This window comes from Harpia harpyja, chromosome 4, assembly GCF_026419915.1.
Source record: "Harpia harpyja isolate bHarHar1 chromosome 4, bHarHar1 primary haplotype, whole genome shotgun sequence".
Taxonomy (NCBI): domain Eukaryota; kingdom Metazoa; phylum Chordata; class Aves; order Accipitriformes; family Accipitridae; genus Harpia; species Harpia harpyja.
In genome coordinates, this window is record NC_068943.1 from 74,326,576 (window position 1) to 74,470,754 (window position 144,179).

The 144,179-nt window shown below is 41.0% G+C and overlaps 2 protein-coding genes and 1 long non-coding RNA gene across 10 annotated transcripts; all 3 read left to right on the forward strand.

The window, feature by feature from the left end:
• The first annotated feature begins 17,300 nt into the window (after positions 1–17,300).
• FBXO30 (F-box protein 30) lies at positions 17,301–35,173 on the forward strand. 4 transcript variants are annotated; one of them, XM_052784799.1, is made up of 4 exons: positions 17,302–17,483; positions 22,151–22,255; positions 29,280–31,371; positions 32,244–35,173. In XM_052784799.1, exons 3-4 carry the CDS (start codon positions 29,296–29,298, stop codon positions 32,445–32,447), a joined length of 2,280 nt encoding a protein of 759 aa, XP_052640759.1. In that variant the 5' UTR covers positions 17,302–17,483; positions 22,151–22,255; positions 29,280–29,295; the 3' UTR covers positions 32,448–35,173. The 4 variants fall into 4 exon arrangements, with proteins under 4 accessions (XP_052640762.1, XP_052640759.1, XP_052640760.1 ...); XM_052784800.1 differs by lacking the exon at positions 17,302–17,483 and adding an exon at positions 17,968–18,098; XM_052784801.1 differs by lacking the exon at positions 17,302–17,483 and adding an exon at positions 20,650–20,779.
• An 8,062-nt stretch (positions 35,174–43,235) lies between these two features.
• On the forward strand, positions 43,236–48,669 carry LOC128140638 (uncharacterized). Its single transcript, XR_008234797.1, has 2 exons — positions 43,236–47,234; positions 48,398–48,669. It is a non-coding gene; the product is annotated as an uncharacterized LOC128140638 (long non-coding RNA).
• A 5,204-nt stretch (positions 48,670–53,873) lies between these two features.
• Positions 53,874–96,129, forward strand: EPM2A (EPM2A glucan phosphatase, laforin). 5 transcript variants are annotated; one of them, XM_052784808.1, is made up of 5 exons: positions 54,037–54,169; positions 55,374–55,450; positions 68,058–68,232; positions 92,688–92,929; positions 94,345–96,129. In XM_052784808.1, exons 3-5 carry the CDS (start codon positions 68,171–68,173, stop codon positions 94,623–94,625), a joined length of 585 nt encoding a protein of 194 aa, XP_052640768.1. In that variant the 5' UTR covers positions 54,037–54,169; positions 55,374–55,450; positions 68,058–68,170; the 3' UTR covers positions 94,626–96,129. The 5 variants fall into 5 exon arrangements, with proteins under 5 accessions (XP_052640763.1, XP_052640768.1, XP_052640765.1 ...); XM_052784805.1 differs by having other exon boundaries at positions 54,059–54,169; positions 54,645–55,450; XM_052784807.1 differs by lacking the exon at positions 54,037–54,169 and adding an exon at positions 54,338–55,037.
• The last annotated feature ends 48,050 nt before the right edge of the window (positions 96,130–144,179 follow it).

Consider the following 144,179-nt stretch of genomic DNA (forward strand, 5'->3'; position numbering starts at 1 on the left):
TGTGTGAAACCCTGCTGTCCCTGGGAACTATCCCTCTGTCAAAGGCGGCTGAGGCTGGGCTGTAGGCTCAAAAGCTGCCGGGACCGTGCCGGCAGATAGATGGTGTGGTGTTCTACACTAACTCTCTACGGCTCCTGTCTGTGCCTCTGGGTGCCTCGCTGCAACGAGCTGAAGTGCCCCCTCAGATGTAAGCCTGGAGCACGTGCCTGAGGCCCCCCTCAAACTACCCCATTCCAGAAGCCGGTCTCTGTTCGCAGAGCCACGGCTAGGCCGTGCGTTAGGGCTGGCAGCCCTCCAGAGCAGTGCAGGCCATCGGCGGTGCCTGCTCGGGGGGAGGAGAGGTCTCTCTTCGCATCTTAGCGCTAACAAAATAAACACGGCTGTTATTAACGATGATTGCTTTTAATGGAGCTGTGCAGTGCACAATGATAGAAATGTTCCCGTTATGAAGGTTTGTACAAACAGCAACTGCTGGCAAGTATCCTTGTCTCCTAACATTTGTTAACTTTCAGACTTCTGACGATGCACGTATTGTCTTCAGAAACACAATACGGAGTAAATTCTCCAATATAGTTGCAAGAACCTTTATCAATATTATGTTTGCTCGCCAAGACCCTATTAGTTATGTGGCACAACAGCCTGACGGGGAGAATAAAATCAGTGTTGACATAAGGTAATTTTATTTTTCCTCCTAACTGGAGCTAATAAACTGTTCTGTTTAAAGATCTGCTAGGAGAACCAGCAAAATTAAGTCTAGGGATGTTCCTTGCCTTAAAAGAGTGCCTTTCCACTTGACCCCTGTAATAAAGAACGAGGCTAGCAGAATTTGCTTTGGTCTGCTTCAACCTGTAAGATTTCATGATTGATTTATGTACGTATGATGCTTACTGCAGTGGGGCTTTTAGCTTCAGCTGTGACCTCTTTCCAGGCCATGCAGCCCTACAAATTCTCAGTATATTTACTGGGATCCTGTAGATCAAAGCCTCACAGCCAGAAAGCTTTCGAGCTAATGCCTTAGTTTCCTGCAGGGATTGTGACAAACACCTACAAGCAGCTGGTCAGACATGTCCCCCCCGGGGGAAGGACAGACAAGACCCACAGCCAAAAGCCTCCCTCACATCCTCAGCGTGGCTTCTGTTGAAATGCACACACCCGCTGCCCGCTGCTGAACCACAGATGCTAGTTGGCCTGGGTTAGGCATTTCAGCCATGAACACTGACTCAAGGACTCACAGGACCAGCCACTCCTCCTTTTCATGGTAACCCAGTGCCCTGTGGTTTTGAGTGGGGAATTTCTAGGTCAAGCGGGGAATTTCTGGGTCACGCACTGGACAAACAGCCGCTGAACGAGCATGAAGCTGCTGTACAGCCCACGTGCAATGCTTTGGGGGCACCTGGCTGTGTCAGACCTGCCCTGCACCCACAATGTTGAGAGGACATGCTTGCATGGAGCGAGGGCTTTGGAAGCAGCGAACCCAAGCACCAAACAGTGCCTGCACAGAGCAGTTCCACAGGGACAGCAGAATACGCTGGCTACACCATGTTTGATCTGACAGTGTAGGCAGGTCTGGGCCAACTTCCATGTTTCTGGGAAAAGTTCAGCGTAGCCTTTCACAGCACAGAACCCGATTCAGCAGAGCACTGAACTCATGCTGCAGTTAATGTGCATGTGTCCTAGTGACTTGAGTAGGATTTGAGTTTTAATTTCTGGCTTTGCTGAACTGGGCTCTGGAGCAAACTCAGTTTCATGTACCAGCTGGCAAACAGTGGCATCAGAAGCACGGTGTGTCTGGCACCACCATAGTTTGGAAAATACGCTGGTTCATGTGATTTTAAAAGCAATAATTTTGTTTCCTAAAATAAGTGGTTCTTCAAAGACACAAGAAAGAAATTCAAAATTAAAATTTAAAGCACCGAAATATGGATAGCTGTAAAGCATGCAGAGTGATTTTTTCAGTTCAGACACGCTTCTTATGATCTGTTCATGGACTGCCTCTCTGTAACTATGTGATTGATCTGAATCGTTCACAGAACAATTACACTGAATACAGAAGACAGGAATATCTCTGTCTCAGTGCTGCTATAAAAGATCTGAAGTTTGAGGATATAGGGACTTCTATACCCTTTTTAGCTCTGGAGGACATTTTTCCTAAAATCAGTTTAGTATATTATGTGATTGTATGGGGTTCCTGTAGCAAGGTTTTGGTAGTGGGGGGGCTACAGGGGTAGCTTCTGTGAGAAGCTGCTAGAAGCTTCCCCTATGATGTCCGACAGACCCAATGGCAGCCGGCTCCAAGACAGACCCGCCGCCAGCCAAGGCTGAGCCCATCAGTGACAGTGGTAGTGCCTCTGGGAGAACAGATTTAAGAAGGGCAAAAAAACCCTGCACAACAGCAACTGCAGCTGGAGAGAGGAGTGAGAAGATGTGAGAGAAACAGCTCTGCAGAGCCCCAGGTCAGTGCAGAAGGAGGGGAGGAGGTGCTCCAGGCACTGGAGCAGAGATTCCCCTGCAGCCTGTGGGGAAGACCATGGTGAGGCAGGCTGTCCCCCTGCAGCCCAGGGAGGTCCACGGTGGAGCAGATATCCACCTGCAGCCCGGGGAGGACCCCACGCCGGAGCAGGGGGATGCCCGAAGGAGGCTGTGACCCAGCGGGAAGCCCGCGCTGGAGCAGGCTCCTGGCAGGACCTGCAGATCTGCGGAATGAGGAGCCCAGGCTGGAGCAGGTTTTCTGGCAGGACTTGTGACCTCGAGGGGGACCCACACTGGAGCAGTGTGCTCCTGAAGGACTGCAGCCTGCGGAAGGGACCCATGCTGGAGCAGTTGGTGGAGGACTGTCTCCCATGGGAGGGACCCCACGGTGCAGCAGGGGACAAGTGAGGAGTCCTCCCCCTGAGGAGGAAGGAGCAGCAGGGACAACGTGTGATGAACTGACCCCAATCCCCATTCCCCGTCCCCCTGTGTTGCTGGCGGGGAAGAGGTAGAGAAAATTGGGAGTAAAGTTAAGCCTGGGAAGAAGGGAGGGGTGGGGGGAGGGTGTTTTTAAGATTCAGGTTTATTTCTCATTATTACCCTACTCTGGTTGATTGGCAATAAATTAATTTCATTTCCCCCAAGTTGAGTCTGTTTTGCCTGTGACAGTAACTGGTGAGTGATCTCTCCCTGTCCTTATCTCAACCCATGAGCTCTTTGTTATATTTTTTCTCCCCTGTCCAGCTGAGGGGGTGAGTGATAGAGCGGCTTTGGGCACCTGGTGTCCCGCCAGGGTTGACCCACCACAGTGATTAATTTTTTTTCAAATCCTTCTGAGGTGAAGTCTGGAAGATAGGCACTGATGCCAAACAGTTATCCCCAGCATTGTGCTTCACAATCATAGAGTCATAGAATAATTTACCTTGGAAAAGACCTTTAAGATCATCAAGTCAAACTGTGAACATAAGAGAGCTCTCTGATATTTAGTGAACATCAACATTTAATCAAGGGAAGAGAATTAATGACATAACAAAGGAATAATTTCAGTTGTTAGGCACAGTATTTTTTTTTTATAAAAATGCTCATTAGGAGTGAATTAAAGAAAAAACTTTGGGAGGACAATGGCAACCATGTGTCCTGTGAGGCCAGAGTGCTGAGATGGCAACAAGCCGGCAGAGAAGATTACAACTGACAAAGCTATGCCACGGGGTCCTGTGCTCTTTCTGTTCCAGTGATGACCACCACTATGATGACCCTGAGCTGTCAGCCCCAGGTCCTTCTCTCGATTCCTGTTCATGTTTCCCTCTTCATACATTGTTCTGGTTCCTACAGTTTTCTCTTTTCATAGGAAGGAAAAATTATGAAGTTAGACCATGCCTTAGATAAGCATAATGAGTGATGGAGTGATGTGGCTTGCATCAGATTTGGACCCTTTGACTCTCCTAGCCTGATGGACCATAACCCTCCATGGGTAGGTCAGTGGAAGGCACCCTTTGTTGTGTCCCCATAATGATGGAGGTAGTCAGCTGGAGATCAAGATGAGGAGTAAACTACTCACAAGAGAAATACATTTAAGAGGTATTACACATAAAGGATACTGCCAGAGAGGTTATATCCTGACCTAGCTGGTAAATAATGCATGGCTTTCAGTAAAGGGAGGAGATCATAGAGAAAGGGTGGCTTGAGAAACACAAGAGCTGCATCTGACAAACCTGCCATGGCTGACCAATGGAGCAGGCATCCTCGCTCGATGAGTCAGTAGTGGAGTGAGGTCAAATGGCGTCTTCACCACTTTTATGGTCCATTTTCTCCTGGGTTATCTTTTCTCTTGCCTCTGGAGCTCTCTGTCTGGCTCTCCTGCTTGCTGAGCGAGAGATGCTCCCGCACAGAAGACCTCAGTTTTGCTCTCCTGTGTCCATACCTGGTACTTTCCCACTGTGTATTTTCTCTGGCCCACTCCTCTACCCTCCCTGGACATGCACTGCCAACATTGCCCCTGTGCTCCCACTGCTTCTCTGTCCCCAGCAGCCTGTTTCCAGCCACAGCCCCTGTGGCATCTGACTTTCAAAGGCTGATCCATTTCAGTGGTGGATTTCTCATTCTCAAAGTGAGATGAAGCCATTGGGAAAAAAACAAAAATTTTTTTTAAATTAAAACATTTTAGTTAGCTTCAGGTTATTAAACAATTTCAAACTTTCAGTGAAATATAGATTTCTGAAAAAAAGTATTATTTTAAATGTGAGGGTTGGCACGTTTCATTTTAAAACTGTCAGAAAAAATGTTGGAAAAAGATTTCAGCAAAGTCCCTTCTCTCTTTTTGTCAAAACTAGTTGCTTAATGGAACTGAGTTAGGTTCAGCCTCCTTCCAAACTGAATTTGAAGGGGATTTATTATAAAGAACTGTCATATTTAAAAACGTATAAACTCAAGTGAAAGTCTGAATCAGTTAATACTACAAGAATTTTTACCTAACAATAACTATGCTCTCTTCTTTTGAGTTTGTCACAAGCACCAATTAGGTGAAGGCACAAACAATATGCCTTTAGCTTTGGAGCTAAAGATTTATAATAATCACAAAATTATATCTGTCCCCTTGCAGGTTCCAGGACATTTAATAATTCCAGTTGAAAACTGCTGGTCTACACCAACAAAAGACCCTTCCCATACTGTCCAGTACTCCTTTATAGAAGAAAAGTTTGTATTCCTATATCATACATTAAACATTATTCTGAAACTAGGGTTGACTGAAATTTTTCTGAACAGCATATTTTTTGTTAGAGAAAATATGCCGTGAAATTGAGTGTTTTTCCACAGGAATATATCAACTTTTAGAAAAAAATAATGGAACGAATTATTGCTTTGATGAAATTCACTGTGCTTCATTTGGACTTAATAGGTTATGAATAGTATTCCAATATTCCAAACAAAGGTCCTTACTTTATGAGATTAAATACTTCAAAAAGAGCTGTTTGAAACTTTCAAATAATATTTTCTTGAATTCTTACTTCGTGGGAAACTTTGAAAATTTAACTTTTCCTTTCAATTCATGACAAAAGGAAAAGTCCAAGAAGAAATGTTTCATAGAAGAGAAATTCTATTTATTGACCAACTCTATTATAAGATCATTAGCTGAACTATATGTACACAGTCTGACCATGCAGCCATACATGTTTTCATATTACTACAAGTTCCCATGTAATTTTATTCCAGAATTCAGGAATGCCTGAAAATAGTCACTAGCTAATGCAGGTGGGAAAGAAAACTTGTAAAAATGTTAAGTAAATGTAAGACTTGCATTGTGATACCTCTAAACCTGCACAAAACACATACTTCTGCAAGGAGCTTGCAGTTCATCTCTATGAATTAGTAAAATGAAGATTGATAATAATTTAAATATATTACCTTTTCCCTGATGATAATTTGAGCAGAAATGCCAAGCTAATGTGTTTATCTGCTGGTAATGAATGGCATGACAGGCCAGGGATGAGCAATAGCTGGTGCTGCAGACTGTGGGGACGGGGACGTGGGCTGCCATCTGACAAACTATCAGCTGCTCTTGATCCAGGTTAAGATATTGCTGAATTGCTATCTCCCAGCTGCTCATCACGTCTTCCTCTCCAAATCCTCATTTCTGCTGGTTTACCAGCTCAGCTGAGAGCTCTGGGTTACAAAAGGAAACCAGTATTTTACATAGCAGTGGGTCTTAATTTGGATCACTGTGCAGAAGCAGGTTACTGACTGATGAGCCAAATAAGCAAGGTAGCAGAAGCCGTCCCCGCCAACAGGTTTCTTTACAATGTATGCCCTTTCCCTTAGGGCTTGCAGCTGGATGCATGTAACCCTTCAGGAAATTTTTGGTGGGAGCACTCAAATACTTTCTAGAATGAATCCAGAAACATGCATGCCAGTAATTTTAGGGTGGCCTGTCTTGCAATTTTATTGTTAAATCTTTCAATAAAATGATCATCACAGCTTTCACTTTAAGGGACAGTTTTAAATTTTACAGTGTGCAGAAAAGCTAGCACCTGTACAAGCTTGAAAGAAACAAACAAACAAAAGAAATAAGAGAAATTGAACATTTCAGCTAGTGAAAAACTTGTTCCTTGAGGCAAATTTATTTACAATAGGCAGAGTCACTCTTCCCTGCCCCTCTCCGAGTATACTACCCGTTTCCATATTTCATTAAAAATGTGAAAACATGAAACCTCAAATCCAAAACATTTTGATTCAGGATGGATCCATGTTCCCTGGATTTATAGTGTTCTTATTTTGTGATACAATTCTCCTCTATAGACAAGATTTTCTGGCTAAGCTGCATTTTTTTTGAATACAGAAGGCATCATTAAATCTGCAATGTGGCCAGAGAATCCAGAATATAGGGTACTGGATCTACATCTCCCATTAGGAATCAGTACTGTCAGTAGTCCAGCTTCTGATAGTATGCCAAATAACAAAATGTGAAAAATATTTTGGCAATATTTTTCCATGAAATAGTTTTTTTTCTTTTGTGACCATCAAATTGCCCCAACAATAAAACTCCCCTTTTTTTCATTGATACTGAGAGCATACAATGTTGGATTCTCCTCTGAAATACAATAAATGTATGCAACGATGTCAAACATGCCTTACCGTAAAGTCAAATATTTGCAACATCACGCACAAAGATTGATTGCAGATGAAATGAACTCAGCATTTGACTTGAACATTTTTTTTTCAACAAGCATTAAACCATTTCTGATGTCTTTGTTCACTCCTAGAGTTAAATCCCATCAATCTCAGCAGTGCAGCCTCAGGAATGACACCAGAGAGAGGACCTGCTCCAGCCCCTGCTGCAGCCCCCTTGGCCGCCGAGCCCCAAAGTGAGGGCTGGGTGCCTGGGAAGGATCTCTGAGCACCAGGCAAACAACAGGCAAGGGGAGGGAAGGCAAGAAATCTTGTAATAACACACCTGAGACAAGTTATTGTATGACATCTGACGGCCAGCACTGTTAGAAGGATGTTGTACCACAGAGGCTACCTCCCCTAACCATCTTTTATCTAGCTATCCCCCCATCTCAAAGTCTGACACCCCACTACTTAATTTACCTTAGGCTATCCTTTTTACAGGCAGGCACTAGAACTTGATTCCTTTTGCATTTTTCACCTGAAAGGTCAGACTTACAAAGGTACATCTGCCTCCATCTGAGGCTGAGCTGGCATATATCTAGATGCCTCCCTGTTCTTAAAACAAGATTTTGTGACCCTGCCTTGGGAATTTTCTGGTTTTGTTTTTCCATTTTATTCTAACGCTCATAGAAGAAAGAGCAGACAAAAGAATGAGAGAAAAGTTTTTCCCTGCAGTCCTTTGCTTTTTCTATCCTCTGGCAAGTCTGGAAAAATTAAAAATGTTTAAAAAGGGATGTGAAAATTTAAAATTATTATTTAAAAATGAAGTGGAAATTGGGACTTTTCATAGTGAAATGGTGTTAGTATCTTTTTCTAAATAGTCTTCTGAATAAGAAACCACTTTATTATTAAAATTTAGCAAATTCCCACTCACCTCTGCTCTTCTCAATCTGATTTTGATTCCTTTAGTTATAATTTTGATTATTTTGTGGGATGCATGAATATCAAGTCTAGCCACTGGATCCTGCTGTTCAGTTAAATCTCTTCAATGTCTGATACAATCAGTTCCACAGTCTAAAAGTTTTGTGATCTTTGGATCTAACTGCAACATATCTTTTATTTTACACAGGTGCCCACAAGTTGCCAAGGATGAGACCCTGTCTATACTGATGAATGGAGAAGGAGCAGAAGCAATGTTTAAGATCCAGATGTTCAGATTTGTTGGCGTCTCTTATGATTACATTTTTCTGCACTGCAAAATTCGGATTTGTGACAACACTGCAGCTGTTTGCAAGCCCATAAGTTCTGTGTGTGTGATGCGAGGATAAAGATGAAGTTAGGTTACTGCTGGGCCAACCTAAAACGTTGAGAGCAGGTTCCTTACGTGGGAGTTTCTGAATCCCAACTGCTGTCATTTAGCTGGTGCTTAGCCCTGAGAAAAGCGTTCAAGCATGGGGCTTTAGCATCCCCATTTACAAGAACAGTAATTCTTACTGCAAGCCTGTGCAATGACTCAGCAGAAATAAAACTGAGGAGCAACCAGCAAAGGTTTTTATTTTAGCCTTACACTTTCAGCTAGATAGCAAACTATTTAACCATGATTAAAGAGGCAAAAGTACCATCAAAATCAATCTGGATTTTGCCTACAGTATTTGGGCTGATACGTTATATTACTTCTAGAGCAGCCTCTCCAGTGCTGTGCATAGACAAAAAGATCTGTACTGATGGTAGTTTACAGCTTAAATTACACACTTGTAGTCCCGAAGGAAAATAAGCAGCAAAGAATTTGTCTCTCTCTGATCAGACAATGTAATGTGGTACCAGAAAGCATGCGATATTACTTGTTCCTAGAGGAGTTATAACTAGGTGACATTTACAAGCATTCAGCTAATGAATTATGGGCTCTTGAAATAGAAGAGGAGTTTTCTAATGGTAGCACTATAATATTGCATCCAAAAGAACAGATTCTTTCATGCTGTGGAATCCTACAGCATTATGATAACAGCAAGAAGATTTATTATTCAAAGCCCAAAGAGGAAATATTTTGTAGATCAAAAGAGAAAATATTGTATCATATTCTCAGTGCTTATGAGATACTATGACACAAAATACAGTATCTACTTGATAGGTTTCAGGTGATAGAGGTTTAGACATCAATGGCAGCTGCTGTGTGACAAGGTTTTATGAACCAGTTTGTTTCTTTAAAGATATATCTCAAATGCCACCACTCTGATATTAAACACGGGAAGAAATCAAAACAGAAGGCAGTATGACATTTTGGAAATGGACTCAAACCCAGATGCTAGATCTGAAAGTCACAAGACTGCAAATGTACTCAACAAACAAAGTCTGACAAAAACAATACTGGGGTTTGCTGCTTCTTCTGGATGTAAATGTAATTTATTGCTTCAGACCTTGTTATGTAAGTTGTCCACACAACAGCATGGACTTCCTTTAAAAAGACAAAACCCCAAAACTTTAGCAACGTGTGATCCTATTAAATCACTGCTTAGTTTATCTTGTGATTCAAAGCCTCAGCAGTCCAATGTCATCATATTAATGAAATACTTCTGAAGGGCATAAATAAGTCATTTAATTACTGATTTATTTTATTTTTCCTAATAGGACCTAACCTAGCCTCATCTAGTGCTGGGGAAAAGGAGGAGATTATGGCACCATAAGGAGCAGAGCACATTCCATACTGACCATTGCTAATGTGAGAAACAAAGACACCTCAGGATACACCTGCAGAGTTGGTCTTGATTTGATCTTAGGGGGTTAACCAGTAATGTATTTGAATCTCCTTTTGTGTGTATTAGTATAAATGATAGCTGTGTTGCATTTACTCATCCATATGAATAAAACTGATGGGGAAGGATAAGAAAGCCTTAAAAATGCATGGCCGACCTTAGATCTTCTTCAAAATGTGCAGCCCAATATTGTCAGCATCTACTCACTGTAGTTGACTCCATTTTCTCTTTGTGGAGTAAGGTAGATTTTTGCCATGCAGATTTTTTAGGTTTTGGAACAAAGTGACATTGAGTTCTTAGTCTAACATATGGGCAGAGGCCTTCCTCAGCCTTATGCAGCTGGTAGTGCTTAAGATGTCTAAGGTCCATAGACTTGAGAGGATTCAGCCCCCTGCTTCCAGGCAAGAAATTGGCCTGCCATAAGAAAATCTTATGGCTACAAATGAACTCCTGCCTGTTGACTCCTTCTGCAGACTTCTTTATTTAGTATTGCACAATATCTTTAACTGGGACATTCCCAAACCTCCAGCACACGTGTTTATGAAGGAGAAGAGATAGCTACAGCCCTAGTAACTTCCCTGCACAGCTGTGACTGGAGGGTATTATGGGCTGAGAGCCCAATCAGTGAAGCAAGGCTTTATTTTTGTCTCTGCAGCTGACCTGGATGTTCAGTTCTGGGTATGTCGCAAGGGTGTGAAAGGGGTAGAATTTCTGAATCCTGATCTGCTTTATTATGGATGGTGAAAGTTCTTCCTTAATCCTCAGTCTTGTTTTTCAAATTCACTCTTTTTGGAGAACTGGATGAGGACAACGCCATGCATATCAAGATCTTTCCCCAGATGACTGAGCACTTTGGGAATTCCCTTCACCGTTCCAACCAAGATGCTGAGAGATTCACTAGCATTGCTCAGTGGAGTTCCCCAGCATCATTCGCAAGAACTTGATCACTATATATAGGGCTTGGAGAGAGGGAAGGCTTTGTCCTTGGGAAAAGGGAGTGTGCAGGATGCCAGGTTTGACCTGTAATTGCAGGCAGAAGCATTTAATATGAAGGAGTGGCCTATCTTCTCTTTGCAGAGAGTCTTGGTTGAATCAGCCTGCTTGGAAAGAAATAACAGAAACAGGGAAATCACTATAAAAGGCCAATTTTACAAATAGCTTAAAAATACACTGTTACTGTACATCATTTTGCCCATATACTTCTAAATCTAAGCATTCATTGTAATACTGCTCTCCTGGTTACACCCTCTTCCTACTAGGATTTTTCTCTTCAGTATCACATTGACAGCCCTGTGCCTTTCATTGCCATGCCAAAACTGCCTCTGATTTACCAGCTTATGGTACATCTGTCAATCAAAATTGAAGGGCCAACAGTGTACTAGCCATTCTTTGAAACAGCCACAGTAGTTGTCCTTGCATCTGCCAGTCACCAAAACTTAATCCATAACTCAGAATTTCAGGGAAGCAACTCCAAGTGATTCATAAAGTGGTTCATTAGAAAACAAAAAAGTTTTACATAGCCTGGTAAGTTTTTAAAGTAAAAAATGTTTTTTAAAGTAAAAATTGTGACACTGCTTTGAAGTTGGATTCTTATCACTGTTTGAGGAGATTAAAACTGAAATCTACTGTAATCCAAAAAACTTAAATGTCCTCATGCACACATGTCATGAAGGGGCCTGATTTCCTTGCCAGTGTACTCTTTTGGATTAGTACATACGTGCACAACCCAACCAGATGTTCCTGTATGACTAATGAATACACTGCCTCCTGATCAGTCCTAATGACTGGGAGCTACCATGCCTTCCTGTCAGTAAGCTGTGATAAAAACTAAAGCTAGAAGTTTTAAGGCACATATGGCTGACAGTTTACTGCGGGACCAACCAGCTCTAATTGCATTCCAGTTAGTCCCAACTCTCCTTCTCCCCTATCATGATGCTGCCAAAGCCAGAAATAAGCTATGGGTTGCACAGCAGGCAGTAGTGTGTTCATGATATTTTGACCCTTGCTTCCCCTTGTAGCCCTCCATGGCACTCCCAAGTTCAATCATCTGATGTAGTTCTATCACTTGAGCTTCAGCTCCTTTCCCCCTCAGATAAAACACTGAAGTGGCATTTATCACACTACCAATTCCGTTTTGTAAGGGAAAAATGAAATGAAAAGCACCAGTGGCTGACTGAATCTCGCTAAGTCTTCTGAATCAATCACCCGCGTCAATGCCAGCTAACATTTTACTTGAAAAATACAAGAGCTCTCAAATAGCATCTTTAATTCTAAAACAAATGATGTAGCTAGGAATCACTGAAACCAGAAAGGTCACACAGCATGGCAAGGCTATCTAGTAAGAATATCCCCAAACACATGGAATAAATAAAAATATTAATAGATAAAAATTGCTGAAGTGTACCTATAAGAAGAACTTGTTAGTGCAAAAGAGAATGAAATCCAATAAAGTTGTTACAGCATTGTTATTTTTATTTGTTTAACGTGGAACTCCATCTCCACTGAAAACCAATTTTGTGCTACTAAGCCCAGGAAGTACAATGACCCTCCTGAGCGCTGCAGCTTCCAAGCCAAACCTGCTGTGAGCTCAGAGATGTCTCCTTGATGCTGCCATGTAAAACTCAGCCATTCACACAGCTCCTCACTCACATGGAGTCAGAGGGCCCAGCTCTTCCCTCTTTCCACTACTCCAAATCAGACACAGCTCCACCAGGTTCCCTGTGATTACGCTGTTACAAAACTTAGGCAACTTGAAGAATTCAGTCCTAAAGGGCTGTCTAGCCCAGCTGCCACCCACAATGGAAGATGCAACACCACATGGTGGAGAGCCTTCCCTTCCGACTGGAGACTGATTCATCGTCTCAGCTGGATCACGGAGGATGAAGCTTCTGTCAAACAACGGGAGAGGCCCACAGGGCTGAAACCAGCCTCCTCCCCACAAAGGCAACCCCTGAGTTGAAGAGGCAGTATCATAGCCCAGACAATCGTATCCTGCACGTGCATATGGCACAGAAGCGTTCTGGGTATCTTTTATTTAGAAGACCACCACTGTCCCTTACTTAGCTCCTTTAACAATCCCACTCCATTCCTCCTGCCTGAATGACAACTGGGAGTAAAAGTGAAAAGTGAAGAGAATGCGGTAAGTCACAAAGAAATCATTTTTGCACCAATTCACGCTCTGTCCTACATTATTAACTGCTTCCCTTTAGTTTCAGTTGCAGTACTCCTTCTCCAAGTTAAATAAACGGGTACACATTGTTTCTGTACTGCCATTTTGCTTCAGAAATGTTCTTTTATAAATGCTTTTGAATTGGGGAAACCTGATCTATACTAAGATAATTTACCATCAGTTTGATCTCATTGGAAGAGGCTCCTCTGTAAACAAACACTGCCTATTTTTTTCTCTCCAGATAAAACCAAACTTCTGCCAGTTGAAAGCTTACTCCTTGGGGGAGCACTGATGGCAGTTTTAATCATAACTGGAATCTTTGGAGAACTTTTATTTCAACAAAGCAGCACAAACACTTCTATGCCAGCGCAGCTGACTATGACATATTTTTACAACTTGGAAATAGCCTCATGATCTCTCTGTAATTTCTTACAGTCTGGTCTAAATTATCACAAGAGATCAGAGGGTGCCACCTCTAACCATTAAGTTTATGGTTTTCATTTCAAGATAGTTGCAGATGTCAGAGAACTGGTGTTTCAATATTTTATTTCCTTCCAGACCAGTGTAGTTTACCAAAACCAGCTGAAATATAAACACTGTAATTTATTACAGGTATATTGTGGTGTGGGTTTTTTACCTACGAAAAAGTACTCCAAACATAACCATCATCTGAGAGCTTTCACTTTTGTCTTAAAAAAGGGTGGTTTTGTGTGAAGTCAATGCTGAATGACTGCTGAAGTCCTGGGACAGTGATTCAAACCATTAACGGGATTACGTTTCAAAGATTATAATGACATATTGAAGTATTCATTAATACCTCCACTCATGAGACTTATAGACAAGTTTCTGTGCAAAAGCACATTATTTTTTTTCCACTCTGAGAGAGCATTGATCCTTTCTGTCTTGCTACTTCATATGTCTATAACCAACCAAGGGAGTCCAATTTGGCAGGATTAAAGCTTTATTGACTTGAAGGTATTTATATCCCAGTACCTGGGTCGGAGCACCAAGAATTCCCACAAAACATACATGGCACCCACCCACCACAGCTTTCAATGGTTGTAACCTCGGAGGTGGGCAATTATGCTGACATTGAGACATCTGACCTGATGTTAAGGTAGATTTTCCTACCAAAAAACCCTTCTCATGTTAAAGATGGAATATGACAAAACAACACCAAACCCCCAAATTTGCATGAGCTTCTCTGGCGGCTTCTTTTATAATCTGTGTTCCAGATGTCCTAAAAGATCAAATGTTACTACTATCAAAAAGCTTCACATAAGAGAATCTGATTACTATGCTATTTCAGGTCTTTAGGCTGTTTACAGGCTTTTTTAATGACAGAAGAGGTACCTTGTTAGAGAAGAGAGGCTTTGCTTGGAAAGGTATAAAGATAAAGGCATTAAAGTAAGTATCAGATCTCCTGATGGGCCTAGGTTGAAAACACAAACCCAGGAGGTGCAAAAAACTTCTGAGGTCTCTGTTGTTTGGAAACATCCTGCTCTCAAAGCGGTGAAGCGCAAATTGCATATGCGGCTTTGTGGCCAGATCTCAGCTGTTTATTTTTACACACTGCTAAATACGAACGCTCACGCATTAGTAAGTCTACTTGCAAATGCATTTCGGAAACATTTGTAATTTTTTTCCCTCTATATCTCCATGTAGAAAGAATTTCCGGACACAAATACCTGTCAGTGAAAAACAACTGTGATGATTGGTAGAATTTGAAACTAGAAAGTGCTTAAATAATTCACATTTATTAGAAAGTGACAGCAAAAAAATAGCACCTTCTACAACCTTAGGAACAAATGTGTTTTATTTCACAGAGTTACCAGCTTACAGGACATTGTCTGCACACCTCAGCAACTGCCTTGGCATTTGATACAGGCTTTGCTTCAGACGAGGGGAAAGACCTGAATTACACTGCCTCAATTTACACTTCACTCTTCCATTGACTTCGGTGACAGTGTCATGTACAGAACAATACTGGACCAGACACGGATACTCATTTTCTGTTTATGAGTAAGCAGAATGAAGTTTCATTCATTTTGGATTTAAGCCAGTAGAAAATAGCCTCTCCAGTTGTTCACCCACTGAATCCTCAAAGACCTTCTGGCTTGTAGGTCAATGGTACTAAGCCAAATTGTATGATTACAACTTGCCTGATTACCTTAAATAGCAGTTCATGACAATGATGATGATTGTCAGGTGGGGTAGAAGGGGATAGTTCTGGGACTGTGAGCAAGTATATGCACTAAAGCATTAGAGAAGCAGCAGATTTTTCCCTGAATGACCAGAGGAGTCTCAGCTGAGGTATGAGAAAAGAAGTCCAAGCCACAGAAATTCATTCTTCTCAGTCAAAAGCAGCAATTAAAATAAAAAGCCCCACTTCTGTCACGGATGCCCAGTCCCAGGAAACAGTCAGTCAGAGACAAAAGCACTGCAACACCCTATGTAATTAATACCTTGGCAGCAGGTTGATCTCAGTCAGCCACAGAGTATACTCCACTGTGGTGAGAATAAGCAGCACAGCAAACTTCACCTGTCCCACAGAAGACATTTCCAATAAGACGCAGTTTCGAAAACCAGTGACTGTCTACAGGGATTCTGCCCAGCAATTTGTATAATTGCCTGCTGAGCAGATGAAACGATTTTGCTTCTGTGAGTCATGGAGCCAATCCCCACCATCTTCTGGACCTCAGTTGGCTAGATGATTATGTCCTGATCCTATAATCAAACCTATGAAGGAAAAAAAGGGCCTGTCCTCAGGATCAGGGCAGATCAAGGCTGTAGCATAAGGGTGGGGCAAACCTGAGAGTGCTTATTATAGGAAGAGCTGGCAACGATGCCTCATATTAAGGTCATCTTATGCTTTGTCTTACATACCTAACATGAAAATGATGGCTTATGTCTTTATTTCATGTTCTCTTAGAGTAAGAAAAGGTAAGAATCTTCTAAGACACTAAATGTCTAAACTTGCAACAGTCACATCTTTTACTTACTCCCCACCAAACTTCGGTTAAGTGCTAAGAGATTTGGAGAATCTATTTGGCTTGCTCTTAAACATCTACAACATCTCTCAAACAGACATCTACACAGATGGCAGGGAAATAAGGTCTTTGGAAACTGGGTGCAGACAAGGTTTTCAGCTGGAAGTTTAAAGAAAGAATACTATTTCTTGTGAGTTAACAAACTAATCTTCCCAGTCTGTATCTTCTGTGGCCACAAAGGGTATGGTCAAAATAAAATTGCTTTTCTCTCAGGATGGCAAGACACACTGTATCCCCTCAAAACATGACACATGCATGAGGAATAAGGACCCCTACAGCCATAACACCATAATTCCTACCTAGGTACAGCTCCCTGAACAGTTGGCTTCCACACTCTGACATGCAGAACCTGCAAAGGCAGGCTCAGCTGTCTGCACCTCTGGGAGCAAGTTCAAGTTTCTGGGAAAAAACCCAACGCATTTTGCTCAGTGCTCTAGAAGCCTGCAGGGCGACCCTAAGCCGAACACGGAGCAAGAAAGGTGTTAGATAGGTTATTGCCAGTAACACCAAGAGGTGTATTTTGAGGTGGCTGGCAGGAAACGTTTTGCTGAGGTGACGGCTTTAGCAAGGCCCAGCGCCACTGCGTCCACCAGTGCTCCGGGGCGAGCCAAGGGGGGTGTTCGGACACGAAGCAGCAGCTGTGCTCGCGGAGCCCTCCGCCCAGGCCCTGCCCTGCCCTGCAGACTCCACCGCCCGCAGCGGCGGCCCGTTCGGCCCCAGGAAAGCTTCACAAGCGGTAACCCCGCTGTCAAGCGACGCTGGCTCCCAGGCCGCCAGGGCAGGGCGGGCGGGCGGGCCCCAGACCCCCCCGAGGGCACCTCTCCCCCTCAGGCCGGGGCCGGGCAGCGGTCCGGTCCCTCCGGCCCGGCCCCGCCCCGCCCCGCCCCACGGGCCCGGCCCAACGGCCGCCAGGCCACGCGCACAAGGCGCTCGCTCGCCCGCCCGCAGGCAGTCACGCGGGCCCGCAGCCCCCGCGTAGCCAGACCCCGGCCGCACGCGCCCCCCACCGCGCACGCGCGCGGGCGAGAACGGGAGAGGGACACACACACAGAGAGGCAAGCCCGCGACATCCGGGCATTCCGCCCCTGCCCCGTGACCCCGCCCCTCCCGCCCAGGCGGACCCGCAGCTGCCAGGGAAGGAAGGCCGTGCCGGCGCCGCGCGCGCACTCAGACCGTTGCCCCGCCCCTTCGGCGGCGCCGGGGGGGGGGGAGTGAGGGAGCGCTCCGCCCCGCCCCGCCCCGCGCACTCGCTTGCCCTAGTGCGCGCGGCCGTTGGGGGCGCGGCCGGTAGCGGGGCCGCGCGGGCGGTGAGGCGAGGCGAGGCCGGGCCGGGCCGCGAGAGGCGAAGCCAGCGCCGCGGCGGCGAGAGCCCGGCGGGGTGAAAGGGCGAGGCGCAGCGCAGTCTTCCGCGCCTTCCTGCCTGCCGAGCGACGGGGACGGGTGAGCGGCAGCTGTCCGCGACCGGCGGGGCTAGCTGGGGCCTTGCGCCCCCGCCGGGGCTGCGTCCCGGTCCCGGTCCTGGCTGGCGGCGGCTGCTTGGCAGCCGGCTGGTAAACAAATGGCGGCCCGGCGCGGGCGAGCGCCCGCGGTCGCGGCGGGGCGGGGGGCGGCCGGGGCCCAGCGCCGGCTCGGTCGTGGCTCCCCGCTGTCCCTGACAGGTCCCGGCCGGGAAGCGGGGGAGGCCGCGGGGGCTTCGGTGTGCGTGCTTCGCCCGTGTCCCCTCCTCCCTGCCCGCCCCCCCCGGCTTCCGCAGGGCCCGAAGTGCTGAGCGTGTGCCGGTGGTACCGTGCCAGGTAGGGTGGCCGCCGGCCGCCCCGCCCCAGCGCCTGGCCCCTCTGCGGGCCCGCGGCCGCCGGGAGCGGGTGGCGGCGGAGCGAGCCCTGCCCCTACCGCTGCCGCTTCCTCTTACCCCGCGGTGCCGCCTGCGCTATCCCGGGTGTCGCGATAGCACGTGGGAAGGGGTAGGGCCGGGGTCTGCCCGGTGCTGTCGCGACTGCAGTCGGAGAGTCTCCTTTCTGCATGGCAGGAGAGGGGAAGAGAGCAAGTCATCCAGAGGTATCGCTGAAATCCTTCTCTGGTCCCCCGTGTTCGTGTATTTCGAGTAGCTGTGCTGAGAGCATACAAGAGGTGGTTTGCCTCTTGTCTCCGTTCCTTTTTTGATGGCTATTACTGACGTGCATTGGAACCTTTATTTTCCTCCTTTATGAAGGTGAAGAAGGTTGCGTAGCTGTACTGTAACCCTGCAGGTCGGCAATCAGAAGTGTATAGGGGAATGACGACAGCTTGTTGAAACAGTCGTGTGGCCTCCTCGCTTTCAAAAGTTCAAGCGCCGCTGTTGTTTGCAGCAGGTCGTCTGAATTCTCCAGGGAAAAAACCCGTGGGCTGGAGAGACGGCTTTCTTTTGTTCTGTAAAGTTCTACTCGAATTTGGCTGAGGAGCTTTTCATAATCCTTGTTTCCCTCTTGCTGATTATGTTGTTAATATGCCAAAATAAGTGTGTGTTAGCATACTAATCCAAAACCGGGCCTGTGCTGCTGTAGCAACAGCATCACCTTGCTTGCGCTAGCACTTGGGCAAGAGATCTCCCTCTGCTTTCTCTAAAATCAGTGTCTAGCACTTGATGGTTAAGTCCTTTCCCTGGGTGGCTGCTGCCTTCTGCTGCATGTTAATGTCACACACCTTAACTTGTGCTGTGATCTGGAGAGTTAAGGTTCATGCAGGGAACGATGAGGATGTTATGCTTATTTATGATCTTCCCCTCTCCACTCCTCTACCAAAAGCACGAAAACATTACTAAAAGAACTTTGGTTGGTAAGCAAGTTAAATAACTGGAAGACTGAAAAATGCACTGGCAACTTTAGTCCATCTTCCACTCTATATGCATGTAAATGTCTGTGCATAATTTCTCCATAGTGGTCAGGTTTCATCCAGAGAAGGAATAGATTCAAAGGGTGAATTGGGATTGTATTGCAAGCTGAGACTTTTTGTGGGGTTTCTGTCTCATTCTCTTCCAAAGTTAGAAGGTGTTAGAGAACAGGAGAGTCCCAGCAGAACGGGCAAAGACTATGCAAAAGCAGTGTTTTTACTTTGCTTCTTGAATGTTCTTTCTTTTGCATTAAATTCTTCTTTTACTCAATTAACTTCTTAAATTTGGATTATATTTCCCTTGCCTCCTACTTTGATGTTAGAAGTCTAATGGGCAAAATAAGTGCTGAGTTTAACTAGCAATATCTGGTTGGAAACTTTCTGGGCGAGATTTCTGCACGTTTTTGGACAACCAAGTTTTTGACTTAGGTCCTAAAGAGTGTCTTGTAGTACCTTTGTGAAGAAGAAAGCATATGGCTTTTAGTCTTCAAGTCAGCTCCTCTAGCTACTGTGGATTTCAGCTTTGTAACAAACCTATGCTTTGTATTTAGTCCAATTGAACTAAAAATAACAAATAAAATTTCCTTCATATTGATAGACGTATTTCTTTGGTGAGCTCTGTCTCAAATGAGACAAATGCTGTTTGCCTCTGGCAATGAGGTCCAGCTGTATGGAGATGGGAGTAGGGAATAATTTATGTAGTGATCATTGTACTGGTGACAATTCTCTTTCAGTTTCCTTATCTGCAAAATAAGAATAAAGATAACTTGAGTATTTGTTGGTGGGATGGTTAGATTGTATAAGGAGTAAGTATTCCTGAACAGACCACAAATAAACAAGGAGTTACATTATTGAGGGTTACAGAGAAATCCTATGTGAGCTGTCCTAAGTGTCTGGGCACTATCTAGTCTCAATACTGAATGAAGGAAAAAGACTGAAAAATCTTGTAATATAAGCTGGTCTAAAACAGGCCAAAAGAGTTAAAATTGCAGGGGAGCTCTAGATTCTGACTTACTTTGCAAGCTACTGTTTTTAATAGTTGCTGAGGTGACACCTGATGTCTTGTTTTAATATTATTGTAATCTGTTATTACTACTTGAATCTACAATACCCTGCAAACCCTTACAGTCTGTAGAACATCTAATTGAGTAGACTGTGTTATTTGTTTACCAAATGCCAAACATTGATATAAGCTCTTAATGTGAAATCATGATGAAAACCTGATAGGTTTAAACTTAAGGCATGAGAATGAGAGGCACGGTGAGGTAAAATTCTAATTGGCATCGTTACAGCTCTTCCTATAAAACTTAAGGTAGTGGTTCAGGCTGATGGTTGAATAGTGATATCTGGTTCAGGCTTGATTACATAGGTGCCGGAAGGTGGGTGGTGTTTCATTTGTTTGTTGAAGTTTAAGCTTTGTATTTGTCTATTTAGAAGCATCTCTAGTAGGAACTGTAGTTTTCCAAAAGTCCTGTGTGAGAGAGAAATTCGTTGGAGTGACAGATTCATTGCAAATAGAATCTTTTTTGGAGTGTGCTTTATTGACATAGCTGGAATGCTCTTACAAAACCTTGTTTTAGCTGAGTCACTATTGTCATTGGTTTCTGAATGTGTTTGGATAGGAATGTTCAGCTGCAGTCTTTGGGGAAAAAGTAATAGCATCAAGCCTATTGACATTTGGAAGAGGCAGTCTAAATGATACTAGAGATCAGAAACTGATGACTCATTGTACGTCCTAAAACCCTGCACAAACTTGTAGTGCAGATCTTTGTGTTTTCCAGTTCTTCATGCAAGTTAAAAATGTACTGAGAGAGCTGGTATAACATGCTCGTTATGAGATATATTCCCATTCCTGTTATCAACTATTTGAGGTAGGTGAGGTTTTGTTTAGAAAATATTTTTTTTAAAACTGAATATTTGTTACTATTTCCATTGGTTTTAAAACCAAGCAGCTTAGAAGGGGAAAAAGCCTAACAGATGCTGCAAAAAATATCTTTCATTTGATAAGAAAGACATACCTGAAAATAGAATAGATTAAAATTGTTAATGCTGTCTCTGTTCTTGTTCTCCTATTCTTTTTGTTCTGCTTTTAATTTTTCAAAATATTTTAGGACAAACTCCATCTTTTCTACTTTAGTATTATCTGGTGCAGTATGTGGGGGGTGTCTGTTAGATTTTTTGTGTTACTATCTACTTTTGCTGTACAGTGGTCAGGCCATCGTCTGCTAACAAGGGTGTATTTTTAATAGAAGAAATAACCTTATATGTACAGAGTACATGACATCCACATTTCAGTCTGGGATCTTGGAGAGAAGTTGTGTTCACGTTCCATTTACTTTAAAGTTGTTTTTTATTTTGCTTTGGGAACTGGTTAAACTTGTGTAGTAAGACCTGAAACAGTATATTAACAAGTTTTTTGGCCTGATCTCTGTAAATATACAGAGGTCAGGAATTCTGCGGCAACATGCATGAATTAGAATATTATGTGAGAAGAAGGATTTATTTTTGGTTTCTTTTCGGTGGCTAAAATTACCTACTGTAATATAGAATGCATTATTTTTTCCAGTAGTTCTGTTTCTGATTTCTGAGAAATAGCTTATTTTCTTTTCTGTTTTTCTGAAGGATTTGTGAGATGATATCTGGGGATAAGGATATAATTTTTCCTTTGGGCATATCACCTAGGTTCCATCTCTGTTAAGTTTTAGTGATAATCCATGGGTATGAATACATTGAAGAAGCAGCTTGTTACAGTAAAGAGCTTTTTAATATTAAGCAACTGCTTAATAAGTTCTAGTGTCTGAAGACTGAAGCTGGACAAATGTTAACTAGACTAAAATGCAGTTTGTAAAAGAACCAAACTTATTTTTTTTAGTTCCTCAGCTGTTGCAATCTTTAATTCAAGTTTGGGGTTTTTTTCTTAAGTGTTCCTGGCGGGCCAAACCAAAGAATTAAGTGAAGTAGGTCAGAGTAATAACTTTCAATAATCTCTTCTAGCCTTAAATATAAATAGGTAACCATCTAGTGTGACTAAGAGCTAGCAATAAGCTAAAATGACAGAACTTAGTTTGCTCTTGCAAAGTCTATTAAAAACTTGTTTATTTTTTCTGTAAAACCTGCAAAATATTTCAACGTTTGTAGCTCTGGATAGCATAAGCACGTGACCTTTTCAGAGGCGATTCTACGTATGGAAAGCAATCTGTACACCTGGAATGAAACCTTACTTCTGATCTCATTTCTTGCAGAGTCTGCAGCAATCAACGAGTCGCACTGAGTTCAAGTTCAGAAGTGCTTTACACATGAAATCTACTGGCTCTGTAGCTGATTCTGCCCTGTCACCATCTCAACAGGTAGAGTGCTTTTGTGCCTGAGCCATGCAGCAAGTGTAGCTGTTCCTGGTGTGGTTGTCCTGTGTCAGTGTGTGGCCAAAGGCACATTGAGGCCTTTGGGTTTCTTCTTTGGGGAATGTGTCAAGGAGACAAGAATGCATGGCAGATCTGTCACAAAAGTACTCTAAGGAAAAGCCTAGTAGTTTTGGTTTTCATTTTTAACACTCATAGAGTTTAGTAGTGATAGAAGAAAGTGTTCTGTCATTCCATCAGAGCTTCTGTTCTAAAATGGAACAAAGCCAGACACAGGGGGCATCAGTGGAAGGTCCGCTTCAGTCAAAGCAGTGTTTTGCTTTGGGTTATTTTCCCCTTGAATTCTATTTTTTTTTGGCTGCAGTGATTTGGGAAGAAATACCTCACTGAATTCTCTGAATGGGAGGAAGATGGTTTGCCACTAGGGAGAAAGGAACTCCTAAAGTGTTACTCAAAAGAATGCAAAATACAGGTCAGCTCTTGTAATAGGGTGTTTGGGGCAGGAGTAGACATGGAAGAGCTTTTCTTTATAAGGTTGACATAAAAGAGTTGCACTTCTTTATAATTCTAATGCTCAATAATTTTCTGTAGTTAGAAGTTTCTTTCTGTTTTGGTCTGGTTTGTTTTTGAGGCAGATGGATAACTTTAATTTATGCTTCAAAAAGCAGTTAGTACATATTCCTTCGATGCTAGATCACTGATAAAACTAGAATCTTTCCAGAACTATGCATCCCCCTAAGGTTTGGTTTGGGTTGGTTTGTTTTTTTTTTTTTTTTCAGTAAGAAGCCATGGTCTGAGCCTGACCTTTTTCTGCCTCTTTTGTGTAATACATACAAATTGCTGTGGACTATGATGATAATGGTAGAAGTAGGATACTACTTGTATAGTAGTTTGGGCTTTAGTAATTGAAGCTCCTTCTCACGTGTTCAGTGATTAACAAAAAAAAATAATGTAGGCTCATTCTAGTATGTCCAATATGTGCAGTCAGTACCAGGCAGGGAAGATGCTCTCTTCATTGTTGTGGATGAATTTATGTTTGAGAATGCAGTGAAAACTCATCTATCCAAATGTTTTGAATATCGTTTTAACTTCCCTCATCTGCCTAGTTGTAACAGAATCCAGGGTTGTCCTGATGAACTCGGTGGGGGAGGGTGGTAATTTATATCCCGTAAGGTTGAGATTTTAAGTGTGGCATCTGAAAGGATTCTACTTCCTAAAGTATGTCTGATGTAAACTAGTTTGAAGAAATAAAAGGCTTCAAAGTTCCTGTCAGGAACTTCTCTTTCAAATCAGAAAAACAGTATAAAAAAGAACAATTGCCTAGTATATAAGATATTAAAATATGGCCACATGTACTAGTCTATTACCAGTGCAACTGAAGCACATCCCTTTAAATTTGTCACCTTTTAGTCATGTCATTTCATGTTAATAACTAGCAGTTTGTAATGTTGTTTGTTGTTCTTTTGAATTTACCATTTTAAAAAGTAGTTGGAAATTAGTGTAGCATTAGATTAACTTTGCTGTATGTCCCTGTTTCCTGCCTTCCCAATGCTATGGAGACACATTTAAGCAGGAGTTGAGGCACCCAGCTCCCAAATATGAGGCCAATGGCTGCACTGGCTTTAGAGAAGCCTCAGGATGGGGCTATTTAACCTTAGACTTTGTGGAGTCTTGAAGAGTAGAGTTAGAGCATCCTCAAGCAGGGATGGCAACTAGTGGTAGCACTTGCCATTCTCCAGTTGCAGTGGTGACAAAGACATCTTGCTCAACCTCCCGTTCATGTTTTTCATCGGTTATTTGAAAACTGAATCAAAAAGGACCTCAAACCAACCCCCAAACCCAAAAAGGGAGTATAACATGCATAACATAGAAGGTTAATGCGGCCATGCTATTGTAGTAGTAGACTGAGGTGTTGGTTTTTAGATACAAAAATTGTTATACGTTTTGTGCAGGATAAGGATAAAAAGACAAGAAAAGCTTACCTTCTAGAAGACTGCGAAGCTTGTTTAAAGCATTTGATAGTTAGACCTGTTAGTCAAGGTGAATGATATTCTCCCATGCATGGTAGGATATAGAAAAACAAAATAGCTTGTTCAATAATTATCTATAGTGATGCCAATTCTATTTTGGCAGAATATTCTAAAGCTCTCTTTCTTTTTTTTAAATTATTTTTTATTTTTATACTGCTTTCTACCTCTTCCCCTATTTTTCCTTACCCCCTTTTCTTAACCACCTGTGACTTAAATCTCTTTCTCACTTGGCCATTTCTTCTCTGAAAGTTTCTGCATCTTACCAGACTTGTTAGACACTCTTTTAGCCAGAGACTTGGGTAAAGATGGAAGATTCAGAAATATGGCAGTCTCTTCTACAATCTCCAAAACAAAAGGGAATTTTTTAGAATGGTTTGCATATATTTGGCTGCTTGTGGGTGGATTTGGATGCTCCTTGGAGTTTAAACCTGTAGTACTGCTTGTGTCTCTCTATTCTTCTACTTCCTTGAATAAGTAATTTAAAAACCTGTTGGCCCATTTAGTCGAATTTGGTAGAGGGAAGAGTCTCAAAGATAGTTGAGCTGTATAGGTTTGGTGAATGAAAGGTGGCCGAGTAATGGAGGGTTCCAATACCAGTAATAGTTGCTGTGATTTCCTATCTTATTGGCACCAAAGTAGGGGAGAGTAAGTAAGCAGACTTTGAGTTTGATAATACTAAGTACAGCTCCTTATACTTTGTGGTGTAGAAGAAAGTGAGAGCTGAAGTATTGTGTGGTGACTGAAACCCTTATTATGCTATTTCAATGTTTGTGTTAAAACAGCAACTGAAAATCATGTGGCTGTAGCAGCTGGAATTTTAATCCTTTTAATTATGACAGATTTTCAAAGCATGTTCTGGCTGATTTGGTCAGCTGACTGTATAGTATGTACAATAACATCAAGTGATTGCACAAATTCTGAGAGCAGTGGTCACCTCACTGGAACAGCATGTATTTTTAGGTTTCTCTACTAGTAACAGTCAAGTGTATGTACTTAAGCATCTCATATGAACTGAAGCTAGTTGCTGACACTACACTATCAGAAAAGGACAGCTGTTTGTTCTTGCTATAGTCATTGATCTGACACTCTATCTTTTCACCAAATTGTGGCAAGGAACACAATGGGGTATAAACACTGTAAATATTATTGGTACATATTTTAATGACAGGTATTTTTTCTTCAGGTCAGCAATGACACTCTTTTCTAGCTGTTTCAATTTTCTGTATAAGAGGAAATGAAAGCACTTTGTTACCTCCAGCAAGAATTTTCTTTATCTCCCCTTTACCCAACAGTCTTTTCCTTTACAAGGCAATGTTTGGGAAGAGGGTGGTTCTTGCTCTCAGTGTAGTACTAGTGATATACTGGTTATGGTTCTTCAGAAGGAAATTATTCATTTGTGGATGCTCTTAATCGATGAATCAAAGAGGTGTTAAGTTCTGTGGTTCACAAAGTTAGCTTACAAAATGGAGTGAGTGGTGACCATTTGTTGATTAATGAATGTGCTAATTCTTGAGGTCTTACACATTTATTCCACCATTTTGATAGGGGCCATTTGGTTTTTTGCCTTTGGACTCAATTTGCAATTTGATAATTGAATTATATCAAAAGCCTTAACTAGTTCAAGCAGTCCAGGAACTCATGACTGCCCAAAACAGCTGTTGAGTTTGAAGCCCAGGTATTAAAATTAAAAATGCAGAAAAGGACATTTAATATATATATAAAAGGACTTTGTAGTAAGCTATAAATAAAATGTGACATTCTGACTAAATTGAAGTTCTGCAACAGGTGCTGTGAAGTTAAGATTTGTAAGCAAGATACAGCATTTTAGTGAATATCCTGCTGATGTCCAAAGAGATTTTAAATGATATATTTAGCGAAGGAGCCAAGGGATTTGGATTTTAAGAGAAATAGCAACTGATATCAAACTTCTTGGTGACCAATAAAATTCTTATTTATGGAAACTGAGAGGTTACTCCAGCTATTTAATTGATGGCATGCATAACTGCTTCTTTATAAAAGCAATTGCAAGCATCTGTTATAGAACTAAATTAGCATCTACCTATTGGTAAAACATGATATTTTAGTGTTTGCTCTGGCTTTCTTATACTGTCTGTTAGTGATACTTGTTTTCACCAGGTTTTGTCTCCTTCTTACACACTTCAAGATTTCATTGGCTCATATGAAATCATTAAGTTTTGATGAATATTAGCTGATGTGTGAAAAGGAGTCCACAAGCCTGAGAAAAGCCAGTATCATCATGCAACTCGGGTTTCACAATCTGACTTGTAAAGTCCAAGATAGTGTGCTAGGGAGGAGGATGGTTTACTGTCTTAATAGAATGTTCTTCTGTGTAAGCTCACATAGGCTATTTAAAGATAGTATTTAATGATGGTTGACTAATTTAGGGTATGTCTACATAAATGGTCCAGGCAAACACGAGCTCAGTTTGACTGTGTTCTGAGCTGTCTGCACGTGGGCCAGCTTTGGCCTAGAAGCAATAGAACAGTGCTAGCATAGCGGTGTGCGCTAGCTAACACACCTGCCTTCTGCTCTAGAAGTGGCTCACTTCTGGCTATCTTAAAGTGAGCAGGGTGCATAGCATTTTGCAAAGCAGGTAAACAATTTTTTTTTTTTTTTTAAATTTTTAAAACATAATTGTGGGTAGCTGATTCAATTAAGCCTTGCTGCTACCAGACTGCTTGTTTTATAGGAGCAGGACTGTGTTTAGACACATGAAGCAAGGGCTGGGCTCTATGAGGGCTCTTGCATTATAAACTAGCAATTGTCTTTTTCAGGGCTATTTCTGTTTTGTGTTAAGTGCTTTAAAATACACACATAACCTGAGAGCTTCCTTTTGATCTCTGCTCACCCGTTGCCTTGAGGAAAACAAGAGTTTGGTTTCAGTATTGGTGTAAAACTCTGAAATTTTCTTTGGTCTAGCAACAGGTAGGCTGCTGTATTTGTCAGGGATTACTTAGAGAGGGCTTTGCCAGAAGAACTAAAAATATCTTGGAGAAGTAAAATAATTTTCTCTTTTTTCATTCTTTAGTGAACCTGTTTCAGCTCTTTGCAGTATATGCTATCTGATGTAATACGCAGGTTGTGTGCCAGAAAGGTTTGCTAAAATGTTTAGCAACTCAGTCGCTGAGTTCAGTGACTGATGCACTTGACAATTTATTTGAAACTTACGTGTTACTCAGTATATAAATACTAAGGTATGGTGAGGAAAATTCAGCTGGTTTTTGCCTGCCAAGTGTAGCACATATGCTTCTTTGTTAGAAGTGTTCAGGAGAGTGGGTGGCTAAAATATTTGAGTTATCCGAATTACGACGGATGGGGGGATAAGGACTGATTGCTGCTTAAAGTTGGCATGAATTTCAAAGCATTAAAAGAATACAAGTGAGTGAAGTGTCACATAGATTTCTATTTAAATGCTTTAAATTATTTAAAGTGGAGTGTCTAAAAGGCAGTTTTCTTTCCTCTTACCTTCAGTTTAACAAAAGGAATAATACTAAGTTCTATTTTTACATTTTAGAGTATTAATTTAAGAAGTTTTAAAGCATTAAAACCGAAGTGTTTAGTCCGAAGACAATGCGTGAGAGCACTTGTTTACCTAGTAGAATAAGATAAGGAACCATTTATATTAATCTTGAATGCTGTAAGCATTTTATTTTTCAAGAAAATTGCTGGAGGGTGGGGAGTGAGGAAAAGATGGAACTGAGCAATGTATTTTTGACACAGTATTTTGAGATTTGGCTCTGTGTAAGTAATTTTCTGATATTTCTGAACCGTAATCCTTAGTTGTATCACTTCTGAGAGGGAGTTTGTTAGAGCATAGGGGAGAGCTTGGTCACTTGCATGGGCATGCACTCCAGCTAGTGAGCTATTCCAGAACTTCTCAAAGTATGGTACAAAGATGCAAAGTTTACTCTCTCTCTTTTTTTTCCTTTTTGTTCCTCCATACCACAACAAATAATTGATTTTTTTTGTGTGTGTGTGTGTGTGTGTCAAGGTGTTATAATAGATTATGCAATTAATTTTATTTGGATTTTTCTTGCTGTTTGGCCTTGTTGCAGAAAGTTGTTGTGTTACCCTTACACTTTGAACTGCTGGTATGGTAATCAGGATGGCCATAGGATGCATTAAAAAAAATTACCTTTTGTGGCTTGAACTGGAGGTATAGATAGGACCGTGTTGGGTAGTAAAGTTTTATGTAAAAGTTTTCAATGAAATAAAAGGACTTATTTAATGTGTAGTATAATTGCTACCTTTGTGCAACAACTACTATAAAAATACAGGAGGAGCTATAGGCTATAGGTGAAGAAAAAAAGAAGAGTGAAGAGCTGTTGTAAAGGACTGCTGTCTGTCAGAAGGATGGAGGGAGAGAGAATGGGACACAACAAGGGACTGAGATGCATGCAGAAGGCTGCAGATTGCCTTAAACAGAACTGCATGAAGAGGGTGTCAGAAGCTTAGGTGGTAGCAAGCAGCCCAGGGAATACATTGCCTCTGTCTAATTTAGAGAACTGGAGGTGAGGATGAATCTGGCTTCCTTTATTTCGTCTCCCTGCTCTGTAGAGTTGTATGGTTTATGATTTTGAGTAGTAGCCATAGTCGACAATCATGCTTTGTTTTTCATTGAATCATTTGCGATGGGCAGGGGAAAAGAGCTATTCCAGAGGGAAGGATTATACAACATTTTTACCTAAGTTGCATATATTATACCTGGTGAATAAATGCATAGACTATGTCTTGAACTCTGATACAAATGTGTATCATTAATTTTCAGGTGAACTTTTAAACACCGTTTCTTTGACATAAAATGTCACATACTTGTTCTCTTAAAATGGCTACTGATCAGTTCACATTGTGTTAACATACATATTTCTGTACACATAGAGGATGCAAAACTGCAAATAATAGTAAATATTAACACTATTGAGTTCATATTCTATGCTTTTGTCTCCTTTCTCTTCACTCAGAATTGGATTTACAGTCATGGAGGAACATCAACATTTACACTGTGTGAACTGTGTCAGCCGTCGTTGTATGACCAGACCAGAGCCTGGCATTTCCTGTGATTTGATTGGCTGCCCATTGGTTTGCGGAGCAGTTTTTCACTCATGTAAAGCTGAGGAACATCGCATGTTATGTCCACTTGAAAGAGTGCCTTGTTTGAATAGTGGCTTTGGATGTCCGTTCATAGTAGCCCGAAATAAAATTGCTGATCATCTAGAAGTTTGTCCTGCAAGTGTGGTATGTTGTACCATGGAGTGGAATAGATGGCCAGTCAGTTACGCAGACCGAAAATCTTATGAAAATCTGAGTAAAGATGTTGATGAAGTGGAGCAGCTAGATATGGCTTTAGCCCTTCAAGACCAGCGCATGTTATTAGAATCACTTAAAGTAGCAACTATGATGTCAAAAGTGGGTGATCAAATACCAGAATCCAGAGAGCAAACCTCTGTCAAATCAAGTGCCCCAGATACAGTGCATTCAAATGGTTTGATGCCTGTAGATGAAGAGTCCTATGGTGCACTTTATCAAGCTACTGTAGAAACAACGAGGAGTTTAGCTGCTGCTCTGGATATCCTGAACACTGCTACAAGGGACATTAATATGTTAAGTTCAAGGCTCTGCACTTCACCACATGAAATGAAAGAAGATACTGAGATTAAAGAACAAGCTTCTAATGGCATTATTCAGGATAAAAAGTCTGACCATGAATATCCAGATGAAGATAACATAGGAGCAGTTGGGGGAATTAACTTTGATAGCCTGGGTCAAAATTCACAAATGGAGCAAAATGGTTCTAGTGATATTTGTTATGATGTAGTGCAAAAACATGACTTAAATCTAAACCTCAGTAACTCCTCACTTTTGTGTAATGGCTTTCATGTAGAAAATGAATGTTCAAAGGTGTTGGACCAGAATGAAGATCTTGGTGTATCTAATTCAAAATCATCCAGTGTAGCAAATGGTGAATGTACTGCATCTCCTGATGGTGAAGCATTACAGTCTTGCAGCTCCTTCCCTGTAACAGCACAACTTAAAGAAGTAATATCAGCTGATCACTTAGTTAATGGCAATGTTAATCATGTACTACTTCCCCATAATGCTAACGAAGAAGAAATGTTAGAGAGACAAGTAGAGCAAGAAAGATTGAGAAACATAGATGCGTTTTCACTTTTACGGCATCGATCATACAAATTCCTTGTTAACCACTATTGGTCTACACCAAAAGAAGACAAAGCTGTTGATACATCAGATTTGGAGATAACAGAAGATCCTATGGGTCTTCAGGGGATTGATCTAATCACTGCAGCTCTGTTGTTTTGCCTAGGAGACTCTCCTGGAGGTAGGGGGATATCGGAAAGTCGCACTGTCGATGTGTATCACGTTGACTTTGGGACCCAAACATTTTCTCTCCCATCTGCTATATTGGCCACAAATACAATGGTGGGGGAAATAGCTTCAGCTTCTGCATGTGATCATGCCAACCCGCAGCTCTCAAATCCAAGTCCATTCCAGACCCTTGGACTGGATTTGGTATTGGAATATGTGGCTAGATACCAAACAAAACAGCGTTCAATGTTTACATTTGTTTGTGGACAGTTGTTTAGGAGGAATGAATTTTCATCGCATTTTAAGAATGTGCATGGTGACATTCATGCTGGCCTTAATGGCTGGATGGAGCAGAGGTGTCCTTTGGCATATTATGGGTGTACATATTCTCAACGAAGGTTTTGTCCTTCGACACAAGGGGCAAAAATTATTCATGACCGCCACTTACGGTCATTTGGAGTTCAGCCTTGTATATCCACAGTATTAGTAGAACCAGCAAAAAGCTGCTTAATTGGACTACACAATGACCATCTGAGTAGTCTACCTTTTGAGGTTCTGCAGCACATTGCTAGTTTTCTAGATGGCTTTAGTTTATGTCAGCTTTCAAGAGTGTCACGTTTAATGAGAGATGTGTGTGGAAGCTTGCTTCAAGCACGTGGAATGGTGATACTGCTTTGGGAGAAGAGAAAGTACCCAGATGGAAGTTCTTCTTGGCAGATAAAAGAAAAGGTAGGTTATTTTTTATTTTGAAGGTGAAAGGGAAGGTATTAAATTGGTCACATCTCTGCTTTTTTCCTTAATATTTTCCCTTATCACTATTGTTATTACTGTTTTTTGATGTAATATCCCTTCAAGAAACAGATTGTCATATAGAACAACAATTAGTGAAAATTGCTAGCAGGTTGGTTCAGTCCTCTCCACATTTGAAGAAGTAGAAGTTGAAGTAGTGTCTGTCTAGTTTTTACTTGATGTAAATAAATTAATCTCTGTTTTTCCCAAGATTTTAAAATATTAAGTGATTACTTCATGATTTTCTTTAATATCAATATTCCATGAAAGTGGGAAAGTTGCCTACAAAGTTGCTGTCTTTATACTGTTTACAGCAATTTTAATTTTTGCTAACCTGTTGAGATCCTATCCATTGCCATGATACTGAGTGCCTTAAGTATGTAAACAATTCTTAAAACCTTTGGGTGACCTTTGTATAGTACGGTTTTCACCATTTCCCAGCCCTTCCCCCCAGACTGCAGAGTATCTGCAGCAGTCATTTGGAATTGTGGAAGTTGATCATTTCAGAAACAGATCATTGTGACTGGTCATGTGATACTTCATTATTTAACTTCTGATTGCATCTACTTTGTAGACGCAAAAAATACGGCCTGTCTTTCTTCCCAGTGTTCAGAGTTGACTTGGAATCTGAATCAGCCTGGGACTGACTATACAAAATTTAGCGTTGTATGTTTTTGTCATGTTGATTTTCAGTATGATTTATAGTAAATGCAAAACATTGCCTGAAAGTATTCTAGCACAAACATTTAATTTCCTGCTCTAAGTTCAGGTATCTGAAAACATTTTGAGCCTAAGTGCAACTTATTTTCTAGGTTTGGCGCTTCAGTACAGCCTTCTGTACTGTGAACGAGTGGAAGTTTGCTGACATCGTAAGCATGGCTGACCACTTGAAGAAATGTAGCTATAATGCTGTAGAGAGAAGAGAGGAGGCTGTTCCACTGCCATGTATGTGTGTAACACGAGAACTCACTAAAGAAGGACGTTCACTGCGCTCTGTTTTGAAACCAGTACTTTAAATATTGCAACCACTCCAATTGCACATACACTCAAGCACCTGATATAACCTCGGTAATATTACGTGACACTTTATTAATGTACTAAAGATACTTTCTAGCTAAATCTACTCTGTCACTGTGTATATAAGGTTTGAAGTGACATTTATTTTTTATAATACTGTTTAGCTGGAAAGTAATGAAAGTTGCCTTAACGTTTGAAAAATTCGGAACTTGCTGGACAGGGTAGTTTTATCTAACTTATATAATTTAAGAACAAAATCCTGAGGTGTGTTTTCTGATTCACTGGTGCCCATGTTGCTGTTGACTGATAACATTTCAAAAATGGCCTCTAAATGGTATGCACATTTAGATAGGAAACACTGAATTGTAGTGAGACAAAATCCTGACCAAATGTACTTTCTGTATTTGGTCTATTTTTTTTTAACAAATTATAATCCAAATATTTGAAAGACAAGGAAGAATTCAAAACTTTATAGTAGATGTCTCAAACACAGCTTTTAAGCACATCTTTTCTCATGAAAGCAGTTTTTTAGTGCTCTTCCTAGTTAACAGGTGATCTAGGATCAGCTTTTTTTAAAAAAATTTTTTTTAGGAATGATCTAAGCTAACTCAGATTTGCAGCAGCTTAATTTTTATTACAACTTCCTTTTGACATGTCAACAATGATTATTTTTCTTTGAACTATTAACAGTTATTTCACTTTTGGGAGCAAAACTTTTAGAGCTAAAAACATGGAATACTAGTTTTTACTCTCGCACCTACAATGACATCGATATAAAATGTTGAAAATGTTTTTCCTTGTCCTGCAGTTGGCTGAGGGTTAAATTGCTTGAGCAGTCAGAAATTCGAAGTATGTGATGAACAGTTACGAATTTATAATGCAGCTAATGAAAGGGCTTTACTTGTTCTATGGTATTGTGAGATGTATTGTCTCCTTTTCTGTTAATTTGTCTATAAAAATGCTGCTTTTTTGAGGAGCATTTTAAATTACTGGTATGTATAGCAAATGTATCATCTTCATAAGATGAGACATGATTTGTTAATTGCATAAGGCATATCAGAAATGTATGTTCAACTACATCTGTTAAATGAACAACTCCAATTTGCTTCCAGTCTTCCATAATAAAAGATCTTACAAAGCATTTGTGAACAGAGAATACCTGTTACGAAAAATGGCCTGGTATAGCAAAACTGTAATAACTTGAACTGACTTTCCAACTTGTTTATATTAATGTTGGTGTCTCTAGCCTGTTGCACTTAGCAACTGTGCCACAAAGCTAAAACAGAAACAGACCAGAGCTTGGAACAAAGAAATACAGTACGTATTTCCATTATAGGAAAAAATAAGAGATTGGTAAGGAGGACATGTTTACAAAAATGGCTAAATTTATTACTTGTAATTTCTGTACTGGACACTTTTTTATGGCTAGTCTGGCTGCAGTTCACAACTTTGGTACCTGTGCATTTCCCATTCTGGGTCCAGTCCAGCTAAACACTCACTGCCTTTTTCAATCCAGAGTGCTACAGGTGCCCAGGAAAAAAATAAATCTAGTTCTTCAGTGCCATGAGTTGAAATTACAAGAGCTCAAACAGAAGTTCTGCCTGGATCTTCAAACTACATGTTCTCTTTCCACACTTTATGTTTTTTTGTTTGGAGAGAGGAAAGGAGTAAACCCTCTACAGAAGTTAGCAATATTTGCAGTAATTCTTAGCTGTTACCACAGTTATCTGGAAAAGAGAGTCTAGATTCATGTATAAATCTGACTATACCAACTGGGTTTTAGGTAGGGATTTTAAATGCGCACACACACACCCCCCGCCCCTGTTCTCTGAGTGCACTGAAGTGCTCAATACCCACAAATTCTTCAGTACAAGGCAGGAGACAGACTTTTATCAGTTCTTGTCTTTTAGCTCTAATGGCTCCTTGCTGCTGCTCTCCAGTGTTTAAAAGTAGTTGCGTGACTGGAAGGATCCTGAATGTTGAGGAGTTCATGCTTGCATTTATGGCTAAATCTCCTTTAAAACATCTGTCTTGGGTTACTGATATTTTTTTAGTCAGCAATGTGGTGGTTTTGGTACTCGGCATTCTTTGTAACTACCCAGAACCCTGGTAAGTATGGTAGGCAGGCATGTGTCTCAGTTGCTTAGGAGAAGAGGGAGTTCAGTTAGAGGAGCTGGTGTTGGTAGAATCTCGCTTGTAGCACAGTGCAGATCTACATCTAAAGTATCAGTCGTTGATCTATTAAAATGAACTTTTTAAGTACTCGGTGTTCTTAAGAAATAACACTATTTCTCAATACATGCACTTTTGTTTTCAAATGTAGATACAGGCTTTTTTGTTAAATTAGTCTATTTTTAATGAGAATCCAGAGCTATTAAAATATCAATGTTGTGAACAAAATCTCTGCCTTGTAAACTGCTCCAAACGCAGGAATACAATATAGTTAGGATAAAAACTTTTTTTTTACACTGCTATGCAGTTTGTAAAACTTCTATGGTGTATAGTCAGTCTATCAAAATGTGGCTCGTTCACATCTGCCCTTGAATTTTAAAAATGTCGTATCCCTTTCCTGGTACATCTTCCTTACAGCATATATAGACAGCTGTTCCAGTCTTTCTTTTACTTGATACCACATTGCTACTTTGTTTAAATATTATGTTTTCAATCATTATGCAATATTTTTTTGCAATGTCTGTTGAAATCCTAATAAATCTTTTGGAGTTTCTCTTTTAGTATGATTGTACTTTTTTTAAAGCCTATCACCAGCCTTCCAGTGTTCAAACATGGTGCTCAATGTCTGCCTATAGGATTCCAGTAAGTACTAAAAAATTCAAATTACATAAAGGAATCTATTTGCAAACATTTAAACATTGCATAATTTGGAAGTGATTAATATGTATTCACGTTCACTTCAGTATGAAGATCGGTCATTCCTTTTTAGACTATACACCCATTTCTATTGCTTTGGTCTATTATGCAGCATAGATTTCCTTTACAATTAAAGATTTAACTACGTAACACTGAAGACTCATATTGTACCTTGTAGGTTTGTTTTAATTGTTTTTTCTGAATAATAAATTGGAAAGATAATCTGATCAATATGATACACATGCTACTGGTTTGCGAAGACCATTTTCAGTGTATTGTCTCATGGGTAAAGCTTTCCATAGAAAGCTGTTGCTTAAAATGGTACAGAAGCAAAAATTTAGGGTGGTTTTTGGATAATAGTTGTAGTTCAGACTGTTTGTGGAATGGCAAAACATAAAAGAAAACCTCATTAAAATAGAAGACTGCCCAGAAATTGACCTGTTGCTCTGCTATTTGCCAATATGAGTATTCTAATAGTCTTTACAAATAAAAATGTACCTATACTACATAAATCTGATAATAAATTAATCTAAACTGTGTTGAGTAACATGCTGTGACTCATGGTTTAATTTCAGCCATTACAAACTTGTGGCTATTTTACTTTTTCGACAGGCCACATTAGCCTTTTGTTTTTCTCTCTCCGTAAGTGCATTAGATATTCTGCTGTGTAAGGAAATATTTTTTGTCTGAGTTTAACTTTCTTGGTGCTTAAAGTATTCTAGAGGATTTGCCTGTATGTTTTATCTTGTTTTTTTGAGACTACTGCTAAAACTATCTTCATAGTCTCTTATCTGCTGAATGTACTTTCCTAAAATGAGAAAAATCTAAGTTCAGTGGAGAATTTGATGCTTGCTGTAATATCAGGAAGCTGATTTAAATTCTTTCAGTCAGAATGTGTGTTCAGGCATCTTTGATCATCTTCAGATGAGCAAAATCTAGTGGTTGTTTACAGCACTGAGGAAAAAAAATAGCATTCAGATAGTGTTGATAAAAAGTTATGGCATGTAAAGCAGAGACAGTTTGAAGAATGGGGTTCTTGTAGTGTGACTGTTCGGCATGTGGTAAATATTGTAGCAGTAATCCAAACTGGAGAGGAAAACTGAATGGAGAAGTAGGCTTAAAATAACGAAGGCATCCAGTCCCAGCATAGAGACTCTTCTGAGGGACTGTGTTTGTGAGAGTGCTGGAGTTTCTGACTTGTGCATGCTGCAACTGTGTTTTACTGATGATTTATTGGTCTTTCCGTGATAGCGGGAGTTACCCTGCTGCTACTTGAGCTCTAATGTGCTTTAGTTGTAAACTGTCTCCAAGCGCTGCCTGTATTCCTGAATCAAGTATTAAGTTGAATGCAGCCCTCTCTACTCAATAATGCAAGGTATGTATTTGGTGTAGGTTCTACATGCTGGTGGTGTCAGAGGCAGTATTTGGTAAGAGTAATAGAAAAATAAGGTCCTTTGGATACGGAGGGTTCATCTGCTTGGTTTCCATCAGTATTTGCCAGAAGGAGGAAACAAAAATGTGTTAGGGAATGCAAGGAGCAAAATAAGACGACTGATAGCATTCAGTATACCTTGCCAATGGCCTGGTAATTGAGAAAACATTAATCATCATTAGATGCACTATGAAATATGACAGCAAAAGTCCACACCTCTGCCATTTTGACAAACCAAATTCTGCAACACATGCACTAGTAGGTATGCAGACTGGTAGTAGCCTCAGTAGTAGAAAAATCTATACAAAATAAGCATGTATGATTTTTTTTTTATATTTTGCAGTTTAAAAAAAGGTAGAATTTGATGAGAATTCACATAAGGCTAGATTTGTAGAATCAATCAGAAAAATGTGATTTCTGCCTTGAGGATATTTCAGTGTTCTGGTGCTTAGTTTCATCCTAAACTGTGCTGACATTTATTTATTTATTTAAATTCATAATACGAATGAGCTGCAGAAAAATAGTAGTAGGAAAAGTTCAGTTTGACAGTGTCATAATGTAATATTGAACTGAGAATTTTACAATATAAAAAAAATGGAACAGAAGAAACAGATTGTAATACATGCTTTTCATTTAAGATTTGCTTTTTTCCCTGCCCCTAAGGTATGTTTTCAAGCATATAACAAAAGAGCTATCTTCAAGCTTATTGTGATATAAATGGAGAGAATTCTGCTAGCAAGATGAAAGTTGCGTTGAGTTAGTATTTTCACATGAACATCCCAACAAAGGGGTAGGCTGCAGAACAAAACTAATCTGATTATGTGACTGGTTAGCAAATGAACAATCAACGACCTGGCACGAATATACATTGGACTTTGTTCAGAAGTGTTAATGTTTGATTGTTACATGTTGTGTAATGTTCTGAATATTGTATACTCTTTAGTATTGTCATCATATAGTTGTGTTCCAGATGTAATTCTGTAGGCCTTTGCAGCAAACAGGAAATAATGTGCCGCTTAATGAGTTTTGAACTTTGGTTAAGGTAAAATATGACTGTTATGAACTGTGGCAGCTGTTTATGAGCATCAGCTGTCTGGAGTTTCATGTCATTGTGTGTTTCAAGAGTAAGGGATGAGCGGATGCCTTGTTGCCTAAGCAAGTGGCTTTACTTCTAAGCAAGAAGAGTTTTATATAGTATCTCACTGTGCACATAGTTTTTAGTATGCAGATAAGTAGGATGTTCTTGAATTAACAGTGCAGTAAGACTAACTTCTCAGTGGATGAGATTCCACACAACGCAAAATTGCTTCCGTATTTTGTGATAAAACAGGTTCAGTCTAAGTGACCTGTGACTTGGACTTCAGTTAACTGGAGTTGCAACTTGTAATCATATTTTTCAGCTGATGCCATTTTGGATAAACACAGAAGCATTTATGTTAAAGGTTAAAAAACAAAACAAACCAACCAACCAGAAAAAAACCCTCACAAAAAATCCTCCACCCCAACAAATAGAAAAATTATCAGTGATGGGTTTCTGTCCTGTTTCTATATATAAACAGTGTTCATTAATGTTTGTTAGGAGAGCCTGGCATGTAAATAGAAAACTTATTTTCTATATTTTGTTCAAATGAAATCTGCTGCATATAGTGGATGCTGCATCATTCTAATGAAAACCAAAACCAAACCAAAACACATTTACAAAAGCTGTGTGATTGGCAGTGTCACCTTTTTACTGTCCTTTTGATCTTCAAGTGAAACTTAAGTGATACCAGATTTGCTAATTTTATCATCCAGATGGTTTTTGTTCTCTTTGACTAGTTCAAGTATGTAAATAGCTGAAAAAATTCTCAGGGCTTTTATAGGTGTTTAATGGGCTGAGACAGTTTCAAGTAAAAGATTCTACCATTGATCTTTGTCATGATTGTAGGGGGTCTTTACTAAGATTCTGGTGGTTATTGTATACCTCGGATGCAATGAGATGGTCTTTTCAACCCTGTATTGAAGATAGGGAGAAGGGCAATTCTCATCTATAGCTGTGATCCTCCATACCATCTTGAAGCTCTTCAGTTTTCTAGGAGTCACGTTGAACCTAAAGTCTCACCTCATGTCAGTGCTTATCTGTGTAATGTCTTGCACTTTGTCTTTTTTATTTCAAGTACTGTCCAGGTTTCATAGGAAAAGCTGCTTTTATACTTAGCAGGGAAGTTGACACAAAAAACCCCCAGAACACTTAACTGTCTCTATGCTTGAGTGTTCACATTTCAAGTAATTTGGAACATGTGCCACATGGGTATCACAAACTAATGTTAACCAATATTGAAATCATTATCTTTTCTATCTGAGGTGGGGCAAGTCTCTGGATCATTAAATTTGTTTCTGATCATCTGATTAGGATATCTGAAGAATGTCTGTTTTCTCAAAGTGGTAGGGGCAAGAGGCAGACTGTAACCACAAAAATAGTTCTTATTCTGGCTGAGGCAACAAAAACCTGCCTTATTTTTAGAACTTCCTGGAGTCTTGCTCCTCGATTTAATCCATGAGACGTTCTGTGGGTACTCCTTCTTAAACTCCTCTCCTTTGGAAAGCAAGTCATGGCAGGTGGACTCATGTTCAAAGAGTTAAGCGTGCCTGCTCTCCTCCAAAATAATTAAATGGAGGCAAAGGACTAGCAACTTGGTCTACTTTGGTTAAGTTGAAAAGTTTTTCTTCAGTGCTTAGGTTTGACACAGTCCCTGTGATCCTTGGTTATTGCTTGTGGTCTGAGAACGGGAGGCTCTCCAAAGTTTAGTAAAAGTGCATTTAGTAGCCCTTTACACAGCAGTAAGGGCCATTCTGTGGTTTTTGCAGTCATGTCACAGGAAAACTTACTCAAGGACTTAGCATGCTGTTTCTGCTTGCAAACTCTGTTCATTATCACCAGGTTAATCTGATCTTGTCTCTTCACAAGGACATTTTTTGAGCATGTGACCATCTGCCTCCCTTCTGTTGAAGCCAACAGCCTTTTTGGTGGCTATGTTTTCCACTGAATGATTTTAGAAAATTTAGCCTTTATGGCAGATTCCCCCCAGGTAAATGTTGCCCTGTGTGCATACTTCACATTCTTCCCTGGGATATTGTCTTGCTGCCACTGAAATCAGGAGACTACTCTATCTGATTTACCCTAAGGTATGTGTATCCAAGATTGAGGCCTTCCTCCTTGAGAGTGTGAGGCATGCTTTGTCTTGAACAGGACTGTGCTGGGTTTATATGGCAAGGGTTTGGTAGTGGGGATGGGAGAGGGGAACCTCTGTGAGCAGAGACTAGGGGCTGCCCCATGCTGAACGCAGTTGGTTCTAGATTACTCTGCATCGGACCCACTGCTGGCCAAAGCTAAGCCCATCAAGGAAGCTGGTGGTGCCTCTGTGAAAACAGCAGCAGCTGTGAGAGAAGAGTGACAAAAATGTGAGAGGAACAGCCCTGCAGACCCCAAGGTCAGTGCAGAAGGAGGGGGAGGAGGTGCTCCAGGTGCCAGAGCAGAGATTCCCCTGCAGCCCCTGGGGAGGACCATGGTGAGGCAGGCTGTCCCCCTGCAGCCCAGGGAGGTCCACACCGGAGCAGGGGGATGCCTGAAGGAGGCTGTGACCCCATGGGAAGCCCATGTTGGAGCAGGGTCCTGGTAGGACCTGCGGACCCGTGGAGAGAGGAGCCCACGCCGGAGCAGGTTTTCTGGCAGGACTTGTGACCCCACGGGGGACCCAAGCTGGAGCAGTGTGCTCCTGAAGGACTGCAGCCCATGCGAGGGACCCACGCTGGAGCAGGTCTTAAAGAACTGCAGCCCGTGGGAAGGACTCATGTTGGAGCAGCTTGTGAAGGACTGTATCCCATGGGATGGAACCCATGCTGGAGCAGGGAAAGAGTGCAAGGAGGAATGAGCAGGAGTGAGGAGCTGTTATTGACTGACCACAACCCCCATTCTCCATCCCCCCGTGCTGTTTGTGGGGGGAAGGAGATAGAAGAGTCAGGAGTGAAAGAGTGAAGTTGAGCCTGGGAAGAGGAGAGAGGGGTGGGGGGAACGGTGTCTTTAGTTTTGTCTTTGTTTCTCACCATCCTACTCTTAACTGGCAATAAATTTAATTTTCCCCAAGTCAATTTTTTTTTGCCTGTGACAGTAATTGGTGAGTGATCTCCCTGTCCTTATCTCAACCCAGGAGCTTTTCCATCTTACTTTCTCCCCATCCTGTTGGAGAGGGGGAGTGAAAGAATGGCTGGGTGGGTGTCTGGCAGCCAGCCAAGACCAGACCCAAGGGCAAAACCTATTAGAAAGCACTTCACCTCTTTTTGACTGTGTGGCAATTTGTTTCTCAGGTGTGGTTGTCTCCATTCAAAAGGAGAAATCCTATGTGTGTAGAAAAAGGACTGTTCTGTAGTCACTGGAAAGCTACTTGAGATGTATCCTCCATATGCCTGTTTATGCCATTTCCAGTGGGGCTTGGAAGCTGGAAGGAACACGGAAGGGCTTGGGAGGCTGAGATCCAAGGCTTACTGTGTTGATTTGCACCATATATGAGATGATGAGGTCCTGTGACTCAGCAAGAGAGGCGAGCACCATCCCTGCTACATGAGAGGGAAGGGTCTGACCATGTCATGAAGGTCCTAGCTCAGACTAAAAAGCACTTGGTTTTAAATTACTGAATGCATATGTACTCATAGTATGCATTAGCAACAATAGCACCACTCAAAAGATTTCACTTCTTAATAGCCAACTTCCTTGTTTCCTCTTACTCAAGTGGTTGAACAGTTTGGACTTGGGGTTTTGATCCAGAGCAGGTGTTGAAGCCTTAATTAGATTTGTCATCAGGGTTGCAGTGTTAATGATGGGGTAAAGTGGGCTCTGTGGTTTAATGTCACTCAGCAATACTCAACTGGAAAGCTGCAATTGTTTTGCAGAAAAAAAATGAGGTTTTTATCTATATTTTCCTTCTCCTTTGCAATGAAACACAAACTTTTTGGTATGGTTTATGTCAAGAAAGCAAGCGAGATGTTCAAAGTAACAGCTGAATGGTTAGGGCATTTCAATGTGGAAGATCCAGTTTGTCTTGTCTCCAAATTAAGTAGAGAATGAACATTCAATATTAAGGCACTGTTTCTCACGTTGTAATCACTGAGAGAGCTGCTTCTGAGTTCTCTGTTGCTTTCACCCTTCTCTCCTCATAGAATGAATGATGTTAAATTATTCCACTACATTAAGCACTCCCAGAATAACACAGAGAAACCTGTATGAAATAGTTACCTCGTATCTAGGTGTGTTAAACAAGGTTGGACAGAACATCCATAGGTGAAATAAAGTGTCAGTAAGAAATATTCAAAATAGGTGGAGAATATGGTATAATTTATGCTTTGACAATTAGTCAAGATAAATTGTAACTGGTCTTTAATTTTGTTCTGACTACAGGTATACTCTCAGGAAAAGTAGGTTTGAGAGAGTTAGGGCACAGCCTGCCTTTGGAATATTCTGTTTGAACTTTAAGCCACTCTTAACTGACAGAAGTTGGATGAACAACTTAGTGTTAATTCTGGTAGTTACTGAGAACAACACACAAAGTGTTTGGGTATTCCCTGGCAGTTGTGGTGACCTGACAGAGCTCAGGGAAAAGTTAACTAGTGGCCAACTGAAGCGTGCTGTGCTACTTTGGATCTTGAGCAAGAACCTGATGGTTACATGAAGATCATATGAGAATGTTTTTCTTCAAAGTTTTATGCAGTGTGTCAGGTTAGAGTGACTTGCATTCACAGAGGTAAAATTTGAGAGTTGTGCTCAAGCTGAAACTAAGCTGAGGAGAGACTGGAGAAGGTATGGAGAACACTACCAGTTGCACATCATTAGCTGGGGACTCACCCATGAGAGGGGAGTTACCTGCTGCCAGACACATGTGACCACATAGCTTATAATTGCCAGCTACTGCAATATAATGAGTTACCCATTAATCAGCTGAGACATCATGGTAGTGTTAGCAGATGTGTTATACTTTGCAGCTGGAACAGATTGAGAGGATTTATCTGGTCATTTACTGTAACTCAGCTAATGACATATTACTCCACAAATAATTTGATTGAGGAATTGCTTTGGGATATGCTAGGAGCCAACATCTAGCCTGTACTGTCAGTGATCCCATCATTGCCAAATGCGCTCTCCCAGCAGATTTACTGTCACTTCTGTTGCCCTCTGTGACATTAAATGCTAGTCTATTGGGTTTTTACATCGGTGTAAGTGGGATTAACAATAGAAGTAATGTTTTTTTTCAAAACACTGTTTGATGCCAATATCAGAGACCTTTAAAGTTGCTGTTAGGCTTCAAGGGGATGTTCTGACAAACTCGTCCATAATGCAACTTGGGTGAGGGGAAAAAAAAAAAAAATCACTATTTATTGCTCCCTATGGATCGTATAGATGTGATCACATTGAAATGAAGTGAGATAAAAGTGAGGTAAAGTGAGGTAAAGCTATGACTACAGTAATTCTGTGAAATTCATGCAGAGTTCATTTTGTGTTTAGTTGGATCAGTGTATCAAACATGTTGGTTTCTATTTCCTTCAATTTATGCAGGTACTAATGTTTGAACAAAGATGCCACTGCAAAACAAGTATTAATAAATACAGAATAATAAATGTAATACAAAGCCACTCATTCTTAGTGGTATGGACAGAAACCGTAACAGAACATGTTTACTTAGGAAAGACTGCCAGCAACTTGTTTATCTGACTCAGAAGCACTGGAGTGAAAAGTGATGCCAGTTGGGTTTGTTATGTAAATACAACTTTTCACAGATTTTTGAGTATTTTTGTTCTCAGTAGAACAGTCTTAAGTTTGTTAGCTACAGGGATATATGTGTTGTACATATTCATGTTCTGGTGTATGATAAAGCTATTACTAAATTTACATAAAAGACGTGTTTGTGGGGAAATGAGTGGATTCAGTTGACTTCCATGCAATTTTCAGCCTGTTCTAATCCAGGTCATACTGGTTGCTGCTTAAAATATGTGTCAATTCTAGAACAAAGTACTAGTTCTCCAAGTCTGAAATAAGCTCTTCTAGGTGATAATGTGCAATTCATCCATCACTCTAGTCAGCTGTCAAGTAACAATTCAGTAGCTTTCCCTTCTGTAGTTCTCTGGTTGAGGACATGTCCTTAAAGAAAAAGTTGTTATATTTGCAAGCATTTCTGAGAGGCAGAGAAGAATTGCAATGTTCAAAAACATTTATATCCTATCTAAATCAGGAGCTGAAGTTTAATTATCCCCTTTAAATTTTGAGCTGATTGTATGTGAACTTTAATGAAATCCATTGAGCTTTGCAAAAAGCATGGCTGAGAGTGGCAGCAGAAAAATTATTAGCTGCTCTTGAAGTCTATGTAGTACAGACAGTGAACAGTTTCTTTGCACTATTGCCTTTTTTCTTAATTTCTGTTATTTTCCTTGTATTGTTCTAAAAATAATATCCCACTGGCTGTCCCCAGTGAGACTCCTAATTTGCAGTCATACTAGCCTAAACTATATTAAAGAGCATTATTTAATAGCTTTAGAAACAGCAATTAGTTTTATTTTCATAAAGTCTTAAGTTGAAAGTTGCACCAATGTTAAATACCCAAATATATGGCTTAAAAGCATAGAAAATGGAAGGTGTATTTCCAGAGTGACTTAACCCTTTCTATGCTGATAAAATCAATAGAGGGTACTGGTTTATCTGTTACCTCTAATAATTAAAGTCTTAGCTTTAGGCTTCCAAATCGGAATGCTTTTGCTGGAGTCATTATGAATCTTTCTACTAGTAAGTGAAGGCACTAACAGTCAGTGGTTTTTATTTTACGCTTTTTAAATATGAAGAAAGAAACACCTACCTTTTAAGGTTTAGTGTTTAAAAATGTCAGAGAACCTCATTTGGTAAGACAGATTGGTTTAACTTTCCCTACAAAGATATGGAGACCAGAATGATATGAATACTGATTTGTGCGCTCTCCTTAAAAATACTAAAAGGAAAAGCAAAAGCATGAGAAGATAAATCTAATTTAGTTGTTCCAACAGAATATGCCACCTTGGCTCCGTTACTTTGGCAGGCAAACAATGGTGGGCTCAGCTTTTGCAGTATTAGGTCTAAAAAGATGTAAGTCTTGTGCCTGTTCAGTATAGGATCTTTCTGGAATAAAATAATACTGAAGTTGTTCTCCTTCAGACGGTGGTTGTGTATGAATGTGGATAGGTCTGCGACTGCCATCTCGCCTCCAGTGCTTGGCTTTGAGCATGCTGTAGCATGGCTTATTCAACTGGTCACACGTGGCAACAGGCTTGATTTTTTTTTTTTTTTTTTTTGAAGGTATTGACGTTGATAACTTTGCCAGACTTCTAACTTCTGTCCCACAGTAGAATGGTAGATAACAGGCAAACAAGTACCTGTAGATAGTTACTAAGAAGAATATGCAAATCAACATGCAAATGTTAAATATGCCTTTTATGTGCATAATCACTTCTTAGAAATATAGTTGAAGAAAACGCTGTCAATTATTTTAGCTTGTTGGTTATTATATATTGATAGAATCCATGTAATTTGAAAGAAATGGGTGTATAGCTGAAAATGAGGTAATTCAGAAAGCAAACGTAAGTGGTCTGTTATTTGGAACACACAGTCAGTACCTCACTTAATATAGTGCTGTTCCTGGTGAGGAGGAACTGTGCAATACGGTCGTATTCACTAGGTCAGGACAGATACTCTCAGAAGTTCTGATTATGGAAGCAATAGACTGAGTTATCACACCTAGATCTTTTTGAAATGCTGAAGGATACAGTTTATTTTTTGTGCCATTTAATGCAGTCAGGGTAGTGAATAGTTACAGTATCAGTATCATTGATCACTAAGGTAAAAAAAAGTTATTTTATTTGCATCTTCATACTTACAGTAGAACTGAAAATAGAGAGCTTAATTGTTGCTTTCAGTTTGTCATTTGAAATGTGGATGCTTCAAAGGAAATCTAGTAACTGCTCATCAAGTGCTTTACTGTGCCGCTCCTGTCTATCCAGACTGGTCATCAGGCCGGTCTAATAGTTCTATTCCCTTTCCCTTTTCCTCCTTAAGAATATTTTAACCACTGGGATAGCTGTAATCAGTAATAAGTTAAAAATACTCATAAATGTATGCAGTGTAAAGAACTGGTTTTTAAACAAGATCACGTTCTTGAGAACTTGGAACATGATATTGTACTACATTATAGAACTACTGCACACTACAAAGAAAGGTTGGTTGGCTCGCAGGAACTCAAAGAGGGCTTGAAGTTTGTATGGAACTAGTTTGATGCAAACTAGTTCCAACAATTCATATATAAATATATTTTTAAAAACTCCATTTCATTGTCTTATGGGTAGGAACCTGAAAAGTGAGAGATCAGATCAGGATTTATTCTACAAGTTTCCCAGACAAGGAGTTTGCTATGAAGCAAAAACTAATTGATAATTTAAGAAAATAATTCCACTTACCTGGAATTTGAGGTCATGAGTGACATACTCAAGAACTATTCAATTTTGGCCAAATTAGTGCCTGTTACTAATCTGTGAATCTATGAACTTTTCTATTTAGGTTTATCTCGGAGTAGGAAAGGCTTTTGGCAACAATATTTTGTATAGTACTAAGCCTTCCATAACAATCTTAGCTTGTGAATATTGTGCCTATGTGAATGTGCAGATGACCTGACGTATACAAGTAAACCAAGAAGGAATCTGTAAGTAGGACAATTAGATCTAGGCGCTGTTTTTCGGTAAACTTACCACCACTTTGGGGGGAGAAGACATAGGAAGTTTCAGACAGGTTGTATAATTCTATCTTCATGCAGTAAGGAGCAAAAAGTACTGAGAAAGACAGTGTCATTTGAAAATGGAAGTGTGCTCACAGCTGCTCAAGACGATGTAAGATATATGTGTAATGCAAGTGTAACTCTACAAGGAGACTATTTGAAGTACATACTGTACTTCAAAGGCTATTGTAATATTGTTCATTAACACGACTGATCTATTTTTGGGCTGATCTCCAAACTGTTATTCCTTCAAAACAGGTGAAGAAGAAACCAAGAAGTGGTCAGCTGGTGGTGACTTAGGGGCCAGGTACAGCTTTTGAGTAGCCGGCTGTGGCTTCTGTGTTGGGGTTACCTTGAGGGACTGGCTGTGCTAATGGGAAGGCATCTGTGGGACAACTCAAGCTCAAGTGGAAACAGGTCACTATGGTACACAGCAACATACACACACCAAATTAAGTAGTAGGAGTGCCCCATCTATGATCTAGTCTCCAAAGTATGTCATACACATCATCTGGCTCTTGGCTGCGAGCTGTTGCCATGACCTGTGGAAGGTTGCTAAGTTTCAGGCTGTTTACACTCTCATACTAGACTGCAATTCCTATTTTCAAGGGTTTCTTTACGGCTGGATGAAAACAGTGTTTGTTCCTTAGCAAGGATTATTTTTGTGTCAGGTAAGTGAATTCAGGGAAGCTTGCCAAATAAGCTGAAATAAATTTCCTTTAAAAGAGAAACAAGAAATGTGCAGTTGAAAAATTGGTAAATGCATGAAACCAAGAAGATGAGGAAGCAGCAGCAAAGTATTGGATTGATACAGTGATACAGCAACATATTCATACAAGGAAAGAAGATAATGGAGTAGATACTCTGTATGCTATTATACATTTGAGCATTAAATGTACTTCTTTATTAGATTTGGCTGATGATACAACCTCTTCTTACTTTTTGTGTGTGGTGGGACTGTCAGGTACGAAGCAGGGTGGTTTCTGGATTTTTTTTTTTTTTCTTTCTGCTGCCACTTTACCTAGACCTTAAAGATAATTTGTTTATCTAAAGACCACTTCCGGATTTTTTTTTTTTTTTAATCCAGTTTCAGTCTAAGAAAAAGGCTTTAAGTTGTTACTATTTTTTAATATATCTGGAGAAAGAAATTGATTGGTAAGGTCAGTCACCAATAAGTTGGATTTCTTGTATTATGAGAAGCACATAGTAATCACTGAGAATTGTATACTCAAATGAATAATCATCTCTACATTTCATCCTCTGTTCCCTTTCCTGTTATACAGGTCATGACTTGCGGGGTAGCATCCCTCAGTTTGTGTTTGCTTACTCTTTTTAAAAAGAGTAAAGGGAACAAAGCTGTTTAATTACTATACAATGAAATGGTTCTATTTCTAGCTTCCTTAAAATCTAGTCAGAAGACTTTTCTGCAAGACTTCCAGTTTTTAATGCTGTACTTTAAGTTCCAGTCAGCTTTGAAGCTAGAAATGTATTGCTTAAGAGCATATTGAGAAGAAACTTTTCTTCACTTTCTTTTCCATGTTTGCTTTGCAAACTAACAAGTGCATTTTCTCACCTTTTACACAACAGCAACTGGATTTGTATTGTTCCTGAATTCAAGATCAGTAATTTAGTAATTTATATTCTGAAGATAGCAAATTAGGCATAACTTATAATACTTAAGTGATGCTATGATCTTAAAGACTGTGCCAAATGTTTTGCCCTCTAATGCTGCGTATGACTTTCTGAAATATCGTTGGCCATACCTAAAACACTTGCAAGAAAAATGTCTGCATAATGAAAACTAAACAGTAATTTTTTCTTAAAATGGTCACAGGTATATAATGTACAGGAACATTCTGTCAAGCAGTAATTTGATGGGGGTCCTAAGCACACTGAAACCATACTCCAGTTACAGATGGTGCATTAGACTGGAGCACAGTTACTGGGGTCTGTGTGCATCTGCTTTTGAAAGTGGAAGGATTATGTAAGTGTCCACAAAAAAAGGCACATTCTTCTACTTAAAAATCCATCTGTCATATTGCACATCAATTTGGGGTCAGATTGTACTGTCCTAATTAATGGAATAAAGTTTTAGTATTCCATACAGTCAAGTGTTTTGTTTTTACGCTGTGCCTTGTTTCAAAAGGGCTGAAACGCTTTCCCCCCCCACCCCCCGCCGAGGTAGGTATTTTAACAAGAAACTTGATATACCATTGGCAGTAAGAGGCTGGTTTCAAACAAGGTACCTTATAATGAGTTGGCATTGTAATGATTTACTGTTACATACTGGTTTTCACTTAAGAAGCTCAAGTGACTCTGCAGTCATCAAATCTTTACTCTCCTATAGGAGTTTACACAAGCCCTCCGAGTATATCCTTGGCCTCTCTCCTGTCCCTCTGTGCCAGGCAGAAGAGTCACATTGCTGTTAGGGCTGCCAGAACCCTGGGTTTGCCTGGGGACATATTACCCTGGTGCAGACGCTCCACAGATATGCAAGGCTGGCCTGGAGCGTCCCTCCAAGAATTGTGTGGGTCGCTTCGAAGCAGGAAGGCAGCTGTGTGCTGGGCTTGTCTGCCGTATTTGTTGATATCTGGGCATCGATGAGGCTGATACGGCATGCTGAAAGGGCCCTCTGCTGAAATACATTGGGACCTTCTCCAGCTCCCAAAACATTTGCAGCTGGGGACGATGCAGAGATGGCTTTATATTTTTATTGGATTTTGAAAAAACAAACCTACCAGAACAGTTATTCCTGGATGTGTTCCCGTAATGTTTACTGTGATGTTACCGCGTATTTATGCTGCCTAGTTACTTCTAAAAATAACAAACTATTTTTTTTAAGGAAATATGCTATGCAAAACCCAGTGCAAATGTGAAAATAATCTCCTGTAGTATCCTACCTATTATTACAATATAATTTTCCAACACAACTCCTAAAATGATCTGTCATGCCAGAACTTGTGTAGCTTAGTCTGCATAAAAGGCTGCTCCTAGCACTCAGCAGCTAAAACAGCTCATGCAGTTATCACTGCTCTGACACAGCACCTAAAACTAAAAAATAAGAATAGCAGTGCTTATCTGGTAACAGGTTCTTAAATTGCTTAGTCTTCTTTCAGCCTTCGGAGTAGAAAGGTGAAATCTCAGCTTTTCTTTTCTTAGCTGCTGTCCTGTGAAATCAGAATAAACAGTGAAAGTGTTAGTTCAAACTTCTATCAGAATTATCATGAGAAGGACAGTTAGACTTCAGTTAGAAGGCTTGGATCCACAGATCACTGATTAGTTTAGATTATTAACGTAATAAATTTTCTCTTAAAACAGTTGTCTTAACTAGTCTAATGCAAATAATTTATATTTAGTTCAATCTCTTTGAAGAAACATAGGCTGTCTAAATTTTTCAGCAACGAATGTTTTATCCAAATCACCAATACTTCCAAATCAGCTTACCACATAATATAAATGTTTTCCCTTTTACAAGCAAGACTGTACAGTAACTCTTTCTCCGTATCTTTACAAGAAAGAAAATGACCTAAAAAGGGAAGAAAGGCTAGTCTAGGAAGGAGCAGAGCTAATCTAAACATCACCCACAACTCGCAATCAGAGACACCCCCCACTCCCCTCCCTTCTCCAGCCAGATCCTTTCAGTATTTGTGTTTTGTTTTTTTTTTTTCAAACTCCTACTTCACTACAGATTTCCCTACTTGGAAGTATTATCATTTGAGATCACTGTACAGCAACAACAGATAAAGCTGTGCCAAGCAGCAAACTGGCCCCTGGTGTAAAAGTTTGTAATCAGTAAAGAACATGTACACTACAGACACAGGCTCCCCCAGCATGGAAGTATTAAGTTTATCTGTCATTTTAGTAGTGTTCAGATTGTCCAGATAACTGCGTGCTGTTTCTATACCTAGTAGACACTTTTCAAATAAGAAAATTGTGAAGAAAAATATGACTTTCCACTTGGAAAGTTGAATTTTGGTCTGCTGTATACTGTCAAACTTCCTAATTAGTTTCTTTATTATAATTTCAGCCAGTAATACTTTGTCCAAGTTTCCTGAATGTTAACAAATGGTTCAAAATTCTGAGTTCACAAAAATACCAGAAGAATTTTATGCCAGGAAGAGGCAGTGTAAGAAATGAGAGGGACTTCTGTTGCATAAGAAAACCATAAACATGCCTCTCCTGCCTGGTTAATCATCCACAGCAATGGGATTTGTATGAACACAGAATTTCAGCATTAGTATTTCAGTAGGGCCCTATGTAGAAAGTTAGATTTGTGACTCTGCAAAAGTTTAGTGCACAGCAACAGAAAATGCCTTTAAACGTGTTTTACATGTACATAAATGTAATCACAGCTCCAATTTCTGGACATTCAAACTTTCCCTTAGAACCCTTTTAGCTACAGCAATTAGGCAGAAACTGAAGACGCAACTGTTGATGTTAAGTTGGTACAGAGCCTCGGTGATTCCTCCTGTGAAATCTCCACCACCTGCACAAATTTTGGATAATAAACCAGACACAAAGGCTAATGAGCTGGAAATTACATAAGGCTAGATCTATCAGTACAATTTAGGAGAAATCCCACAAAGCAATTGATTCTTGCAGAGATTGTGATCTCTAGAGCCCCTTCTTGGATACTAATGCTGTGGAAAAATAATCTGTCTTTTTCATACAATTCTTCCAGTTTAGTTAGTTAGAAACACAGTCAGCACTGACGAACACCTGGGATGGTACCAGTGACAATAAATCGAAGGTTTTAAAATAAATTTGGCACTAAGCATCACTGTGTTGCTAGTTTACTGTTAGAGTTGAGTAAATCGAGGCTTCCACTCCGTAGATGCTGTAGGTTAAGTATATTGCTAGATCCTAAACAGCTGTTAAGGACACGAAGGCACAACATTATTACAATTCAGACAGACCACTAAGTAGTTTGTTCCCATGGGAATGAACGGTTAACAATAGTTTCTGGGACAATTAAAAGCAACTTGATTATTAGGGTTTTGGCCCCTTTATGCCAAAGCTTTTTGATGGGACCTGTAAGGCTCGCCAAGTTGGAATGAGGACTTAATGAGGAAAAATGTAGGAAAATTAATGTAGGAAAAAAAAATGAAATTTTGTGGCAGTAAAAGATGACTGGATTATAGGGAAGGCTTTTAAGGCAATTCTAGGATAAGGAGTCATTTTGGCAAAGGAAACTAGTTTATTGTTAATTCCTTAGGAGGCTTAGGGTGACACTTAAAACTAAATTTAGGGTTATGGCAATGGCCCAACAGTGGAAGTACTTCATGAACTGCAAGCCCAACCAGTAACAGTAAATGTAACACCACCACCCCACCCCCCGCTTTAGCTAAAATTCCAGTTTAGGAGATGACAAATCCATGGACCATGCAAATCTAGCAATGGAAAAACCACACATTTGCCTTTGCTTCTGAGCTTAAACCCAAACCTTATGGTACCTATAGCTCACCAGTCTCAGATCTAACTAGAATCCATTTTATCCTGTCTACAGCCCTTTCTCAGTCCATAATTTCATCAATAAAAATTGCTCTCCTATTCCCACTAACCCAAGCCATGGGACTTCCGAGTCCCAAGCCAATCTCCAGTTCTAGTTGTTATTTCAGTCTTGCAGGATCCAGCAATAAATCCAGTTTTTCAGCCTTTCTTGTTTGACCTCTCTGTGCTAACCCTAATCTGAACTAGGGGTTTTGAGGAAAGAGCAGGAAGTCAAGTTTGTCGCTTTCTGTCATCTTTAACCTTAATCTAACACCCAATATTGAGAGGCACAAAATGGATTAAGGCAGAGCCTCGAGAAGAAATGGACTGATTATTTTTAAAGCTAGTATTTGGCACATCAGAGTCTAAAGAACAATTTTTTTTATTGTTCCACATGGCTTACAGGTCTAAGATGAGGACTCGGTACTTACAGGCACAAAGAAGTTAAGGTTTGTCTGAAGGTACTCGTGTTGCTGGTTTCTCTTTACATTGGGGCTTAGACAACAGCCAGGAACTAAACTATATCAGATGTATTGTTGGATCCTGCAGTTTCTTAGCTGGGGCTGTGACTGGAACGAACAGAAGCGTATGGTTTTACATAGACACAATATGCTGGGGTGCTTTTAGGGCTACTGTCAAGCTTGAACTTTGGGATAAAACCCCAAAGTTCATTGTTACATTCTGTATTGCCCATGATTCTAAAATGAAGGTGTATGGTAAAGGGGTAGATATTTGAAAGACACAATTATGAGATAGGTTATGGGTTACTCGACTGCAAGGTTGAGCAAAGGCAAAGATTAAAATGTAATGCTTCTGTTCCACAAAGGCGGCAGTGCTACAGCGAGGGCTGGTGCTAGCAGAAATGCATGGAGGACAGCCAGAATTCCCTTAGCTTTGGTTGCGTCTGGAGAAGTGGTGGTGTGTCGCTTACACAAGTTCAATGAGGATCAGTGAAAATGAGCTAAAGCACTCTTAAATTTGGCAGCGCAAACACTTCAGCGTGTCATCGCCCCTGAACACAGGAAACAAGCAGCCATCTTTTGAGGCAGGATTTCTTTTGACTCATTGAAAGGCCTTCATCCTGTTCCCAGAACTTGACCTAAATACAGTTACCACTCCTCCGTTTCTGTCCTTTAACCGCTTCTGAAATGGGTGTATTCAGAGGAGCGCCCTATAAATGGTTGGATTGCATCCTCTTTCTCAGTCATTCTTTGCAAGCCCTGAATATTGCTACATGTAGGAGTTGCCAAATTACAGCCAGAAGGGCAAAACAGAATGCCCACAGTTGGGAGCTACAGCATTTTTTAAAAGGCTTTCTATCTCCCCCCGTATGCCGCATTTCTGGTCTCACCACGACTACCTGCCTGTCTGCAGAGAAGATACCAACATGACGGAGGCTCAAGTGCTATTTGAGGCTAAACTTTGTTAGTGATGCTGCGCGTACGGCAGTCATTTAATGATGTGTTTGCTGCACTCAATGAAGTCTGGGCTGTCAGGAGAAATCGCAGTAGCTTCATTTAACAAAGCAGTAACGCTCGCTTGCCAAAGCCAGTATACATAACGCGCCTGGAAACCCTAGTATTTACCGGCAGAGACAACTCTCCGTCCCAGCCCTAATTTTAGGAGGCTATGCGCTCCCAACCCCTGTTCTGGGAGGGAAGCCTCCTCAGCCGCGGGCGGGCGGACAGGCCCCGAACCCCCCCCCCCCCGCCCGTCACAGCCCGGGCCAAGCCCTGACGGGACGAGGGGCCGCCGCCCCGCCCCGCCCCGCCCCGCCCCGCCCCGCCCCGCCGGACGTGCGGCGCGGCCTAAGGGCGGAGTCTCCCCCGCAGCCGGAGGCCGCTGGCCGCCGCCATGCTCTTCCGTTTCGGCGTGGTGCTGCCGGCCCGGATGACGGAGGGCGGCGGTTCGCTGCTGGTGGCCGGCTCTCGGCCGGAGCTGGGCGGGTGGGACCCGCAGCGCGCCCTGCCCATGCAACCGGCCCGGCCGACCGCCCCGCTGCCTGCCCAGGAGCCCGCGCTGTGGCTGGCGGAGGTGGCGCTGCCGGACGAGGACGCCGCCAGCCCCTTCTGGTACAAGTTCCTCCGGCGGCAGGGCGGCGAACTCCTCTGGGAAGGTAACGGGCGGGCGGTAAGGCTGGTGGGAGCGGAGCGGAGCGGGTCGGGTCGGCGCCGCCCGGCCGGCCGGCTGGCTGGCCGGCCCTCGGGGGGGCCTGGAGGGACGGAGCAGCGATGGAGCTCCCCTCCTTGAGGGCTCGCCGGCGGCTCCGCCTCTCGCCCGGAGCCCCGCAGCGTCGCCCGGGGGGGGCTGTCCCCCTCCAGCCGGGCCCTAGCCTGAGCTCGGCGCTGCCGGCGGCCGCCTGCCGCGCAGGGAAGGCCCGAACTGCGCTTGCAGGTCGAACCTCGTGGGCTGTCGTGACATGACGTGAGCGCTCGCTGACGAAACTGGTTTGAGACCGTGTGGTGGAGGAGAGTGAGTGCGGAAGGAAGCCTCTCTTCTGGGCTGGTAAAAGTTCTGTGAGGCGGGTCCGTTATTTCTTTCTTGCTTCAGGCATCCATTGTCCTGATGTTTTGTGTTCTTTCTCTCCCCAGAAGTAAAGAATTCAGAACTTCTTACTTGCCCCTTAAGGAGGTGTGATTTGTTACTTTTATTTCAGGAAGCTGAAATGTCACCATGGCATTTTCAGGCTGGTAAATTTTACCGTTGGAATTGCTGACAAAAAAACAAATCAGGGAAGAGTTCTGTCACGACTTTTCCAGTTTTCTTGCTGTCTCAGTAGTACTTCCACCATGAACTTCTCCTGTTCCGTGTTGTCAAATGTTGAATAACTTTAGTCAGTTCCCGTGTACTGTTCTGGTATATTTAAGTATCTTAAATAAGAGAGAACACTCATAAAATTGTATGCCAAGTCAAATAAAGCTCTAAATATACCTTTTGTCACTGAGGAATGGATCGGACTTGGTGAAAGGAAGACAGATGACTAGGTAATTTGTGAGGGTTTTTTTTTAACTGATAAAATAGTTTTATAATCCATATACCGAAATAACACATTGTAGAGCAGTTGCTCTTCACCCGTATTAAGAACACATATCACACTTTTAAACTGCTGTTCTGTCACATAAGACTAAAACATGCATGTCGTCATAACTGTTGCATTTGGTTTTTCTTCTTTATACTAATAAAAGACTACGTGTTATTAGTACATTCATAGAAGTTTACATCATGAAGTACTATTTACACCATGTAATAGTAATTGTTTTGTTTAGCACCTAAAATAAATAGTACATTCTGCCTGCTTTAACCATGTTTTTCTTTTGCAGAAATGCAGGAAAAGTGAATTTATGGAATAAAAATCTTTGCATCTGTCCAAGGAAGCAGAATTGGGTCTCTTTTGAAGGTGCCAAGTTGTACATAATATGCCAGTCATATGGGTATATAAAGAGGTCCTCACCACACACAGAATATAGAAATAATAATAGAGTGTTCCAGTCTCTAGAGAATCTGCAACTGTAAGGTGATGGTTACCGTCTAGTTTGGAAGTAATGATATCTCAAGGTATTTGTCCAGACCTGGGAGTGCATTGAGTAAATGTAGTCTGTTGAGTAATAAACATAGTCTGGTTTGGCAGTAGTGCTACTGTTGCAGTTTTAGGATTAACTTATGTGGGATTCCGTTCTTGTCATTGTGGATGCTCAGCAGTTTGAGCTTATTGCTTAGCTAGAATGATAGAAAACAAATGGGCGTATCATCCAAATGCGGAGGGGTTTTTTAATTAGTCATTCATATCAATCATTTACCAGAAAGAACTAAATTTGCTTAAAGCCTGAAATTTACTGTATTACATGAAGGGAGCTTAAGGATGTTTTTCTATCCAATAATTAAGCAATATCTTGCAGTCTTTTATGTCTTTTGTTTTAATGATTTTTTTTTTTTTTTTCCAACTGTAGATCAATGAAAGTTTTGGCTGTCATCTGTTTATTCCTGTAAAAATCACAGTTTGGAAAAACAACTACCTTTTTTAAAAAAAGAACAGAACTTTTTTTTGGTGATAAGCAAATGCTGTGCTTTGGCTCTTTAGTATCCTATGTGTTTAGAATTAAAAATGTTCTTTGGGAGACATGTAGCAGTTACAGAACATCTGGAATTTTGAAGACATGGTCATGAGGGATAGAGGAAGGTGCAGAATGATACTTGCTCTAAATTTATGAGTTGGGGCATTCATCTGTAACAACAGAAACTCCTGTCCAATTATGGATGTCAGATGTTTACATATATTGGATGTGAAATAATGTGCTATATTTAAGAAAATTACTCCCAGTTTTTGTGTCGGTATACTTCATGTGAGAATTCCACTAGTAATGCATATTATTTTTTATAATACTACAGTACATGTTGCATCATATGTTTTAAGTTTAGTTCATCCTTACAGTCATTCCAATGCACTTGGGAAAGTGAAGGATAAAGTAAGGGTATTTATTTCTGTGGGCTGGAAGAGTGAAAGTCATGAGCCAGTGTTCTGTGGCCTTTGGGTTCTGCCAGGTAGTCTGGTAGGAAGCCTTCAGGCAAGACTTGGCCTGCGGGAGGGTTGCTGGCTTGTTGCTTGTTTCTGGAGGGAACTAGTTCCCCTCTCTAGGAGGATGAGGTGGGAGAGGAGGCTTCTCTTGTGCTCCTGAAGGGTCAGATGCTTACCTGCTATCCTAGGGAGATGATGCCAGCCTGCATCCCGGGCCTGTCACTTAAAGCTGTTGGGCTCTTCTGGCTCAAATCACACGATTTCTGTATGCACTCTGGCCCAAGTGAGGTTTCTACAGGGATGGTATGTTACTTGCCTGCTGTGAGCTCGTCTGGAGGGCCTGTTACCCAGGAGAGTTTTTAACTGTGTTACAGTATCTGTGGAAAACAGGTTGGTTATCTTGAGCTTTAGAACCTGGGAATAGGTTTACCTGTTAGAAAAAATAAATGAGTGTATATACCTTCCCCCCCCCCCCCCCCCCCCAACTGCATCCTATGTGTCTTTCTGTGTACTTTGCTTTTGATGTGGCTGTGTACTTTGCTTTTGATGTAGATTCTTCAGAACTGGGTTTATTTATGTGTCTTTCAGCTTGGAAAGTAAAAGTATATTGTGCCTCCTGTAAAAACTAAATAAATACAAGATGAAACTTATGCTTGAATTTATTTTTGTGAATTTATGCTTGAACACTCATCTATGCCTTTTTTCCCCTTTACTCTGGTCTAAATAAACTGTAGGTGCTATAGAAGATACATGTTCTATAAAAGGACAGAGGAGTTACTAAGGGTATGCCCCAAACTGTATTCTGAGATGATGGAATACAGTCTATTGAAACCTTATGCTTTTAGAAGGGGAAGAAATATATATAAAAATCATAAGCTTATGTTCTAAAATGTTGATCCATTTTCACATAACCATTAGTTTGATGTAGTTGGTGCTTGCCTGAAGCTTGACGGATACAGTATTGCCAGTTAAAGCTGAAAAGCACGATCAACCTACCTTTTAGTAATTTGTACAGGTGAGCAGAGCCTGATTCCTTCAAAAAAACCCCATCTCTAGTTTTGGGGAGGTGGGGAAGAGAAAAGAGGAGGTGTCTTGTTTGCACTTACATGCTGCTGTTCTTTGTGGTTTCTTGGGGGCCCAAAGCAAACAGTGCAACACAGTTCGATTTAGAAACAGTCAGGTTACGCAGCCTGTGCCTAGGTACATTGGCCTTCCAACATTTCCAGTTCATGCTCCTTGAGCTTGTTAGTTACAGTTTAAGGCACCTGTTGGACATTGTACACTTCTGATGATAGTTCAAAAAGCCTGGTACATTTATGGAGTAATAAAGGTTTTCATAAGACCATAATGTAATTACTGAAAATATCAGATGTAAAATTTGCTCATAGCTTTCAAGAGTTGAGCACCTGATTGGCTGAAAACGTTGGTGATGGTAAGGCACATTAAATTCATTTTTAAAGCGGCAGTGTGTTGAAACCTAAACCAATCTCACTTGTTGGCCTCAACTTCATGGAACAAACCAGGTATAATTTCTTATTTTAATGAGGGAGGTTCTTTAAGGGCTGTGTGGGAAGTTAATACCTAGTCACCTTTTGAGTTGGAGAGATTGGAACAGAATAAAAAATATTTGGGGCTAAGCCATAGCAGGATAAAAGCAATGTAAAAATTCTTTGAGGCCATTCTGGAGAAGTACGGTTGGACGCAACATTATTTTTCTGTAACTGAGATGCATCTCTTTTTCTTTCTTTCCCAAAGCTAATCTACAGATCCCCAAATTAGGTAGCAGTTCTGTTATTAAAAGAAAAGAAAAAAATCCCAAAACCTGGAGAGGGTAACATTTCTTCATACCTCTTTTAATGCAGATATTTTATATAGTGGTGCTCCCACTGGGTGTCGCCATTTTACCTGTGTATAGCCAGCGACTGCCTAGTTTCTTGGAGCTACTTGCACATTTCATCAGTATTTAGTGTAATCTGTTCCGCTTTTGAAAACAATCCAGGGCTTTACCTGCTTCCCCCATCCCAGTCTTGTTCTGAAGTAGGTAGGGACTAGGAAGGAACATAAAACACAATTGGATGTTGGTAGTTGAATAATTGTGCATAATATGCATTTTGTTTGTGCAACGCTGTTGCTTTCTGGACAATGCTGGATGCCTTAACACGTTTCAGATGTGAGGAAGCTTTATGAGTAAAAGCGGGTAACACTGAAATCTACTACCCAATACCTCTTTAATGAATGGAGAGAAACTTTTGTTTACAAAGCACAATAGCTCCTGGTGTTTTTGTTCTTCAGCCCCCTCAAGACACATACTTAGGTTAGCATGGATTATGGTAGAACTAATTGGCAGCAAGTTTGTCATTACTTCCTATCTGTGTGTCAGCATTAACCAGCTTAGACTGAGCAGACTACTGGAGATCAATAAAACAACGGAGAGTGGCCCATGAAACTGCAAAATTAGAAGAATAAAAATAAGTAAGTACACATGCGTTCTCCTGGATTTGGCAGGTATGTGTCATATCCTACCTGCAGAGATAATTGGGGGCCAGCTCTGACTGCTGTGAGAGCGCAATTAAAGCATTTGTGGTTATAATGGTAAAGTTACAATAAATGCATTGTTTATGCAAATTCTTGATTTATTTACCATTTTTCCCACCCCCCACTTCAATCCCTGCCCTCACTTCCAAGTGACAGCAGCATGCAATATGGATCGAGAATTTATTTTCAATGGCGAGAAGCACTGAGAAGCGATAAGTAACTGGGATGATACTTTGGTTAAGATTTTACTGTGGTTACTATTTTGATGTAGTTTGTTTCCTGCCTATAGTTCACTTTTCTGGTATGGTAGAAAGTAACTATCAGTAATACACAGTACAATGCCATAGAGAGTTTCAAAGCAGTTAGGAAGACTGTATTACATTATACATTTTGTTGCTATCAGCCATTATTCTATCATCTGCATTCCCTTTATTATTATTATTTCCACCATCTGTCTGAGAAGAACCTCTTTTTTACATGAGCTGAATTCCCTTTTAGTTGCTTTTCTCTGGCCTAATCTACATCATTAGACGGGGCATTTGGTTAAAAGCTCTTAGTACAGTAGCAGCTCCCACTGAGAAACACCTGTGCCTAAGCAGACCTAGAGAGAGAAATAAAACATGTTTTTGAAAGTTGCCTTTGAAAACTCTTATTTTCTCATCTCTGATTTAAAACCAAAAAAAGCCTTGTTGATTAACAGCATTAAGTGATGAGGAGGGCTTTCTTGTAAACCCCTTAGTTCTAATTCTGGCATATTTAAAAAAAAAAAATCCATAAAAAGAATTCTCTTAGGAGTAGACTAATAGACTAAAAAAAAATCTCAAATTCAGCCTGGTTTTTAATAGATTTAAAACTTGTTTCCTTGGTTGTATGTATCAGCCCTACCAAATGAGAATTTGAAACAGCCTGCTTTAAGTCTGGTAGAAAATAAACATGCTGGGTATGATAGAAATAGTCGTCTGCTTTTTGGATATCTCTTTGGGGCTGGCAAATGCAAGGAAACATTTCTGAAAATCAAACCCGTCATGGAGAAGGAGTTAGTGAACTAGGTGTGGCAAATTAACAATTTTGCTGTATAGTAGTAATATTAGGTATTCAAGTAAAACAATAAATTCATCTACTGTTTTCAGAATCTAAAGGGAAGATGGTTTACAGCAGAAAAAAGTAGCATTAAAAAGCAGAGTAGGCATACTTCTGTTAAGCATACAAATAAGGGTTAGTACATGACATAGAGAATTCAAATGTTGTGTTTGGTGCTGTTTGTCAGAGGTGTAAAACCAAAGGGCAGCTATTTGGGGGCTTTGCTGAGACTTCAGGAAGGTGGGACTCCAGTCTAAGAGCCTGTGCCAGACTCAAAACTGCCCAAATACCTGACCTCACTCAGTTCCAGTGAGGGGAATTCAACCCTCCCCTGCTCTGTTTTTTAACAATCAATAGCAATTCAGCCTTGGTGGGATTGGGACAGATCCTATTTCAGGATATCAGAGATTGAATTTCATTCAGACAGTTAGGCAGCAGGGAGACCTTAACATCAGAATCTGGTGTAAAGGATAAGTAAATTTGAATATTTGAAGTGTAGTGAAGGAAGTTCAATTAGAGTAATGTCTGATAATGACACCATGCAGTAGCACGTTCGGATAACTGTGAGAATTGTGTCCAAAATAGGACTTGAGGTTTTTCTTCGTTGTAATGTTGGTATGAAAGATAAGGAAGCTAGCAAATACTTAATCTTAAATCCTTCATTTCAGAGATTTTTTTTTTTTGTATGTTTCCTTTAGTTCCTGTTGTTCTATTACTATTTTTTTAAAAAAAAATCTTCTATTCCTCAACCCCTCCCTGTTCTTCTGCCCCCGGAGTGTTGATAGTGCTTATGATGTTATTAAACTCTTCAAGGGGAATTTCTAAGCATGAACTCAAGATGTTCATTTACCTTGTTAAAGGACCTCATTTAATATTGCAAATGTAATTATTTATAATATTTAGGCTTACTTAAAATTTTGACTTGACATGTAAAGCCTGCTGGTTCATGCAAAATTTATGGCAGATTAAAAAAGTAAGTCTTTGCTCTTACTCATTTGTAAGTAGGTGATCTGAAAATTGCCTTGGCTGCTTGCTGTTTGGAGTTTTTTAGTTGCCGTTGAAGCTGATGTGCGTATCTAAGGTCATCCACGTAGCCCTGTGGTTTATCAAAGGTTGCAGTGAACTGAGGAACACATTGACCTTGCTGGGGTTTGGAGGTTTGGAAGTCGTATGCCTGTGGTGTAGGATCTGGCTAAGGCAGGGATGAGATACACGGCACCTCTATGGCTGCTGCTGTGCCCTGGAGTTTCTACATACCTTCCCTCACGCAGGAAAAAACAGAAAAAAATTAAAACTTCCAGCAAGGTATGCAACAAGGTGGTAGCTGGGAGAGCTGTGGCTGAGCAGTACACTAAGTGGCTTTGCTGCAAAGAGCTCTGCCGAGGCAGTGGAAGAGGCAATCTTATTTTTTTCATTCATTCATGGGGTTTTTTGTGCACCACACTTAATGGTGCTGAGAAATTTCATTAACCCAGATTTTGCTCTTTATTTTTTAAGATCAAGCTGATAATTTCACTAGTCTGGCTGTTCCAGAACATTATGCAATCCGTGTGCAGTTGTCCTCTGTGTCAAGATGAGTCTGTGCCTTTGGCAGACTATTGGATTATACTTTTTTCATCTCTTCAGTACAGCTGTAATAAAATAGTAACTGAAGGTTTTCCTTTGTATTCTGTTATTGTATGTGATTAGATTGAATTTTAGAAGATCCTCTTCTGGTCCCTACTTATCTTCTTTCAGTCCTTGATCTTTGGACATATTTTCCTTACTTTATCATCATCTCTTTTTCCTTTGTTTTGTTCTTGTCTCCGTCTTTTGCTACTGCCATTTATCAGTTATGTGGAGATCTTTGGTTTTAATCTTTTGTTTGGTTGTTTGTGCAGCCAGCTGCCTTCATATGGCGCTTTGATCATCCTTCATATGCACTAAACCAGGAGCCATAAGTCCTCATTCTGGACCTTATTGAAGGAAAAAGAGCACTACCCTAGCGGTTAAACTAGGACCTGTATCTTCTAATAAACTCTTCCAAATTCCTTTTGTTCTTTGATTAGGAAAGTCTACGGGATCGATAACAAGAGGATCAGTACTGTTCAGATATTTAACTTACCCTTTTTTATGGTTGAATTTTACAGGTTTTCAAATGATTGCGTATTTGCCTCCCCAAAATAAATAATTAAACCAATGTTCTGCCACTTGGAACAATATGACAAAAAACAAGATGAAGAAAAATACTAATGTAGAAGTGGTTTGAGCTATAAAAACATGTGTTTCCTGTTGTGTATTGCCCTTTCTCAAAGGGCATTTGTGCTTGTTTTCTTTTCTGCAAAGATGAACAGGCGAGTGGAAAACAGATTTGATTTTCTTTGCCTTACTACTGGCTCTAGGAACAGAAAAGTTGCAATGCTGTTAAAATTCCCCCAAATCTTTGAGGCTGCACAATGTTTTCTTGACTATAAAAAAACCCCCAAAACCAAATTTCACCCAAATAATTGTTTATTTCATATTAAAAGTACCTGGAAGCCTACCCAGTGGTCTGGTGTTTTGTGCTGTAAGTAACGTGTGAGTTCTGAGACTAGAGCTCGTCTCGCAAATGCTGGTGAGGAGGTGCACGACTGCTGTGCCTGAGCGGAGTGTTTAAATGGGAGTTGTGATGAATTCCCACTCTGGGGACTGGTGGAGTCGGGGGAGGGGGGGAGTGTGGTGTGGTTATTCAAAGTATCTTGAAGTCTTCGTCCAAGGTTTGGGTAAGCTTGGGGAGACTACTCAGTGTAAGGGGACAGATGTATTTACATGAACAATTTATGCACCAAAGGGTTCCTTCTGGTGAGAATTTGCCTCGCAGCTCCCCTCGGGATTCTGCCGTGTGCCCTCACGCTCAGCACTGTTACACTTCCAGCTGTTGCCCTCCTAATGGAGTGAACTCTAGATAACGCACCTTGTAAAAGGGGACGTGAAGTCCTCCGGCCCTTCAATCTCTGCATGAGCGGTATGTGCCTGGGACTGGCCGGTGATGCACACTTTGTTGCTGGTAAAGATGTGACGTGCCACTTGTGGTCCTGGAAGCGTGTTGGATTGCAGCAACCTAAACCCTGGACCTTCTCTGTTTGTGCCGTGCCAGACGGTGGTGTAGAGACATCCTGACAGAGCTGGTTGCCCAGCACGGTCAGGATCGCCTTCCCTGCATGTGGGTGGGGGCCTTTCCAAGCTTCAGGTGCAGAAACTAAACTTCAGCACTAGGCCTTCAGTTTTGGTAACTTACTTTATGAAATGCTTTGTGCATTTGAGAAGCGAGCGACAAAGCTGAGCGTAGTTTCTGTGGGGTAGGGCTGCTGCATCTGAATTCTTAGTGAAGTTACTTAGAAAATACAAAGGTGCGGTGGTCTTTCAGATAAAGCAGATAATGGTGACTTGTGGGGTAGGACAGACTTAAGGCTTAAGTGGAGTAGGAAGTTGGTGTGGGTATGAGCAGCTTTGGACGTGAGCAGGCATGTCCAGACTCTGCACACAGGCAGTCTCAGGGCACTTCTGTCTGCACCGGCTGCTATCTTTTCTCTCTGGTGCCTGAGCAGAAGGTAAGAAATTAGAAAGGGCAGCAACATGCTTCTCATGCACTGAGAAGAGTCAGATTCTGCTGAGCTTGGTCCCACTGCCTTTATCACGTGCTCTGTTTCCTCCCAAACTACCCAACAGCCCTGGACTCGAGAGAGAGAGCGAGGAAGAGGTCGTCTTTGATCCGTGGGGCTGTTGGTCACTGCCTGTAGCTAACACCCTGCCCAGCTTGCTGTCCTGGCCTTGGGAAAGTCTGTGCTCCAGGGATCCAAACCCAGAAAGGACTTTGCTTGGCCTGTCGTGGTGAGGGAGGGGAGAGTAAGTGTTTCACTTAGTGTGTCAGATTTTTATCCTGCCTCTGAAAGCTATTTTGTTCTTGGCGTGAGCTCTTCCAGTGCTTGTGAGAAGTCTTGGGCTGGCTTGTCTGTAAGTCTACCACAGATGAGATGCAAGGATTCTGCTCCCTAAGCAGAGCTAAGGGGCTAAGATGAAACTAAGGCATGTTTTGCCTGGACGTACCTCGCGCCATGAGGTTGATGCACCTTGCCTCAGACAGAAGAAAGTCATGAGAAAAGTTTAAAAAAAATACGGGTGGAAAAGGAAGGACTGAGGGTTATCCAGCAAATGATTTCTGCTCATCACCCAAGCTGTGTCCATTTTCCTAGCTGTATACATTCTGCAAATATGTAACAGAGCATGTAAGTGATGCTAATTGTTTTCTATTTAAAACATGGTTTATGATCAGTTACCTTGAATGAAAGCTGGTTTCATTGGCTGACTTTTATTTTTGTATTAAATGACTCTGGAAGATAAAAGTTGAGAGAATTCAATCTAGCAGCTCTAAATTATCAATGAGTTCTACATTACTCCTCCAAACTTGTCACCTGGCTCTACTTCTGAAACTGTTTCCTTGCATTGTTGTTTTATGGCAATCAAAATATTATGGTTTTCCTGTGACAAACTGTGCTAGCAGAAGCATGATGTGACCTGATAGAAAAATTTTCTCTTCTTCTGAAACTTACTTGTTAAATGCGTCTTGTGAAGCAAACTGTAGTGAAAAACACTTGTGTATCATTTGGATATTACTTGGGTAGTGAGATCCTGATCATTTGTGGTAATTGCCTTCTTTCATAACTCTTGCAGGGGGAATAGGGAATTCAGCTGCCTGAACACAGTTCAGTGTGATCATACTGTTCTCTAAATTTGTATTTCTTGGAGATCGTAGCACTCTGCCCTTCCTGGCTAAAATTATATCACTCTATTTGTTGAATACTTATTCAACAAATACGTGAATATATACATGCACAAATGAATATATATATGTTGAATATATATTCATATACACTGTGTTGCACAGATACCATATTTCAATAAGAGGGTTGTTAATTCATAGATCAGTATATAACGTATGGAGTAGTAAAGAGCTATGCAATTCTCATGAAAAATGTCACAAATGCAAGCTGTTATTGTTTACCTGAGTGTTACAGCCAAGACAGAAACATACCTTTTGAGATTCCTGTTTGACTGTAGACCACAGCGGGAAGGTGAGGTTGAGTGGTGCAGAAAAATCAACAACAATAAATAACAATTAAAGAAGGAAGCTTTTCAGACTGAGATTTGATAAAAACTGTTTGAGGGAACAAATGAAGCAAATGCCTCGTGGCAATTTACTCTTGGCCCTGCTTTCATGTGTGGTTGTAGGCTAGGTAAGGGAATGAATAACAGTGAAGGTGAAAAGGTTACAAGGTAAGGAGGTTACTGCCATTTAAGAAGGCAGATGATAGAGAAGGAAGGAAAAAAGAGCAAGAATTAAAGCTGGAGGAGAAGGAGGATGGACAGTAAAACTGGCAAATGACAGAAGTACCTGCACCTCAAGCAGCAGCAGTTGGAAGTGGGAAAGTAGGAAGCATGTAGTGGTACAACTGAGATCATGAAGACGAAGACTGAGGCTTTGTTGTCTTTGTGGACTGACTAGCACCTTGAGGAAAGAAGAAATTAAGCAGGAGGGAGAGATCATAGATTGTGATTACAAAAATTAATGCAGAAACCCTGGTGGGAGAGGAGGAACAGCTGTGAGCAATGGAAGGGGCAGTCCTTGCGGGAGCCAGAGTGGGTACAAGCGCACCTGCGTGCAAGGAGAAATAGGGCTGGGAGCAGCAAAAGAGCCAGAGGTCCTGAGAACATGGTTCAAAACTGCTAGGGTGCAGTGGGGGCTCCCCCGGGACGGAGGGCTGCAGGGACACCCCGTGGGGCTGGCTGCAGGCAGCTGGGTGCCCCGGGGCAGTCCCAGTCCCAGCCCCAGGTATCGGGCACCTCCTGGGGACGGGGCTGAGGCTGGGAGGGGACATCTGCCCCGGGTGGGTGGGGGTCAGGATCGGACACAGCCTTGTGATAGCAGGGCAGGGCCATGGGGATGTGCATCGCTGCAGACAGTTCTCAGAGAGTAAAATGGGGAAGGCGAGATGTGTTATTTGTGGTTGTAAAGATTTTGCTGAATACGTGAAGTCAGTTAAGCGTCATAAACATCCATAGGTTTTGTTACGCTGTTGTATTCGTTGATGTGTACTGCAGTCTTCAAATATTGTTAAAAAGTGGTATGAGTGTGTAAACAATTAGAAATGTGAGATAAAAATGTAGTGGTAAGATTTGTAGCTTCAGGAGCTATATACTGATCTTGTTCCCCTTACTTATCAAAAGCTATGTCCTGCCATTGCGTATGATGCATAATGGTTCAGCAATATAGAAAGAAAAATAGTTTTCTGCCTAGGTTTTTCTTTTTCTTTTGGGTAAATAATAATATTTCACTATTATGATAAAATGTGCTGCATGTCATCTGGAAATAAGGAGATTGTTTGAGCTTTAGTATTAAATGTTAGTCTTATTCTCTAATCATTGCATTAATACATCTCCCAAAATTCTCTTGCTCTAGCAAATTTACCTAAATGTGGTGCTTGGAAGCTGGTCATGCATTTACGTGCAGTGTGAAATTTTAAGATATTCCTTCGGGCATAATTTTACTCAGAAATGTTCTAACATCATTAATATTGTATAAGTGTAACAGGCTTACATTAAAAGCAAGCCACAGACTAGGTCACTTCTAATCTGCACAATAATTCCTACATGGCAATTAGTATTACAATAAGTATGTAAAAATTGGGGGGGGGGGCGGAGAATATACATGTACAGAATTTTTGGAGGCTAGATAACCTTTTGATTGACGACACGACCCGGTTCAATTCAAGTTGCTTACTCTGGCATGGTATTAAAAATTGGTTTTCTGTACTAAAGCTCACACTACTGCTGTAAGAGAATAAGAAGGGGTAATGGATATTAGATAGTGGAAACCATAAGAAAAAATTCTCACTTTAGACAGGGCTGTTTTAGGTAATTGTGATCACTCACCATTGCAGATGTGACCCTCTCTCTCTGGGTCACTTTGGGCAACTTTTACTGTGTATGAACAGACTCTGTAAGCAGGACATGTACAGCTGAAGAGTACGAAGTGATTGTTTATTGGTTAGCAAACGTAAAAGACAGGATTTAATGAGCTCCTAGGCTAGGCACCAGTGTGCGTCCTGTCCCACGCAGGACACCTGAAGAGTCTTTGCTGGCCAGGCGGCTGTGAGTGAGGCGGAGGAGGACCCCCCATCACTTCTCCCTGAAACACGTCTTCCTTGCTGCCAGGTTGCTGTCTGCAACCTGCTTGCTTTTCTTCTTCGGGATTTGATGCCTTTCCGTGTTGCTGTTTTTTCCTCTTGAATCCTTAAGGTGGTAACAAATGCAGTGTCATCAGTCCTACCTTTGTTTGCGGTTTTAGGTTTTACCTTTCTGCTCTTGCATGGCTGTAATCTGTGCTTTCTCCAAGGTCTTTCTTGTAGCTCAGCAATTTTGTTAGAAGTAAGCCTGAGGCAAGGTGACGCTGCTGTGCTGTGTCAGAGCTACACCTTGGGCTGCAGCAAGCCGGACCCCCCAGAGGGAGGTCACACAGCAGAAACGTTGGATGCAGAGGTCACATATTATCAGACGCCAAATGAGGAACTTAATTATTCTTGAAACTTTAAGTGCCACGGTTGATGATTTGGGAATGTTATACAGCTTTAATGGTTTTTTTGCAATAATTTGCAAAAAATTATTTTAATGCTGAACATTTGCTTTGTGGCAGTGCTTCTGTTACAACTATTTCAGGTGCTAATAATGTGTTATGAGAAATGCGGTTTGAACAGGCAGCAAACACCACTCCTGGCCTTAAATACTCAGTTCACAGCTCCTGCAAATCTTTCGGAAGATTTTCCAGATGCACAGCCTGCAATTGTCCTTTCTTCTGTTCTAGGTAATGGGCCCCATCATGATCGAAGTTGTGTTTACAACCAGAGCAACATAGTAGATGGAGTTTACTGCCTCCCAATAGCACACTGGATTGAAGTCTCTGGACACACTGATGAGATGAAACATACAACTGACTTCTATTTTAATATTGCAGGACATCAAGCTATCCATTACTCCAGGTAAAAGAAAAGTGGAGGGCTTGGCTGGTGTCAAGTATTCAAACGGAAAATCTGTACTGACATAATGTCAGCAAACTTTGAATTTGAAGTGGTGAATGGTAGTATGTATGTAACAGTAAAGTTTAACAAAGATTCAATGCCTCTTTGCAATTAAATGTTGCTTTTGGCAATGAAAAGGAGAGATTTTGAGTTCAAGGATACCTGCAGCCTGTACAGGTGTGTTAAGCTGCATCATATCTGAAAATGACAGTGGTAATTTATGGATACATTTATGAGGAACTGTCATTTTCAAATGCTTGTCCACATACACATGTAAATATGCATGTAATATGTAATGTGTTTGGTTTGGGATTATTTTGCTGAAAAACATGTCCTGGGAAACAAAAAGAATATATTCCAGCACCAGAACTTTAGGGTGTCACATTATCGCTCATGTGCAGCAGCAACTGCAATTAGTGACAGCTGTTATAGATGACTTCTGCTTCTGTGAATGCATTTAAAAAAAATACTAAAACTTAGACAAGTCTTAAAATGTTCATACTTCTGTGGTGTTCACTTGAGTCCAGTGCCTCACCAGTGAAGCATCCTGGCCTGAATTAGGAGACAATGAAGCTTAAAGAGAAGAAGGGTATCCACCCTTTAGGGCTGTGGATAAAGCACAGGCTGTATTTAGAGCAGCAGCCTTAGCACTGGCAGTTAACACAGTGGCACTGAGGAATTTGGGACCATTTGTAACTTTTTTCCACATCTCCAGTCATGGGTGTGGCAGCAAGCGTGTTGATTGGTAATGGTTGCATGAACGCTGGCAGCCCTGATATGCCATGTACAGCTGGTGTTGGTTATGGAGCAGTTAGTGATCCCAAAGGGATACGTATTTTTTGAAGAAATTAAACCACCTTGTACTTTCATTAGGTCTTAGCATTGCTTTGTGTGAATTTCTCCAGACTACCGTTTCAGCGACACCAACCTCACCGTCTTTCCTCCTCTTTCTTCTCTTCTGTCTCCACCCTCCCACAGGGGAGGAAGCAGAATTGTCTTTTTCTTGTCAGAGTTGCAGTGTATGAGGTGAAGATTTCCTTCTCTTGCTATCTTTTGGAGTAGCACGGATTCATAAACGCTGTTAGGCATATGTAGACATTCGTGTGGCTTGGTACCTTTTTCCTGAGACCCCCTCAAGCTGTATAATATGCCTGACAGACTATACTGTTATCTGTATCTTAAGCATCTGTATCCAACGTCCTATCAGAGAAAAGATCTTGTTTATTCCAAAGCACAGACTTGTCAATCCCAAATAATCTTTGCTTGGCAGAGGAAGTTTGTGAGAAAGAAGAACAGCTGTCAGAAACTGAATATCTAAGTACCAAAGGCTAACTTATCTTCCTTTCCAGAGGCAGCAGTGATCCATTTAATGCTGCCTTATCTGCGTGACTATGTGTTTCCAAGATTAGGTAAAAAGCTGCAGATTCCCCTAAAGAATATGTGAAGAAAATTTTCTGAGTTGTGTAGTCTTTTCCAGATGACGATCTCCTCTGTTGCCCTCTCACACACACATACCTTCATTGCAAGGCAACCTTATATGCACATCTTCAGTAATTCTTATCTCATTTCTCTGAGCTATATTAAGTGAGCGTACCCCATAACAGTCCTGTCGCATAATTATTTTTAATACTTTGAAGATACGCAGCCTTAAATGACTTTTTAATTATTAACAGTTGGGAGCGGATCCACTGTTCTGCTGGTTATAACAAAGCAGCCCCAAAATACTGGCTAATTAAGATTTTGTTTTTTGGCAGAGCAGCTGAAGTGAGCTGATGAAAATGCCTTTATTTTGTAATGGATTTATTGATTCAGAAGAGTACTAGGAAGATTAATATCACCAAAAAGAAAAAAAAAAACAAAACCAACAACAAAAAAACAGAAGCAAAGAGCCAGTCCCTCTGCCTGTACGGTTAAAAGCTCAGTGTATGGTCGGATCATAGTTATCCAGCTAAGGTTACTTTTTTGCACACTGTAACGGAGGCAGCACTACTGCGGGGAGCTTTATGAGCACAAATTCCAAGTCCTGTCACCAGCCGTAGGTTCTTTACAGAACGGCAGCGACTGGAAAGTGATTTATCAATTAAAACTTCTGACATGAGCCCCTTCTCTACGTTTATCTCTGTCAAAATGGCCTCCCGTGTGAGCCCTGGGACTGATTTTACTTGTCCTCTGTTTAATCACAACAATTAGAAACAGTTGCTCTGAGCTTCGTTACCACCTTGCTTCTTCATAAAACATGTGCCTCAACTTTAAAGGGGCTGCAGGAGGGTGAGAAGAGCCTGCTTCCTGCTGCTGCCAAAAATCTGTCTGAATAATGCTGAGGCTGATGGCAATGCTCTGAGGAATCACATTTTTCTTATTCAGTATAGATGTGTTTTCTCATAAATCAGTGAATTTATGTTTAAACTCATATTTAGAGAACTCACATTGTGTTGGTCATTCAGGTTGGAGAGTATGTGATGTGTTTTTTAAGCATAGCAGGATTTGAATTAATTTTTTTTTTTGAGTGTGAACTGGAGCTTGCCCGCAGTTACAGAGTCATGACTGATACCTCTGTGGTGTTAGCGTTCGCTTGTTTTGGACGTGTAATGACACATATCACTGAAATCTGATTCAGGAAAAAATAACAGTCCCTTTCTCTTTCGTGTTAGATATTACTGCAATAAGATGCCTTCAAATTGCAGAAGAGTTAGGACACTTGGGACCCAGTAATTTTCCAAAGCAAATTAGAGTTATTGTAATTTTTCTGGGAGAAGATTACTTCAGAAAATTTGTAAATCTGGGGCGTGTTAGCTCTGTTTCAGTTCCGTCTGTGAAAGGTGGAACTTCCTAATTCACAGCTGTTATATGCCTTATTTACATAAACCCCTCTGCAATTCTCAGAAGAAAGTCATTGCATAAGAGCAAGACAGGGAGTGACACCTGAAATTACAAAATCCTTAAGTAATATGTTGGAGACAATGATGCTTGATGGCAGTATTAGGTGCTACGGGAATGAGTATCACCAAGAGGAAAAGCCATCTAGTTACAGTTTTCTATTTTCAGACTAATTTTAGGTTCCCAAATCCACCCCTGCCAAGTAGTGAGTTCCCATAGTTTTTGCCTACTCATTCGACTATGATGTATGACCACCACCTCTTCATTTTAGGACACCTACTTTGATGCCATCTATGGTGTCTAATTTTTACTAATGCACATTTCAGATTTACTGTCTTCATAACTGTAATTTTATTGATTGTGTGTGCTTTTCGTGGGTCATATCTCCTAAATCTGATGAAGAAAAATATCTTTTACATACTTTGCATGCTTTTGCAAAGCTTTGCATGTAAAAGGCAGCTAAACTGGATTCTGTAAGTGAATTCCTCAGACAACGACAGCTAATCTGTGACTGAAGTATTGTTACGGCTGCTAAACATTTTACAGGAAAATGCCCAGTCAGTTTAAAATGTAAAAGAATGTATTGGGGGAGTCACTACATGAGAGTAGCCGTGGGTCCTGACAACAATTTTTTGGGTACAGTTTTTATAGTAGCTTTTTTGCACTTAAATATTAAGGCCATTAAATATTAATATTCCATGTTTGTGGAGCAAGTGGGATGTTCCTGTAACTGGATATAATCCAAGAAATTGTGAAGTTGACGAACATGTTGCTATCATCACTGTTTATGTCCCTAATGTTTTCTGTAAGACAGAATAAATCAAAAGAAAAGAAACCCTTGCGCTTGGAAATACTATTTTTGTTCATTTGTTTCTTGATGGTTGCAAATTAAACTTAATTTATGCTGTAGTCTTTACAAGTGCTTTGTAGCTTGTTGGCAAGGCAGTTTCCTTCAACACTGCTGTAGTCATGTAGGATATAACCTAAGGTAAGTGTTAAGTGGGAATGATCAGGAGAGTCACATAAAATGTGTGCTCCTGATTTGTACTAAAATATTAATGTAGATAGGTGAGTGGATGAGTAATGATCCAGGGCAAAATCCAGATGCCTTTTGTTTACTTTCTGGAGGCACTAAAGCAGTATTCTGCTGCTGAGCACTGAGTTTCCTTTTGTCTGTAGTAATTGTCCTGTGAAGAAAATAAGCGTTTACTTGATTGATATGCATCTTTAATTGGGGTGGAAGACAAGAAGCTGGTTGAACACATTTTTGCGTGAGGATCACTGCAGAAGGGAAATAATGTAACTTCTGTTAACTTGTTTGGGTCATACGAGGCACAGTAATTGCTATTTGAATGTTAGAACACTGCTGGGATTGATGAATGTAAAGATATACTTAAAGACATCTGTGGTAGGACTCAGCTTGAGATTAAGACCACTAGATTCGTATGTCTATAAAGAGCAATTCAACTCACTGGTGACTAGATGTCTACTTTAGAGTGAACTGAAGAATTGAATTGGTCTCTAAACTCCGCTGACGCTGCTGCTGAGATCTCTATTGATTTGTAATGAGACATTAAACATCCTGTCTGGTTGCTTGAATGTTGATGTCTAGTGTCATTGGAGATGCTCTAGAGTTTCCTGCCTGGCCTCCAGCTGCTGCACTACGGGAGCGTGGTTTCTTACAGCTCCTTGGCCATATCTGTGAGCCCCATCCAGATGTTCCAGATGCTACAGGATGTCTCAGATGTCAGTGGGAAGCTGTCCTTAGGCAATGCATTGAGCATTGCTGTGGCTGAAGACACCCGTTTGTAGATAACCAGGGCTAGGTGTCTTCCTCTTGATCTTGTATCCCGTCCCTAGCCTGTATTAATGAATAATGTCCATCTCGGTTCAGTAGGAAGTCAGAATTGCCTTTGAATTATGCAACTGGAAAAAAATGCAAGAGAGAGAGCTTTTATTTATTTTTACTCTTTAAGTTCTCTTCTGAATTATTGGGTTTAATTCATTTGCAAAATAAAATACCTTTCTGTTTTGAGCGTAATTCTGAAGTAATTTTTTTATTACTGAATTATAAAAAAGGCTTTAAAGAGGAATCTGTCACAAAAACCCCCTAGAGTGCAGTGAACTATGCTACTGTGGTAGAAAGCCGAACTGATACTTTATGCCTGTGTTATGAATTAAGAGAAGAGGTGATGATGTCTACAGAGATTACCGTAATTAACATTAAAAGCTGAGAGCTAGCTGTCCCCTGTGCCTAAAGGATGAAAACTTGTGGTATTAGAGAAAAGAATACGAAATAATGAGCTCTGGAACAAAAGTCTTCGATTGTATTCTAGTAAAATAATCCTAATGAAAAATACTTAATATCAATAGGAGTTTGGCCTTTGATTTCAGTACTTGGGGCTCTAACTGTAAAGTTATCTGACCATTTTATACATTAAATAATGAAAATATTCTAAGCCACATTTTGTGATGTGTTTATCCCATAAACTAGGACATTTGACCCCTCGTTTGAATATTGTTTTATTATACTAAGCTATAGTCTTAAACTAGTCTAAGTTAGAACCATTGTTTACTTACCAATGGGAATCATCTTTTATGGAATGATTTAAAGATTAATTCTTTGTTTTGCCCCTTGTGTATCTTCATTTATTTTTCTATATCACCCTCAACTGGACCTGTGAAATGCTTTTGCTAGTCTCTGCTGTGAAGAAAATGGGTTTCAAATCCGCATAAGAAGTGACTTGTAAGCAATTTTTTATTTAAGTTCATGAAAATTAAGAGGGACTGTGAGGAAGTAAGAGCAAGAGTGAGAAGACAAACAAATTATGAGGTCAGAATTTTATCAGTTTTTAAAGCCCTTATTTGTTTACATTTATTTCATTTGGATGTATCTCTGTATTGGGTAACAAATGCATTTTTCTTCCACGTTTGTTGCCCATCCAAACAAAAAGTTTCTCCTTTCATGAACTTCCCACACTGTGCCCTCCCTAAAAATGGCTTAAAAACTTGAAAACTGATTCTGCTTTTCTAAGTTTTGTGATTTTGCATGGGCAGGATGGCACCTGGCTGGGATAACCTAAGCCAGGCTATCGGAGAGTTAGCTACAAATCCCAGTCCCATGAAGTGTGAACAGAAATACAGTCAGGATGTGCCAGCAGTGCAGTCACAAACCGTGGTATCCGTGTAATGCTGTGGATGAGCTGGATCGCGGGAGCTCACTTTTCAGTCATTTTGGTTTTCTGAGTATTAGCAAATAGCTGTTGTCAGCACAGCTCCAGTTCCCTCGCCGTGACCGACCACCTCGAAAGGGGCTTGAAATGGGAACTCCTGGACGTCAGCTACTCATTTCTAACTGCATTTCTTGTAAGTGCCATAATAACAAGCAAAATCTGGCATTAGAATGGGTGATGTAAATTTTGCCAGAAGAAAAAAATCACAGAGCTTTTAGGTTAAAGATTTTTGCGTGGCTATCATCAGTGTTTGAACTCCCAGTATTACTTCTACCTACAGTGACTGGTCTGTTAAATCTGATGAATGGCTACTAGCCAGCATGCTGCTGGGTTTGTTGCATACTGTAGCGGCTGAGAGACACAAAATACTGTCTATGTTGGGATGACACTGTTGAAGGAATGGCTGATGAATGGTATATTATCTCTGTAAATATGATAAAATTGGGGGAGGGGATGATTTTGGCAGCAAATGGGACTGAAAACTAGCAAACTTGTGAACTATTAATATTTTTATGTCAGCGATTTTTCAAATGGCAGGTATTAATATTCACCAGCTTTTCTGAGTGTTTTCTCCTCTTTCTGTAAAGCCACAAAATATGTTGTCAGCATTATTGATAAATCAATATTTTTTAACAGTTTATATATATAGTCTAAACAGCATAACAGTTTAAGTGATCTAATGTGGAATTTTACGTTGCCTTAGGTTATAGAGCGATTAGAATAATTCTTGATAGCCAATAAGGGCAAATCACATTGATATGTGGATTTCACTTTTGATGAAAACTAAACTATTTCTAATGAAACGCAGAATATTTTCACAGTTCAGAAATTACTGAATCCCCCAGAGTAATGCCTAGCACTCACCTGTACTAGAAAGAAATGTCTTCCATGGCACCTTCACTACATCTTGTCTCCCTTTGTTATACTCCTCATGAAGGAAAGCAGGGTTGTGAAGTTCTTTCTGTTCCTTATCCCTGCAAAGAAAAAGGAAATCTTTTGGATGTTACACATTTGGAAAAGTGGGGGTTTTTTTCCCCTAATCACAGTCTGAATCATACTCGGATGTAACTGGTCCTTCAAAGGGCCCTGTGGCTCAGCTGAGGAAGAACCAGTTGGCTTCCCTAAACTTTGATGGGTAGGGCAGTGGTATGGATATGCAATAGCTTCCTGATAGTATTACTAAAAGTCCTGAGCAGTAATGGCCCCTAGGAAAAAAGAGAGCTTTTGCAGCAACAAAGCTCTTAATAGACTTCCATCTCAGAAGTTAATACAATTTCATCTGTTGTGGGGCTGGGCTGGGCTCTATGGGGTCTGTGCGGTGCCGCTGCAGGACCGTCAGCATGTGCGTGGCAGCAGGAAGAGGAATGGGACCACAGCAAGAGTCCTGGTACTTGTAACACCACATTGGCACAAAACTCTGCAGGGCAGCACTTATTAGATTTGTCATTCCTCTGGAAACCAAATAATTTATATGTATAAATTATACACATGAAGTACATTGAGCATGGCTCGATGTGCTTCTAGTCAGCTCAGTGAATCTGGCAAATTTAAAAAATTCTTGAAAATAATTTTAAAAACCTGGTAGGATGTGCATAGCTGAGTTGGACTGAGTGTTGTGAGACAGCAGAGGGAGAGAAAGCTGCAAAGACTGGCTGCTGCTTCTGGCTTTCATTCACATACCAGGAGCTTGTGGCTTGCAAGATGCTTTAGAAGAAAACCTGAAATGAAGGTTCAGCAAAAAAGACCTCGTAATTTAAGCAAGTAATTTCTAAACAAGGAGCGGGCAACAGGACTCAACAAGCTAAAAGGGACCTTTGCGTGCTGTCTGGATAGTCTTGTGAGTTTTATCTGGGCTTTCTCCTGAATTTTTCTTTACCATTCTGCCATTCATATGTGGCATTTGGAATAGGTGTTTGATTGACAATTATTTATTTAGAGGGGTGGTTGTTCAGGAATGAGTATTTCGTTAATAAAATGGCAGCAAGAATAGACTGGCTGTTGATGGCAAGATGAACAGCTTTCATCAGCTGGCTGGTAATGGGGAGTATTTGCCTAAAACCACTGTTGCTCTTTAAAATGGACCTTTTCATAGGTGTGTCACTGCACCAAATGATTTCCTTACTTCTTAAGAAAAACTTACAGTTCTGTGTCATTCTGGGAGCAAAAACCAGAGGAAGACTGGGAACCCTCCATGAAAAAGCCTTGAGGACTAAACATACTTATTTGTTCTGTTTTTCTCTGTGGGATATAACAGACAAATGTTGATAGTCTAGTAAATACAAATTTTATGTGGGGTATCACTGTTAGGGAGCAAAACCTATTGTTGCTTCTAATTTCTCTTTCTGTTCTACTCTTCCTCCCTGTCCCTTGTCTGTATTTCTTCTGGAGGTCTTCAGCCATTTTTCCTGCCTCTTTACTCTTTAACATTCAGGCAGTCAGCGAGGGAGTAAAGTTCTGTCTCTATTGGAAAGCAATTTGCTGGTGTTGCCGGCTGTGAACAAAATTGACTGAGATTGTGAAATCCCGGGCAATTTAGCTCACAGCTGGGATGACGGGGAAGGGGCAGCATCGCTCTTTCACCAAAGATGGTGTTCCAGTTGTCTCGCAGATATTTATTTCTTCTTAGCTTTTACATGCATTTATTAGGTGCCCTGTAATCACTGGCATTTCTTAATATAGTTTACCTAAAGGTAGCAGAAGCTCTTTTTCAAAAGCAGAGATTGTGTACTCAACCTTATTGCTATTTAATTTACCAGGAGGGAGCGAATTCAGATGTTTGGTTGTTATCGGAAGAACTTCACTAAGAGAACTCCATAATTTATAACGGGTGAAACCGTTGAACCAGGGACTTGTGTTTGCAGTGTAGTTCCACTCTGCCTACCCTTCCCGTTGGTTTTTGCAGGCACAACTCCTAGGGCAGGTTAGCCCAGCCAGCCTGCAGCTGACTCTTACAGGAAAAAAAGCCTCAAAACAAGGGAATTTTCAGTCCCCAAATGTGAAAGGTGACACCATCAGGTAGTTTATTACCACCAGCTGGTTTGGTGTTTGCTTGCTCAGTGTATACTGTATTTCTGTAACAGGTAACCTGTAAGTCAGAAAAATCTGAAATAAACAACTGCATAATTGTTTCAATTCAAATGAAATGGGAAAAGTGTAAAAGGTACTTCATTTAAAACAGTAGCAAGCTGAAGCTATTAAGTTATGACTTCTACCTCTATCTTCAACAATTTTTATAAATGCTGAGAGATATAAGTGCAAGTTTTCATGCTTAAATGCTCTAGATATTTACAAGATAATTTTCAAAAAGCTCCTTCATATAAAAATATGGAGAATCCTATTTAAAGGATAAAAAAATGATTTATTAGAAAGGCAACTTGAATGTAGCTCTAGTTTCTTTGAAGTTTGTCTCAGAAACATAAGTATTTTATTTCCCAAGAGTAAATTAGAGATTATCAAATTGCTGCTGTATTTTCCCATATATAATTTTCTCTCTGCAAGAAAAAAACAAAAAACAAAAGAAATGAACTGCATTTGTCTTCCCAGGGAACATATTAAGAGGCTGAACTGAAAATCTCTTGTTCCCTCCGTTAATGCTGGTAGTTTGGGAAATTTAATTTCAGGGAGTCAGGTACATAATCCCTGCTGTTGTTCAGAAGTTTAATGTATCTCTTCTTGTGAACTATGATATAAATGGAGTCAGATGTCACAGACATTGCCAAGTTTAAGAAATAAGAATTTCCTCTTTATTGGTTCAATAGACACCATGGTTTGTAAGTTTAAATGAAATGTCTTTTCTTTGATGTGAAAAACCTAATAATAGAAAAGATGATTTTAAGCATGCAAGAAGAGGAAAAAGTGGAAATATGCATTTCAGTTTTAATACAGAGACAAGAAAATGTAGAATATAGATAAAATCAATAATGAAGTAGAAGCTTTCTCCTTTCCTTTCCTTTCCTTTCCTTTCCTTTCCTTTCCTTTCCTTTCCTTTCCTTTCCTTTCCTTTCCTTTCCTTTCCTTTCCTTTCCTTTCCTTTCCTTTCCTTTCCTTTCCTTTCCTTTCCTTTCCTTTCCTTTCCTTTCCTTTCCTTTCCTTTATCTACCTACCTACCTACCTACCAACAATTTAAAGTAATTGTGTGAAGAGCAGGAGGAATAGGATGGTAGCATTCATGCAGAAACTCCAGTCATCAGCCATGGGCCCGCAGCAAGACTCTCCATGGCTCTGTCTTTCAGTTCAGGGGCTGGATGCTAGGCGCTACTATATATGTGTGGATGTTGGTGGGCTTCTAGAGCCTTTGTTTTTTAATTATTTTTTTAGTTTATCTAGCTTCTCCAGTACTGCCTTTTTCAAAACTCTTCAGAACAGCTATACCCAGTGCTTTCACTTTCCCAAGGTGAAGATCTGATAAGGAGGATATGCAGCTTCCCTAATAAAATAATTTCTTTAGTGTTCCTTCTTTCTGCAGTCCGGCTGCCAGCTTGAAGGGTTGCAGACCATTCCCAAACACAGCATTAACTACAGCTTTCACTGCAAAAGACTGAATTGCTCAGCTTCCTGTAATACTGAGTTGCTTCGATCTGGTGAGATGAAAGGAGGAAAAAGCTTCTCAAATATATTGGCAGGCTAGGTAATGAGGCTATCCAGTATGAGTAATGCTTTACAAATTTACAAAGTCAAGCTTCAGCCGAGAATGTAAACACATTTACATAAACTTTAGTAACAGTAGATCACTTTAATATATTTGTTCAAATGCCTGCAATTTCAATTTCCAAGCAGGTGAAATGATATTGCTAGGAAAAGAAAGAAATCTGAAAAAAATATGGCAGTTTAAAAAAAATAGACAACCCTTGGTAATTCTTGTCAATCTTCGGGCTCCAATAAAACCTGCAGCATTGCTCGTTCATAAAATTTAAGTCAAATGATTTTTTTCCCTTTTGACATCCAAGACTTCTTCAAGAGATCCCACTATGCTTTGCAGTTTTGTGTTAAGACGACTTATACAGGTCCTCCTGGGGCCTCTCAGTAGCTCCATTACAGTCTCGGCCTCAACCTTTGAGGTTGGCAACTCATCCACCAGGGTTATTAATTTTGTGTTTATAGTCTAGGAACCAGGTTTTTTAGCTAAAATGAAGTTTTCTGACAATTTTGTTATGGTAGCACCATGCAGCTGTTGTCCCTTTGATTTGACTTTGTTGTGGGAACACGTTATTTTAGATATTTATGTAACTGACTGTGGTGATGCATTGGTTCAGTTTTTCTCAATATTTCTAAAATGATGTCTCCCAGCCTGTGGTACTTTAGAATGTGTCTGTCCCTCTTTAAAATTAAGATAAATGAACTGATGCGGGTTTAGAAATTCTGGATAGTTATCTTAACTGGAATGAACACAGATACAGAGCCCGTCAAGACTCTTGTACTTGGACGGTACCACACGGGATGAATGCACTGCTTCCTCTGCCTGTTGCAGTTCTGAGGGGATTCCAGCATTTTGTATGTGTGCGTATGCTGCTGTGTGGATCACAAGGCCACCTTGCAATAAACTGTGCTTTGCAATAATGTAATTTTCATGACTATATGCTTGTTTCTGAAGCATTGGAAAGCATTTCCATTGGATCTGAAATGCTGCATTTTGAAAAGTGGATTTATCTTTCATTATTTTCGCAGTCTAGATTTCTACGCAGCTGCTAATCAGTAAGCTCTGAAAGAAGGCAAAAGATATTTTTACCAACGATTCCTGAAACTTCTCAGGCATTAACTTGAAGTTCATCTGTAGCGGTTTAAGTCAATTTTGTTAAGATGCTTTACCTTAAAGGTGCCAGCGGTGGCATCATTCCCTTTGCTAAGCATTAATGTTAGAAATTCTCATTCCTAATGCCAAGACATTCATGGCTCATTACGATCTGGCTTAGTTTAGCAGCCTGTTGTTCTTGTGTTTCCGAGTATTTGTTCTAATTTGAAACAAATGGGAATGTTGGCAACCTAACGGAGACATATGTAGGAAGTAACCATTGGCAACCATGGTTGCATGAGACAAGATTCTATAATTGGAGCATTTAAGTATTAATCCTCACAAGCCAATGGAGGAGTCCTTTCCAGGTTGTTCAGTACAAGCCTTGGAACCTGATTCTCTTCTCAGGCTGTATTTTTTGTAATTGGCACATAGTTTGTTTCAGATAATGTTTATACAAACAAAAGTACGAGAAGAGTCATTCCCTACAAAGGCAAATCCTGCTTTCTGCTGCATGCAGTGTGTTCCTTAGGCCTCAGTAGAAACCTTGCAAGTATGTTTGGAAATAAGATCTGACTAAATCCTATAAGGCTAGATCTGGACAGCCTGTCCCACAAGGTATTGGTGTGCTTATGAATGATTACTTTCTTATCTTCACAGTAGAAATACGTAGTGAAATATGACATTAAATATTTCACTTTGAATACAGAGAGGATAAAATTTTATCTTCCACAATTTAGTTCTGGCCATGTACATAAAGTCTTGTGTGACCGAGTTATTTTAGATCATATCTAGAGTAGAGATATAATATATTATAAAAAATGCGTAAGATATAAATTCATTGGCTTTAAGCTTTTTAATGGAGTGAGGTGAATGAGAGGGGAGAAGAGTTTAGTGTGGGGTTTTTTTCCCCTGTATAGATCCAAATGTACTGCAAGCTTAAAGAGAGCAATTCCATTGAATTTATTGGAGCATGCACACTTATCCTAGAGACAAAATTAGGTAAATTTGATCTGTTATTGTGTCAGAAAAACAAAGATGGCTTACAATCCCTTTTGCACTTCCACTTCCCAAGGCGGGGACAAGTCTAAAACATGTTCTAATCCTGGCATGGAAGAGATCAGCTGTATCAGGCTGGTTTATCTCATCTATCAGTAATTGACCTTTGTGGTAATGGTGCAATCCCCATTAATGGGGATACACTGCCTCTTTTGTATTGCATTCTTCACAGGAACTTTGTGGTCGGGAAATATCCCACAAAAAGAATCCCCAAGGTTTCTTGTTAGGAGAACTTTACATCCTCTTTGTATCACAGGAGGAATGGGAATAGCAAATTTGGCTTCGCAAACCTATTTAAAATACAAAATCATGTAACATTCTTTTTTTGTTTCTGTGTCAGGGGTTCCTAGATATGCATTTATCACACAAACCTATTTAAAATACAAAATGATGTAACATTCTTTTTTTGTTTCTGTGTCAGGGGTTCCTAGATATGCATTTATCACACAAACCTATTTAAAATACAAAATGATGTAACATTCTTTTTTTGTTTCTGCGTCAGGGGTTCCTAGATATGCTTTCATCACAAACCGAGGAAAAGCAGAGATATGTGAGCTAACTTGGAATGAATGAGGGCATTTTCCACAGGCTGTGTAGCTTTTATGACACTGGAGTTGGAACAAAATAAATTGGCTTGCAAGGAACTCTGTGCTACCATAGCTTGACTACTTCTGGTGTCTGAGATAGACACCATAGTTAAATGAAGACTTTGAAAGAGGATATATTACTATTTGTAAAAGACATTCAGGAATTAGTACAAAGGAGGAAGAAGAATTATTGAAATTGAACCTGCTTTAAGATCAAATGGATATGAATTGCTTCTGAATGAATTTAGAATGTAAATTAGAACAAGGTTCCTGACATCAGAGGAATGATGTCTGAATCTGGCATGACCTTTCAAATAGGGCAGGGAGGACAAGGAACCTAAATTATTTCAAGGTGAAGCTTGATAAATTAATGTAGGTAGTGATCCCAGAGATGAAAATTAAAGTTTATGATTAAAGTATCATAGATCATTGGCTCTAAGAGACCTCAAAAAGCATCCTGTCCATTTCCTTGCTGTAACTTAGTCTCAATTACATTTAAATCATTCTAGGTTTATCCAGCCTGATCTTAAATATGATCTCATCTCAGTGATGAGACTCTACAGCCCTGTTACTCTTCCATTCAATTACCTCACTATTCCCACCATTAAAAAGCTTTCCTAATCTCAATTTAAGTCTCCCTAGCACAATTTAAGTTCATTTCTTGTCCTCTCCACAGCAGACTTGGAGAACAAATGAGTATCCTGCCCCTTTATAGCCATCTCGTATATGCTTGGAAACTCCTACCCTTTTTCCCAGAATTACGGAGTGGCTGAGGTTGGAACTTCATATTTTCATTTTGATATTAACCCTTGGTTCTTTCAGTCTTTTCTCTGAAAACTTGTCTTCTAGATCTCTGATTGTTCTGGTACTCTCTGCTGGGCTCTCCAGGTGTTTCTCTTCCTTCTTCCCATTCCTCCTGATGACGGTCTACCAGTACTGAATACAACAGAAGGATTATTTTGTGATTCTCAGCCATAGTGCTACTGCTTATTTATCCAAGCATTATTGTCATTTTTACAGCATAGGATGTGGTTTACTTCCCAGTTGTCTAGGTGTTTTCATCAAAAACGTTCCCTGCTGTGGCAGGGTATTGGATTAGAAATGCCCTTGATCTCTGCAGCTGTCCGTATGAGATGTTTTTGTGAGTTTCTTCTAATAAAGCTCTTATGCTCCTTGTAAGGGAATGTTTGAGATCACTGTGGAAGGGGAAAATGGGCCATAAACAGAAAGCTTTGTGGATCCGTCTAGACGAAACTTCTCTTACGTGATTGACTTTAATTCTACTCATGTGGATCCTTCTTATCCTGCATCCCTCGTGCACTCAAAGCAAGGACAATCCCTAAAGCAGACATAGCCTACAGGCCTCCCCAGAGTCAGAATCCACCAGAAGGTCATGAATGAGGAGGAGAGCTGTGGTGTGCTTAGGGATTAGCATGATTGCTCCTTATCTCATAACCTGAAGAGCGCATCATAACACCTGCTGTAAATGCAGATTGATGGGTGAAGGGGGGACAACCAAGCCCTTTTGTGCCATCAAGCTGATGCTACGGAAATCTCCTTCTAAGACAGCAGAAGCTGAGGGCACTGTACTACTGGAACTCCTTTGTAGCTGAATGTCTGGGTAACCTTATATTTCAGTTACGGGTTTGATATTATTCTTACCTGTTTTCATTTTAGCTCATTGTCAGCCTGAGGTCAAATCTTAATGGCTTATTTGCTCTGCATATCAGCCAATGAGGTAGTTTGATGCCACATTCATGCATAAATTTGAGAACATGGAATAAATAAGATACTATTAAGCATAACACTCAGAATTCAAGGGCTTGAGAAACTTTGCATATTGCTAAGCTGACAAAGTGTTGCTCTAAAGTGATAAAAGCAGGTGTTTCTTTTTAGTTGCCAAGTCTGCTCCCATGTGAGAGGCTAGATAAGTAGTCCAAATTACATCTAAGAAGGAAATTTGCCAGAGCTTAATTACTTTTCATCACAGTGCCAAATAAGTAGAAGAAGAAAAAAAACCACCTTGGAACTACATTGGAGTCTATTTAATTCTCCTCATTTAAAGCCCTGAGGTAAAATTCTTAACTTCACAATAAACTGCACTCTTTCAGTGGTAAAGCAGAACAAATTTATAAGCAATGACTTGTGCTCCTTCTACACTTGGCAGTTAGGTAAAAGCAATTTTTTGTTCAAAAATATAAGTAGTTTTTACAAGGTCTGCAGCCTTGTTGTTTCAGTAGGATATAGTTTTATCATTAATCAACACTTTTCTCTGATGACTTCTGCTAAGGTTATAGCTATTTATTTAATCTTTATTGATAAGAGTGATCTTATTAAGCCTGGCTATTAGATCTTGGTGTTCTGTGAGTTAGACCATAGTATCATCAAACCTTGCTCTCCTACTCTGGCCCTTTGTGCTTGTCTGCGTGCTGGGCAATTGAGTGTATCAGACTGTGTTCAGTCAATCCTACTTAAGTCAAGCCTCTCATTGCAAAGCCTCCATCAGCTTGTCTTCTGCAAGGAGACTTTATCAGTAAGTCAGCAGGAGAAGGGATTAAGACCACAGCCATTTACCCACATGCCCTGTGCAATGAAATGTCAGTGTCGTTACCCCTCTGTTCTACATTATTATTTCATTGGCAAGGAGGCATTTTGCCGAGAGATCTCTCTGTCCTTCATTTAAAGATAATGTAATGAAACCAGAATTCTTGTACAAGACCAATCCAGGGACTCTGCTGTTTTGATATCCGCTTATGTTGTCAGTATTTTGGAGGAAGATGCAAGAATAAAAAAAAAAGATTAAAAAAATCTGCCATTTTTCTCATCTCTTGGTAGTTGCTTTATAGGTGAAACTATATGGAAGTTGAGATTCTTTACCTGTTTTATGTAGATAGACCCAGTTGATTTCCCCCTCCCATATATTCTATCTTTAAGCAGTCATCCAATTCCCTCTTAAAAATGCTCAATTCATAGTCTGTCCTCATATGAAAGTATTTTCACAAGAAATAGCTAGTATCTACTGTATTTGGAATGTTTTCGTTTTACTGTATCTTTTTTGATAGAATAAAATAGTTAATAGTTCAAAGTTTGAGTGCACAGAACGGGATCATTGATTTTTAGAGGGTTACTATAAATTTTCTGTTATTTTCAGTTCACTTTTTTGTACAGGCTAATGTTACCACTTTGTCCTCTCTATAAAGCAACACTTTCACCAAGCATTACTGCAAGCATGTACTGTTTCCCTTTCTAATTTATTATAGTCAGCTTAAAACCCAGTGATGTGTGTGAGTGGCTGAGATTATTTATTCTGAGATGTATTACTGAGATGCATTCATCAACTGTGAATCTCATCTGCTCCTTTGCTACATATTAATTTAGTTTTATTTGATACCACTGGCAGTTGTAACTAATAAAATCTTTAATTCTGTTTGGGGCAGATTTTACTCTCTCCTTGAGTAGGCTTGTCTCTTGTGAGAGATCTTAACTTGAAAACAGAGTTCCATGTTGAATATAGGTCAACAGTGTCATGCTGTAAAAGGACAGTCAGGGAACTATAAAGAGGGATATAGCCTTTGAGGCACAAGAAGTAACTAATCTTCAGTTCTTCTCAGAAACGGTAAGATCTCTTTCCAGCGCTGGGCATAACATCTTAAGAAAGATGTTGACCAGCTGGAGAGTCCAAAGGCAAACAAGAATAATCAGATGCTTTGAATATATGACAAGCAATGTGTGTGTGTGTGTGTGTGTGTGTGAAGAATACAAGGCTGTGGGTGTGTGCGTTAGTTATTTTCAGATAGGTAAAAGGATTTTGCGGAGTGGAAGGGAATAATCTGTTCTCTGTGTCCATTATGGAGACAAGAAGATGCCACTGTGACCTGTGACTGCACTATTCATATTGGACATTAGGAAAATATTTCTGAAGGTGAGGATAGTCATCAGTGTGCTTTCTACATATCAAGCAATATTTGAAAGTGTTCAGATCTTCCACTGGAGAGCAGAATTTGGTCATTTGAAAATCTTTCTCTGTAAATGCTATCATTTAGATAGCAATCTAAGTAATGTTTCTAGGTTGCTCTGACAAAGGTACAGGAACCTCATCTGATTTCTAGCAAGTGCTCTTAGTATTTTCACTGTCACAGGTTCAGGTGAAAAGAACAGGGAAGGCCCAGAAGAGAGATGTCTAGTTTGGTACTTCAGGGAAGGCATGCATGTACCTAAGAATAAGCTGCTATATATTGTTAAAAGGATGCCGATGGCAAAAGAAGGAGCACATACAGGATGATAGTTCTGGGTCATCATAATTCAGTGGTATCACCATTTAAAGTGATGTGCCTTGTCACAAGGCAGAGGGTAGAGAAAAGACGAAAGAGCATCTCAGCTACAGCTGGTAGGATTTCCTATATTCTCATTTTGAATATGCCCAAAGCAATACTTTTGGAAATCTCTTTCGTGTCAAACGAGAGAAAGAGAGGCAGGAGTTTGCTGCTGCCATCCCCCTGTCTCCCTTTATTTCTCATCAGACATTTGGTCTTTGAAGTAGTTTAAATTTGGTTAAAAGTAGAAAGTTTCAATGCAAGCCTTTGGTTCAGACAGATTGTTTTCCATTAAAAATCCACCTTATAAAAATATTCTGAACCAGTTCCTGCTCCAGTGCCATCAGGCAAGGAAATAGGAATGTGCTGTAATTGGAACCAGTCTCCGGTAGTTACAGTGCTGCAAAAAACATCTCTAACTGAGTTGTACTTCAGGCCTACAATCCCCTTGGGCTGCTTGCTTGTAGTGGTGTCAGGGTAATAGCACTGCCTCAGTACAAAAAACACTTCATATGCATATAAGCATCATAAAATGCTGGGGGTAAATAGATTGAATTATATATGTTGCTTTTCTGGGAATGCAGGATAAATATTGCTGCAAGTTACACATAGCTGCAGTTGCATGCTACACCTTTAGGAAATAGAATCACAGCATCATAGAATGGTTTGGGTTGAAAGGGACCTTTAAAGCTCATCTAGTCCAACCCCCCTGCAATGAGCAGGGACACCTTCCACTAGATCAGGTTGCTCAGAGCCCCGTCCAGCCTGACCTTGCATGTTTCCAGGGATGGGGCATCTACCACCTCGCTGGGCAACCTGTGCCAGTGTTTCACCACCCTCATCGTAAAGGGACACAGCTGATTTAATCATTATTTTGTTTGTCGTTTCAGCTAAATTGCTCTGTCTTGTTATATGTATAAATTAGCACTTAACCTTGCTGTCATCAGATGCTTAGCGGGATCTAAGGAAGACTGGTGCAGACAACTGAAGTGAATTACAAGCTTCAACATCAGGCTACATCTTAACCTGGTGCTGAAGGATGAATCAATCCATCACTTTTCATTTAAAATAATGCACTGGACCTTGGTCAAAAATATTATTGATATAAACAAATGGCACGGTTGATGGATCACTCTGTTGCCAATAACCAATGAAAAATACCTGAGTATTTTTCCTTAGTTTGGCAAAGTCTTCTTTCTTGATTAAAGCTGTCAACTATAGGGATAAAAGGACATCTGAAATATCGTACCTGATAGACGTTCTGATGAAACGTGTTCCCCAGAGGCTTGAATCCTACCCTTTTCTGCAAGAACTGTGACTCCTTAGAAGGGTTCACTGATTTTAGGAGAGATTGTAAGATGCCTGCTCCTAGTACACTGATGATTGAACAGATGTGGAAACAGTACCTGAGTCATCCCAGCTTACAGCTCAGCATTTTAAAGAAATTTAAATTTGTTGCCCATTTGCCTTAAACCATTATCAACAAAAGTAACACAGGAGCTGCCTAAGAAGCAGGGTGGACATCTGTGTCCTGGAGGAGGAGTGACCACCCGATGCAGTAACCTGGTGTCTTCCCCAAGGGCAAGTCACCCTCCCTGTGAATCAGATCCCTACAGCTACAGTTGCTGGGTTGGTTTTGTACTGTCTGTGGAGGTCTAAGACTGAAACGTACAGTGCATCACGCTTTGGGAACATTTCCTCTAGCCTGAAAATTACAATCTGCACCAATAAAACCAAAAGTATCAGAATGCTAATCTTTCATTGCCTCAGACTCATTTGCTCCTTAAAGACGGGAAGACTATTTGCATATGCATTGATTAAATGGAATGCGTTTGTTGTTTCAGATGCATTCATAGTGAATTGTTATAATTTAATCTAGGCTGTGCAGGGTCCTGGGGGGAAGTAACCGAGTGCAATATATATCTGCATCATTAAAAATAATTTAAGTGTGATGACAGCTGGAAAATAACCATACAAGTGATTTCAGGGTGTTCCATATTTATTCCCTGGTAATGATAAATCGTTGTTGATTTTCTCGTTTACAAGTGAAACGGCAGGTTTTTAACACATCAGCCTTCAGTCTGGGCTCGTAAATCAAGTAAACTGAGCAGACACCTGCCTAACATTTAGTCCTTGTTACCACAAATTCAAGCTTCTCACATTCATTCATTCATTTAATTCCCCAAAGTCCCCTTAAGCTAGGTAAATATTATCTCCATATTACTAATGGAGAACTGAAGTGTAGGGCATGTGGAAAGTAACTTTGCAGAAAGTAGCTTTAAAGGGCTTTTAGACAATCTACAAGTCTTAATCTCAGAAGTTAGCTGAATATTTTTCATGTTACTCTAGGTGATTTCTTCATTGATAAACTGCCTCTGACTGAATCGACCATGTCTTCTGGGACCAAGCATGGTTCACTATCCTTAGTAACACTGGGAGTTAACATGTACAATGAAAAAGTGCCATTTTTATCTTAAAGCAGAATTCTAAGTAGAATTTTGTTAGAACACCATCCTGTTGTGATATTTGGGGAATATGACAGGGGTTAATGGCTGGAAAGATTATAGGTTTATTGATCACACATAATCCCTAAATGTTTTTTGAACTGTATTTAGGCATCACTTAAGCTGCTGCTGGAAAACAACCACATGTGAGCTGGAAGGCAGCAGCTGTCAGAGAACTCAGAGCACTATTATGTGACAGTTGAGAGGGGGAAAGTAAAAGAGGTCTCTTTCCCATGCCAAATAGTCTTGTGGCTAAAATCTAGCTACCTACTGAAGTACAGTGGCAACTTAAAGAAGAAAGGCCACACTGGAGAAGGAAAACTAAAAGTCACGTTATTAAGGAAAGAGATGTAAAAATGAAATTACCACATTCTTGCTTTGTTTAATATGTACGTTTCTCTGGTCCTCAGCATAATTAAGCCCTCAGTAGGGCTATAAAAAATCAATACATAAAATACAGCTGCTAAACTCTCTATCAGTTTCTGTACTTGCATGTGCACTGACCCTTTCATTCTTTCCTTCTGATGTAAGACAAAGTCAAGGTATGAACCAGATAAAGGCAAATGGAAATACAGGTACTATGCAGTAGAATTATCCCAGAACTTTGATGTAAATAGGCCGATAAGACAGCTCTGCAATATTGTTTTCTGCATGGACTGTTTTCCCGGTAAAAGAGCGGTTAAGCCTTGTCTGGCAAGACCAAGACATTACAGTTATTTGGAGGTGGGTAAATAAGGGCTTGAAGACCAAGGTCAAGGCTGCAGCTTGATCCTCTCAAAGGCTAAAATCTAGGACCTGATTAGAAAAATAGTTCAGAAGAATTGGCTGTCCCAAATATGTTGGTTTGGTCATTCTCTGAATGCCACCACTAGTTTGGTTAATTACAGGGAAAGGCAGTGATAAAAACTTGGTAAACCCATCCGATTGTTCTGTAAATGCAATTATTATTGTGCAATACAGGAGGTCTTGTCGTGGACAAGACCCTTTAGGCTACAAGAACAAAATAAACAAATTATGTATATCCCAGTGGTCTTGTAGATAGCGCAGCCGTGATGTTTGCCCACTAAATAATTGTCCTGGTTTCAGCTGGGATAGAGTTAACTGTCTTCCTAGTAGCTGGTATGGTGCTATGTTTTGAGTTCAGTATGCGAAGAATGTTGATAACACTGATGTTTTCAGTTTTTGCTCAGTAGTGTTTAGTCTAAAGTCAAGGATTTTTCAGCTTCTCATGCCCAGCCAGCGAGAAAGCTGGAGGGGCACAAGAAGTTGGCACAGGACACAGCCAGGGCAGCTGACCCAAACTGGCCAACGGTGTATTCCATACCATGTGGCGTCCCATCTACTGTATAAACTGGGGGGAGTGGGGGCGGGGGGATCGCCGCTCAGGGACTAACTGGGTGTCGATCGGTGGGTGGTGAGCAATTGCACTGCACATCATTTGTACATTCCAATCCTTTTATTATTGCTGTTGTCATTTTATTAGTGTTATCATTATCATTATTAGTTTCTTCTTTTCTGTTCTATTAAACCGTTCTTATCTCAACCCATGAGTTTTACTTCTTTTCCCGATTCTCTCCCCCATCCCACTGGGTGGGGGGGAGTGAGTGAGCGGCTGCGTGGTGTTTAGTTGCTGGCTGGGGTTAAACCACGACAATAATCATTGGGGAAAAAATTATAAAGTATTGATTTATCTGCAAGCAAGAGGACTACCCAGAATTTTATTTACCTCAGGAACACTTCAGTCATTCCTGATTCAATCAAATGCTAGAAAACACAGTTTTGCTCTCCTGTCAAGGTAACTTATTGTATTAGATGTTTCCCAAAATATCAAGAGAATTACATATGCATGAGTCTCCAGGAAAGCTCATGAAGGAAGGATGCTAATGTTGTTGTTCTTGAAAGAATATCCTCATGCTGTCACAAGGTATTAGTGATATTGCCACTTTTCTTTTCGGGCTATGGAGTTTTGTGGGCATTGCTCATCTCCAGCCATTCATCAGCATCTGTTAGGGCACTTTCTCTTACATTCGCCACCTTGAAATGCTGTAATCATTGCAGCGGATTCCTGTGGCAGAAGTCTGACAGTGGTCACCCTTTCAGGTTAGGATGGGGTTTGCTGTGGGGCTGGCACATGGGAAGTGAGGCAGTGAAGTAGTTGTTGCCATGGACCTTTGCAAACCCCTCTGGCCAGTGGGAATGCTCAAGCTGGTTATGCTGGATTTTGGGTAGTTTTGAGAAGCTCCCTTCCTGTAGCACTATGTGGGATTGTGCCTTGAATATAATGGTAATACACAATTGTTGCGCTTTATTGCATTTCCTTCAGGTTGCTGTGGAATCCAGTGTTGTTCTTAATATATGAACTGAATTAAATTTGTAGCTTAAGAAATCCAGAGCCTGTGTATTAGAACTTCTTTCTTTCCATGTCTTCTCTCCTTTATAAGGTAGCATTCAGGAGTGTGAGAAAAGTGACAAAGGTGTGGATCTTAATTTCTGAAATTTTGGGTTAAACTTGCTTGCTGCTTAGGAACAAATGCATTCTCTACTAGCAGTGGGAAATACTCTCACCGCAGTCTAGACCAGAACATGGATGTGAAACATGAGCTAAATCAAATGTCTTCAAACAATCTCACTGTTGAAGCATGGTTGAAATGGCTATTTGCTATATAACACATTTGTCTAAATTGGACTCAGTTACCATATACTGAGATCAAGTGTGTTGTCTCACTGAAACAGGGGTTGTTAAGGCCAAAGACTGTGTTTATGTGGCTGGTATGTAACTCACTGTGGATGCAGCTGAAATACAGGAAACAATAATAAAAAATGGGTCCTGGATTTGAATTTTTCTTTCTGACAATCTTTCAGTAATAACATAGCAGGATTTAATCACTGTCAATTACAGGTCTTAATTAAATGCTAGTAAGTACTTATTACTGTGATAGTGGAATAGAAATAGCTACCTGATGGTTTAAGGGCTGTTTATAGGAGTAACTGCTCCTGAATAAACATAAAACTTTTCTTATTTGTCTCTGAGATTAAAATTGGAAAAAAACATAAGAAATGCATGGCAGACATTTTGGTTTTGAGGATCTTGCTTTTGTTGTAGAGTGGCTTCATTTTTTTGCAGTTAATAATGTTTGCAAAGTTGTTTGTTCAACTGCAGGGATATTTTGTGTAGTTTGTGGATTGCATGTTCAAAATAGAAGTTTATGCAAACAAAAAAAAAATCAAAGTAGATCACTAATAATTTGTGCATGTAAATAATCCATTGTAGATACCATCAGTTTAATTGCATGTGCAGATTAAAAATCTTAATTTGAAAACAAACCTCTTAATATTCAGTTTATATTTATGTCAAAATCTGTTGAGACATACAATAGTTTTATGATAATTAACAATGTGACAACTATAGAGGTCTTAAAGTTTGATTTAGATAAGTACCAGAAATATGGTTGTTTATCCATCTTACACATATCTCTCGAGTTTTCTTCCAAAATTTCTGGTTCTTCACGCCTTGAGGGAAGTTAGACATGTATTGTAATTCTGCATTTGGTTCTCACTAGACTCCACAAGAGCAGAGAAAAATGAGAAGAAAATCACTCATTCATTTTTGAGTTTCCTTACAGAAGGGTAGTTTAAGTTGGGGTTTTTTTTCTGTCTACTTTCCTCATTATAGTGGTAGCTACAAAGCTGGAAGAGTTATATGTGTTTGACTTATTACTAAGTAATTCAGATCTGGATCATGTGAATCTTTTAGGTCTGGGGTTTTTTGTGCAAATTGCTTCAGAGTTTTCTTATTCTAATCTGTGATGTTAGTAAGCTTCTACTGCAAGCTTAATGATGGATGCCTTGGAGACCTGTGCTACTAATTATGCGTGAATTTTTTCTTAGACTGTCTGCCCTTTGCAGTAGGTTAGGAACTTGATCCCCAGCATCAAACATTACCAACTCAACTGTAATGAAATAAGAAGCTGCTTTCTGCGTGACATGAAAAGGCTGCGCTTAGCAGTGTTCGTGTGATGGTGCTAAGCAGGTTGGAGCTGGAACACCACTGAACTTGGCAGTTTCCTTGTTAAGATATTTTAATCAATCCCACTGCAATGTTTTCTCAATGCTAGAATTCTGCCAAACATCTGGCTAGGAAGTTGCCCTCGGCAGCTGGAGCATGTAACCATGAAGCTGAAGCACGAGCTGGGTGTTACGGCTGTGATGAACTTCCAGACCGAATGGGACATTGTTCAGAATTCCTGGGGCTGCAACCGCTACCCGGAACCCATGAGCCCCGAAATCCTCATGAAACTGTATAAAGAGGAAGGTCTTGCCTATGTCTGGATGCCAACCCCAGACATGAGCACTGAAGGTAATGCTCAGGCCGCTCTTGCAGTACATTAATAGTAACAAACTGTTTGAGTTACTAATCTGTCACTTTTTTAACTGTTGTTTTTTTTTTCTGTGTAAATTTTGCGTAAAAATATAGCTAACACACAAGGTATAATTTCTCTGTGTGTTGTCTCTAACAAATTATTCACATTTTCTTGTAGGTGGAGAGGCCATCTAAAGTACTTTGTGTCTGGCAGTATATGTGTATTTGAGTTTAAAGCCATCCGACATTGATAACTGCTTGACTGTTTTTGCTTTCAGCTTGAATTCAGCCTGCATAATGAAAATATGCTGTGTAGGTGGAAGACTGCAAGCTTGCACACCAGGACAGCTTGCCCTCCTTGCTGGTTAAAAATGGAGAGGCAGTGCTGTATGTCTGCCTCTGCTATTCCCTTCCCCCAAGAAACAGTTTTTCTTTAACTATAGTATCCCAGTCTGATGAATCTCCGTAGAATCATTTATATAATTATTTGTAATTAATTTAGAATACCCATGGCACCTGCTGTTGTAGCATAAATTATTATTATTTTTAATTCCTCTGTTGGAATGCTCAGTTCAAAATCTTGTTTCCAACCAGTAGGTTAGAAAGTGTGCATGTTTTCAAGTGAGTAGCCTACCAGCAGAAGAGAGTGCTTTCAATGGAGTGAAATACTGCTGCCACAAATAGACAACTGTCATATCAGTAATAGGACATCGGGGAAGACAGGAGACCTTAAAAAAGGGATTTGAAAGGGCTTAATGTCAGTGCTTATCTGTGCCATGAGGAAAAGTTAGGCTCTGATGTTTGCAGCTTCAGTTCCCAGGGTAACAGGGAGAAAGGCGTCAGGAAATATGGTATATTCATCCCTTTGGGAGTGAGAAAGGCTGTTCTGTGTTGTTTAACCATATGCATAGTACACAATTAAATCATAACGTATTAAGTTGTACAGGAAAATACTCTTCTGCTCTCCTTCCCTCCCTTATTATTGACATAATGGCTTTCACTACAATGTTTTGGAAAGCAGTGGTACGTAGGTAGCTTCACAAGCCTCTAGTACTAACCATTTCATTTTTGGCCTGCTAACTTTAATGCTATGTAAGATGTGCTGTTTGATGTAATTTGCTGACTTGTCTCAGTTCCTGTGAAAACGAATATGCCACACACATCCAATGTTAATCAGAATGTGTATTTAGAGAAGACTTGGGGCGTTTTACAAATTTTGTGTGATCCGAATCTATGTTGCAAGAAAAAACAAAGTTAGGGTAGAAGGTCATTTGAAAAAAAAAAAAGAAAACCCCCCAATTATGTCAGGTTTGCCATTATGATTCATGGTTCATCAGGCTGTATAGACAAAATCTCAACTGTGAACATAGCTTTCTCAAATGCAAATGAACGTGCCTTGTTTTTGACCTTAGGAAGAATACAGATGTTGCCGCAAGCTGTCTGCCTCTTGCACGGGCTACTGGAGAATGGACACACTGTCTACGTTCATTGCAACGCTGGCGTTGGCAGGTCTACAGCTGCTGTCAGTGGCTGGCTGAAGTACGTGAAGGGATGGAGCCTGCGGAAAGTGCAGTACTTTTTGGCATCCCGGAGACCAGCTGTCTACATAGACGAGGAAGCTCTGAATCGTGCTGAAGATGATTTCTACCAGAAATTTGGGCATCTTCATTCCTCATGCAAAATACAAGAGTAGAAAAGCAGAAGCGGAAACGGAAGGTGGAGGAATCCTTACATTTGAACCCCAAGGACTTGGAAATCATGAGTCGGATGCCTGCCTCTCCTCTTCAGATTATAAGCTTGTCATAAAAGTTGTGAGAATTTTGTTAAAAAACTGCCTTTGAGGGTTTTGTATTTGCTTTCTTTAAGCTGATATGATTCACATTTTCAAGCCTTTTGCTGCAAGTATGAGACCTAGAAACTCTGCAAAGGGAAACTAAGATTTTCTTTTAACTACTTGCCTACAGGAACTAGAGGTTTTAGGGTAGACACTAAATAAGATGTGAGGTGAAATAGAGTTGGCAATATTTCAGTGACAAGAAAGAGAAGGCATTCTCAGAAAAACAGATACAAAAGCTGACTGGATTAAGGTTCTGGTTAGGTTGGAGCTGATCATTGTCAAAGCTGCTTAGTTATTTTAGGTGGAGCATACGTTATTGAAGTGTTTAAACGACAAGCTAATGTCTAATGCAGTGAGCTAAAATTTGCTCTCTTTGCCTATCTAGTTAATGTTAAATATTATGAGTTACAACTATATTCTTTTATGACCTTGGGGTTATGCTGGGATGTGGCACGAAGAGAGGAAACAGCTCCACTTACTGCAGCCTTACTCTGTTGCAGGGAAGGACTACTATTTATTACACTGTTCTAGGCTGTGAGATCTCGAAGTCAAAGATACATTCTGGTCCATGCAGCACTGTACAGTGGGCTTCCTAGGTGCCAAGTCAATCTCAGCAGTAACCACTGGGCTAAAACAGGACCTATAGGAACTATGTGAAAAGCCTCTGCGCATGATTGACACCACAGCCTCTGTGTTGTTGACCTAGATTAATTTCTTCACTATAGCAAAAGTCTCTCCTTGTACAAGCAGTGTGTGGGTGTTCACAGATGGTAGATTAACCGACTGAAGCTAATGCTGGGCTATCCCTGTTGGCTTTGTGGATGATTCCTAATGTTTTCCAGCACTGCTTAGTCCCTTAGCTAAACTAAGCAGTGGCATCAACAGCTTCCAGCCCTGTTCAGGTAAAACCAATTTGCTGTAGGTTAAGTCCAAGAGAGAAGGGAGAGAAAGCATTTCCTAAGGAACAGAGGATTAAGGATGCATAAACAGTAAGAAACCTAATTTCTATAGGTTTATTCTTCTATAGGTTTATTCTTCAGTCAAATCTCATTTTTTTCCAGCCAACTTGTTCCTCTAAAGACCCAGTCAGTGCCAGAGTACTTTAGCTGATGTATTTTGATTATCTGAATACTTAATGGAGAAACTATTAGATATGAACTGTTTATAGACACTGTCCAGAATAATATAATATATTTTATTTATCCTATACTTCAATCATCTTCAAAAGGAAAAAAGTTTATTTAAGTTATTCTGTATGTGTGGTTTTGATCATTACTTCGTGTCTGATTTTTTGAAATGACACTGCCTGTTTAGAAAATGGATGAGAAAAGTTCTCCATTAAATAAAAACATAACGACAATTCTAGCAGCCCATTTTGTTGTATGTCTTTGGCTCCCAATTTCATGAGTAGCAAAAAGGGTCATGACTGATATTTCTGTATAGAGGTGGGACCAGCCACTTTAATGGTAACAGCCCATTTCTTGTCTGCTATGCTGTGTCAGTTTTGATGGGCTGTTGAGGTGGAAATCTCAAAAACCAGCACAGCCGAGGTGTGTGGATGATACGGCACCTCTGGTACCTCCAAAGACAAAAAAAGGGTTTCTTCTCCTAGCCCGATGCAGAGAGCGGAGGGAGGGTGTCAGTGCTGCTGCCTGGCTGTGGGGCTCTCATGCGAATGTGCGGAGCTCCAGCTGACCGCCCAGGAGTTACCTTGTTTTGACTCAGTTTCAAATAAAAATGGTGAGCTCTTGCTACCGCTTGCCTCTCAAAATCAAGCGCTGAGAGGAAGAGGATGGCATAAGAAGTAGAGAGTAGAACTCACTTAAGTTTTGCATTTCTGTTGAGATACATTCGAAACCCCAAGATTAAAATGTGTTTCCAAGCACCCCTGACAGACAGTCCTTTCCATCAGATGCAACTTGTAATATATGTTGGGACACGTACTTGTGGGTTTGGTTCTTCTTTCACAGCTAACTATATTTCTCTTTCAGGGCTCTTGGGACTGAACAGTGCATAACATGGCACAAACAAGTAAGTATATGACTAAGTAAGTATAGCTGTGCTGTATCGGTTATTTCCTAATTCTGATGATGGTGGCAACGGAAGCAGACTGGTGCTTCATGAGTAGGGCAGGAATTCAAACGATACAGAAGCCACAGATTCAAGGAAGCCCTAGCAAGGGGTTGTTAATTTGTTGTTTATTGTCATTTCAGCAAGGGGTTGATTCATTGCTTATGGTCATTTCAGTGTGCTTGTCTGCTGAACTGCTGGGGGACTATATCATATACAGATTGCGTTAGCTGATGAACTGCATGAAAACAACTTGCCAACATCATGTTAACAAAGAATGCAAAGCGATTCCATGGCTTGCAGTCCCTTCGTACCTATTTGTAGCATTTTTTTTTCCTCATTGCCACCTTCCTGCCTGCCTCATTGAAGGCCACCCTGTTGAGTAACATTCATTCAAAGCCTTCTCTGTTGAATACAACTAGGAATTTAAATGCTAGAGATCCTTGCAAAAGGCTACAGCAACAGAAAAAGCAATCATATAAAAATATTCCATTTCTCCAACTGTATAATTACACAATAAATCTGCATCGAGAGATTATCTATTAGCATTCCAATTTGTAATATGTTCTTATGCTGATTGGATCATTAGCTCTTTCCACAGACTAGCCTCTTGATGCAATTTGAATGAAAGGATGAAGACAGTCTGTTGTTTGTAGACTTGTATATTTCCTTCCTATTTTAGTCATAAAAGTGCTACAAAATTTAGAGAACAACTCCTATAGAAAGAATTAGAAACAGATAAACAGTAATGGTTATTTTAAAGCGGGGCCAAGAAGCCAAAATAATACACACGCCATAATGGGAACCAGGTAGAAAAATTCTGATAACTCATCATTGAAAAGCATCAGTTGGGGAAAACGCTTTTCTGCTGGTGTGAGCATCAGTATTCTCTGCCCTGTTACAGCCAGGTTTTTACCTCTGTTAAATTAAAGAAGAAAGTAGAATTTGCTGCATGAAATGGGAACATTTATAACTCCAGGTACTTAGAGTATCTCAGTGTCATTATTAGGCCAAACAATAGTATATATTCTTTCCCAGGGCTATGTACATGAAGGAGCTAAGCAATCCTAGCTCTTACAAGTGATTTTATAACAAACACAGCCCCTTGAGGGATGGGTTGGGCTTTGAGGGGTATAGTTTCATGAACATTTTTCCTTTTGACATCAGAAAAGTACTAATGAGAATCTTCTGCATGACATTTTTAGGTAGGCAATGCAGCCTGGTGAAAGGAGACTGGGCTGGCACGACTGTTGAATACCTTCCTTTCTCCCTTACTCCTTACTTGTTATTTCACACTTCGATCTTTGGTCCCTTTGGCACTTGTCTGCTCTAGTTGCTTAGGTTGTAAGTTTATGGTCTTCCCTCTCTGTTTGTACAGCACCAAGCACAGTGAAGCTCTGGATGTGGCTGGGACTGCAGGTTTTATACCAGGCTGTACTCTGGAGTAGTTGGAAAGTCTCACACCTGGCAACTGAGTTGTGTGTGCTGTACAAAAACATGTGCAAAACAGTGTCTCTGATCCAGGGTCAATTAAAATTTGAGACTGCCAGCCAAGCTGTCTTGGGCAAAGATAAAGGAAAAAGATAGGCTGTAGGCCGTGCAGGAGCAGGTAGTAAAATCCCTATTTAAAACAAGAATGCAAAAAGTCAGACTTGCTCCATTACCTACTATGATGGCCTTTTGAATTCTGATTTAAAAAACCAACTGACTTTACTGGTCTGTAATTGAGAAAAAAAAATTGATTTGAAGTAGTCAAAGACATTTGCCATAAGTGTATTACCCTGTTGCTTCTTTTCTTCTTCATCATTAAATTGCAGTGAGAGGCTTCAAACCAATGATAAAGTTAAAAAAAAAAAAAAAAAAGATTCTTTAAAAAAATTTAAAAAAACAGTGGGACTGTGCAACAGAAAACGATGAAGAAATACTTAGAAGCATAATAAGTACCACAAAAGCATATATTTGGCAAGCAAGCCCTACCTTCTTGAAGGATAATGAACATCAGGCTGCCCTTAGCTAAAATGGAATTGGATTAATGTAGCAGAGGGCAGGATATAGATGACGCTCTCCAACTCTTAACTGTTTACACTCTCAGTGGTAGATAAACACCTCTGCAGTTATTTCTTTAAAAATACTCTGCTGGAAAAAAAAGGTGTTTTATTTTCCACATGGATGTAGCTTAAAGGGAAAGGGCTGCTCTGAGGGAGCAGACTTTGGAACGGTGGACGTATAAAGGAATTAATCCTTTCTCGGTTGCTCAGCAGCACAATGACATCACCAACAGCAAGACCAAACCATATGACTTCATAATCAATCTTCTTCCTAAATTAACAGAGAAAAGCGTTTTTTTCAAGGGCAATGACATTACCGTATATTAGCATAATTGCATGGTTGTGATATAAGCAACCAAAATACATGTTGTTGGCCCTTCAGTTATGCTACATAGTGAATCTATAGGGTGTTCATTCTTAATGAGACATATTTTCCTCTTGCTCCATCCTTTCACCTCAAGATCCTTCATTCCAGTCTTGACTGGTTTAGAAATGGTTTTGTGGCTAAAAATTGACATATTTGTAAAGATGAGTAATAAGTATTTTATTAAACCTTTTTTACATATCAAGGCTTGTCTGGGGATAACGAAGTAAGAACTGTTATACCCTGTAAACCAAGGATGGTGACACTGTGAACCTTAGCCCTATATAATTCAACATTTTTGTGCTTAAACATGTTGTCTTATTTGGGAGATTGAATTTATAAAGATTGCAGGATAATGTCTGTGATTTGATAATTACTTCAATGCTGATGTTGTTATATTTATATCAAGGAAAATAGAAGGCCTGTTTATTCATGAGCTGGTAAAATATTAAATGATATCTCATTCTTGATTTAGATGATGTGAGGAAAAAGCATAAAACAGCTGCCAAGAAAAAAATGCTAATGCTGGGCAGGTTTCTGTGGTCTTTACTTAATGTCATTATAACAAAATTTGTTTTGTGCTAATGCAGTTTCAGCAGGGAAATAATTAACAGTCAGGCTATCATCCAAGGGTAGCAGCCATGGTTAAGTTGGGCAGCCAGCCCGAAGTCACTGCAACAAATCAAATGCTGAAAATGAATCCAATCTTCAAAAATTCAATAAAATACATAAGCACAGAGGTTAAGAAATGAATATAAAGATTGTATTTGGAGAAAGGCAAAAATATCTAAAGTATAATCCTAGCTAATGTCAAAGGGAAAAATATTTAGTAGTGGGATAGCAAACACTGCAACTCACTTGAAAATATAATCAATGTGTTAGATAGAAGTATAGCTGGTATTTAAAGTTCACTGACGAAGTAAAGGGGTAGCACCAAACTATTTAGGCTTAAAAAGCAGTTGCAATATTTAGCTGTATAAAGAAAGAAATGTGGAAGGGTAAGCTCTCAAGAACACAGACCAGTTGGATACCCTCTCTTGGGCAACTAACTCATGGAGTGTACTCAAGCCTGTGAAGCTTTACGAGCACAAAAGTGGTTGCTGATGCACTGTGGTTTGGCAGTCATATAAATTCCTTGCGTAGAGATGTGTTGTTCTGAAATAGGATCGATAAGGCTATGCTTTAGATGAACTAATGGGAAGGCACCTCTTCAAATATGCTTAAATAATAGCTCTAGATGGAAATCTAAACAGACATATGTCTTGATGGAGTCTTTCTCTTCACACGTGTCCTGCTGAAGCAGTAAAGCCTCTTAGAGGTCTTTTGCCCCGCAACACCTGTGTGAAGAGCCAGAGTGCCAGAATGGGAAATTGCAACTGTGAGTAGCAGTGGCCTTGACACCAGTTAGACCCTGCAGGTGAAATGGATTATTTAATTATTCTCAAGAATACTTGAGTTATTCTGTTTCTTAACGTGACACAAAGGATGCTCAACCTCAGTCCTCTGCCAGTAATTGGATGGGACAACTGCTCTTCTCAGTGCCTGGACCCACAGTGGCTGTGTGGATGCCTGTGAGCATTTGATCAGACACTATTTTAAGTACTTTGCAACTCCATGTTAATATGATCTAAATGGTCAGCTTGAATTTCACTGGGAGTTACTTGTCCATGTTCCCAACACACTTTCCTGGCATGTGTGTGAGCATTGCAGTTTGATGGCACTCACAGGCAACACACAGTCTAGCGATAAGAACCAGGACTCTGATCTGGCCTTCTTCCCAACTGGGATATCTTACTCACCGGGAAATAAGGATGCATGAACAGATGCCGTCATCTCCAGTCAGACTTATTGTAGTTTTCTTGCTGCCTTATATGGCACTTTCCATCCAAGTGCCCTCTTCAGAGAATAACGAAAGCAATCATGATAGGGTGTTCTCAGCACCACTGAAAATCTCATTTGTGGTGTGGTTTTAGGTTTATTTTTTTTTAAATTTAACTTAATTTAGATACCCAACTATGGGCAACTAAAACAGAAAATGCTGCTCTGAGTTTCTGACATCTTCCACTCTTCCTAAATGGTAAAATAAATGCATTATTCTGCAGTAATTCTCATGCAAAGGACTACAAAACATTTCATAAGGCAGTGACTAGATATACTAGACCACCACTGAAAGATTTAGAAGCAGGAGTAGGAACATATATGAACTGCAGAAAGGAGTGGTCTGCTGAGATGAGGCAGAGCAAGTGGCCAGGTGGCCTTCCTTCCAGTGGTCTCATGTCACGTGGAAAGAAGCAGAGGAGAGAGTGAGGGCTTGGGACGCCGGCTGAGGCCACGGAAGGCAGGCAGTCCAGGCAGAGCTGTGTGAACCAAGAGCAGCTGGGAAACAGCCAGGACTCAGAGCAAAGGCTCAGAGATGAGGTGCGAGCACGGCTTGCTCCCTGGAGGCAGCAGTGCGACCGCCGCAGTCACATCATCACTCTTCTTTCAGTGCACTTGGAAATCTCTCATTCAGCAGTTAGCAGACACGAGCACAGGGACTGAGGAACTGCGGCAGTGAGACACAGGTACATCTCAGCACCCAGCAATCACTGAAAGCACACAATATCCACAGGAACAGCAAAGCCTGGCAAGCTATTTGACAAAATCTGCCGAGATCATTATTTTTGAGAGGAAAAAATTTGATTAGGTCTCTCTTGATTGCTGGGAACATGAGTTGAGTACACTTTGGAAAATGCTGAGCTCTGCCGTTTGTGTATTTCTGCTTATGGAACTGGAATCAATAACTTAATTTTAGCTGTAAACATGGTTTTATTTTGCTTTCCTGAAGAGCAGTAATTTCAAGGTGTCTTTCAGTGGCACCCTGATTTAAAAAGAGAAAAAAACAAGCCTGCAAGGAATCATACCAGAAATTGATATAAATTATACGTATCCAGGGTAATTTCTGTGCTTTTAATGATGATCATCCTGGTTTGTTGGGGTATTACTGAGCTTAGAATGTGCAGTTATCTTCTTTTTACTCAACTACTGTCTTATGTTCCAAACTAAAACCTATGCTTGGGTAACACAGAAAATATAAAAAATAGCTAGGTTTGAAACTGTTTCTGAAACGGTTATGTTTTTTGTGCTGCTGTGAAGATCCAGGGTTCACTGTGTGCAAATTTGTGTTAAAAACCCCACTCCTGTAAAACAAACACTGGTGAGAAATGCAGTAGTTACCAGAATATTTATCCTGCTACTATCTGCTTTTCATTTGACACCGCAAGAGAGAAAATGATTTGGAAAAAGTTGTTAAAGTCAAACAGAAGACATGTTTACGCACATCAGCATACCTTTCCTCCCTTTTTTTAGCTGTGGGTTTGGGCAGACGATCTGCTGATTCTCCTTCTGTGCTCTGAAAAGCTCTGCTCAGGGGACATCTCCTTTAGATAGAAAATGATCTAACAAAGCACTTACCGCTTGTGGAAATTTAAGTACAAGAATAGTCCTGGGGATTTCAAGTTGCAAATTTTACACTTGGTGCCTAAGTGCTTTGCTGCATTGTCTACCTTGATTTTTGATGAGACGAGTTCCAAAATAGTGCATTGCTGGCAACCAAAATGCCCCCAGCAAATGCCAGGAGTTGTGAGCCCTTAGAAAAAGATAAGGACACTTGCTTGTTACATGACTGTGATTCAAACAAGCTGTGTAAGGCAGTAAAGTGAAGTGACTTTGGTTTTCAAGGGAATGGGTGATAATAAGTGTTGAAACTTCACTGCAAATACAGTACCTGACAACTGTGTTGTGCACATCAGCAGAGTTGTCTGAGCATCTGTGTTCATGTGCCACACGTCTGCTTGGAAAAGAAAGAAAATGAAGAGCAAGCCTACCAAAGATCAGAGTTTTCAAGACTGCAAATTAAAAGGATGAATCCGTATGTGTCAGATACGTAATGGCTGGAAATGCAAATGAGCTCTGCAGTGTCTTGGGAAGAGCCTGCAGTTTTTAGCAATATTTCTGTCATGTTATGCATGAGTGTGATTTTCTCTAGTCTGTACACATTTACTCTTCTACTTTTCTGCTTGCTTTCTGCCCCTGCTTCTCCTCCCATTTGAAACAGACTGAAATACTACAGAAATTTTGAGGGAAATTCTTTGACTTGTGCAATTTTTATTCTCTGTGGGCTTCCTTACCCTATCTTGGTAACTGCTCGTTCCAGATTTGCCAAATATGAGAGCAATACTGTACCTACTGCAGTGCCACAGCTCCTTCTTTTCACCTGTTCCTTCATAGTGCTTGAACCTGGTGGGGAGAAGCCCCAAACTGTGTAATGATTCTGCATGGCTCTGGATCACCTCCAGGAGATGTGCAGAAATCATAGCAGATAGGTAGATAGAAATCTCCCTGCTGAAGAATCTGAAAACTACAGTTGAGCATGATTTTTCCATCAGTCCTTAGTCATAATTTGAACTAATGCGTTGTTTTTTCCCACACCAGTTGCTACTCAGGAAACCCTTACGTGTTTCCTTCTCCTTCGGTGAAGAGAGCTAGTCTCGAAGAACACTTGGCAACTTGCAATGGTTGTGAATGGTCTTTTGGTCTCTTCAGCACACAAATACTACTAAATTCTGATGTGTGCCTCATACAGAGCCCTTTGGAGCTGCGTACCACATACCAGAGCTACAGCAGTTTCCTATGAAGGGTTCTCTGCTTATTTTTGTATTTTTCAATATCTAGTTCTTTCATTGCCTAGGTTTTGGCATGGATGTGTTGAAGCTGTTGACTGATTACCATTGGTTATCATTCCCCTCTGCTTGTGGCCTGTACTACAGTTCCTTCAGCCAGTGTTCCCGGCTGTTGCCAGCAGCAGTTCTGTGCCCTGCAGAATGCCTCAGCTGCGCAGGAGCCGATTGCCCCAGCTGCTGACAAGTAGGGCTGTAAGGGGGTACCTGACCCTGACAGAACCGAGCTCAAGGCTATTCTGCTGTTTGATTTCATAAAATATTGAGTCAAATTTTTTAACAGTTAACCCAACACAAATGCTAAGACAAGCAGCCCTCTTTACCAGAGGTGCATTGGCATTTTACAGCCTAGTGACTTCTGAGAGGCGTTTTGAAGTGCCGCACAGTAAGTGGGCTGCATTGAGTTTGCTCTGTACTCCACTTGTCCGTCCTGGAGGGGAACTGGCAGAAGCCCATGGACCTCTGTTTGGCGGTGGAGCTTCGACAGGGCAGTGGGTGGCTCAGTGAGGACAGTCGGTGACAACAGATTGCCAACAACTGGAGATTGGTTTGATTTATACTTGGTGTCTCCCAGGGGCTTGTAAGAATAAGATTTCTTTTCTGACTTCTGGGGTGATCCCTAGGCCTAGCTTGTCTGCTTAGCTTGAAAACATGAGTTGCATCCTGGGGCTATCCTGGAAATAGGGTCTGAGACTTAATCGTGGCTTCTGTATTTCTAAAAGGAGGCTAATAACGTTGTTTTCCCGTAGGCCATGGCTGCACGAGGTCACACTGAGGATTCACCCAGCCCAACACCCTGACTTGGATGGTGGCTGCAAGCAGAAGCCAAGTGAAGAGTTAGACCAGGGCAAACACAGAGGGTACCCTGCTGCCCCAGGATCTGACCATTTGCAGCTCAAGGGATTTCCAGAGCTGGTGTAATTTCTCTGTTTAGTAATCTGTAATATATCTCTATTCAAGTCCTTGCACAGTCTCCTGTGGGCATAAGCTTCAAGCATTCACAGTGGCCTCTGACTCCACAAGTCTGATACACGCTGGAGGAATAGCCACATTATTTTGTTTGTTTTGCAGTGCATTTCGTATCCCCTAGTTTTTGTACTGAAAGAGTCGGAGAGGAGTGTAATTAATCTCTTCTCCACCTTCTCCATCAGAGAAGCATGTGCTCTGTTAAGCACATACATAACAGAATATTAAACACTTGATGAAGTCCAATGGGAATAAACAAAACCTTATCCCAAACAAAAACACAAGCTCATCTGCAAATGCTTTGCTGACCATGAGGGCTCCAACAGTATTGCTGCAGAGCTAAACTCATTTTGTTCTGTTTTAAAGTGGAAATCCCTGCTCTGAGCCTTTGTTTAGGTGTAGATGTTTCAAAGGTCACTTCTAAACCTCTGCTTTCCTTGAGACAAACTTTTTCCCTCTATCCCTGTTCGTTATCTGCTGCCACAAAAATCTTCTGGTTTATTAAGGTATTAAATAAAGTGTGCATGCCATTCCCACATAGCTTTCATTCTTTTAACTCTTGCTTACCTCTGATTTCCATTTGTTCACTGCCCCTGGTCAGAAACCACCAGCAGAAAGAGGAAAGTAAGCAGCCGCACTCATCTGGCCGTCTCACAGAGGCCTGATGATACAAAAATCCTGCAGGAACCAAATGGTGCTTCTGAGTGATTAAACCACCAAGTGAAAGCAATCATTACATTAGCATTGCTGTGTGGCTCCTTTGGTGCTTGCACTACTGTAATTCTGGTGAATTATTTTATTTATAAAAATCCTGATGCATATATGCATAGATAAAAGACCTAGAAGTAATGGAGGATAACTTAAAGGAATGAGAGTCCTCATGTATGTGCCCAAGCATGTTTCTGATTAATGCCTCCTAAAGTCCTTGTCCCAATCCCCATCCCTTTCCCCAGAGCTTTATTTCTGGGTATATGTGACCTACAGCAGTTGTAGTACCCCAACTGCAGAGCAGGCAGCAAGAAGTTTCTTAATAAGCTTTTTTCTTTTTATTACAGCTGAAAACTGAATCAAACCACGTAAGTTTTAGGGACGAGATGAGGCTATATTGTCAGGTGTCCCAGCCGCCATATGCCACCTGCATGCTGACCGAGGAGTCACCTGGAGATACCTAAAAGAAAACCAGAAGGCAGATGCAAATCTGATGCCTACGCCTAGCTTGGGAGAACTTCAGGTAAACACCTCTGCCTGCCTGGGACACGGGGCATCGCATCGTTCCCGGAGGAGACACCTCTCCTTTGTAATGAAGTTGCTAACTCACGCTTGTCTTCCAGGGTGGTGGGGAGGGGGTGGCAGCTGTAGTGCTTATTGTGATTATCCAGGGCTTAAAATATTGGCCTAGAAAATGGGACCCTAGGCTTAATTCACTGCTCTGCCCAAAATGTTTCAGACCATGTCTCCCAGGATGTGGCCCTAGACACTGAGTTGTATAGCATGTGAAAGAAATTTATGTTATAGAGCCTTAACAAGCCAGAAACATCCTGGAGAGTGGGAAGCACACCACCAGACTCCTTGTCAACCATGAGCGTCCTTGTCTTTAGATCCCCCCCCCATCTCTATTGTGCTTTCCCTTTCTCTGGCCCAATGAAAATTCAAATATGTTCTTGCAGGCTGGCACAGCTCTGGCATGATGCTGGAGCTGGGGGGGAGTGGGTGACTTGATCCCACCATACTGCAGCCTAGCCTAGAGCTTACTTGCAGATTTTATGCTCATTTCCAAAGCAAGCGTTCTTATGAGTAGGCTATTATGCCAAAGATATCATAATAATCCCTGATATTTCAGAAGAAATGAGACAAGTGGTGGCATATGCTCACATCAGCATTTAAGATACCCACAGCCAGTAAGTGATATTTGTGCTCTGAAGCCTAAACTGTCTGAAGTGTCTTCAGTGTTGTAAATCCCATCCCTGGTGGCTGATGTACAGAAGATGTGGAAGTGCTCCCTGCTGGCATTGCTGGCACCCCAGAAACTAAGGGGGTTTTTGGATCTCAGCTCCTTCTGAGGCTGTCATCTGTCATCAGAGACAAAAAAATGTGTGTATGTGCAATCCCTGTTTTATTCAATAGCTTGCAAACATTTGCTAGAAAGAAAGAAAAAAAAAAAAAAAAGAGGGAAGGTTGGGTGCTGCTCACCAAATGGGAAATGTTTCCTTTCTTCCTCTTAGCCCATATAAGATAACCAAATACTGCCAGCAAAAGCTATAGTTCAGAATGGAGAAACATCATAGGTTCATAATGTAAAGAATTTGATTTTCCTGTTGTCTTTTTCTTCTTTTCCCCAAATGACCAAACGATTTAAATAAAAATTTAAAGGGGAAAACTATAGTTGCAGAGCAGTCATAGGAAACCCAGTTTACTGATGGTTTTCTAAAAATGGTAGTGACGGGGGAAAGAAGAAAAGGAAAGAGAAAGGGCACATGCCTTTGTAGCCTTTCCCACACTCTTCATCTGCTGCCCTCAAACAGCTTGTGCCACAGTGGGGGAATTATGAACTAGGCTGAAGTCCCTCAGGAAATATATTCATGAAAAACAGGACATACAAAATCATGACCTGAAAGTGGATGTCAAGGTGAGGGATGATTTTTCGGTTGCTGTGGGAGTTCACTGCAGTCTGGGAGAGCTCCATTGTGCACAGACGGGCTGTGCCCTCCTGGTGGGAAGTGTCCGTGTGCCAGAGGAGCAGATTTGAGGGCAGCCTCACAGCAGAGACCGGCCCCTCACCTCAGAGCTATAAACAATCTTTAAATACCCTGGGCCCAGGCTGGTGAGTGCCCACTGCAGCGGTGTTGTGGGCGCTGGCAGTCCAGACTCCTCACCTGGGGCACGTCTTGCCCTCAGGGAGAAAAAGGAATGGAGAAAACAAGAGCAAAGCCAGCGTAGGGAGCCCCTTGCTCACCATGGCGTGCCCCTACATCTGTCCGTGGGGATTAGCGTTAGGCAGAGTTTATAGAAATGTCAGCTGTTGCGGCCTGGCACAAAACCAGAGACAGACTAATGCTTAAAAATCCCACATGAACCTTCTTACATGAGGAAGGTTTTGAGAGTCGTCAGAAAATGTGTTTGGGATATCGCGATGAAATCCTGCTCAGCCTCCTGCCAGCAGGTTGCAGAGAGCAGGGGAGAGCCCAGACCTTCTGCCTGCCCACCGAGCCAGCCCACTGCCTGTCTGGGCACACAGGCAAAGAGAAACGCAAAGAACAGTTGTTATTTAATATTATAAAAATAGGATATCTGGAGAAACCAGCTTGAAAAGGAAATGAGAGACCTGGAAAGTGAGGGAAAGCACAGCAGGAGAAGGAACTATGCAAACACCCATGTGTGTGTGGTTTAGCAACTCTGTCAAAATGTTCCCAGCATACCCAAGAAAGTAGGGGGAAAAAGGCTCTAGCTTTACAGATCCTGGTGTTTGTGGGATCCTAATAAAAAAGTCTGTTGCCCACCTAGTCATCAAAGTCTGCAGTCCACATAGGGGGCCAAACACAAAATGCTGGGGTTTGTTTTTTTTGTTTTGTTCTGTGTCTTGCTGACTGAAAAATATACATGATATGGGGGAAATACAGAAATCCATAGAAGATCCTTTTTTTAATACTACCTTCTGCGGTGCTTACAGTTTGCCTTTGCCATAGGCTTGTTCTTCTATGCTGTATCATAATGCTTTTGCACTTGGCAAAGAGCAGCCATTTACCCTGCAAGTGGCCATATTGTAACTGGGAAATTTCCTTAAATTCAGCTATATTCTCTTCTACTTCCCCCTGAGATACTCCTGAGGGAATAATGCATTCTCATATCACAATATTTCACATTCTAACACCTGTAAGTTACTATGAAAAGGAGGTAAGATGAACCTCCCCTACAATTTACCTCGTATCTCACATAAATTCTGTGATTAACTCTCTAACAGGGACATCTTGACAAGAGAACCCAGGGAGCTCCGATAACATTTTGCAGGGAAAACACTTTGCTGTGGAAAGGGCAAGTTCCTGAGAGACCCACCTAAAAGCACCTTTGTCTTGGTCTCACTTGGAGCAGACTGTGCCAGGGCTATGTGTCCCCAAGGCACCATGTGTGTGAGAGCAGGTTTCCTCCATCATTCCTCATCCTCTCTCCCTGAAGATTTCAGGTCACAGACCTCAGCAAGCCAGGATTTATTTCCTTTTACCTCTCCAAAACTGGGTAAAAACGTGTACCTGTAGAAACCCATATTTCTTTGTATAGTTTTGGGCAAGGGCAATTTTTTCAGAGCTCTGTCTACAGAGCAGCCAGTGCAATGACCTCCTCTTGCTGCTGGGGCTGGATGGCATGTCTGTAAAGCAGGTGGGGATACTGGGAATGCAAATGCTGAGTATGTCTTAGGTGCTTATGGAAAAATCCAAGCAAGCCCCTCATAATCTGAAATATTCTGTTTCAGTCAGTATTCGCCACGCTTGAATTGGTTATTCCTGGGCATACTGCCCTTTATCTGTATCATTTCACAGTCAATTCGTAGAATAATGTCAAGCTGGCTGACTGGAAATCTTTGCTGTAATATATACACAAAGGGCCAATCTGTAAACCCGACAGGGGAGCAGATATTCACACAATTCATTACTTCTGGCTTGGCTAGAACTGGCGAGGTGAAGAGTTGCTTACCGCTGGGATCAGGGAATTCATACCCTGCCACAGGTGGTTGCTTTGCTCAGGATCATAAAGATTAACACATGGAAACATAATGATATCTTGCTTTGTAGTTCAGGTTAAAAGTTTCATTGATCTCACAGGACTTAGCACTGCTTCGGATGTGCAACATCTGGCCTATAAGAAATAGGAGCACACGCACGTGAAATAGATACATTGTAAAAAGTGAGAAGTAGAGATTAGGATGCTTTGCCAAAAGTGTTATGGATTTAAATGTTGATCTACACATCAGCACCTTCTTTCATTACTGACTAATGTGCAGGACTGGGAGTCCCAGAAGAACTGTTGTAACAGCGTTCGTATTCTTTTCTTAAAGCGTCTTCCAAATTAACTTGACTTCATCTCTGTCTCCCCTCTCTCCTTCCCTTCTCAAGTGTTCCCTTGTTATGCATTTATTGAATTTTTAAGTCACTGCAGTTTCTTTTGGTCTCTGAGAAAAAAAAAAGTAGCACCCACATATGGGTTTCAACAGCCTGACTTGTAGGGCTTCATTTTTTAAGGATGTAAGTGATAGTTTTAAAGTTTTATATGTGGGGCTGTTGAAGATTTTTTTTCTACCTTCACGAGAATGTTCCCCTTTTCATGTTTTTAAAATGGAATTTTCATTTTCATTTCTATTGCTTGAGGAAATGAAACTGAGCATCAGGGAAGGTGACTTTCCTCATTCAGATTAGATTGGTACGGTTTCTCATAAAAAAAAAAAAAAGCTAAAAAAGGATAAAAAAGATGAAGTACTTGACAGTGCACTCATATCAATCTTGCCAGATCTTAATTTTTGAGGAGGACGAGGGGGTTCTGGGTTAGTCTTTCATCAGACTGTCAGGACATTATTTTCCCTTATAAACTCCAGGTTCTGTTTGCATTTCTGTGGCATCTTCCATCCCAAAGGACTGACAGCACTTCACCTTCTATCCATCTGGTCTGTCTTCACCCTTTATTGAAGTACAGCTGCCACAGTCTCAGGAGCACAAATTGGAAATGTGTTTAATTGTGTATAACAACACTGTCCCACAGTGAAGGACAGAAGCAAAGCAGAATCCAGCAGAAACAGCAAGGGACCTTCAGATAAAAGTGTAGCTAAAAATGAATATTCAACTAATATAATTTTCTGAAAATAAATCTCACTTCATCTCATCCCTTACCTGTTTTAAGCCTATTTGTATTACAGGTATCATGTGGCAGGTATCTGGTCTACCTATCACACCCTGTAGCTAGTATTTTGATCAAAACCCACTAATTTCTAGTTGCTTCTGAATTTTCTTACACACAATATGCTTTTTGAGTCTGAGAGGTGCTCATGTCCTTGCAGAAAATCAGTGGGTACTGATGGAGCCCAGCTCACATACTCATCCCACCGAAACACAGGCTCCCTAGATAGCCCAAGTCAGGAATGTCAAATGAAGACCTGGTCCTGAAAATTTTGTTCATAACAGCAGTACCCTGCTAACGCACGACGGACACATGTCAGAAAATTGGTCAGGATCATAACAGCCTGTTCTAGCTAGTAAGGCGGTTCAGGACCTGAGATAACCACAGGCATTCAGGGTTTACAACCGCTATAAACGATGGCACTTCTAATGGCATAATAGCAACAGTATTCTGGAATTTTAATTCAGCAGCTGGATGGGCAGTGATGTAATTTTGTGTAGCATCTGCATTGCTGTCTGCAAGAAAACAGAGCAGCAAGCACAGCAGCCCAGAACATACCTTCAATGTGCTTGCTTTTCTCGGACGGAGGCTGTTCTGGTGGTGCAGGGAAGGAAACAGATCAGTGGTGTGCTGACAAACACAGGCAGGGCTTCTTGGCAACCCCCCCCCCCCCAAAAAATGGCTTGTTACATGGAAAGATTTCAGCCCAATTAGCTGAAATTGTAGGGAAGAATGTTTAGCTAGAAAAAAAGAGCTCGAAGGACAGAAATTTGTTCAAGTCAGTGAAATGCTGTTTGTTTAAGGCAGATGAAAGTAGTAAGGTCACTCTTGTAGATAGCTTTTTGAAAGTCCTGTTTTCGCCAAGGTTATTCTGATTAAATAACACTCCTCATTTCCATGCTGAGACCATGTGTGTGGCAGCACGTGTTCCAGAGTTGTCTTTAGCATTGGCCATTTTTCTAATCATTCCTGAACATGATTTGTAGGTGAGTCAATCTGCTGAGGAGATTTGGTATTCATGGTAGCAATCCCCTTCCCTACATTCCAGTCATCTCAAAGGACTCATTTGGTGATGTCTATCACATACAATTATTTTGGAACCCCGTTAATTAATTAATATTAGTTGCTAATGGTTATGCAATTAATTGCATTTGGAAGAATATAAAATTGAGTAAATAACTTCAAAGTGTTGAGTCCTATTTGGCAAGCTAATACAGCTCATCCTGCCCAATTACACTGATAAGATTTTAAACTAATTGAGCTCACACTGTGCCTCTCCATTACCTGACATTCAGCAGCACACAGAGAAGATTAAAGGGATTCAGGGGATGGTGTGCTTGTAAAACCAGGAATAGTCACTCCTGGTTCTCATTTAAGCATAAATACATATTAATTCACAACTGAACAATACTTTATATGGAGGTTGCCATAGAAATGAGCACTTTGAGAAGTTTGGGGCTTTTGCTGGCATTTCAGGTTAAAAATAATGACCCAGGTTACTCAGGACCTCATTACACAATGGCAGGTGCATATCCTGCAATCCAACTGGTTGCTCACCGTGGCACCATTGGAGCAGAGGGCTCACCATACTGGATTAAATCATTTGTTCATCTAATGTGACATTTTGCCTTCTGCACTGATATTCTTGAGGAAGGTGGAAGGCTCCCATAATGCCTATTACCTATCCAATTATGCTATGTGGTGTACAGGGAAGAAACATCCTTCCAGAGTCCTGCAGGCAATTAGCTTACACCCAGAAGTGTGATATTCAATTACCCTTATTATTTCAGCATGCCAAGCAGTGAGAGGTGGTTAATGATTGCATGAAATTATCCAGCCTTTTAAAAAAAACTACTCAAAGTTATCAGAACCTTACATCACATGCCAGCAGAACCCGTATGAGGCCCACTAGCAGCAGTAAAACTGAAGGAAGGTGAGTGACAGATTATTCACTTGCATGGCAAAATTTGTCTTTTTAAGCCTCTTGTTCATACCCACAGAATCAGTCCTGAGGGACATTTTACAGGATGATAATGTTCACCCAGAAGAAAATCTATTACTCTCCTCTACTGAAGCTCTTGGCTTTTCATTTGCTGTACAGAACTGGCTATTTTTCAGAGAAGGTTTTGGGCTGCCGAGCTCTCAGCTTCTGTTGCAGCACTTTGGATTCAGAAGTTGCTGGTGACCATATCCATGGTATGCTGATGTCTTCCGCCAGTCACCAGGCTCCCAGCAAAACTCCCCATAAAAATGGGGACGATCTGATAAAATCCTTCAATGTTGTGAAGAAATGCTTTTGGAGGATTAATTATTTTGCATCGAATAAGAATGGCTGGCTGAACTTATTAACAGATTAACTCCTTGGAGAAGAAAACTAAAGTTTATTAGGCAGAAAGAGAGTGGAGTAGTGCAGTAGTCTGCACTTGAACAGGTATTTCCATTGTCATGGAAAACCGGGGCCAAAGATGCCAAGCTCCGTGTAAATTATATAGGAAGACAGTATAAAAACATTCCCATTGATCAACAGTGACTGGGTACTCTATCAGACCGTACAAGAAAGGAGGTAGTAAATAATGAGTGTAACTGCTGTGAGGAATTATACATCTGATACCTGTTTAAACCAGACAAGAGATCTGGGCTGGTAACTTTATGTCCTTCAGAGAAAGCATAAGGGAAATGATGATGAAATGAGTCTGCATTTTTGATGGTACCAAACAAGTGCTGAACTTTGTCAAACTGATATTACAAATGGGCTGCGGGTGAAATTTCACAAGACCCTCAGACTCTGAAGGACATATACTCTGATTAAGATGTATTGAATCATTACTTATTCAGTAAGAGACAGTTAAGTTCTTCCTGCTAAAAATTCAAGCAAAAAGCTTTACCTTTAAGGCTTAAAGAAATAAACTTCCTTTTAAGTGTAAAACTGCCTGCTAAAACCAAAGGTGGGGCGATGGGTGCCTCTTACGGCTGCAGACTGTCATCTAAGCGTTTAGGGTGTCAGGATGTCAGTTAAAATGCAGTCTCATGCTTTTCACCAGTACTGATTGGACCAAATTTATATTCTGTAAATACATACCTCTCCACTGATGTCCATGGCACTGCCTCAGTAAACAGCAGAATTCATTTTGGCCTGTTTCATGTTTACTAAGTAATCTTTTAATTCTACAACCGTTATAGAAAAAGACTATTTGACTAAATGGACTTTCAAAATGGACTAGTTAGGGAATGTGACTTTTAGTCTCTGTAGTGTACGCTGGTGTTTTGGGCACAGTCTTGGGATTCACAAAGAGGGTGTCATAATTTATATTCCCCAATGATGGACCTATTGCTCATGGCACACAAAAGTCAGCTGCCTCCTGGTGGGTCACAGAGAGCACACAGAAACAAAATATCACTTTGCCAAACTTATTTGATTATTGCAAAATTCTTTTTCCCTAATATCCCTGTTTCCTGTAGCAGGTGGTAGGAAAAAGTGAGACTAATCAGGTAAAAATGCTATGTCTTCCACACGGGGATTAAAATTTCAAGGCGTGTTATCAATTCAAATATTCTTGAATACCTATAACTGTAGCTTATTGAATAAAATGAGTGTAAACTAGAAAAATGGGTGGGTTTACTTCTCTCATTAATCAGAGGAATAAAGTGCATTACAATGTTGATGTTTTCCTGGAACAGAAAACAAATGGTTCTGTGAAAGGCATATAAGAAATAACACTGAACTGCTGCAAGTCTTCTAGCAACTGCCGCCAAGAGCTGCAAACATCAGAGGTAAATGAATAATCACCAACAGAGCAGAACAGCCATTAGACATAATGATAGAAAACCTCCTTTCACACTCACAGACATCAACCTTTCTGTGCAATTACGAGTTGGCAGAAGCAAACAATTGGCCTTAATACAAGATAAAGAACTACGAAAAGAACCTGGCTTTTTGCTTCAAGTGAGTGGACTGCAAGTGAATTCAGCTGCTCTGCTTGGAAAAGGGAACAAATGAGAGCATATGCTTTTGTACCCTTCAAAGAAATTCAGTGTAAGAAAAAAATCAAACTATTTTAAATTCTTGCTTCTTAATAAATCAAGCAAGAACTACCCAAAATGTCCAACTCTTCTGCAACAATTTTGAAGCAGAGCTAGTAGGACCTCTCAGGAGAGCCTTTAGATTTATGTCCCTCTTGAGAGGGGTGCAGAGAAATGGGGAGGGGGGGTGGGTGGGTGCTGTGTATCACTAGCTGGTAACAGCAAGAGCAGGATAAGGGGGAACACTGTAAGCCTGTGTCTATTTTGCCCTGGTGGAGTGCTATTGACTTCTTACACATCACTCACACCAGTGAGAGGAGAGTCATTTCATGTCCTGTGTGGCCCAAAATGCCTTAAGCACTATTCGGATTAGTATTTCATTACGAACTATTTTCATTTTGTGCAGGAAGTTGCTAAAGAAGGTGGAGGATGTTATTTGGGGGGCACGTAGTAAGAGATACTAACTAAAAAAGGGACAATTTAGAAAGAGAGGAAGTGTGCTGGAGACAGAGAACAATTGATCTGCTCAGTGTCACAGAATAAATCCAAGATAACATGACTTTGCAGGGTGATTTCCCTGTGGAAGCTTTTCTCTCTGTGTGGGTTTGGGATTCTGAGATACAGAACTGTGGGATTTGTCTGGTTTCATTTTTGTTGTTCTAAATTTCTGCTAAATTCTAATTTCCACATCCTAAATCCCTTCAAAGCCAAGTGGATAGCAGTATTTCACTGATCACCATCTTTAACTGACTCCAGTTAATTCATGCTAAGAATATTAGAAAAATACAAACCATGTATCTCGTCACTGGGCAAGAGGGCTCAGGGCTGCATTTTCTCTGTGCTCTTAAATGTTTTATTTTTATATTTAGGAAAGAAGATAGATTTTAATTTAAGTCCTTTCCATAAAGACGAGAATACCTGGAGTTTTAGAATAGAAGAAAATAAATTACATAGCACCCCTCAGAAACAGTTTCTGATTTTGCCCATTCCAAGCTGAAATGATGGTACTGGCAGTCTTCTAAATTTTAATGAAAACTTTAAGGCATTTTGAAATTTCAGAGTTAAAATTTATCACTATAAAACTCCTGCAGGGAAACAGTTTCCTAAAGAATAAATTACAGAGAAGAACAAGTTGGTAGGCTCTCAGAAGTCAGGCTATTCCATAAATTACAATGGAAAAGGAGATTCTTTTTAATTTTAAATGCATTTTGACCCTTCTTGCTTATTGTAAGCTGCATGCTAATGTCTCTCAAACAAAAAAAGAAAATGTTACCATATCATAGAGCTATAAACCATTTGTTCTATGCTGAAACACAACATTCAGAGTTTCAGTTCAGAAACACTGTTATTTTTCAGCTCAGTTTCAGAAAAAAAAAAGTTATAAGTTCTCTGCTGCTATCTTATTATGAATAAATTCATTCTCTTGACATTCAGACCATTGTGCTGTGTGGAAGGTTTAGCTTCAGGACTTCAGTAAAATGATAGGTTGACCAGATGTTTTTCAGTCTCTATTTGCATAGTAATATTTTACTGATGTGGGGCCTTTACTCACACAGCTACACTCCCCGGGAAGTCAACAAAATAGTATATGTAAATGAAGAGAAATATGGTACTTGATTGTATGAAATGGCTTTTTAGGTAATCACCTTCACAGCTGTCTAGAGACTTCAGGGGATTTTACAGTAACCTGAAAAATAGTGTTCAAAAAAGCACCAGCGTGACAGAGATGAGATCTATTTTTCAGAAGAAAATGTAGTCAGTATTTCTGAAGCACTGACTGATAGAATAGGCTAAAACAAACCAGGCTTGTTACAAGCAGTTGAGTAAATAATATGCATGCCTGAAATTACTTTATGTACTGAACTACATCTTTACCTGATGGTTCTTATGGCTGTGCTAACAAGAAGTTATTGCCTGTCAGGAAAGTGGTCATCATCATTTCCACTGCATCTCTAAACAGGACTGAACACAGTCTTCTTGGCTAAATATATGCAATAAAAAGCTGCCACAGAGTTTGCTGACAGATGGGTTTTGAAGCTCTGTCAGTCCTGGTGTGAGAGGAATATCCATGTATCTTGATAATTTCATCTCCAGTATGCAAGGTATTTCCACACAGGTACGAAACTGGTTTATAAATTTCCAAATTATATATGTGGTTTTATATATGTATAATTTTCTGAATTATATATGTGGAAATTCTCAGTGGGGCAAGAAAGGCAGAGAAGTTTTCTGTGTAGTTCTCACCGCCTGATACCTGAAGACTCAATGCAGTAAGTGCTATGTAAGAAAGTATTTCTCACTTATGTGAGTAGACCAGTTGAAATCAGGGCTACTTGTCTGAGCTGTACTTGGCACAGAGATTTATTTACAGGAGGAGAATCTGGGGGAAAAAATATATTCTGTTTATATAGACGTATCATGCAGTCTCTGGCTGAATGAATGTATGTTATTTCTAAAATAAACTAACATAAAATAACTTTCCCGTTACACAAAAATATCTTTCATGACACAAAATATTTTTGTCAAGTTGTAGCAGTGTAGTGAAATACTGTAGAAAATGTAATTGGATTATGATTCTTTACTACTGCTTTTTAGCTGTATTTTAATAGCATGGTGAAAAGTACTTTATTGCCTAACTATGCAAAAATTACTTTTGGGGGGTTGGTTGGTTTAGCTTATAGTGTTCACTGAAGGAAGTTCTAACACAAGTGCTTGGCTATTAGCTTATTAAGGTATTGCTGTATGGGAAAGCAGTTAAACACTTAAGCGTTTCATTGAACTGAAACCACACAGTGTAAAGTGGTATTACAAATTGCTATAGGTAAGTACCTAACCCTGGAGTGGATGGAAACACTTAAAAAGAAGAAAACTTCTCAGAAGGGGGAAAAGATTAGATGATGTTCTTTACACCAGAAAATAAGGAAAGGAAAAAAAGAAAGATAGAATACAAAACAAATTCCTGTCCTCTTACCTCAAGAGGAGATCAGCTTGATCAATGCAAGATCAGACCCAAAGGTGCTCACGGAGCCCTGCTGAAATTGTAGCAGAGCACACCCTGTTAGCTGGGTTTTCTGCCACAGGGATGCCAACCAGCTCTCACCCACCTCTGCTGTCAGAGTCCTTTTTAAATGCTGGTGAAAATTAAACACGCAAATTTAAAAAGTAAAATTTTGTTGGAAAATTCTCCCCTTTTATTTCAGATTCAGTGAAATTTTTCAAAAGATAGGCTCTTAATTCACCACACCTTCTCTGTCAGGCTGCAGCAAGGTCTTTCCCAGTGAGCACTTGCATTAATCGGGCACCATGGGTAAATGACCTGTCTTTGTGAAGTTTGAAATTGGAAAAAGAAAAACACAAATGAGAGACTAAGAAAGAGAGGAAAAATTAAATGGAATAGAAATAAAGTGTAAGCGAAGGGATGAAGGCAAACCTGAGATTTTAAAAGCTACTTGAATTTTAATGGGTTGGGGATCCTTGCTTTGTGGGTGCATTGAGGGATAATGCCAGCACCCCTGAGAAGGAAAACTAATTGCCTGAGCTTCCTGGCTCTCAGTACTTGCTCTACAAGTGATCACCCTGACCCTTGCTGTAGCAATGTCAGAGAAGGACACGGTCCCTCGTCACCCCTGGCTGACCACAGCAGCAGCTATGTCAGTCACCCATGTATCAAGACAACACTTTAGGTGCATCAGACACAATTTGCAATTCAAAGATTTTCTCTTCCTGCTTCTGTGCTAACTCAGGACCCCAAGTGAGTCTCTGGAGTTCGGTTCTGCCATTGGATTCTCCTTGGTTTGCCTAAACCAGGGAGAACCATTTTTCCTCTGCTTTGTCAGCAAATGGCTTTTATCAACTATTTTACAGGACACATTTGCAGGTTGAGCTTGGTTGTCTGTTGCTTTTCTCATTTTCATTCAACAAGGCATTTAAAACTATAGCAAATTTTTATAGCATTTGCATACTCCAACTGTAGAGACTTATGTAGGGCTTTATAGGGTAAACAAATAATAAAACTCCTGGCTAGGACCCCTTCTGTGAAATTTGACTGTTCTTCTACTCTCACAATACATTTAACAGTATGTAAGCTCTACACTAAGTAAACTTCCTGTAGGCTTTGAGCTTGGTTCTCGTATTGGAGAAAAAGTGTCTTAATTTCCCTGCCAAATATATAACACTTTCCTTGTTATATATATATATATGTGTATATATACAGAATCCTATTTTAGATCTATTTACATTTAATTTTTTACATGTTGCTAATGGGTGATGTAATTCCTTACTTTATGCAATAATTCCCTTGGTAAAAATACCTTGTAAGTACTTTTAGTTTTTTCTCTATTCATTTTTTCAAACCAGCACAATAACTTGGCCTGCACCGCTGTTACTAAACTACAATTACTAGACCATATCTGCCAGGGCCCAGAGCTCCTGGAGATAAAATGGTTCCTCTACTCTCTTAAAACAAAGAAATCTGAGAAGACCAAGCTCAAACAGGAGTCTCCTACTCTTACTGGCTCTTTTGTCAAAGATATCTGGCATTTAAAAAAAAAAACAACCCAAAAAAGAAACAATGTCTTTAAACATGTTTTGCAACAGATCCTTCCTGATTGCCGAGACAGATACTTTTCCCCAGCAAGAACAAACTCTGCACAAATAGTTTTTAAAGATTCAGAACTCTTCAAATTTCTGTCTTGTGCAAGGCACCTCCTACAATTAAGAGTGATTTGCACGTGTCAAGGCTACCCCTGGGTGAGGCAGGAAAGAACGCAAAAAAGCTGTGGCCAAAACCAAGACTTGTATGCTTTAAAAATGAAAGCTACAGACTTCACTTTTTTATATGTGTTCTTACTTTCATATGTGCTCATTCTCTTTCTTTTCTAAATCTCAGCCTTGGGATTTCAGAGCTGTAGCAGCACCTTGGCTAATATGTTACCTGGCACTCGCTCTCTGGCAGATATTTACATCACCCAGGAACCAATAGAAAAGCAGTTTGACATTTGAAGTTAAAAGTGTTATTCATATCAATAGCTCAGAGAAACTTTATAATGAGACATTGGTACAATAGATTTAAAAATCTTTAGTTTGCTACTGGCTTTTAACTTCAGAGGAACTGAGCAGCAAGTGATTTGGTGTTTTTTTTTTTTCCTCCTGCTTTTGTGCATGTCCAAGTTTTTGAAACAAAAATCTCTTTGGCATTAATACACTCAGCAACTATGATGGCTCTACTTTCCACAAACTGGCAGCCAGTTTGTCTCTCACCATTTCCTGGTTCACCACTACATCAAGAACTCATTGCTAGTCCAAGCAAGCACCACCAAACGTCAGCAGCGTCAGTTCCCCATGCTAAACCAATCATGCTATTAGAAGGTTCCTATTGCCCTCATCATATCTCTAATTTCTGTGTGATTTAAATGTGCTCTTGGCCCTGCTGATCAGCTGGACTGTGCTGCCGCCCTGGGCACCAGTGTCTGCAAAGGGCAACAGTTTGTTCCCAAGCTCTCAACAGCCCTAAGGTGATACTTCAAGACCTTTTCTGAAAACTGTGGTGTGATGGTTCCTTTGAAGGTCGGTGTTCCTGAGACATACACAATACACTCCTGAATCTCTGTGAAGCCATGGAAGTAGAGATGCATATTTTGCCCAAAACATGACATGAAATTAAAGAACAATGTCACAGTAATTAAGGCACTGTGAGGCAGTACATGTGTGTAAAGCTGCCTCCTTGTCTGTAGTTGTGATGACTGATTTACTTTTGTAATCTCTGGCTCAGTGTTCCAAAGGCAATCTCTTAGTCGGTATGTTCCTTCTGTTGTTTCCTGCACCCTGTGTAAGTGCTGGACTAAATGCAGAAATATCATTTTCCTCATGGGCTTCTTGGGTTGCTCACCTTAGTATTTGAATGCATCATATATTTATTGTCATACCAACTGGGTAAAATTGACTGCTGTTGTCCCTCTCGATTTGTGAATGGGATACCGAAGCAAAAGGTAGTTAAAGTGACCAGAATAGCTAGTAATCATGTAAGGTCTGAGTGATGAGGGGCCCTAGGGAGACACATGGGGACTAGTTTTCAAGAGTCTTTAGCATCCCCTGCTTTCTGCCCCTCCTGCTACTGTGCCACCCTGCAGCATCACCCTCTCCTGTCATCTTTCACCTCTTCACTCTCTGGCTGCTGCAAGAATCTCCGTCCTAAATTTAGGCTGGTCACAAAGGCTGCAGTTTGATAATCTCATGTAAATTAAAGCGCTCCTAAGCCCAGGCGATCCTACTGACTTCAGTAAAAGTAATAGTATTGGACTTCATATATTAATAAACAGGCAAAAATAATAAATAAAGGAGTTGGAAATATATTTTGTATTGCGGCTTGGCTGTGAAACAAATATGCATTTTCTAGTAGCCAATTCATATTATACTGACTACTAATACAAATGTATCAGATGACAAGACCTGCACACAGGCTCATATTTGCAGGCAATAAATCAAAGCAGGGAGTGAAGAACTGTGCACTACTGTTTCTAGAAAACACAATGATCATGCAGCCTCAGACCTTGCTGTTGGACTAAATCCACAAGGTCTGGAAAAATAAGGCATTTCTTGGTCCCAGAACTCATCTTTTCATCTCATTATTTATTTGCAGTTTGTGTACACTGAGCTGGGAAGACAGGAAGGGAATGATGAACAGCACTGAGTTGCAAAGAGCCTTCCAAAGGTGGGTTGTGCTACTGTTTGGATGTGACACCTTGAGAGCAGCAAAACTTTGGTGTCTTACTTGACCGGCTATATCCTAAATGAAGGACTGGATACAAGCTCTGCAATAGAGGTTTGGAAGAGCTGCAAGGGGAATGTCTGTGCCTTATGTGCCATATTTCTTACAAATTTTCCCTAAGCATTTTCTACCTTTCACTGCTGGAGTTGGGATAGTGCACTAAGTGGACTCTGCGTCTTATATTGTGTTTGGAGGGAGGGAGGGTCAATGCCTACTTTTTAGTCCAACCTAAACTCAAAAGCCACTTCAAGCTTTGTATAGCTACATTAAAAATATTAAACCAGAAGTTTCAGTTTCCATATCCCTTAGTTTACAGCCAAAGTTTTAAACAACTTACCAAAACTATTCAATTCCCATGTTAGATCCTCTGCTTCTGACAAGAAGTGTGAAAAGGCACTGCCAAGGTAATGGCAGAACTGTATGCCACAATGTCCTTCATCAACGAAAGGTGTTTTGCTCCCCCCCAGACTTGCATGACTGAGTTAAAATTTAATAGGAAATATCTGTCTCATGCTTCAGGACACAGATTTTTCATTAACAACTATGGTTAATGACCACAGTGATCAAGATGAACTTCTATATTGAATATCCATCTATTCTGATGTTCTCCAGTGCAGGAAGGGGAAAATTTCTTCTTCTAACCTTTTGGTAAGATGCCAGTCTCTCGGATATCTCAATGTTAGGTGGAAATGCTTTGTTGTTGTTGCTCTCCAGTTGGGTAGCCCAATAAGATACTTGGGGTTTTTAAGAGCTCTGATCAGGTAGGCATCCTAACCTTTTCTTTCCACACTTGCAACTCCTAAAAGACCTACTGTTTCATTTTTACTGCTTATATAAAATTCAGAGTGCTGTATGTAATCAAAGCCTGGGAATTTACACTCAGTTCAAATACAGTGATTCTCCTTTTTAAAAAATATCTGTAGGTTGGTAAACAGTTCAACATTCAAATCAGAGAAAAGAATCTACTTCTTCCAGGAAAGAAGAAGGTGATTGGCATGAGGAAATGAGAAGAGGGGCAGGAGAAGGAGAATAAAGGTTATTGTATAAAGGGGTAGCTACCTGAAGAGAACATGAAGCAGGATTGCTGTAGAGCTTTATAGTGTTTGGTAGCTTATAATGAAACTGTTCAGGGCCTAAGTCTGCATCCCTGGGTATTTCCAGGCCGCTCACCTCCCTTAACTACCTTGGCATGTATTCAAACCCTTGAACCAAGACTGAAGCCTTGGTACCCTCCCTCTGAGTTCAGCATCCTTCTGCTGGATGCCAAGCAAGATAGCTTGCATTTCCCTTTGCAGACCAAGATTAGCCATCCAAAGTCAACACCAGCCTCCAGCATGCAGTACTGCATCATTACCAGGGTTGTTAAACTGCCCACATAGCTGTCAGCAAGATAGTCATATCTACTGATATTGTTTAAAACTATAAAAATATTTTTCACTCCAGGAATAAACCATCTGACTACACTTCCACTCTCAAAAAGGGGGGGAGGGGGGGATGCTAGACCAGCTTTTTTGGTGGAAACTGCTTTAGGCGAGATGTGGATGAACTTGGCATCTTTGTAATCTTAGATACTTTCAGATAAGCTTTGATCTTGGCACTCCATGAAATTCATTTTGCTGGGAGACTTCACAGGAATGCAGAATTAGACTGCTGTCTTGCTTTTCTAAGGTCACATAGATGACTAACATCACACTTTAAAACACATCAATTTTACATCTCTAATTAAGAAAAACCACCTTGGTTAATTGCTTATTTCCAGGTATAATATATAGTCAGTAATGTCAACTGCTGCATCTATTTATATTTGGAAGGTGATGATAGCAACAGGAAGGTCTAGAAGTAAAAGAAAAATGGTAAAGGAAATTCATACTAAAAAATATTTGTAATCCTCTTATTTCCCCAGAAGAAATGCTTAGATTGCAAATGTAAGTACTAGATAAACTGACACAACTATTAAACATTTAAATGTGCTAGTCTCATAATTCTAAAACACCCTGATATTAATACAAAATTACCTCAAAGTCTGTTAAAAATAATGCCAAATTAACCATGTAATAAATATTTTGGAGAGTATGGTTAAGCAACTTTTTTATAGAGTCCATCACTTATTAGTAAGTCCTGTTACACCACAGAAATGCTTCATGTCCTGAATTGCACAAGCTCAGTGTGGAATGAAAGACAACAGTGAATACCGATAAGGCTGCTGAAGAAGCCCATGCATAAACACTGCATACACATAAAGTAGGGGATCATATTTTGGTGGTACAAACAAGATGATTGGGAAGAAAAAGCTTGCCTTTTCAGGCTTAAAGACAGCCATGAGAAGCACTATGATTTTGTTATAATTAGAAATAAGTCTATGTCTTTTTCCTTTTAATCATTCAATTTTTAGTTCAGCCATTTAGTGGCTTGTTCAAATCTGTCCTCAGTTATTAAAGGACCTCTGTCTGAAGATGTTTTAACAGCCCAAGGCCTTGCCTTAAATACATACTTAATACTAAATAAAATTGAAACAGAATATCTGCAATCCTTCATTTTCATACTTAACAGGTACAAAGCACCACTTAAGTAAAAGGAAGCAAAGGGCTGAAGGGTGATAATGGGTCCATTTGCTGCTGTTCCACTCTGGCTTGCACCTGTACCAACAGCATTATGCTTACCTGTTCTTCATTATGCCATAAAGCCATTTCAAAAAGCTTGGAAAGAGCATGTTCTTGCTGTAAACATCAGGACAGGAAGCTGCTGACTGCAGAAGGGTAAGAGTTTCTTTAAAACAGGGATACAGAAACCGGTATTTCTATGTATGTGCTCTAAATAGACAGCACTTGCTCATGCAGAGATGTTGGCAAACTGTGGTCCTGTAGAAGGAAAATGATGCTGTTGTGCCTGATACACTCTATTTTAGTGCCTTCCATTATGATTCTCTCCAAGATGGATGTAACATAATGCTTTCTACCATTTCATCCATCTTGTTTAGCAGTTAATCCACAGCCATCTGCAAAATGATATCTGATGTGCAAACTGCAACATCCTTTAATTTAAGGGTAGCACACACCAAAACCAGGAGTGGTGAGATCAATCTGCTCGAATGTATCCCAGGTCAGCAGGTGGGGGAAAATTTTGGACCAGTTAAAAGGTGTCACACAGAAAACCATTGGCAGGGCAGGGAAGAGCACACAAATGATTTACTGAGCCTTCATCCCTTGAAGCACTGTCCCCTCTGTTTAAACTAAAGGTAGCTTTTCAGGACACAATGGAGAAAACTTTGTACCTTTTCCATTCTGCTGCTAAATAAGACTTCATGCCATTGCCTTAAATGCTGTAGTTTTCAACCAACAGAACAAGCAATGAGAGAAAATAGGCCCATTATCCCTTTGTTCATGGAAGAGTCTGAAAAATCCCCAGTCTGACTGGTGTGCAGCCTCAGACATCTGCTCTGCTAATGTGGAGTAAGGAAAGCTGACCCGGTGAAGACCTCTGAAAACTCGAAGTCTCTGTTTAATCCTGCTCGTGGTGTCCCATACCAGTTTGGTACTAGTGTCACATAGCCTTCCTGGGTTAACCCTGGCTCCACAATGATCACCTCAGGCTCTTGTTCCTCACAAAGCATCTCCTGCACTTTTTTCCCCATCCAGAGATATTTTGAGAGTTTCTTGCATCCACAATTTTATCCTCTAAGCTAAATTGCTTCCTAATCAAGGTCAGCACTTCCCACAGCCCTTACTGAATGCCTCTGCCAAAATTCATAGTGCCGCTCCCGTGGCCAGGGCATTTGAAATCCTTTCCAGAGAAGACCTCATCCCAGCAGCCAGCACAGCTGTGACTCTTGCTACTCTCCTTCCCCAGCCCCTCACTCCCACCCCAGCTCACAGTGCAGCCAGCACAGGCCCTTGTTTGCAACCCACATACGGCCACACATCCTCTTCTCCTGGGGTAGGCATCTGGAATACGGAGTGAGCAACCGAGGTAAGAGCTGCAGGGAGCTGGGAGGGTGCATTTCTCCCCTGGCATGGGCCCAAATCTAGAGGCAGCTGTGCTTGGCAGAAATTTGGATAATGCTGCCTGTGGACACTCAGAGGCTCCATTTATCTTTGTGAGTGTGCGTGTGCATCATACAGGTCTGCTGTGCAAAAGCTGAATCTTGTTGTTTGTGCCCAGCTGGGGAATTTCCTCCTTGCCAGGTTCTGCTGCTGGTGGCTACTTGGATTTTCTTGCCCCCACTGGTCATTTCTGGACTCTGGTCAGGTTTTTGGTTTAACTGGTCTCTTGGGGTTCACTGGTGTACCTGCTTGACAAAGTAGAAGAATCCTTTGATGGCACTGGGGCCAACAAGTATCTAAAATGTAGGAATCATAGAATCATAGAATGGTTTGGGTTAGAAGGGACCTTAAAGATCACGTACTTCTAAGCCCCCTGCCACGGGGTCACCTATTAGTATCACCCGTCGCCTTTTCTCAGTTGTGCTGGTTGTTATGCAGGGAGCAGATCGGGCTGCCTTACTCAGCTCCGGCGTCAGTCCTGATGTGGCGGGTCTTTCCTCTTCAGTCTGCAGGGCCGTGAAGTGGTTCTGCAAGGGCACCTCAAGCTTTGGGGGAAGTCCCTTCCTCCTGCTGGGCCTTGCTGTTGCAAGCTTCCATTCTTCTACATTATTGGCCACCCGCCCTTCCACGTGTGCTGATGTGGGAGGTTTTGGCTGTTTGGCCGTGGGCTGTGGATCCACTGCAGACTGTGCTTGGAACTGGCTGTCTAACTCCTTGTCAGCCTCCCTGACGCTACACAGCCTTCTTACCGCCTCCTGCAGCCCAGCCGCCTGCTGCAGGGGTTCCTCCGCCTGGGCACAGCTTTTGCCGGCAGCTCTGCTGCCCGTCCCTGCCCCAGGAGAAAGGTCCCTGCCCTTCCTGCAGTCTGAGGCCTGCCCTGCAGCCTCTGCCTTCCGCAGCTCCGCCTGGGCGGAGGCATCGGCCTCCGCTGGGGTAGGTGGTGCAGACCCCCCAGCTGGAGCTGCAGCCTTTGCCCTCAGGCGAGTGCCTGCCATTGTGCCTTGAGGGTCAAGTAGGACGAGTGCCCTCGGCCTGCGGAGATGGTCACAGAACAGTGCCCGGTTGCTGGGTTAAGTGTACTTCAAGTCTCTCCGCTCGGCCACTGGAATGTCCCTCCTCCGAAGAGGTGCCTGCCCTGCACACCATCCTGCGTGAACAAATTGCTGGCAAATATGTAAGAAAAATTATTGAGCTATTTCCTTCAGAGCTCTATGGAAAAATGAATTAAGCCAGGTCCTGTAAGGGCTATGAACTTAGACATGGTCTTGAAGAACTCGGAGTTTCTATGTGGGGAACAGGGATACACAGGTATTGTGCAGATCACAAATGTATAAAATTCAGCTTTTATATTTACGGGTTGGCTGGATATCACCGAAGCAGCAGTATCACTCAGCCCTGCAGCGGGGCAGCCCTAAGTGTGGAAGAGGCATTCCTTGCGTTACACGCTCTTGACTTTGTGCCTATGTCCAACAGTGACATGACTTCCTCACACTTTACCAGCTGGACATTAAAATTTTTATAAGTGTTTTTGTGTTTCATGATCTTATCCTTGGTTCTTGATATCTTTCTTCTTTTCCTTCCCTGCTTTGTCTATCTTACTTTCTTTTTCATATCTCACTCGAGTGCACATAGCTTCTCCCCACCTAAAGCTTCTGCTGCAGGATTTTTCAGCACCACTTCATAAACACAATAACTGAGGAGAAAAATACATTTGCTGGTCATTTTCAGGTTGTTTGGATTTTTTTTTTTTTTCTGGAATCACTTTAATCATGGAAACTAGTGATACAATGTTATTATATTTCTACTGAGCTGGACTCTCTATGTATTTTTTGTAAGTTTGGTCCAACTGCTCTTTTTGATAGCTAACTGTGGTCTCCCACTACACAGCACCTCTGAAAACAATTATGTATCTCAGCGTGGCAGTCTTGTCTGCCACAGGAGTATTGTAGCCAGGACGGACTAAAGACATAAGTAAGAAGAGTTTGATATGAAGTTCTTCTGAGGGCAACTGAAATAATTGGATAAAGCAGACCAGCTTTCAAGAGCATAAACAGTTCTTCAAGAAGGCTGATATGTCCAAAAGCTTGTTTGATTTCCTTTTCCCGTTGCATCAGTTATTTTACTGAAAGGTGCTACTTTATGCCTCAAGACTTGCCTTCTTGAAGCAATCTCTGCAGAAATCAGACTTCAGGGTGGTTTTGAGATAACTATCCTGTTGCTATAACAACCCTACCTTAATATTCCACCCAGTCTTGATATTCACAGAGTGAAATGGAGTGCAATTTCTAATTGTTTCCACTCTTGTATCCCCCATATTACGTCTCAAGTGTGGCCACAAGTGAAACTTGTAACTCACCTAACTATTCTGTTACTGCTTGAGTTTGGACTGGGGTGAACAGGTCTCCATCATTCCAACTGGCAGTATAGTAGCAGTATGATACCAGCCTAAGGAGGCAGTAATGAACAGACACAGCAAAAGGTCAAAAACCTTTTAGATCTAGCTGTTAGTTCTAGCTGTTTGACCCAACTGATAGAAACACCATACTGTAGACCCCAAATAGCAGATATCAACAATTGTACTCAGTTTGCTTTCCTCCCAAGGCCAATATGCACTCTCTGCTCTACACTGAAATCCCAGTTCAGTTTTGAAGGTTTCAAGTTGGAAGGTTTGAAGTGGGAAAGCAGAGAGTTTCCAAGGAGATACTGTGAAACTTCTAAATTCTCCACCTTGAGAGCTGAGCTTTCCTTTTTCCTGGTTACAGAGCTCATTCATGGTGTCTTATTCCCCAGATTCAGTGCCATGTTTTGGGCTGGGTGACTCCCACAGAAGAAGGGGGAGAAGGAAGCATTGCACTATTGTATATGATATATGATAAAACACTAAAGGAAGAAACTTAATGTCCAGAAAATTTATTTGAATCCTCCAGTTCTCATCAGAGGCAGCAAGTGCACTAGGTGATAATTTTTTATTTTTTTTTAAAGAATTGATTGCAAGCAATTAAAAAACCAAACCAACAAACCAGAAAATGAGACATTCTTTCAACTACATGTTCCCACTGTTGCTGAGTCCTTTCACTCTAGAAAATGCTACAGACATTTACCTCTCTGCCATTTCCCAGCTCGGATAAAAAAAACCAAGGCCTGAAACAGCAAATGGCTGTGCTGATGTGAAATGTTTCAGCCGACAGTTGGGATGGGGCAAAAGCTTCCCGTAGGTGAATTACTTCTTTTTGCTTGGAAGGACCATGACAGTCTGCTTACCTCAATGTACCTCATTTGGCAATGGTAACATTTGCTTTCCTAGAGAAAATTTCAGAGAACAGGCAAGTACAAATAGGGTCTTGTGAGGCAATACAAATCTCAGGGACCAGCTTGGAGCATGTGAGCTTCTCCACCAGCACACCGAGTTCCCCTGTGGTCTGCGTGGTCATCTGTACCCCGAGGAGATGAGGCTAATGCATACCCACACGGGCACGGCGTCTCCTGCCCTCATTTCACAGCAATAGAAATCACTTGGAAAAAGCAACTGATTGCAGACTACAGGTCATGGCTAACTATATTTCACTTTCCTCCCACCTGTATGTTGTGTACCTTTACTGACCCACATGATTCTGCACTATGCCATGTTTTGGGGGATGTGGTTCAGTGTAAAAATGAAAGACTGCTCCTTCTCTTGCTTCCTGCTATCTTCACTCACACCTTCCTCCACCCTTCAGCTGCCCACTGTTGAAAAGGCTGAGGGGAAGGAGGGGGGTTCAGGAAGGTGGTGAGATCTCTTTACTCTGGAAAGGTTAAGTAATCTTAGGGTCTTATTTCCTGAATGTAACCTTCCAGTTATTTGAAAGAGACTGCCACTGCATTTGAATAATCTCTTTACATAAACTAGTGTCATCTCAGAAAGCACGCCTTCCTGCAGCTATAAAATAATTTTTTATGTTTCTAATTCTGAAAAAGAAACTTTAAAGGGAGTATTTTTATGTTAAGGTAAGCTTGTAAATTTTAAAAAGAAATAAGGATTGAATTTGGAATATAATTGCCAAATGTCATTTCTAAATCTGATAACTTGACACAATCAGGGGCTCTAGGAAGGGAATGATTGTGAGTAGCTGTCAATGTTTTAAGATTTATTGTGAGTGCAGCTGAATTTGCACAGAGGTATAACTGCAATCTCCGCATGCATGTGTATAATCTGTCTTTCACAACAACAAGGGATCAAGACACTGCCTACCTTTAATAATTAAAAATCCAATAACATTTCCTACATGCTTAGTTTTAGCCTTTGTGTTCTGGCCCGGCTCTGCTTCAGCTAATCCAGCCTGACCTACGGTTTCCGCCACTTTCCTGAGCCCTGTGGCTCTGTGATATAGCGAGACTGCCCATGGCACTGCTATGTCCTCCAACGCCATCCCCAAGATCAGGGCACTTCCTTGGCTGGGTAGAGGGTGTGCGTATGTGAAGGGTCAGAAAGGTACTTCTAACTCAATTTCTTTTTGTTGTTCATCAAGAAACAACTTCTGTCTGTGAGAATAGCCATGATACACTTAGTGAGGAGGACAGGGGGCAGAGGATGTCAAGGGCACAGCAAGATCCTGTCTTCTGATGAATAGTGGGATAAATAGGAACAACCCTCTGTGGAAATCAGTGGGGCGGATTTACCCTATTGCTGGCAAGAAGGGAATGAGTCTCACTCCCAAGGTGTCATTGCTGACAAAGGCATCTGTTTTATAGCCTGGTTCCTGGCACACATTTGTGAGCACTGTAGAGCTATCGATTGGAAAAGAGGGGTTTGTGCCTTTGGTCTCATCTGCTATTGCTTTGTGATTTTGTTTGTGTGTTTGTTTTGCAGACAGCTAAATCCTTTCCTCCCAGTACCACTGAGCCATAGAGAAACACCATGATATCAGGACACTACATGCTCAAAGAATGTTTTGACAGTTTAATCAAAGGGGGTAAGGGTGAGCTCTGGGCTGCTGGCACCGTCCCAAGCTAATTCATTTTTGTACCTGATATGTCTTTGTTAAGCAGCTTGTATGCTTTCAGACTTCCCAACAGCTGCCCCAGGTCATGGCCGACCCTGCTGTCCCAAAGGCTGCAGGTGTTGGCTTGACTAGGTCAGTGAGAAGCCCCACTGGGTAAAGGAACCTGAAGGGTCTTGGGTAGTTCCATGGTATTTCACATGCAAGAATAAAATAAGCTCAGAGTGAACCTGCCTTCAATCCTGCCTTTGTCCCAAAGTGAGAGGCCTTTGCAGAGATGTTTTCATTTTCATTTTCTGTTTATCCAACTAAAGTTAGAGATGATGGGAAAACAAAATTTTTACCTGGAGGAATTTTCCAGTATTCTGGGTTTTGGCTTTTACCTTTGAGCATATTAAAAGGTGAAATAGAAATGTTTGTCACAAAGGTGTTCCTGAAATGAACTGTACAATTTTGGAGCAACAAGTACTTCTGGCTGTGCTATCAGAGTGTGCCATCAGATATATAGTTTAGGCAGTATGTCCAGAGACCATGGGGTCATCAAGCACTGAACAGCTGAAAAAGACACAGAAATTAGTGCTGAAGCCATGCAGACAAGTTGTTTAATTTAGGCCTTTTGATAGAAGAAGAATAGTATTTATTATATTTATTTAGAAATAAAAATAGTAAATAAAAATCAGTATTTTCTTAAGGAAGTTTTCAACTCTGTGGAAGCCACATCTCATTGGAAAAATAGTTGGCTTTATATTTTTTTTCCTGCTCAGTTAAGAAGCATGTTACCCTTTTCTTTGTCATGCTGCAGGTGAACAAGTCTTGTCCATGCTCCAGCCTACCCTCAAGAGAGAAACAAACACTTGCTGTGGTAGGGGTCAGATCCCATAACACACACTCAATCAGGGCTGCCTTTTCTTTATCAGAAAGGTCTTGGTCTTTGTTTCTTTCCTGACTCTTTGGACACAGCCTTGGGACTTTATCAGTCTTGGAGACCAACCAACTCTTGCAAATGCAGCCAAGAAAGCTCTTGTTGAATACATGCATTGAAGTTTTCTCTAAGGCAGGAGGCAAAATTTTCTGGCTCTTTCAGAATATGGTTTTTTTTAACCTTTTGGGTGTATTGTAGTATTTCTTCAGCTTACTTTCAGCATCTGTCTAGACAGTGTACACCAGTGGATTGTTAGGGGATGCTTCAGGCATAGCGCTACTCACTGGTGGGGAGCTGCAAGGACCCAAGTGGCGTTTTCTCTTTTCACGGTCTCATCAGGTCACTCACAGCAGACCTGGAGAAGCAGCAGGCAGGGAACCACACTTTGGCAACAATCCTTTCAGGTTTATTCTGTTGTAGCACATTATCCCTGGGGGTTGGTAGGATTGTGGTCTGGAGTTTATTTGATTTCTTTATTTGCTTTTCTTGCTTTCTAAAGCAGGGACAGCAGGACATTTTCAGGAAGGCGATAGGCAGTGTACCATTCCTTATCCCCCCTTTCTGTGCTCAGGGTGGGAGCACGTCTGCAGTGAGAAGAAAGAGCACAAGTTACTTTTACATACCTTTATTTGTTGTCCTGCCAGGGAACTGCATAGTAGTCAGAACAGCCTGAGGGTTGTTTTTCCTTGGATACTGTGCTGTACTCAGAGAGTAGGTGTCTGACAGAGGTCAGCTTTGCTTGGTGTCATGGTTTTTGCTGCTCACTTTGTGTAACGTAAAGCCTCTGCAGAGCACTATAGTTGGGTCTCACAGGGCTGTGATAGAGCCCCTTAAAAACCTGTTAGGCATCCTTCCCTGGAGAGGTGGGACAGAAATTAGACAGGACTGCCTGAGACGGGGCTCACCTTGTGCACTTGGGCAGCCGGCACACCTCTGCTGTGTAAGCTTAGCCTCTCTGCTTGTGCTACAGGGCAGCATAGAGGCATCTTAGCCTCACAGGACCATCAGATAATTCAGATTGGAAGAGGGATCAGGAGGGCTCTAGTCCAACCCACATGCTCAAAGCAGGGTCAGCTGAGGTCGGACCAGGATGCTCAGGCCTCTATCCAGGCATATTGCCAGAGATACTCTTTTCATGTGTGACAAAAAAGTAACTCTTATCCAGGCACTTTTGTTTTCTTTTCTGAAAGCAGTAATATTTTCAGGAAACTGTGTTGTAAAAAGCAAGAGAAAAATACTTCAGTGAAAAGCCCTGAAATTTTTTTTCTGTTCTTTAAGTAAAGTACTGGCCTGTATATGCTCTGCTATATCTCTGCAACCTTTACCATTGTGTACTGCTCTTGGGGTAGAAGATTGTTTCTTCCTTTACAAAACAGCCAGCTATCTATATTTTAAACATTTTCCTCAGTCCCCCTCTGGCTACGAAAGCATTTATTAGTTTGCATGATAAATGTTTCATATGGGCTGGAAACAGATATGGAGCTAAAACCTGACAAAGGCTGGAAATTGTCTGACAGTTTCAGTAAGAGTTTAGGTGCTCCATACCACTTTTGATTGCCATTTATTTTAGATTTCAGTACTGCAGTCAGATCGGAGATATGGAAATTACCATAGGAAGCTAGAGGACAGCCAGGAACTGGCTGCAGGGGAAATAATAGCTAGTTTTAAAGATGAAGTAGCAGGAAGTTCCTAGAAGATATGACCCTGTTAGTTTCCATTAATGACCTTTACACAAACAGGACGAGTGCAGCACTGACAGAATTGGGAAGCATCGTCATACAGAAGAGTATCAGAATATCAGCAGGAAAGGATGGAAGAAGGGTGGTAGATGTGGTTGAAAAATATTTGACTTCGGGCCATTAAAAAACCCCTTTAGGACAAGAAACTCTCTGATACAAACTTCCACTATAAGCTGATCAGGGAGAAGTGACTGAGGTAGATTTGAATGTACTCGTCAATGACAAGTGGCAAGACACATTTAAGAGAGACAGAGACAGGAAAACATACCCCTAAGATTCTTTAGGAAAGATGTTTCCTGGTTAGGAAAGTTTAAATATCACTGGGCAATATCCTGATGAGCCCTCCCCTAAAATACAGCAGTCAGGAATTTTGTCATCTGTTTTCAAGAAAAATGAACTGAAACCAGAAGAAGTTAAAAAATTCTGTCCAGCTAGTCAGATAATGAGACAGTCTGTAGGAGACTAGGAAATGATGAATGAAGTAAAATAAGAAAGGCTAAGTGATTGTAGAGTATGCTTTTACTGTATAAATACAACCAGAAAATGCATACTTGACATGTTTACATGCTTTTGCTTCCTGTGCTCTCCTCGTTTCTGGACTTTTCACAGAACTAGTTGGAATTGAGCAGAGCCAGGAGCGGCAAGAAAACCAGTGGGAGACACTCGTAGTTAGTAGGTAGTTCCTATTGAGATTAGGGTATTAGCAAGCCACTTTGTATTTCTTTCCACATCTTTTGTTCTCCTTTCCTTCCAAAGCTGTTGTAAAGCCATACTACTGAAGTTAAATAATGATATTTGTTTGGATCTTCTGGGGAGAAGTTTTCTGATCTTGTGTCCCCCTTCCCTTCTCCTTGTAAGTAGTTTCCATTTAGAAAGTACCACATTTGATTTTGGGGGTTTTCCTAAAAATAGCTCACAAATACACCTACATCATGTACAAGACCTTATTTCTGGCATGGAGACTACTCCCACTTCCTCCCTTCCCATACTCATTTGCAAGCCTCCTCAAGTTTTGCTCTCTTCTCCAGTGGACTAGCTTTAATTTCCATATCCTCATTCCCATTCTATATATTGCCTTTGCCGTCAGTGCATCCATCTTTATTGAAAATCTAGGTAAATTGTTCCTTTAGTTTTGCGATCATGCAAACTTTTTTCCTTGTTTCCTTCTGCTGTATATTTCCAAAGGGCATTTTCTTGTTTGCTTTTGTATGCCTTGCAGGATCTAGCTCGGACTGATTTTTGGCAGTTCCTGTTTTTTACACTTGTATGTCTTAACCTGTGAAATCTAGCTTTACTTACTGATCTGTCCTTTTGCCTTTCTAGCTCTTGTAAGCTTTTTGCTTATATCCTTTGCTTCTATCCTTTTTGAAGGTATAATACATTTTGTAACATCCTTTTAAAGGTGGATATTTATTTACATAAGTGTGGAATCCATTTCTATAAGTTTTTCTTCTGCCTCAGGGTAAAGATTTCTGTTACTTTTACCTCCTCAGACAGTAGAAAATTCCTTTCTCCTTCCACAGTCAAGCTGCTCTATCATTTCAGTCCAACTGATTTTACTAATCAGCTTCCTTAGCTTGTCTAAATTTGCTTTTCTGAAATCCAAATCCTTAGCTAAAGACCTACTCCTATTTATTCTTTGATTTTAAATATAAGCTGAATCAATTTGTGATCATTCTGCAGTTACTTTCTATTATTCTGTTCCATTAACCACCTCTCCTTTAATACCCTTCTCACTCGCTGAAATCCCACAGCATAACATCTCATTAACTGTCTGTAACTATGATGAAGAAATGTGTTGGCTAATATATCCATGAATACCTTGTCATTACTGGTATTGATAACATTTGTTCTTCAGCCAATATTTTGGAAATTCACCCTTCCCATAACGCTACAAGTGCCTGTAGTACTTCTCTCTGAAATAGAATAAGAGCTCTCTGTCACAACCAGTCAGACCAATTTGAAAGTGCAACCTCTCCTCTTATATGAAAATTCAACCAAAACCCACCAAGCACCTGGCCTTGGTTGCTGAAGCACCACATCCCCAGAAATAATTGTTCCACTTCCAGTGACCTTACCTACATGTCATCCTGTAGTACCAAATGCTGTACAACCTGATTGCTCCTGTTATCAAAACTATAAAACATTGCTTCCTCAAAAACCTGCAGAAGGTTTGCTTCCAAGAAGAGATTTCATCTGCAGCAGCAGGAGAGAAGTGTCCAACTGATGAAACAAAGACAAAATGGTGCCTGGGAGGAGGGGGGTCCCATCAGCAATACCAGGGTCTGGCAGTCTTTGTTAATGCTCCCGTGTCTGTATTAGGACTCACTAGCCTTCCTGGTGCCCCCTCCCTGCTCTTTGCCTTGCTGTACTAGTTGTAATAGGTTTCTGATTGAACGTGGTGAATTTTTGCAACACATTACAATTAGGGAAACACGTGCTAAATTGTGCCGTGCTTAGACACTGTGAAAATGCACACTGTACAACAGCTATCGTCATAATTCCCTTTGTAAATCTGGCAGTGCTGCTACCTGCCATCGGCTTAAATGTACAGGCTGGGCTGGTTAATGACCATTTAAATGGACAAATCCTGGCAGATCTGTCTCTCTGCTTCAGAGCAGGGTGTGCCATCCTTTGAAAATTGGCTGGCTATCCACTATGCTTCAAGGGTTCCTTTTGCTTGTCTTGCTTTTCCTGCATGTAAAAAAGAAAGCTGCTCACTGTCAGAGAAAGAAATTAAAGCTTTACGGAGGGTTGTTTGGGAGCATAGGTCCAGGCAGAGCCCAGGCCTGGGCTGAACCATGACCTTGGTCATTGGTGGTGGGGGATCGCCATGGACATGTGTGGCCACACATTCAAGTCAGGTACATTGCTCATGCCCTGCTTGGTTTAACTTCCCCATGGGTATTTAATTGTGGAACTGGAGATTGCATAGGCAACTGTCCTGGTTTCAGCTGGGATAGAGTTAACTGTCTTCCTAGTAGCTGGTACAGTGCTATGTTTTGAGTTCAGTATGCAAAGAATGTTGATAACACTGATGTTTTCAGTTGTTGCTCAGTAGTGTTTAGACTAATGTCAAGGATTTTTCAGCTTCTCATGCCCAGCCAGTGAGAAAGCTGGAGGGGCACAAGAAGTTGGCACAGGACACAGCCAGGGCACCTGACCCAAACTGGCCAACGGTGTATTCCATACCATGTGACGTCCCATCCAGTACAGAAACGGGGAAGTGGGGGGCAGGGATTCGCCGCTCGGGGGACTGGCTGGGTGTCGGTCGGCGGGTGGTGAGCAATTGCACTGCGTATCATTTGTACATTCCAATCCTTTGATTATTGCTGTTGTCATTTTATTAGTGTTATCATTATAATTATTAGTTTCTTCTTTTCTGTTCTATTAAACCGTTCTTATCTCAACCCACGAGTTTTGCTTCTTTTCCCAATTTTCTCCCCCATCCCACTGGGTGGGGGGGGAGTGAGTGAGCGGCTGCGTGGTGTTTAGTTGCTGGCTGGGGTTAAACCACGACAGCAACTTAAGGCAAAACAGCACAGCAAATGATGGATTTTTCAGCAAATACTTTTCAGTTAATTGGATCAGTGTTTAGAAAGCATAACTATAAAAAAAGGGCACAGAAAGAGATTACTTGAAAGGTTAATGCATGTGGATTTAAGACAATTCTGGCTGGGTATTTTTTAGGATTGTACACAGTTGTAAAGAAACTTAAAGAATGTTGAGAAACCCTTTTAGCATAATAGTCAGTGTTCCTGTGGGGTTTTTTAAGGTGACAAACTAGGATCCCTTAAGTTAGAAAGCCTGGTCAAGTGTTTTCAGGCTTATGAAGACTGCCTCATTTTCCTATGTAAAAGATAGATTTTTAAACAGACTTCATGCATTTTAAGGTAGGAGAAGCTAAATAACCTGCAAAACTTCAGAGCAGGATGGTAGAAAGCCAGTAAAATTCTAGCTTTGTGGCCCCAGGGAGAATTTTGTCATTTTCTTCAATAAAAATTCTCTAAAAAAAGTATCAAATAAACAAATCCAAAACCAAGACACCATTTTGCGGTTACCAAGGTGTCCTCAAAAATGTGCCATCTTACTGTGGGAAAAGATTAGAACCCCACTGTGGCCAGGAGGATGAGATAGCACTGTTCTTTGTGTGCAGCAAAGATGTGGTTAAAATAATTTGTCATAGGCATTTTGCAGCATCTAGCCTGTGATCATAAAAGCTTAAAACTACATTCTTTGTATGGTCTAATTCCTATCTATCTTTGCTGTAATCACTTTGCTCAGAGCTGTAATTTCTTTTTTCCCTTGTAATTTTTACTGTGAAAATATATTTGCAAAAGAAAATGTGTCTAAGACCACAGTCTATTGTGAAGTAACTGTCAAGTAACAGTATTATTGTTAAAATACAGTAACTTGAGATATATTCCCACTAGAGACCGAATGGAAATATGGGTTCATTATGGCTTTCATTAAAGTCTTTTTCCTCTGGATTTTACTGTGGCCAGGTGATGCTGGCTGCCCTGTTCACAAATTCTGGCCAAGCACAGCCTCCTCAGCTGTGGTCCTGAAATAGACCCGTGTTGTCATAGCCTCTCTCAAGAACCTCAGGTAAAACCTCCACCTCTCCTAATCTCTTGCATCTCAGAAGCATCTGCAAGGGCTTTCAGTGACAAGAAAGTTGGAGGAGTTACTGTGTTGCAACCTTTCTTGCTTTGAGTTTGACATGCTTTGAAGATGACATGGGGTATGTGCCATTTGACTCTTTTAAGGTTAAATTTCAAATAGACATTGAAGGACAAATTGAGAGCTGAAAGTGATTACTGAGAGCAGTTTACACCTGCTTCTGGACACCTGCTTGAAGCCCCTAGTGCTGACGTCAAAGGGTTAATCCTTTTCCAGAGGCCAGTGAGCTGCTTGAGGGCTGGATTTTGTTAAATGAGGAAATAAGACAGTTCTGCAATGAAAGGCAGGGTTAATGGAGGGAAGAGATTAATTAAAACACACACTGTAAATAGCTGCAACAGCAGAGAAAGTACTCCTCTTTCATCACCATTTTCCAGTTGGCTTATAACATAAAAAAAAATTAGACCACAGATTTACCACAAATTTATAACTTTTCATTAGGTTATTGGATGGTTTCATGTGTCACTTATTGTTTTCATAGTGGGTACCTAATTTTGTCGGTGTCCTGGCTTCAGCATGAACACTGTAAATTTAATACTCACATAGATGATTATCAAGCTTTGCCTGAGCCTACAGCTGCATCTTTTGCAGCATGGGCAATAAACAGGAGGAGCTGGAAGCCATTGTGCAGCAGGATAGATGATATGACCTAGTCACAATCACAGAAACATGGTGGGATGACTCCCATGACTGGAGTGCTGCAATGGATGGCTACAAGCTCTTCAGAAGGGATAAGCAAGGAAGGAGAGGTGGTGGGGTGGCTCTCTATGTTAGGGAGTGTTTTGACTGTACAGAGCTCCATGACAAGGTTAAGTGCTTATGGGTAAGGATGAGAGGGAAGGCCAACAAGGCAGATATTGTGCTGGGAGTCTGTTATAGACCACCCAACCAGGTTGAAGAGACAGATGAAACATTCTACAAGTGGCTGGCAGTAGTCTCACAATCGTGTGCCCTTGTTCTCGTGGCAGCTTCAACTTTCCAGACGTCTGCTGGAAATACAACACGGCAGAGAGCAAGCAGTCTAGGAGGTTCCTGGAGTGTGTGGAAGATAACTTTCTGACACAGCTGGTAGGTGAGCCTACAAGGGGAGGAGCCTTGCTAGACCTACTGTTTACAAACAGGGAAGGACTGGTGGGAGGTGTGATGGTCGGAGGCCGTCTTGGGCTTAGCTACCATGAAATGATAGAATTCTCAATTTTTTGTGAGGCAAGGAAGGTGGTCAGCAAAACCACCACTATGGACTTCCAGAGGGCAAACTTTGGCCTTTTCAGGACACTGGTTGCGAGAGTCCCTTGGGAGACAGTCCTGAAGGGCAAAGGGGTCCATGAAGGCTGGACATTCTTCAAGAAGGAAATCTTAATGGCTCAGGACCAGGCTATTCCCATACACCGCAAGACGAACCGACGAGGAAGATGACCGGCCTGGCTGAACAAGGAGCTTTTGCTAGGACTCAAGAAAAAAAGGAGAGTTTACCATCTTTGGAAGAAAGGGCAGGCAACTCAGGAAGAGTACAGGGATCTTGTTAAGTCATGCAGAGAGGAAATTAGAAAGGCAAAAGCTCAGCTAGAACTCAATCTGGCCACTATTGTAAGAGACAACAAAAAATGTTTTTGCAAATATGTTAACAATAAAAAGAGAGCCAAGGAGAATATCTATCCTTTATTGGATACAGAGGGGAACATTGCCACCAGAGCTGAGGAAAAGGCTGAGGTACTTAATGCCTTCTTTGCCTCAGTCTTTAATAGCGAGACCAACTATCCTCAGGGTACTTTGCCCCCTGAGCTGGAAGGCAAGGATGGAGAGCAGAATATACCCCCCATAATCCAGGAGGAAATAGTTAGTGACCTACTACACCGTCTGGACACTCACAAGCCTATGGGACCGGATGGGATCCATCCAAGACTACTGAAGGAGCTGGCGGAGGATCTTGCCAAGCCACTCTCTATCATTTATCAGCAATCCTAGTCAACGGGGGAGGTCCCAGATGACTGGAGTCTTGCCAGTATGACGCCCATTTACAAGAAGGGTCAGAGGGAGGATCCAGGAAACTACAGGCCTGTCAGCCTGACCTCAGTATCGGAGAAGATTATGGAGAGGTTCATCTTGAGTGCGCTCACATGGCATGTGCAGGACAACCAGGGGATCAGGCCCAGCCAGCATGGGTTCATGAAAGGCAGGTCCTGCTTGACCAACCTGATCTGCTTCCATGAGCAGGTGACCTGCCTAGTGGATGAGGGAAAGGCTGTGGATGTTGTCTACCTGGACTTCAGCAAGGCCTTTGACACTGTCTCTCATGGCATAGTCCTTGAGAAGCTGGCAGGTTATGGCTTAGACAAGTGTACTCTTCACTGGGTAAAAAACTGGCTGGCTGGATGAGCCCAGAGGGTTGTGGTGAATGGAGTTAAATCCAGTTGGTGGTGGGTCACAAGTGGTGTTCCCCAGGGCTCAGTATTGGGGCCAGTTCTGTTTAATATCTTTATTAGTGATCTGGACGAGGGTATTGAGTGCACTCTCAGCAAGTTTGCAGATGACACCAAGTTGGGAGGGAGGGTTGATCTACTTGAGGGTAGGGAGGCTCTACAGAGGGATCTGGACAGTCTGTATCGATGGGCCGAGGCCAATTGTATGAGGTTCAACAAGGCCAAGTGCTGGGTCCTGCACCTCCATCACAACAACACCATGCAGCACTACAGGCTTGGGGAAGAGTGGCTGGAAAGCTGCCTGGCAAAAAAAAGACCTGGGCGTGCTGGTTGACAGCCGGCTGAACATGAGCCAGCAGTGTGCCCAGGTGGCCAAGGCGGCCAACAGCATCCTGGCCTGTATCAGAAACAGTGTGGCCAGCAGGACCAGGGAGGTGATTCCCCTGTACTCAGCACTGGTGAGGCCGCACCTCGAGTACTGTGTTCAGTTTTGGGCCCCTCGCTACAGGAAAGACATTGAGGTGCTGGAGCATGTCCAGAGGTGGGCAACGAAGCTGGTGAGGGGCCTGGAGCACAAGTCTTATGAGGAGTGGCTGAGGGAACTGGGGTTGTTTAGTCTGGAGAAAAGGAGGCTGAGGGGAGACCTTATCGCTCTCTACAACTATGTGAAAGGAGGTTGTAGTGAGGTGGGTGCTGGTCTCTTCTGTCAGGTGGCTGGAGATAGGACGGAGGAAATGGCCTCAAGTTGCAGCAGGGGAGGTTTAGGTTGGATATTAGGAAAAATTTCTTTACTGAAAGGGTTGTCAGGTATTGGAACAGGCTGCCTGGGGAAGTGGTTGAGTCACTATCCCTGGAGGTATTCAAAAAGTGCATAGACAAGGCACTTCAGGACATGGTTTAGTGGGCATGGTTGATGGTTGGACTCGATGATCTTGAAGGTATTTTCCAACCTAAATGATTCTATGATTCTATGAATCTTCCCCTTTCCCATCATAGTCATAGAACCAGTACAGTACCACCAACAAGAGCAGCAATGAGTTGTGGTGTGCACAGGATACTTGTGTCCAAACTAGTGCCTTGCCCAGTCCTTTCTGCATGAGCATTTATGTTCACCGGAAAATAAACTTGCAGGGGAACTTTGCGTCAACGTAAGAAGCTCTGGGGCAAAGTTCCTGTGACTTAGCTGTCTATAGATCCACTGTGCTGTTCCCATGCCTGTTCGTTTTGAAACTTTTTTCTGATTTTTGTGGGGGGTAATTTTACAGTCCAAAACGAGTCTTACCTCATATTTTTATTGCAACAGAAGAGGCAACTAGTATCACAAATAATGACTCCATAGTAGAAAAATGGGAATGTGTAACAAAATTGCGAAATGAAGGTGCTTAGCACAGGAGAGCTGTAGTGACATCTTGTGATAAGGAACATACCATGGACATTTGGATTTACTAGTTACTCCTGAGCAACTCCTGTTTGAAAGCTGTCAAAGCCATTATCTAGTAGTGCCTGTCACCCCCCATGCCTGTGGGAGTGCACTGAAAGCCTGTCTTTTCAAAGCATTGTAAAGTGACTAATGGAAGAAAACAGGAGTAAAAAGTCTCACTTAAAATGTGTCATTAGCATACAGGTGCAGAAATGCCAAAGCCCCTGAACATAACGCCGTGGGAACACATACAGTGTACTTTCATGGAAGAGGCAATAAGTGTTTTATAACCAGCTCACCACGTGATACTTAATTGGCACAGGTACCCAGCTGAGTGAGGAAGACATAGGAGCTAAACAGCTACCAAGTGCAAAACTAAACACTGACCCACTATCCACACAAGAAGGGAAATGTGCCTGGACCTGGAGGCCCTATACCAGCTGATTCGTTTAACAGTTAGAATCAAAAGCCAAAATATACAGTAAAAGTAATTGCTTGTGCTCCTACAGTGCCTTTCACCCAAATATTCCAAAGCATGTCAAGCATCTCGTACTGCCTTTTCACCTGCAAGTCCAGCTCCAGGTGTGCTACTAATTTGTACTCCCTCAGCAAAGAGAGGGATATCAGAAGTGGTATAATGTAGAGGCAATCTTCACAGAGAAGGGGAACGATACAGATCGTCCCTGAGGTCTTCTCCATCACTAGTATCAATGTTATCCATTTTGTAAGGGGGGCACTGAGGCACTGGGAATCTTCATGTCTGCTTGCACAAATAGCGACCACACAGTATCAGGTGACTACTGCTTAAGGCAAATGGTTAAAAACCGTTAAAAAGCCAATGTGGGTGACACTGTGTATGGTTTATGTCAGTTCAGCTAACTCCAATTTGGGTAGAAAGAGGCAGGCTGAGCTGTTCAGTTTCTCTGTGTGTCAAGGAGATTATCAGCTTTTCAGTGACATACTTAGTCTGTTTCAGAGGCTTTCCTTTTCTTCCTGTTAGTCTCTGCTAAGTTTCTGTAGACTCTCCAATCTTAGGTAAAGCTCAGAGAGGATTAATTGGCAAAACATCTTAGTATTGATAAAGCTGTTCTTGCAACTGATGGCCCAGCTGCTGTTATCTGACTCTTCAGTAGATGTGAACCTGAGGTTTTCCTGTCTCTGGCATTTCACCTTTCCCACATTTAGCAACTTCTTCATGGCCTTCTTGATTACTTCACAGAGATTGCTTCAATTCACCACAAAAACAATAGTTAAGAGAACAATACTTTCTCAGGAAGGACAAAGAGGAAATCTAGTATTCAGAGAGGGCAATCTGTGCTTTTTAACATAAGATCATTTTCCCAGGGGATGGATTCTGACCTTTGTACACCCCAAAATTGTATTTTCCTCTGTAGCAGGATCTAGCCCTGAACAGCTCATGGTTCTGTTGGCTGGTGCAGTAAGTAGAGGCAGTAGGAGAAGTGTTTGTGTTCCCATGTGAGGAAAACACATAAAGACTCCAGTCACTGACAACAAGCCAGTCAGGGAAAAGGAATGATGTAAAAAATACACCTTTTTTAAAAAAATGTATTATTTTTGTTGCCTTTTTGAAATTCCCTTTTGCTCCCAATAATCTGTCTTTCCCTATTTCTCCTCTACGTCCTTAAACCCACTTGCTACCCACTGCTAGTTCAGCAATGCTGCTGGGGTCCTCTGGCACAGGAAAAGCCTTGTTCAGAACATCAGGCAGTGCTTGGATAAAATCAGCCACAGGATTTGTTTACGCAGTATCGCATACTTCTTTAGCCTGGACCACAAATCTTATACTGTTTTTATGTGAGATCCATTTCAACATATAACTGTTCCTCGTTGCCCTCTACACAACCACACACGTTGCTGTAAATACTCAGGCAGCTGTTATCACAACACTGGAGTGCTTCAAGACCTTTTTCCAAAGATGACAACTGCCTTATTGAACAGGACCTCATTTATCATGTGATTTCTCAGCAATTCTCACTGGAAGTTTTAAAAATTTTCTTATGTCATGGCTGGAAGGAACCCCGTTCCTATTCAGAAAAACACCTAAAGCAAGCCTTGTAAGTGTCCACAGCTCTTATGGACACATAGAACTTCAAGTGTGTTTCTGAAATTTCCTAACTTGGGAGGCTGGCTGAAGGGCATGTCTCATTAATGACACGTTGGTTTTAATAATTTGGCCACATGAACAGCTTCCAGTTTTATCTGAAATGTCCTTGTTGCATTTCTTTCTCATTTCTTTTTTTGTAAAGTTTTCTTTGATGTTGGGAGTCTGTCTGCGTTTCCCCTGCAAACATATTTTACATGGTAGAAATGGCCATTAAGTTTTCAGTCTTGACCTGGATACTTATGGTTTGAAAGTT

Bases quoted from the DNA above. Each gene is read 5' to 3' on its own strand.
- FBXO30 (XM_052784802.1), top strand. From the start codon at position 29,296: ATGGAGGAACATCAACATTTACACTGTGTGAACTGTGTCAGCCGTCGT. The intron at 31,372-32,243 runs GTAGGTTATTTT...CTTATTTTCTAG, and splicing joins CTTGGCAGATAAAAGAAAAG to GTTTGGCGCTTCAGTACAGC.
- EPM2A (XM_052784803.1), top strand. From the start codon at position 53,908: ATGCTCTTCCGTTTCGGCGTGGTGCTGCCGGCCCGGATGACGGAGGGC. The intron at 54,170-68,057 runs GTAACGGGCGGG...CTTCTGTTCTAG, and splicing joins CGGCGAACTCCTCTGGGAAG to GTAATGGGCCCCATCATGAT. The intron at 92,930-94,344 runs GTAATGCTCAGG...TTTTGACCTTAG, and splicing joins CCCAGACATGAGCACTGAAG to GAAGAATACAGATGTTGCCG.